The sequence below is a fragment of the Spermophilus citellus genome (assembly GCF_964194105.1).
Source record: "Spermophilus citellus genome assembly, chromosome: 10".
NCBI lineage: Eukaryota > Metazoa > Chordata > Mammalia > Rodentia > Sciuridae > Spermophilus > Spermophilus citellus.
Window position 1 is genome coordinate 59,041,109 of NC_138197.1, and position 144,179 is coordinate 59,185,287.

Here is a 144,179-nt window from a genome sequence, read left to right on the forward strand (position 1 = left end):
GAAAAAACCAACAATCTATATATCAAAATTAAATTATCTGAAAAATAAATCAAGGAAACAATCCCATTCACAATAGCTGCAAATTTTATATATATATATATAAATTTAACCAAAGAGGAGAAAGATCTCTATAATAAAAACTATGAAACATTGGTGAAAGAAATTGAAAATAATACATGCAAAAGTTAAAAGACATTCTGCATTCTTGGATTGGATGAGCCAATATTGTTAAAATGTACATATCACCCAAAGTGGTTTATAGATTCAATGATATCTATATCAATGACATTCTTTACAGACTAAAATCCTAAAAGTTTTGAGTAGCCACAAAAATTCCTGAATAGCCAAAGCAATATTAAACAAAATGAACAAATCAGAAGGCTATCTAGAATATATTAAAAAATTCAAAACAATTTATAAGAAAAAAAACAAATAATTCCATTTAAAATAATCAATGGATATTTTTTCAAAAGAAGACATCATACAAATTGCCAACAGATATGTGAAATTTTCAATGTCATTAGGGAAATACAATCAAAACCACAATAAGATAACACCTCACTCCGGGTAGAATTGCTAGATCAAAAAGACAGAAAAGAAAGGCCTGAGAGGATTAGAGAAAAGGGGACCTTTGAACTGTTTTGGAGAATGCCAATTAATACAGCTGTTATGGAACTAAGTCAAAAAATTAAAAATAGAACTTTCTTATGATCCCATCATCCTATTAATGGGTATATATTCAAGGGAAATGAAATCAGTATATTAAAGACACACCTTCATTCCCATGTTCACTGTAGCACTGTTTACAGTTGCCAACAAATGGAAACAACCTAAGCTTTCATCAGCTGATGAATGGATAAAGAAAACACCATTTATATACACAATAGAACATTATTCCACCATCAAAAGGATAAAATTGTGTAATTTGCAACAACATGGATAAAAGTGGAGAACATTACACTGAGTAAAAATAAATGAGGCACAGAAAACAAATATGGTGAAATTCACTTTTGTGGAATTGAAAAAAGTTGATTCTCCTCCATGAAGAGGTTGAGAATAGAAAAGTAATTACCTAAAATTGGGGAGAAGAGGACAAAGGGAGGGACAAGGGAGGAAAGGAAAGGTTAGTCAACAGGCACTAAATTACAGTTAGATAGGAGTAATAATTTCTGGTGTTTTTCTTTTCTTTTTTATCTTTATTTTATTTTTATGTGGTGCTGAGAATCGAACCCAGTGCCCCACACATGCTAGGCGAGCATGCTACCACTTGAGCCACATCCCCAGCCCCTTTCTGGTATTTTATTGTACAGAGAAATGACTACAGATAACAATACATGTTTTAAAAATATAGAAGAAAAAATTTTGAAGGTTTTTAACCACATCCAAGTGCAATGGTGCACACCTGTAGCCCCAGCTACTAGAGAGGCTGTGGCAGGAGGATCATTTGAGCACAGAGGTTCAACATCAGCCTGGGCAACACAGTGAGACCCATCTTTTTAAAAATAAATAAATAAGTAAATGTCAATTATTAAATTAATCATACTGCATAATGATTAATGTTTTCACCACCAAGAAATTATAAACATTTGAAGAAACTTGTGTCTACCCTCATTTGAACTTTCCATAATATATTCATATATCAAAACATCACATGGTACTATAAATACGTACAATTTTTAGGTGTCAATTAAAAAATTGCTCTAAAATGTCTATTTGGAAAAAAAATCTAACACATTTTAAATATTGGGATACTACATGGCTATATTGCCAAAAATTTGCCTCTTGCTCAATTCATTCACTGATTAAAGGAAAAATATTGGCATGGAATACTTAAAAATTATATTTAAACAAAATAGCATGGTTTGAAGTAATAAAATACAGTTAATGCAATCAGAGTGCATTAACAATTCTTTTCACATTTTCTCCAAAATAAAGACATTTTGAAGATGATACAGTAATAAAGTAGCATCTTAGCATAAAAAGTAATCTTCATTGAAAAACACTTGTATAATTCCTGTTAAGCACAAACACCCATAACATTCCAACAGGGTCATCAAATTCCTGCTGGAATTTCTACACTACATAAATGTGAGTTATAATTTTAGAAGTTTTAGGAAAATATTAGAAATAACCCTGAAGCAGTATTAATGTTATTAATTTTATAATATTATGTTAATTGGCCATGGTGATGCACACCTATAATCCAAGTGACTGGGGGAACTAAGGCAGGAGGATCATAAGTTCAAGGCCAGCAATGGCCACTTAGCAAAACCCTGTCTCAAAATAAAAAATAAAAAGGACTGGGGATATAGCTCAGTAGTAAAGTTCCCCTGGGTTCAATCTCTAGCACAAATAAATAAATACATAGCATACATATATAAATAAATAAAATATTGTTAGATTTTTATCTTTATTTTAATCATCATTTTTAATAAATAAAATTCATAGTCTAAATTTATTAGACATTCTTTACAAATGGCATAAATAATTAAATGCTACATAGGAAGCTCATTGAGATGCAAAATATTGGTTTCTTACAGGCCATAGACATAAGAACTCTTGGGCAGAGTTCACACCAGACTCACATTCCCATGAGTAAGATTGAGTGCTTATGAAATCAGGAATATTACTGCTCTATTACTATTATTTCATTAATCTATAGATTTGGCAAAAAAAATACAGACTGTACATCACTCCAAGTTTTATTTATGTCGCCTCATTGTTCAAAGTTACATATATTCTTTAGCAAGTTGATTTATTTCTTTAATTCTATTCAATCAGGAAAAACAAGACAATAATAAAGGAAAGCACCATTTATACAATTGATCAGAGTCATGAAGGAAAATGGAAGGCCTGAACAAAATGATTATTGAGAAGACTTTATTAAAATATTTATAAAGGTGTGATAAGATTTATAAGAACCCATTAAAGAATAGTGAAATATCCTGAGACAAGTAACATCAAAGGATTCATTACAACTGCTGATCTGAAAAGTCCAAAAGTATGGTTGGAGTGAATGCAGTGAACTGTAACTACAGGAGCTGGGCCTTCTAAAAAGGTTTCTCTGGTCTTTGGTAGAGGAATATAATCTTTGCCAACCCCAGTGCAAGTACTATTGTTTCTTTTCTGTCAAAACTAAAGCCATTAGTTCAACCTTAAGAACATATATTTCATTTTTTAAATGTCACTACAAACAATGTCACAATAACCTTACTGGATCTATGCTGGATCAAAATTGGCATTCTTTAACAAAAAGTGTTTAAAGAACAGCGATTAAATTGCTTCTTGCATTTTGAATTTAAGGTCACAATATACAGTGATTCAGATGGACCTCATTATTACTCAATGGATCTACCTTTATGACACTTCCTCCCAACTATATCATACATACTGACATTTGTATAAGAACAGAAAATTGATAAAATGCAAAAGTTGAACATGCAAGGAATAGAGTTTAAATTTGTAACTCTCATCTTAACCATAATATCCAAGAAATAACAACAATAATTTCAGAGTTAACCATTAAATAAATCCTAAGGATTTTTAAAATCCCTTTAACTTCATACCAAATGTTGTGAGGTACAGGCTTCTTTAACTGTATGCTTGTTATTACATAAATTAAACTGATTTTAGAGAAACAGAGAATATTCCTGAAATAGCATTCTACTTTGCTGCTGTGTTCATTCTGTTGTTCAAAATAAAAAAATAAATAAATAGATAATTTTAAAAAAAAGCAAAATCTCATTTTTAGAGGCCTTGAATTCAAACCTTGAACAGATTCTCTATTCCATTATGTTCTCTATCGCTCACTCTTAAGAAATATTTTATTTATTTTGACAGGCAACTCAAATTCCACAGATAGGTAGAGAGGTAGGATATTGACATGGGATAATTCGAGAAAAGATAAGCAATTCATCTTTCTCTAAAATACCTGCTTCTCCTGCAAACCATAGAGTGATAATTTCACCAATAATATTGCACTGTGTCCCTGGCTATATTAGAATCTAAATTTTTACAAAGTATTTTTTCTTGAGGTTCAGTGGCATGGAGAAGTGTCCTCCCGAAGTCCCATAGGCTAATGGCTTGATTAACAACCTGTGGTGCTAGTGGGAATTGGTGAAACCTTTAGGAAAGAGGTGTAGTAGAAGGAAGTTAGGCCATTGGGGGCATGACCTGGGGATATTAGGACCCTGACCCCTCTTTCTCTTTTCTTGCTTCCCAGCTGCCGTGAGTGGGGTTCTGCTCTGCCACCTGCTCCCAGCCACAGGCCCACAGCATTGGAGCTAACTGACAGTGGACCGAAACCTCCACACCTGTAAGTCAAAACAAACCTTTCTTCTTTTTAATTTGATTTATCTCTGGTACTTGTTACACCAATAGAAAGTTAGAACAAAAGAATAAGATTTAATTATTTTAATTCAGTGTTCTTACTTAACAGATAAGGAACTTAAATATCAGAAATACTCAATTATTTACCTACATTCACCCAGACACAAATAGCAATAGACACAGGATAAAGGCTAACTTATGATTTCCCACCTGTATACTTTTGCTTTGTTAGCTGTTTTTAGTTTGATAATTCAAAGGATTTCAATATAAGGTATCCCCAAAAGCTCATGTGAGAAACAATGTAAAAAAGTTTAGAGATGAATGATTGAGTTATGAGAGCCTCAACACAAGTAGCAAATTAATCCCCTGATAGGAATTAATTGGGTGGCTGGCAGGGGTAGCTGGAGGAGATGAGCTGTAGGAGGCATGTCTTTGGGGTATATATTTTGTGTGTCATGAGTGGAGTCTCTCTCTCTCTGCTTCCTAGTCTGATGTCTAAAGCTACTTTCCTCACCGCATCCTTCCACCATGATATGATGTTCTACCTCACCTAGAGCCCCAAGGAATGGGGCCGGCTATCTAAGGACTGAGACCTCTGAAAATATGAACCCTCAAATAAACTTTTTTTTTCCTTTATGTTGGTCTTGTCAGGTCTTTTGGTCACAGTAAAACAGTATTAAAAACATTCTTAGCTTAAGCTACTCATTTTAGCTTCTTCTTTCAGTTTATTGTCCACTTACCCAAAGCATATATCCAGACACAGCAGAATATATTAACAACTCACATGAACTTTATTTACTATGACTTCTAAGCAAAAACATCTATGGAAAATTGCATCATCCATAGAACATCATCCATATTTTTTCTGATCTATAAGCTAGAGGTAACCTGCATGCCTTTCAGGTTGGGATGGATCACTATTTATTACTTTAACAAAAGTCAATAATGAATTCCAAATAGCTTTTCAAAGGGAATAATATGTTAGTACTGGGATGTTTTTTGCAACTCCAAGATGTAAATCAAGGGATTTTTCAGGAGACAGACAATACACATGCAAAAAAAGAAGCATAATCCCAGAGGACACCCATGAAAAGTTTGGAAAAGAGTTTTATTGGGAATGCCCACATGAGAAATATGTTAGACTGGAAGCAAGAATCGCAAACAACCCTCCCATGTAGCTTCCCACTGGGCCTTCCAGTATATTTCCAAAAGTTCAAGTTAATTTCAGTCTTTGCTGTCAAAGCCTGCAGGCACTCAGATTTAAGTAGTCCTGCTTGCTGATTCCAATTCACCAGCCCTAAGAGGTAGAAATGGGGAGTGGAAATGACCTTCTGGAAAAGAGCAGCAGCTGGTGCCATCCCCTGCTCTCACTGTTCAAGCCTTTAGGGGAGGGATGCTTTGCTTGAACTCCAGTGCTTGCAGCAGCCTTCAAAGCCCCCTGTAAAAATAGCTCCATGTAGTAACTTAAGAGAGTTGTATAGGTGGGTTCCTTCCAAAAAGAGGACTTCAGGAGCCATTTCAGAAGGACAAATATCATTAAGTGCACTGACTGCATCCACTGCCCAGGAGTCTAATGTGTTGCCTTCCCAGGTGATCTGGATTTTTCTTTCCCTAAATTGTTCAAAATCTTCAAGCCCCATTTCAGTACTATAAATACACACACACACACACACACACACACACACACACACATGTAATATGTAATGTAACTATATATATATATATATATATATATATATATATATATATATATAATTTATATGTTATTAGACCTTTAGTTCAAAAAATTGGGGGTACAAAAGACAAAAGAAACATTTTACAGAAATTATTTCTTACAATTTAAAAGTATATATAAGTCTATATCCCCTTAGCACTCTTTCACCAAGCTGATGTAGGATTTACTAAGGAGGAAAAACAGACACATCACCATGTCCAGGGGAATGATCAGAGTGAAATTTTGAAGTTTACAAAGCTTTTTAAATTAATTTATACCATTTTCACCCCCTTTTGTTTTGATTATGACCCAGCAAAAAAAGCCTAGTGAGATCAGCCCTAGTATATGCCATTACTTTTCATAAATTATCCCTAATCTTTTGAGCAAACTTGTACTATTATACCAGCTTTATAAATGAAGAAAGTGAAGTTTCAAAGAGCAGGTGGTCCCAATATAAATCCCAGTTTTGTTATGATGAGACTTACTGTACACTACATTTCACTTTCCACAACAGTGGCAGTGGAAAAAACAAAACAAAACAAGAAACAGCAGCAGTTGTGAGGAGGTGGGAGCTGATAAGGAGGTGAAAGACACATTCTGAACTTTCCACCCCCATTTCAACTGAATCACCCCTACTTGGATGATAACTACCTAGATAGATATATAGATAGAAAAATAGACAATAGGATGATGGTGATGGTGATGATGATGATGATAGGATTTTGAAAAACATTGAGCAGCTTTTTGAACTATATAGGTACTAAGTAACTAGGTGATTAAAGATAACTACCTGATTACAAGAGAACTCCCTAGCTCCCTAGATTTATAATCCACTAAGTTACTCAATGTTTTATCTATTTAAAAAGAGTAAGACATTTCTCAAAAGGAGATATACAAACAGCCAGCCAACAAATATATGAAAAAATGCCCAATATCACTAATTTTCAGGGAAATGCAAATCAAAACTAGAGTGATATCATCTCACTCTAGTTAGAATGCCTACTAAAACAAAAACAATGCTGGCAAGAATGCAGGAAAAGGGAAACTAATGCACCATTGGTCAGAATGTGGATTAGTATGGGCATTATGAAAAGCAGTATAGAGGTTCTTTAAAAACCTAAAGCAGGGCTGGGGATGTGGCTCAAGCGGTAGCGTGCTCACCTGGCATGCATGCGGCCCGGGTTCGATCCTCAGCACCACATACAAAGAAAGATGTTGTGTCCGCCGAAAACTTAAAAAAAAATTAAATATTAAAAAAAAAACACCTAAAGCTCTTCTAGTACTGGGTATATATACAAAGGAAATGCAATCAGTATATGAAAGATATACCTGTAGACTTGTGCTTATGATAGCACTATTCAAAATAGACAAGACATGAAATCAGTCAAGGTGTCCATTGGCAGATAAACCAAAGAAAATGTGATATATATACACAGTTGAATATTATTGAATATCATGCAGCCATTAAAAAGTAATTCCTATCCTTTGCAGCAAAAATCAATAGAACTGGAGGATATTATGTTAACTGAAATAAGCCAGGCATAGAAAGATAAATGCTATCTATTCTCTCATAGGTAGAAGCTAAAATAAATCACTTAGAAAGCTGATCTCAATGTAGAAGACAATATAATAGTGATTACTATAGGCTAAAAAGTGGAGATGGGAAGGGGAATAGAAGGAGATTGGATAATGGGTACTAAAATATAGTGAAATAGGAGAAATAAGTTCTAGTGTTGTTCAGCACAGTACAGTGAGTGGCTAGTTTACAACAACATACTATATTTTTTATAAAGAACTAGAAGTTAGGTGTTCAAAGTTTCCCACCAAAAAGAAATGACAAATGTGTAAGGAGATGATAGAAATTCTAATGGTCCTGAATGGATCACTATACATTATATACACATTTCAAAATTTTCACACTGCATTCCATAAACTTGTATAGTCGTGTGTCAATTAAAATACATTTTAAAAAATAAAATGCATAAGCCTAGAACTTAACAACGTTAAACCAATGCTAGTAAGTGAAGCAGCAGCTTTAGGCCAGGCATGGCAGCACATGCTTGCAATCCCAGCTACATTGACAGCCAAGACAAAAAGGTCACAATTTCAAGGCCAGCCTCAACAACATAGTGAAATGCTGTCTCAAAACAAAATAAAAAGGGGTGAGGATGTAGCTTAGAGGCAGAGAGCTCCTGGTTTCAGTCCTCAGTGTGTGTCCCAGCTCAAAATGTAACAACTTCTAGCAGGCAGGTAAGCTTTAGAGCCCAGATCTCTCTAATTCTAGAGGCCGAGAGAGTCTTTAGGGTCTACTGTTGCCCGGAGAAGAGACCTGAGAAAGACTAATGAGGAAAGAAACTAAAATCTCTCAGAGGTGAGATTTATTTAAGTAATAGAGTTGAAGGGAGGCCCTACAACTTAAAAAGGCCCAAGGGACTTCTTTGGGGTTTCTATTTCTGTCTAAAAGATGCAATAACTGGAATTATTGATTGATCCAGGTGCTAAAATAACAACAACAAAAATGGACATAATATATGAAACAACTGCATCAAGGCACTGGATAGTAGCAATGAATGACAGTGACTCTTGAGAGATGGAAAGCAAATGAGATCAGCCTATGATTGCCCCAGTACACTACCATAAGAGCCTGGAATGACATAGGAGGGACACCCTTCAGATGTCACCAAAGTTGAGAATATAGGAAGAACAAAGAAGCTAAACTCAAAAACATATAATTTTTTGGTTCTAGAATCTAAGAGGGAAAAAAATGTTGAAACCACAAGGTTTTAAATTTCTTCTTGAAAAAGAACAAAGTTGGAGTACTAACACTACTTAACACTTGAATTTACAGTAATCAAGAAAGGGTGGCATAAAGATAGGTAAATACAATAATGGCACAGACTAATAATGGCACAGACTAGAGATTTCCAAACAACCCAACACACATAAATGACTTTCAACAAAGGTATACTAATTGAGGAAAGGATAGTCTTCTCAACAAATAATAATGAAGCAAAGAAATGTTCATAATTTAAAAATCAAACTTCATGTATTACATCTCATTAAAAACTTACTAAAAGTAAGTCATGCATCCAAGTATAAAAAATAAAATTGACAAACTTCTAAAATAAAACATGGAGAAACATTTACTCATTTGTGTTAGGCAATGGCTTCTTAAATATGACAGAGAAAGCACAACCAATAAATAACCTATTGATTCAATTTAATTGAAACTAAAATCTACTTTTCAAAAGACATCAGCATAGGAGAAAATGCTTAAAAAGAATATATCTGATAAAGAATTATATCCATAATATATAAAGAACTCTGACACTCATTTATCAGAAATCAATAAACCCATAAGAAATATGCAAAGATTTGCAAAGACATTTATCAAAGAGAATATATAAAAGATATATAAGCACATAAGAAGATACTCAGCATTGCTCATTAGGTAAATTCACAGTGGAACCACAATGATATACCAATTAATACTGTAAGAATGGCTAAAATTAAAAAGGCCATCCTAGCCAGGCACAGTGGCATACACCTATAATCTTAGTGACTCTGGAGGCAGGAGGATCACAAGTTCAAAGCCAGCCTCAGCAACAGCAAGACACTAAGCAACTCAGTGAGATCCTGTCTCTGAATAAAATACAAAACAGGGCTGGGGACATGGCTCAATGATTGAGTGCCCCTGTTTTCAATCCCTGGTACCAAAAAAAAAAAAAAAAAAAAAAAAAAGCTATCCAGACCTAGTAATTTTGAAAATGTGGAGGAACAAAAATTTCTTACACTGATGGTCATAATGTGAAATAAATTACTTTGGAAAACAATTGGCAGGTTCTTAAAATCTTAATTATACATTAACCATATGATCCAAATATTCTATTCCTAGATGTTTACCACTTCTTTCTCCACAATTAAAACATACCTACACAAAAATTTAAAACACAAATGTCCATGGTAGCTTTATTAAAATATCCATAAAACACAATTTTCATAAATAAGTCAATAAATAAACTGTGGTACATTGACAACAGACTACAACTCAGCAATTAAAAAGAAAGGAAGTATTGATACGTAACAAAATGGATCAATCCCCAAATAATAACACTGAGTGAAAGACACCATACAAAAATAGTACATATTGCATGGTCCATTTCTGTGAAATTCAAGGAAATGCAAAACAATCTATAGTGACACAGAGCAGAGTAATGGTTGCCTGGAGACATAAGGGAAGGGTGAGGAAGAAGAGAGAAAAGGGTTATAAAGGAGCATCAGGAAATATTTGAAGGTTGATGGATATGTTCATTATCTTGATTGTGGTGATAATTTCATGGGTCATATGACATATGTCACAATTTCTCAAATTATACAACTCATGTATGTATAGTTTGTTGCATGTAAATTATATCCTATGAAACTTTTGTAAAAAGAAAAAGAAAGAATAAGATCCTAGCAACAGACATGTCCTTGTGAAAAAGATTAAAATTGCAGTTTGATTTTGAAGTATAAAAAGGCTCAAGAGCTATTTTGTAATTTCTATTTCAATGTAGCTTCATTGATTTTTACATTTTTTTTATTTTAGAAAATGCCTTCATTAGAATTTTTTCTTTAAAATACTTTTTCAAAGTAGTGCTTCTTGCTTATATCTGGAAAGGCCAAGTTAAATTGAATAGAAACCAAAGTTTGCCATGTCTATTTTCAAATTCAAAATTGACCAAGTTATAATTAGTCCCAGTCTCTATTTCAGGGAAATCACTTCTACCACCTTCTGAAGCCTACTGAGATGCAAATTAACCCACTATTTCCAAGAGAGCTGATTACACTAGCTTGTCTACTTCAAATTTTAATTAACAATTTCTTGGGCTAACCCTTTCTAAACACTAGAATCTAAGAGGGAAAAAATGTAGAAACCACAAGATTTTAAATTTCTCATATCTTATTATCAGTTATGGAAAATGTCAGAGTATTTTGAGATCTTCTGGGAGGTATTAAATGGCTTATCAAAATATAACTTATCAAAATAAGTTATAAATTTGGAAGTAGAAAAATTCATGGATATAATACTGTTTAGAACCATAATATGCTGTTTCCACACTGATTTTGCGTTTTATGCCTTATTCGTCCAACTGTCCATTTGTACATAATCTTTTGCTGTGGTCACAATCTCAGTATAAGACAATATGCTGTCCACTTATCCTCCAAGATGTAGAGGGTCACATATTGCTGAGGAAGAAATTATGGCACAGATAGATCAGGTTATTAAAGAATACAGAAAATGAGGACTTTTATAATATTTGCAATAATGTAAATAAAATATAATGTTTAAGATACTACATAAAGCATTGATAAGCAAGATACAGTATAAGAATCTGCTCATCCATTGCTCAGGAAATTCATTCATTTTTAGCAGATTCCTTTGCATATATAAAAAGCAGATTGATAGAAAAATCAATGTTTATCATTCAGAATGTGTGTCAAATGATTTTTTTCCTCATATTTTTTCCAATGTTTTAAATCACTGTTTGTGTGTGTATGTATGCCTGGCTACTTAATACATGTGATGTGTCACCTGACATTCATACTTATCTCTCTCACTGTATCGAAAGATGTCTGTCTGCATACTCCTCAGGTTGCATTCACTATTTAGTTACATTTAACTCAGACAATTTGAAATGTAACACCTAAATCTGATGAAAACACATTCAGATAATTTTAGACATTTTTGTGTAAAACAAAGACACAAAAATTTATTTTATTAATTGTGTTAGGCTGAGAATGAAGTCTGAGGAGTATAAGAATAATGTACCAATTAGTCTCATGTATGACTCCCCATGCAGCACCATGATGGGTAGGCAAGAAGTATAAAGCACCATATAAATATGGCAGATATTCAGGAGGTACTGTGAGGCATGGTTGGGCATCCTTTATTTTACTTTATTTTATTTTATTTATTTATTTCTTTAGTATTGGGAATTGAACCAATAGACACTCTATCACTGAACTCTATTTCCAGTCCTATTCACTTTTTTTATTTTTGAGCAGGATTTTTGCTAAGTTTTGAAGCTGACCTTGAACTTGTGACCCTCTTGCCTTAGCAACACCACCCCCAACCCTAAGTTGCTGTGATTACAGGTTTGTGCCGTCATGCCTGGTATGGTTAGGTATCTTAAAAGGGATAACATTCTTGGGAGCCAGAGAGAGAGAGAAGAATCCCAAGCTGCCAACTAGTGACTTACTCCCTGGTTGAGCTTCCCTTATTCCTTTCTAATATGTGTGAAGAGATTTTATATCTATTTGTAATACTTTGTTAGGGTTGCCATAAGAAGGTACCACAAGACTGGGTGGCTTAAATGGAACCATATTTTGTAACCATTCTAGATCCTAGAGATCAAGGAGTTAGCTTGGTTGACTTCTCCAAACAGCCTCTTTCCTTGGCTTGTAGATGGTGATGGCCATCTTCTGTGAGTTTGCATAATCGTTTTTCTGTATGTATCTGTGTTTAGTTTCCTCTTATTATAAGGATATCAGTCATAGTGAATTAGGACTTAACTTACATAAACTTCATTGTACTTTACTGCCTAAAAGGTCCTGTCTTCAAATATACTCACATTCTGATGTAATTGGGGAGTTAGGACTTAACATATATATTTGGAGGAGCACTATTCAGCTCACTACCCAACTCAATGTGACACCCAATCCTATCTCCAAACACACACACACACACACACTCACACATGCACACACACACACACAGTCTTCTAATCAGTTAGGTTCCACTCCAATCATACTAACAGCATAAATAATACATAGTACATAGTAAGTACTATGTATTATTTACATGGTACATAGTACTTACTGACAAGTAATACATACATAGTAAGATTAAACAAATGAATTGCTTCATAATTTTGATGCACTGATGGATTTGATTTCTTCCACTTGTTCATATTTTTATTTATGTTTGTGAGCTCTCTTCTTGGACTGTGAACAATCAATCTCAAAGAATTTATCAATTTATAGAGAAAGCAAGAGAAAATATAGAATAATAATAATAATTCAAATCTCAGCCACACTGAGTATTTTCTCAAAACCATCTATAAAAAGTACAGGACAAGGCAAACTACTGACTTAACCTTCTTCTGAAACCTGACCCTGTTGGCAGTCAGAAAACAAATCTACCTAATCTATAATTTTTATTAATCTAAGAATCTCAGGGAATATCTCCAAATTCTCCCATTTTAACACACTTACATTCATTTTACCAGCAATTTTCCCAGCTCTTTTACCAAAATGTATCCCAAATAAATTCATTTTACTACTTTTTTTGTTAATCAATTTTATCTAAGCCACCATCCTTCATCACATGAAATACTCTAATCCTCCCTCCCCATCAAAGCTATTATTGACCCAGGAACTAAGGTAGTTCTGCTCAATGTTAATGAGTTACATCACTTCCAAATTTAAAGTTACCTGGTATCTTAGAATAACATCCAATCGCATTTAAAAAGAATAATCTAGCCTCTGCCAATCTCCTAGGATTTTCCTGTCCATTGTATGTTCCAAACTTACATACTGTTCTTTCTTTTATCTACTCTGCATAGGGTGCCTTAGGGCATCAGTTTCTAGTCAGAAAGAATGGGTATACTAGCTGTTCTCTCAAATTAGAAACATTTCTATCTAATCTTCATTTTTCAGAGTCTTCACATAATAAAAACCTTACCTTAAATGCTGCCTTCTCCAGGAGGCAGCATTTAAGGTAGCCTCACCATCTACAAACCAAGGAAAGAGGCTGTTGGAGAAGTCAAGTAGCCTCCAAATCACTCTATTATCTAATTACAATTCTCTGCACAGCACTTAGAACTTTTTGATATTTTTCTTACTTGTTTTATTTCTGTATAATTTGGACCCTGACTATTTTGATTGATGGTATAACCCCAGAAAAAAATAATAAATGCTATACAGTTGTACTCAGCATATACATATTTCATAAATGAGTGATCATTTATTGAATACATGATCTTTAGGGTGACTAACATGAGATTCTTGACCTTACAAGATGATCATCAAAAAATCAATAACTGTCTCTGTGGTTGAAATAAAGGTTCCCCAAATCACCTAAATGTTCCCCAAAGGAATGAAGAAGGCCAACTGTGCATATCTTTATTTTTTTCTTTTTCTCTTGAGTCTAAATTTTGCAATATATAAGAAGTTCGCGTTTGATATTTGACCCTCAGGAGCTGTTGATTTACTAACAGTCACTAACGATTTTGGCAGCAGAGACAAGAGCCCTAAAAACAGCAAAATCAGGAAATAATCCCCATCCCACTTTAATGTTCATGAGCTACTCATGGAAGTAACTATTAGTGGCAAACATATGAAGATAACTTTCTATTAAAAAAAAAAGAAGCAGCAGCATAAGTACAAACAATGGCAATTCCAAAATGGAATGAAAAAGGGTTAAGTATTCTGACTTCCTACAGCCGGTTCCCCTAGAAAATTTTTACTAAGGTAATATACTGATAAGCATGAGGTAACAAGAGGAAAAAAAAACTCAAAATTTTCCAATTACACTGAATTTTGCCTATAGAATTTTTCAACTTATAAGGAATCAACCATTTTTTTCCCCTAGGGATAAAATTTGGCAAACTTCAATAATCCAAGATAAAAAGAGTCACATACCTACTCCAGCAATCCCTAAGCTTGTTTCAGAGTAGGTAGACAATAAGGAGCTCATTGAAGACCAAGGAAGAATTAAACTTTGTTTGGGAAACAAAAACGAAGGTCATTTAAATTAGCAGGATATATCATTTGAAGAACAGCTGGTGGTTTTTAATTGGTACATCCTTTAGAAGTAAAATATTGAGTGTTCCTCAGTCTTATTGGTCCATTTCCAATGGATAAACTATCTCCTGGCACTAGTCAATTAGTTTGGCTTTTTTTTTTAATCAAAGGGCATTATGGTGTATTTTACTACTAACTGAGCCATCAATCTCAAGTAATAAAATCTTCTAAAATCTTTATTTTTAGGCCCAAATTATGATCTTGAAGATTTTATACTATAGGCCAGTTAGCCATTATTCATCTTTCTGCTGCTGTTTTTGGAAAATGAATCACCACCATCCACTCTAGGCTGTCTTATTCTACTCTTACTCACTTTCTATCTCTACTTTGCATGTGACTTCTTTCTTTTTTGAATTCTCCATTCTCCTTATCCATGGGTGCAAATCTTTTGCCAGAAAAGTTATGTACAAAGATACAACTGTTTTTTTTTTCCTTAAACGACTGCCTAAAGAAGCATGGATGTCATTGGTGAGAATGTTCCAATTTATAATTCCTTAGAGGTCCTTGTACTATGAAGCTTAAGATATATACAAGGAAAAATAATGTCCTTAATTGAAATTTATGAATGACATTGAGTTCTTTTGGTCAGTTATTGAGTTAGAGATTTGTTCCCTAATAAAACTCTTATGTTACAAATATAATTGGCTTTTAGTGAGTAATAGTGGGTATGCATAGTTACATGTTTAAGGAAAAAAGAGAGGCAGGTGGGCTTCTCACTACTAACAATGCCAGGTCCTGTACTCTAATGCAGGCACTCTATTTGACAGGAAAGACCTTATTTTCATAGTTTCTCATAGTTGGTGATATTTTTATAACAAAGATTTCTCCCTGGGGGCATCTTATCGAACATAAATAGCAATGACTCACAGGGGCTGGGGAAGAAAAACTGATGAATTTCCTGAATACCTCTGCCTATTGCTCACATAATTAACATTTCACTATACACATCACTTTATTTTCAGGTGACATTTTATTGAGCACTATTATACAACGATGAGTGGCCAAAGGAGGTGGCTCTTAGTCATGTTAAGAGTAGAAGAGGGGTGAGACACAAAAGCCTTAGAGTGATTCAGTTTGATTAGAAACCCAGCTCTGATATATGTTAACTACATTTCATTTAAAAAACTAAATAGTCTCTGAGTTTTAAAATATGGTAAGAGTGATTACTTTATTGGATTAAGAGGATTAAATTAAATAATTCATGAATGGCACTTTTCAGAATTTTATCATATCAATGTAATGTTTCTATCATTATCAAAAATATTGACTAATAATAGTTCACCAAGCTATTTCATGACATAAAATATGGAACTAAGAGGATTAAATGATTTTTACAGATGTCATGTAGTTAGTAACAACTCAGACTACAACCCACATTTCTAAATTCCAGAGCTGTACTCTTTCCATAGATCTGATTCCCTCTCTTGAGGTTTCTGACATTGTTCCAGGGAAGACAATTTAGCTTTAGAGTTAAAAATCACCAGTTAACTCACTGATCACCTCATATACTGGTAAATGGAGATAGTTCTGAAGAAGAAAGAATATATTTGTATATTGGAATAAGGAAACATGAAAAATATATTTTGAGGGCTAGAAGAACAGTTGATCCAAAAAATCAAGGTGCCTTCATAGAGTTCTGTTCCACTTGATTGTTTCTGTTTGCAAGGGAGGATCTGGAAATTGTAGTTGGTTGCTATTTGCAACTGCAAGGAGTGTGTTTGTACCAACTATAGACATAAAGGACTGAGAGCAAGAAGGAGACTTGGTAGGAATAAAGAGCCCCGCTGGCTTGCAATGTAGCAATAAGGTAATGTACATGTTGTGATAGTACAAGCGAAACTGACTTGTCTGCGAGGGTATTTCTGCAATATTGTTCAAGCAACCTTTAATAGATTGGATTGTGAGTTGTTATTATGGGGGATATTGTAAAAGAAAATACAAATAGTTGATAGACAGTGATTTTGTTCATTTTCCATTGTTTTCATTTATATCATGTCCTCCATTAAAAAAAAGGATATTTCTGAAGAAAATAAATAGTACCTGGATTGGTATAAAGATATAATACAAGTAAAGTAGGCAAGGAGGAAAAATAACCTTGGAAATGATACAGAAAAAAATAATACAATAAAAGTATATTCGGTTCCTGCTGTTTAACAGTAAAATGATTCACTTCAAAGAATATTCATCTGATGAAAAGTTTTACAGACTGAGTTCAAGAAGCTATTGTGCCCCACCATATCCATGGAATGTTTGCTATCACTACAGCTAATTAGTGTCTAGGATACCTGAAAGAGCTTACTAGTTCAGACTCCTTCTCCAGTGGAACTTGATTGGTTTGAGTCTTGAATGGTGATCAGAGTTATTCTTTTGCATTTTCTATTACCTGTTCCAAATCCTATACATAAGATTGGTAGATCTCAAAATCTAGCTCCTAGTTCAGGAGTTTTAGCATTACTAGGGAATTTTTTAAGCAATAAAAATTCTCAGGACCCAACTTAGAACTACTGAATCAGAAACGCTGAGTGTGGAGTCCTGGAATCTGCATTTTAAGAAGCCCTTCAGTTAATTCTAAAGGACACTGAAGTTGAAAGCTATTATATTTGGATTTGTAGTCATTTTAGAATGATAACTGAGAGCCAGGGAGGTTGCTGGAGATCACATAGTTGGTTAGTGACACAACTGAAATCCACAAAAGCCACTGACCATGATGATGTAAAAATGAAATGTTGTTCTCTAGTATGTGATGATTCTATCCAAATACTTTCTCCTTGAAGTAGATGTTCTTTGAGATGTAGGTTATACTGTTTGGGGCAGGAAATTCACTCAATGTTTTTCTGAAAGTACTCAAGCAGCAGATCAGAAATTATTTCTTGCCAGGGTATTTAACTCACCTTCATTAATAGTAAAGCCCAAAAATACAGGAAGAGAAAACAGGCTTTTATGGAGCACCTGTTATTTTACCTATGCTACATGCCATCTCCCACATATCTGTGTTTGGTCCTCATAACATCCTATGTTGACAAAGACCCTGGGACCTCAAAAATTGAAACCATTCTTCCAAAGACAAATACCTAAGAAATAATTGAGTTATTAAAATAAATAACTTCTAAAATAATTTCTTTTTTGTTTACTATATTTCTATTTATCTATCTATCTATCTATCTATTTCATACATGACAATAGTGGAATGCATTACATTCATAATTTCTAAAGACCAAGAGATAGCACTACGAACATTGTTCTTGGCAAACAGAAAAAGAGGTGGGAGTAATGAAATGATGCCTGAGTAGAAAAGCACTCCGATAACTTGGAGGAAAGACTTAAGATTTATTTGGTTCATCTCTTTATAGGTCATACCCACCAGGGGTTCCATCTTTATATTGCACCTTCGTCCAGATGTTCAATTGTCCTCCAGATTGTCCCATAAGATTGTATCCCAAGCATGCTGTACAAATACATAAGAGCTGAAATTATGTTTCTTCCAAACTTGTTCCTTCCTTCCTAGGCCTTATTTTAGTAAATGGCAACTTCCTTTTCAACAGTACTAGAACCCAGGAGTCACCTTGACTCTTCTTTTTCTCATACTACCACATTCACATCTGTCACTGACCTTTTCAACTCTACTCTCTGTTGCATCTCAAAACACATTTTACTATCCATCTTAGTATCTTCACCAGAATTCGGGAGTAATTAACCACTTTCACATTGAATTTTAGACTATTTTGCTAACTGATCCATTTTCTCTCACCTTCCTACAATCCTCCATGGGACATCAAAATATTTTTTAAGTCACATGATCCTCTGATCCCAGGGTCATCCCCACAAATTCCAAGCACCCTACACAGCTTATTCCCCCTTTTATGGTCCAGTTCCTCCTATTTTTTTCAGCCTTGATTCTCTGCTCTTCACCAATCTTATTGAGTTACGTGACAGTCATCAACACAACATGCTATTTCACACTTTTGTGCCTTGGCCACCCTGCCCGAAGGAGCTGCAGTTCATAGGTCCTAGGTAAATGGTCTGTTGCCCTCTGGGATAAATGGACACTAACCAAATACAGCATCAGGATCTCTTGAAGGATTCTTCGAGAAAACATTTAGTCTCCAGATTGTTACAAACTGTGATCATTACTCAGAACAGAGGCTGCCTGAGTGCTAGTTCCTGTCTTTTTTTTTTCTTTTTCCTTTATTCCTAACTAGAAAGGTATTTGCAGCTGTGTCCTCGGCCTTGGAACTAGTAATAGGTTTCTATAGCATCCAAGAACCTAAAAACCTTTCAGGGTAGAAAATAAGCACCTGACCTACTTTGAGTCAAGTACTCTTAATGCCTAAACTCTGAAGAAATACTTCACAAATTTTTATATGCATAGGATAAACCTTGTGTTGATCTGGAGTGAGGCTGAGATTCCACATTTCTCTCAAGCTTCTGACTGGTACAATTTGAGCAGCAAAGTTCTAGTCTCTTCTACTTGTACTGCAGATGGAGCAATGTGTTTGAAATTCCCATAATTATTGTCTCTTTGCAAATCCCCTGGGTAACATCTTGAGAGTCATAATAATTATCACTTTGTGAACATTTACTATGTACCCAGGTATGCTCTTTGCCTGTATTTCATAATTTCATATTTCATAATATTTTAAAAAATAACCATGTTGTCTTATTTCACAATATAAGATAGACTTTGACTAAGACATATATGAATCATTTTACTTTTCTGCTTCTATCTGCAGCATAATATCTATTTAGGATATTGTATTTATAAAACTAAACACAACTCTCCTTTATCTACTGAGGCTAAATCACAAGCATAAAATCTTGTTTTGCTTCAGAAATGCCTTTTATCTACTGACCAGAGTCTCAGCATCAGATGCTGCCACTTGCCTGACTTGCTGGTTCCTGCCTCTTACAGCAGATGGTTTGGCTATTTTTGCCCCAGGGCTAAGACACTCTGATCCCAAGGAAACACATTGTACTTGGATGGCATTTTATTTGAACTCAGACTGGCCTGAGGCTGAGTCCCCTCTTCATATGGCACACTGCACTCTTCATTTTTAGTGAAACAGATTAGCTGCGATGTTTGTGCCCCAGTATAACAAAGATCACTGTAGAGATGAGTGCATTCTAGTTCCTGCTGTTTGTTTGAAAAGCATATGCAGACATGCCCAATATCTTTCTTAAGAGTTTCCAGAATGTTTCCTGGAAAAATCAAAGACCACCCACAGTTACAGAGCCCTGGGGAAAAGCAATAAACTAACCTGTGTTCAGAGTGTCTTCTAGATTCATCTCCTGTCCCTTCGGCCATTCAACAGTAAGGTCTTAGGCTCTGTGAGAACTAAATCTCTGTCTGGATTTGGCATATCTGTCAGTCCTCATATCCTACCATACATGCTCAACCTTCTTATTATGTTCCAACAACAGGGAACCATCTGTTGTTCCCTGAGTGTTTCAGGTAATTTTGTATCTCTTCCCTTGGTATGTGACCAGTTCCCCTCTGTGTGGGCTGTCTTTATCCGTATTTTGTCCTGGGTAGCTTATTTCTTTTCATTTTTGTTATTTTTGTAGCTAATGTAGTACTCAAGAAATGCTTGTGAAATTCTAATTGAATTGAAGGAACTAGCAGAAACTTCAGTAGCATCTAGTTCACTGTTGACTGAGCATCTTTTTTTTTCTGTATTGTTTGTTTTTGAGATGCTGGAGATGGAGCTCAGGGTCTCATGCATGCTAGGCAGGTGCTCTACCACTGAACTGTACCTCAAATTCCAAGCACCTTTCAATAGCAAAAATCTCTAGGAGTTATTTAATTCAGCAGTCTAATTATACAAATATAAAAACCAAGGCATGGAAAGGTTTAGTGATTTGCTAAAACTCATAGTTGGCACAGTAAGGATTAGAATCCAATTCTAGTTCATCCTGATGTGCCACAAGTATTTTTTGAGCAAACAAACAACACAGGATTACTTGTGGATCTATCTTATGAAAGACCTATCTTATGAAGCACCTCACATTCTCAGGGATTTGTAGCTGTAATATTATCTTTCCTTAAGAAGTAATGAGCACAATTCTCTTGTGTTCAATATTTTCCCATGTAACAAGAAGGTCATAACATTGATTGTGGTTTTATCTTGAATAAATAGTGCCATAAAGATATATCCCACTGTATAGAATGCCCCCTCTTAAAGAGGCAAAATTTATAAATCCATGAATATATAAATTATGAACAATATTTCCCCCTTTCATTCAATGATGTGTGAATTTTCAGTTCTATTTATCACAGTATGGCAAGAACTTCCCCATACAGTAATCCCTGAATTGTGGGTATCTAGAGTAATGTCCCACTCATAGTTATTGACTGAGTGTTGGCAGAGCATGAAGACAAGGATGGTGTTATGGTGTTAAAGAGCCATCTAAAGCAAGGTTTTCCCTTTCCTGAAAAAGTCAGGCATACAGAAGAGAAGAAAAGCTGAGAGGAAAGAAGCTTGCTTATACCACCTTTAAGTAGAGGATGTATGGAACAATTAAAAGATACCACAGGTTGATAATGTAGGTAAATCAGGAAACTATTTCTTAGTTCTAGAATCTCCAGTCATGTGCATAAAATGGCTCCCTGGTTTTCAATTTCCCTCACATACAAAATAGAAAAATTGAAAATAATAACTCCAAAAGATAGGAGAGTATGTAAAGAGGCATTGCAATAAGTGCTGGGTACATACTATTTCATTTAACAGTCCAATCACCTCTGGTAGTTTATATTATTACCCCCTTTCACTCATGTATGCCAAAGATGTACTGGAGAGATAAGTCATATCTAGGTTGGTCTATGTGCCAAACTCACATTTTTAATCATTAAGCTTTATTACCTCCAAAAGGATATAATTAAATGGAACTTGGAAATCAGCCTGAATAAATATTGAGAGACATAACAAAGACACTCCTTAATATTCTTCTGGGGAGGTAATAACTTCTTCTACTCAGTACACTAGGTTTGTACAAATTATATCAGGTCAGGAGGATTGCAAGTTCAAAGGCAGCCTCAGCAACTTAGCAAGGCCCTAAATAACTTATCAAGACCCTGTCACAAAACAAAAAATAAAAAGGGCTGGGGATGTGGCTCAGGAGTTAAGAACTTCTGAATTCATTCCCTCTTAAAAACAAAAAGCAAGCAAGCAAGCAAACAACAACAACAACAACAACAAAAAACAACAACAAATTATATCATACAAGCATAGTGAGCAAAATACAGAAATAGGACAACCTACAGCTCCAGTCACCTGACTAACTCTGAGACAGAGGTGACTTTCAATCTCTAGCACCAGGGCTTGTACTGAACAAGTGCAGCCTTCAAATGTGCACTTTATATTCTGTACTTCCCAAGTGTATATCAGAAATCAAGACCATCCATATTGTTCTACTCCATTATAAAGATGGCAAGATAAGCCTGTGGGGTGTATCTGTGTGTGTGTGTGTGTGTGTGTGTGTGTGTGTGTGTGTGTGTGTGTCTATCAGATACTAATGGTAAATATTGAGACAGAAAGGGAATTAATATCGGTTGTGTCAAAGCTTTAGAAAAAAGAGAACAGCCTGAGATTATCTTGGGTTTTAAACATTTATACAAGAATCAGTTTCTTCCTTTTTCCTAGAAATCCTTGACCAAATTATAGATGTCACCCAATTATATGATAGGTGCAAAAAGAAGGGGGGGAAAGTCAAAACATAAATTGGGAGATGGATTCTTGGCTTTAATGTAATCATGGTTAAAAAATGTTTTTTCTCTAGATTCCATTTCCATTTTTAAAAAGGGGGGTTAGACTAGAATATTTCTAAAGCCCATTCCATTTGTACTAAAAGTAGGTACTACATTCCGGTGTTAAGCAAATGCATGGCTAAATCTATGAATGCTAAAGGTTGCTCAGGTACAGCTTTTATTGACTCATTTATTTAAAAAAAACTTATTGAGAGCTTCCTAAAAGCTTTCTTATATTATCTGTTTACATCAGAGAACAAAGCAACATATGCTTCACTTCATGTAACTGATTTTTATGTTTAAGTAATGCAAATAAATAAGAATCTATGTGTATTACTTATGGGAAACAAAATGAATCAAATATAAGGTATTTTTAAGGCCTTCTAAGGTATCTGGAACATTCTATTTCAGGAAACTGGTTTTAGGCATACTGTTTCTCAACTGATCAATGCCAAATTAAGAGAATCAAGCTGTAACGTGTACCTTCCTCGGGAACAAAAACTGGTTTTTAGTTTCCTTAGGTCAGTAGTGTTTGAACCAGGGTAAGCCATGGGGCCCACTATCTTGCTTGCAGTGACTTCCTTGTCTACTGGCTTTCGTTTGGTGTCAATTCCACCCAGCTCACCCCAGAACCTTTCTTTTATGCACTGTTAAAACTTTTTTTCTTTTTTTTTATTGGTTGTTCAAAACATTACAAAGCTCATGACATATCATCTTCCATACATTTGATTCAAGTGGGTTATGAACTCCCATTTTTTACCCCAAATACAAGTTGGTCAATTGTTTTCTTGAAAATTTAGCAGTTCTGCTTTAACATGGTCTTGTTAACGCCACTTTTGATTACCCAAGGAAATCATTCACCACAGTCACTAGCTATCACTTACAAAGGGTAACTCTTCACAGTAAAGCAAGAAAACACACTCTCTCCAGGGATCATAAAAGCAGCACTGGTGAAGGAAATGCCAAGAACTTGGTTGAGTCAGATTTATCACATTACTGTCTACGTAACTGCAGGCTTACTCATCTTTTAAGCTCCTCCAATTTTTCAACTATAAAATGGTAATCTATAAATGCTTTACCAGCCCTCACAAGTCTTATATAAAGACCAGAAACTCAAAATGTAGTTGTTAGTAAATATAAATGATGTTATTTCTCTGATTAGTATATTTGAAAATATATTCAGATAAATTGAAAATAATAAAATGTCGTGGCTTAGAAAGAAATTGAAACTTGGAAGCTGTGAGAAGGTAGCCAATCTTTTTCTCTCTTTTTCCAAAGAAACAACAAAACAACAGGAAATAGCACTATGATAAGGTGAGCAGGGTGATGACATCATTTGTAGAGCTAAGCTTATGAGGTAGAAAGAGGAAGCCGCCACACCTGTATCCAAGAAAATATGAACTAGCTATTCTGTTGTATAGAGTGCCATTTTTAAATACAGCAATCCACCCCTCCCTTGAGCTTCTTTCATTTTTCCACCCAAGCACTTCTCTTTTCAATATCCTAGGTTCTCCAGGTCTTTTCCCAGACATTCTTTGTGTTCATTTTATTGTTCATTTCTTTTTGTGTGTTTGTTTTCCTATAAAATTCTAAGTGGATATTAAGCCAGATTATGCATAAGATAAAATAAATACTTTAAAAGGTATATCCAATCTATAATTAATTAGCCAATAAACATCAGTGGAAACTTAAGAAGAGGGAGAGGAATGTATTTATTAGAAATTCTCTCTGAGATTGTCAGGGGCTGTTGAATTGAATGCCCCTTTATTGCAACTTAAATTGAAAGGAAGGGGTTTGAGGTAAAGTAGAATATCTCTCCCTATGCCTTTTCTAATGTCTTCTCCCTGGAAAGGAGCATGAAATTAGACCCTACACTACGTTCAGGGATGCTATCAAATATCAGCAGGATTATCTTCTATCTGGAAGCTATTTCTGTGACCTTGCCAGTCTCCAGCAGCCTCCTGCATTCCTTGGCTTGTGGCCCCTTTCTCAAATAACTCTGACCTTTGCTTCTGTCATCAGACTTCTTTCTCTTATTCTGAACCACCTCCGCTTTATTGTATACAGACCCGTGTGATGATGTTGGACCTACCAAATAATTCAGGTTAATGTTCTCATCCCAAGAGCCTTAACCTAATCACATCTGCTAATACCTTTTGCCATGCGTGGCAACAAATTTACAGATCCCAGAAATTCAGAGGTGGACACCCTTATTGGTCCTGTTATGCTCACTATGCCATTCTGGAGTGAAAAAAACCTGGATTATACCCCGAATCTACCTAATGTACTAACTGGAGGATATTAGACAAGTTGTCACAGCAAAAACCTACCTCCAAATCTATAAAATGGGGATCATAATTATATCTACCTTGTTGGATAGCTGTATAATCAAATAAGCAGCAAAGCTAGTTGGATAATACCTAATGTAAAGGTGGCATATTATTTGCTAAATTAATATTTCTCAAGTTTGAATAACCAATGATGCCTTTTGAGATAAACATAATGTCTCTTAAGCATTAATAAAATGTTTAAATTGTATTATTTAAAAAATAGGAACAATGTAAAACTGGTTAAATTCCCTTTGCTTGTAGCTCTTATACAAATATACAAAGCAAATTTACATAGCAAATTAATGGAAATAATCACTGCTTACAAACTGAATGCATAGTTGCTATTGTGCCAATGATGCTTCCCAGTTAGACCTTATTTACTGCAGTGTGTTATGCCCCAAATCTCCCTTTACCTTTTCAATATTCAAACTTCCAGGAAACCTTCAAAAGTGAGATGGAGAGCAATCATTTAGGTTTCACAGGTTGGAAGCCTTGTCATAAAAACAAAGTCAAACACAAATGCATGGCAGTATGCAACTCTGAGAATATACACCACAGTGCTTCCCAGTAGAGTAGCCACTAGTTACATAGGCATATTTAAGTTAAAATATCAACAGAAAATAAAATGAGAATTATATTAGTCCCATTTAAAAACTTAATATCCACATGTGGCTGTATCTACATTACTGGATGGTGTAAGATAGGACAATTTCATTATTGCGGAAAGTTCTATTGAAAGACATTGGTTTAGAATATACTTATATTTAGTTCATTATCATAGTTAAAACACAAAATTTTTTAAATGTTCTTAGATAATTTTGAATTCTTAGAAGACATCTGGGAATCCTCAGGATTTGAAGAACTGCTATCTAAGAAATATTATGGGATGGAGGTACGTGTCACTCAATGGTAGAGCACTTGCCTAGGATGCACTCAATCCTGTGCATCCCATATCCAGTGATGAAAGAGAGGAGAGAAATAAAGAAAGGAGTTATGTCTATGTTTGAATTGCGTTTTTCCTGGTGTTTAGTGCTGAATAAATACTTGTTGAAAAACCGAACTGTCAATTTAAAAAGAACACTGAACACTGTGTGTGTGTGTGTGTGTGTGTGTGTGTGTGTGTGTGTGTTTTAAAACTAAAAAGTTCTGTGATGGAATAAACATGTTAGGAATAAGAAATAAAACATATAATATAAAATTACTAAACGTAAATTAATGTATTTAAAACAAATCCTTTTCAAATAGCCTGTTACTCCTGCACTGTGCTTGTAACAAATAATGGTAAACTTGAAATGAATGTTCTGCCCTCTTGACTAACTGAGTTAACCTCTCTAATCTCTGCTCTTCTAACTTGTGACCTTATGCATCATAATATTGCTAATAGAGACAACAAAAGAAATTTGGAAACAAATCAAATTTTAATTATTGGTATGCTATGAATAGTGACTAGCAATTATTAGGTTAAGATATTTTATTATTCTTACTGAACAGACACTGTCACAACAACAAATATTTTGGAATGTAGGTGCAAACACCTGCTTATTACTGAGACTAATGTCTTTACATATTTACTAAATTCACTATCCAGAATAAATTTATTTCTACAAGGCTATATACAAATCAAAATTTTAAATATCAAATCCCTCTTTAATTAAAGTAGGGCATTTACTATGTACAGGCAACTTAATTCTTTTTGTTGTGATACTTGTTTTTACACAGTGAACTCATTATGCAATTTGAAAAATTATCTTTTGATTGTTTATATTTAAACTTATGGTTAAAAATTGTGTATTCCTATATTGATAATAGTCTAAACATTTCACCTTTATCTTATCATATAAGCTTCACATGTTGGCATTTTTAAATCTTTCTTTAATAGATGAAACTCTGAGAGATTATTTATGTCCATGCTGGAGAAATGAAATAAGCTTATCGATGATGAAATAGATGCATGTATCCTACTTTATGGAAAATAAGGGTTTTCATTAGTTGTCTGTTTGATTTACAGAAGTTACAGCTTTTATTGGAAGTCCAATAAATGTGCCTGGTGAAATACAATGCAATACTTATATTACTCTCGAGAATACCCTAATATAATATATTTGTACTTCTCTGAATCAGAAGGGAACAGTCGAAAACTGTATGCTATCAAAATGCAAATGTAACATCATTTTGCCAGGAACCTACTCTCTCCAGCAGGAAATATAGACCACAATAATTTAATTCATGCTAGAAAACGATGCTTTCCATTAGCACAGATTTACTTTCAAAAACAGAGTAAAGTGTTGATTTAGAAGTAACCTTGGTCCTCACCTATTGAAATATCCAGTTTTCCTTATTTGGAGTGCAAGTATTTCTAAACGTTAGATAAGAAATAGCTCTGTGTCACCTAACCACATCAGTCTGGCCAGCCCACTCTTTCAAGTACCTTGAAAGAGTTGTGAAGGGAGCATGACTATAGCCAATAAAACAGGGAATATATAAATATTTTCGAGAACCATGACTCATAAAGAGCTGGCATGCATTTCACTTATCTTGGAGGCTGGAGTAATACTAATGTCCTTGAGCAGTGATCTCTTTAAACAGATGACTGACAGCTTTGGGGATTTAAACAGCCTATGACTTCACAAAGTCTATTTCTCTTCTTTAGCATCTTCTTCTGAAGAAAAAATTTAAATGAACTTCTTTGAACCCTTCATAATTTCATACCTGCTTACTTTTTCATGTTCTGACTCTCTTAATAAAGTACTCACCCCTCTCTTACTCATTCCCCTTTTTTTATATCAAACTAACTTATATTATTCTTTTTCTTTTAAAAGCCTGACCATCTCTGTGAAGCTTTGTTGAACATGGAAAATAAATAAAACTGGTTTACTAGTTTTTTCTTCAGGTACATCAGTTTTCTCAAAGATTTGTAAGACAAATTTTTTTACCAAGTACTGGGGATTGAACCCAGGGGTGCCTCTACCACTGAGCTACACCTCCAACACTTTTAAAAAATATTTTATTTTAAAACAGGGTCTTACTAAGTTGCTTAGGACCTAGACTGCTACTGCTGCCTTGAACTTGTGATCCTCCTGCCTCAGCTGGCATCTCTGGGGTTATAGGTATGTGCCACTGTGCCTGGCTAAGAAAATGGTTTTATTGTCTATAGTTACTATATCCATCATCTATTCTAGTAAATAATTACATACTAGGGATTCTCAAATATTTACCAGAAGCTTCTCATTTTTAATGAATGCCAGAAATTGACTTTCTGTAGCATTAATGTAAACGGTTAAAGTCTGCACTGTTTTATTTGCATAAGTCATTGATTTAGTAAGCCAATATTGTGATGGTTTAGACTTTTCCGTTTGAGCAGGGTAGTCAATAAGAGAAAAATATTTTTAGGAATAACTTAAATACAGTTATAAGGTCTTTTAATGGTTACAGTTATTAGTCTAGTTAGTCTTAAAACAAATATAAAATTCAGGAAATTTTTCTAAGACACAAATAAAATAAGTCAAAATTATTTTTAAATTATTTCAAAATTATCTCCTGCATGCAAATGCTTCATTCATATATGCATGGTGCTCCAAGTTGCTAAAATAGAAAACAGCTATTTGAACTATGTCATTAATACTCCCACTTGCACAAACTCGAATTCTGATTTATTCCTACACATTAATAATATTGAGATATTCTAAATCAAAGATTTAATTATACATTCCAAACAAGGCAATAAATTCATGAGCATACTTAAAATTGTCATAAATAAAGCTAAAATTTATTCTTCAAAATGAATACACCAAGTAAATTGTGTTGCTGTGATTGTGGTTTAATAACATGGAGTCTTTTAATCACTCATTTGCTAATCAAAGAAATGAAGTTTTTGATGGGGTATCCCTCAGTTATACTCTATTTCCTTATTTTAATAATATGGAATTTTTAATGAAATATTATTTAAAGTGATATTAATATCAACAGAGATTTATCAATTATTTTCTGGCAGCATGTCAAACAGAAATTTCATTACTCAACTTCAACAAACTGTTTTCTAGACTAAATTAGTTAAAGATTCTTGAACAAAAGGCATTGTACCAAGTTTAACTAATGGCTTAAAGATATTCCCAGTTTCACAGTACTGAATCTATTCCCATTGCTTTAAATAGTCCCTAATGAGTCTTTTCTCCTTTCTGAAGTGCTATCAAATACCATGACACCTCTCAGTTATCTTTTATTTATTCATTTATACATTTATACATTCATTCCATAATTGTGGAGAGCTACCATTTGCTTGATGATATGTTAGGAATAGAACATGTTATCTGTTCTTAAGTGTTTATATGATGCTTCAGTCTGTTTCTGTTGTTATAACAAAATACCTGAGACTGGTACATTATAAAGGTGAGAGATTTATTCAACTCACAATTCCACGGGTCCAAGAGCATGGCATCGTCATGTGCTCAGTTTCTGATAAGAGTTTTGTGATGATATAATTCATGACTTCTAAAGTGGGAAGAGGAAGTAGGCATATGTGGAAGAACATGCATGTGCAAGAGAAAATAGGAGGTGTCAGGTTTGATTTATGAGAATTCATTCTTACAGTGACCAATCCAGTCCCATAAGAGCAAGGAATTACTCCCTCAGGAAAAGCATTAATCCCTCTTAAAGAGCCCAGTACCTGTTAATAGTTGGATTGGGAACCAAGCCCCAACATGAATTTTGGTGGGAACAAGCAATATTCAAACCATAGAACATGATAAATAAATGGGTCATATTAGGTGTCCTTACAGAGTAACAACTTCAGGTAAGGTTGGCTTTATATGTGAATTCCCATCCCAGAACCCAGGTTAACAATATAGACTCAAGAACTGACATTCTCATAGCAGAGAAAAAAAAGAACCTGAACTAATTGTGCAGCTTTTTAACATTCCTGATGTGACACACAGATGATTCTCAGTGTTGACAGTAGTAAGGTTCTCTTAAAAATAGAATATAATGCATTAAAGACATTATGAACAATTCAAATGGAAAACTAACATCTTCCCATAAAAATTGTCACATTCCCAGAGTTTATTGCCTAAGCCAATGGCATTGAATGTAAGTTCATTAAAAAACATTACCCTAAGTATATGTATGAAGACACAAATGGTGTTAAAATACTTGGTGTACAACAAATGACTTGAAACATTGTGCTCTATATGTGTAATATGGAATGAATAACATTTTACCATCATGTATATAACAAAGTAGAATAAATAATTTAATAAAGAAAAAAAAACTTTGAGAAGGAAGGAAAAAACAAGAAAGCAGTTGATTCAAATGCATTTGAAATAATAACCACTTTAAGGAAAATGTAATATTTTAAATATAGCCATTCAATTTTATATGAGACTAAGAAGTAAGAGGACTTCGAATATGTAAGTTGAATAAAATATTTTAATCAACCATTTGGAACATTAAGTTTCTTAATTTAATTCATCAATTTGAATTTAGCTACTGAGTACATGGAGAAATTCTGTTTGCGAGACTTTTACTCCTGTCCATAAAGGATCATGCATATAATTGTACACATTGAAAATGAAAAAAAAAAATTATTTGCATCAATTTACCTCAAAAAGTATTTTAAAAAGAACCCTTACCTACACAGACATTTTAAGTTATGATAATTAGTATAAGTTTTATGAGATAGTTTTTTGATTGCTAGTATTACTGCTGTCTAAATTGAGTAGATAGGAGTGAAGTAACAGAACCCATGGCATTAAAGGTCCAAAAGGATTGACTCAGTTTCTCTCTACTTCCAAATCAAAATACTGCCTCAAGTCTTGACTGCCAAGTTTGCTGATATACTGTAAGAAAATACTGTAAGAAAATCATTATGGCTACTTAGGAATAAGACCTGCATGGTTCTTGGCCATCTGTCAGAGGCAGAGAGAAGGAATTCCACCCTACAAACAGATTTTTTACTGTTTCTGCCTCAGCAGAGCTAATAGTGTCCATTATTTAAGAAATTTAATCAGGATTTGCTTTCACCGCAAAGAGCCATGTGATAATGAGTTTACAGAGGTGGGAAGATAGAATGCTCACCAGCCTCTCCCTGCCAATGCAGAGTATCCATATTCATGAGGAACATAAAAAATGTTGGCACTCACCAAAAAGCTGTTTTAGTTTAGGCTAGTTTGATAAATAAGCTTTTGGACACTCACAGAGCACTGAATTTTCAAATACTTTAAAAGGGCAAAGTTTAGGCATAGAGTTTGTTGACAGTTACATTAAATGATGTTGATCAGATGAAACACTGTGCTTACATTACCAGGTTAAAAATGTACTGTAGCATCTTCTGGACATAGGACAAAGTTGATTTTTAAAAATTGTATTGAGTTAAAATTTTATTTATCACAAGGTTATTATGTGTTTCTCAGGCTATGTACGGTAAATAATAAATGTTTTAATTCCAAATTATCACAGTAAAATGCATTATTAGAAATCAAACAAGAAACAGACATGTAAAATAAAAATTCATCTTTTTTAGTACCATATTCCACATAAATAAAATTGTTCTGTTATTCTACTATAAAAATGTTAAAAGCTTATTTTTAATTTTAGTACTATCTGGTCATAAATGAATAATACAGTATTCTGGACAGGTACCAGTTCACAAAACACAATTTGATTAAATACTTGTATTTTTCCAAAAATAAGTTCAATAGGCTTGTCATATTTCTTTTTTTTTTTTTTTTTTTTTTTTTTTTTTTTTTTATTGGTTGTTCAAAACATTACACAGCTCTTGACATAGCATATTTCTTACATAAGCTTTGAGTGAGTTATGAACTCCCATATTTACCCCCAACGCAGATTTCAAAATCATATCATTTAAATATCCCCATTTTTACAAAATGCCATATTAGTAACTGTTGTATTCTGCTACCTTTCCTGTCCTATACTATCCCCCCTCCCCTCCCCTCCCCTCCCATCCTCTCTATCTACCCCATCCACTGTAGTTTATTTCTCTCCTTATTAATTTTCCCATTCCCCTCACAGCCTCTTATATGTATTTTTGTATAACAATGCGGCTCTCCCTCCATTTCCATGTAATTCCCATTTTCTTTCCCTTTCCCTCCCCCTTCATGTCTCTGTTTATTGCTAGTCTTTTCTTCCTGCTCTTCCTCCCTTCTCTAATCTTAATTGCTCTCATTATATCAAGGAAGTCATTTTGTATTTGTTTTTTAAGGATTGGCTAGCTTCACTAAGCATAATCTGCTCTAGTGCCATCCATTTCCCTGAAAATTCTATGATTTTGTCATTTTTTATTGCTGCATAGTACTCCATTGTGTATAGATGCCACATTTTTTTAATCCATTCATCTATTGAAGGGCATCTGGGTTGGTTCCACAGTCTAGCTATTGTGAATTGTGCTGCTATGAACATCGATGTGGCAGTGTCCCTGTAGCATGCTCTTTTAAGGTCTTCAGGGAATAGTCCGAGAAGGGCAATAGCAGGGTCAAATGGTGGTTCCATTCCCAGCTTTCCCAGGAATCTCCATACTGCTTTCCAAAGTGGCCTAACCAATTTGCAGTTCCACCAGCAATGTACAAGAGTACCCTTTTCCCCACATCCTCTCCAGCATTTGTTGTTGTTTGACTTCATAATGGCTGCCAATCTTGCTGGAGTGAGATGGTATCTTAGTGTGGTTTTGATTTGCATTTCTCTGACTGCTAGAGATGGTGAGCATTTTTTCATGTACTTGTTGATTGATTGTATGTCCTCCTCTGAGAAGTGTCTGTTTAGGTCCTTGGCCCATTTGTTGATTGGGTGATTTGTTATCTTGCTGTCTAATTTTTTGAGTTCTTTATATACTCTGGATATTAGGGCTCTATCTGAAGTGTGAGGAGTAAAAATTTGTTCCCAGGATGTAGGCTCCCTATTTACCTCTCTTATTGTTTCTCTTGCTGAGAAAAAACTTTTTAGTTTCAGTAAGTCCCAATTGTTGATTCTTGTTATTAACTCTTGTGCTATGGGTGTCCTATTAAGGAATTTGGGGCCTGACCCTACAATATGTAGATCGGAGCCAACTTTTTCTTCTATCAGACGCAGAGTCTCTGTTTTGATATCAAGGTCTTTGATCCATTTTGAGTTAATTTTTGTACATGGTGAGAGGAGAGGGTTTAGTTTCATTTTGTTGCATATGGATTTCCAGTTTTCCCAACACCATTTGTTGAAGATGCTATCCTTCCTCCATTGCTTGCTTTTAGCCCCTTTATCAAATATTAGGTAGTTGTAACTTTGTGGGTTAGTCTCTGTGTCCTCTATTCTGTACCATTGGTCCACCCGCCGGTTTTGGTACCAGTACCATGCTGTTTTTGTTACTATTGCTCTGTAATATAATTTGAAGTCTGGTATTGCAATACCGCCTGATTCACTCTTCCTGCTTAGTATTGCTTTTGCTATTCTGGGTCTTTTATTTTTCCATATGAATTTCATGATTGCTTTATCTATTTCTACAAGAAGTGCCATTGGGATTTTGATTGGCATTGCATTAAACCTATAGAGAACTTTTGGTAATATTGCCATTTTGATGATGTTAGTTCTGCCTATCCATGAACAGGGTATATTTTTCCATCTTCTAAGATCCTCTTCTATTTCTTTCTTTAGGGTTCTGTAGTTTTCATTGTATAGGTCTTTCACCTCTCTTGTTAGGTTGATTCCCAAGTATTTTATTGTTTTTGAGGATATTGTGAATGGGGTGTTTTTCCTCATTTCCGTTTCAGAAGTTTTGTCGCTGATATACAGAAATGCCTTTGATTTATGTGTGTTGATTTTATATCCTGCCACTTTGCTGAATTCATTTATTAGTTCTAGTAGTTTTTTTGTAGACCCTTTTGGGTCTTCTAGGTATAGAATCATGTCATCTGCAAATAGTGATAATTTAAGTTCTTCTTTTCCAATTTTTATGCCTTTAATTTCTTTCGTCTGTCTAATTGCTCTGGCCAGTGTTTCTAGAACTATGTTGAACAGAAGTGGTGAGAGCGGGCATCCTTGTCTTGTTCCAGATTTTAGAGGGAATGCCTTCAATTTTTCTCCATTCAGAATGATGCTAGCCTGAGGCTTAGCATAAATAGCTTTTACAATGTTGAGGTAAGTTCCCGTTATCCCTATTTTTTCTAATGTTTTGAACATAAAGGGATGCTGTACTTTGTCAAATGCCTTTTCTGCATCTATTGAGATGATCATATGGTTCTTATCTTTAAGTCTATTTATATGGTGGATAACATTTATTGATTTCCGTATATTGAACCATCCTTGCATCCCAGGGATGAATCCTACTTGATCATGGTGCACTATTTTTTTAATGTGTCTTTGTATCCGATTTGCCATTATTTTATTGAGGATTTTTGCATCTAGGTTCATCAGAGATATTGGTCTGTAGTTTTCTTTCTTTGAGGTGTCTTTGTCTGGTTTCGGAATCAGGGTGATGTTTGCCTCATAGAATGAGTTTGGAAGAGCTCCCTCTTTTTCTATTTCCTGGAATAACTTGAAAAGTATTGGTATTAATTCTTCTTTAAAGGTTTTGTAAAACTCCGCTGTATACCCATCCGGTCCTGGGCTTTTCTTGGTTGGTAGTCTTTTGATGGCTTCTTCAATTTCATCCATTGATATTGGTCTGTTCAAATTGTGTGTATCTTCCTGACTCAGTTTGGGCAAATCATATGTCTTAAGAAATTTATCGATGTCCTCACTATCCTCAATTTTATAGGAATATAGGTTTTCAAAATAATTTCTAATTATCTTCTGTATTTCTGTAGCATCTGTTGTGATATTGCCTTTTTCATCCCGTATGTTAGTGATTTGAGTTCTCTCTCTTCTTCTCTTCGTTAGCATGGCTAAGGGTCTGTCAATCTTATTTATTTTTTCGAAGAACCAACTTTTAGTTTTGTTAATTTTTTCAATAGTTTCTTTTGTTTCAATTTCATTGATTTCTGCTCTGATTTTAATTATTTCTTGCCTTTTGCTGCATTTGTTGTTGTTTTGTTCTTCCTTTTCTAGGGCTTTGAGATGAAGTGTGAGTTCATTTATTTGTTGGTTTTTTTTTTTTTTCTGAGGAATGACCTCCAGGAGATGAATTTCCCTCTTAAAACTGCTTTCATTGTGTCCCATAGATTTCGATAAGTTGTATCTGTGTTTTCATTTATCTCTAGGAATTTCTTGATTTCCTCCTTTATGTCTTCTGTAACCCATTGATCATTAAGTAACATATTGTTCATTTTCCATGTGATATAGGATTTTCCCTTCCTTCTTTTATCATTAATTACCAGTTTCATTCCACTATGGTCAGATAAAGTGCATGGTATTATCTCCACACCTTTATATTTACTAAGGGTTGCCCTATGGCATAATATATGGTCTATTTTTGAGAAGGATCCATGTGCTGCTGAGAAAAACGTATATACACTAGAAGATGGTTGATATATTCTATATATGTCAGTTAAGTCTAGGTTATTAATTGTGATATTGAGTTCTATAGTTTCTTTATTCAACTTTTGTTTGGAGGATCTGTCCAATGGTGAGAGAGGTGTGTTGAAGTCACCCATAATTATTGTGTTGTGGTCTATTTGATTCTTGAACTTGAGGAGAATTTGTTTTATGAACGTCGCAGCACCATTATTTGGTGCATAAATATTGATAATTGTTATATCTTGTTGGTGAATGGTTCCTTTTAACAGTATATAATGTCCTTCCTTATCCCTTTGGATTGATTTAGTCTTGAAGTCGATTTTATTCGATATGAGGATGGCCACGCCTGCTTGCTTGCGAGGACTGTGTGCATGATATATTTTTTCCCAACCTTTCACCTTCAGCCTGTGTACGTCTTTTCCAGTCAGATGTGTCTCCTGGAGGCAGCATATTGTTGGATTTGTTTTTTTAATCCATGTTACCAGCCTATGTCGCTTTATTGGAGAGTTTAAACCATTAACATTTAGAGTTACTATTGATGTATATTTTGTACTTCCAGCCATGTTTGATTGTTTATCTCTTTTTTTTTTTTTTTTTTTTTTTTATAGTTTAGTTTGTTTCTCCATGGTTAGCTTTCCCCCCACCATCTGTCCTTATTGAGGTACTTCCCATTGTTGGCTTTGGTTATTGTTATTCACTTCTTCCTCGTGTAGTGTTTTGTTCAAGATGCTTTGCAATGCTGGTTTTCTGGCTACAAATTCTTTTAGCTTTTGTTTATCATGAAAGATTTTTATTTCGTTGTCGTACCTGAAGCTTAATTTTGCTGGATACAGAATTCTTGGTTGGCATCCATTGTCTTTCAGTGTTTGAAATATGTTGTTCCAGGATCTTCTCGCTTTCAGCGTCTGTGATGAAAAATCCGTTGTTAATCTTATTTGTTTACCCCTGAATGTAATCTGTCTCTTTTCTCTTGCAGCTTTTAATATTTTCTCTTTGTTCTGTATATTTGATATCTTCATAACAATGTGTCTTGGCGTTGGTCTACTGTGATTTTGTGTGCTCGGTGTCCTGTATGCATCTTCAATTTGTATATCTGTTTCCTTTTTTATTTCTGGAAAGTTTTCTGTAATTATTTCTTTTAGCAGGTTACTCATTCCCTTGGTTTGACTCTCTATCCCTTCCTCTATCCCAATCACTCTTAAATTTGGTTTTTTTATGTTGTCCCATACCTCTTGGATGTTTCTCTCGTGGTTTTTAACCGTCCTATCAATGTTGGCTAGACTCTTTTCAAGATGATATATTTTGTCTTCATTATCTGAAGTTCTGGCTTCTACTTGCTCCATTCTATTAGTGATACTCTCATTTGAGTTTTTAATTTGGTTTATAGTTTCCTTCACTTCTAAGATTATCGTTTGATTCTTTTTTATAATCTCTATCTCCTGATACAGATGCTTAACTTCTTCTTTTATCTGTTTATGTAATACATTCTCAATGTGTTCTTTCGCTGCTTGAATTTGCTGTCTCATATCCTCTTTAAGGTTCCATTCCATCTGTCTAAGGTGTTCCTTGAGCTCTTTGTATGACCATTTTTCTGATGACTCTAGGTCCTCCTGAATATTTAGGCTATCCTGCATTGTTTGTACTCCTTTTCTTCCTTGCCTTTTGAAGCTGCTCATATTGCTTCTTGTTCTGTTTGACTGTTGAGCTAGTGTTTACTCCTATAAATTTATTTGATGCTTGGGATGAAAGGTATTAGAAGGGAAGAGAGGAGGTCACTAAAGAGAATGAGAGTAAGCAGGTAGAATTCAAGGAAGGGGGAATAAGAAAATTGAAAAGAAATGTAAAGACAGAGGAAAAGAAGGAAAGAGAGAAAAGGATAGAGAATTGAAGAGAATTTAAGGACAAATAATAGTAATAGAAATGAGAGATGAAGTTTAAAAATGGAATAAAATAAGATAAGATAAAATGGATTAAAAATATCATTTAAAAAAGACAGTAACAATAAAAAAAATAATACTAATAATAAAAAAATTAATAAAAAAAATAAAAAAAATAAAAAAAAAATAAAATAAGATAAAATAAAATTAAATTAAAAAAAATTAACAAGAAAAAAAAAAAAAAAAAAAAAAAAAAAGAAGAAAAAAAAAAAAATTTATAAATGCAGCCCTAGAGTGCGATTAACTGTTCTTCCAGTAGATGGCGCTGTGGCCACCGGGCCAAGATCCTCCTCTCAGTGGTCGGGATTCAATCTCTGTGCAGCAGATCTTCCACCCGGACTGGGCGGGTCTCCACTCCTGCTGTTCGCCCTGTGGGCGGGGCCTGTTGCCTAGCCCGGCGGGGGTCGTTTGTGGCTCTGGGCTGGCAGTTTGGATGTGGTCGTCTGGAGCCCTGTACCGCCAGAGGGGGTTCAGAGATCTGGGCCTGCTGGAGCCGGATAGGCAGTGCCCTCTCCCCCACTCACTGCAGCATGTGGGCAGCGGCCGCCTGTCTGCGGCTGGTGTCAATTTACAGAGCTGGACGGGCTCGGGCTCAGGCAGGCAGCGCCCGTCCCCACTGTCGCTGCAACGTGTGGGCAGTGGGCGTTTGGCGGCAGCTGACGACCACTCACAGAGCCCTATGGGCGGGGGCCCAGGCAGGCAGTGCCCGCTCTTAAACTGGCTGCAACGTGTGAGCAGCTGTTGGCGGAGGTTCACAGAGCCGCCAGCGCGGGTCCAGTCAGGCCGCGCCCGCTCCCACAATCACTGCAACGTATGGGCAGCGGCAGGGGCCGGTTCACCGAGCCGCCGGCGTGTGTCCGGGCGGGTAGCGCTCGCTCCCAAGGTCGCTGCAACCAGCGGCTGGGGCCGGTTCAACGAGCCGCAGCGTGGGACCAGGCAGGTAGCGCCAGCCCCCTAGGTCGCTGCAACCAGCAGCCGTGCCGTTTCCCAGAGCCACCGGCTTGGTTCCAGGCAGGGAGCTCCCGCTCCCAAGGTCGCTGCAACCAGCGGCCAAGGCCAGTTCACCGAGCCACCGGGATGCGTCCAGGCAGGTAGCGCCCGCCCCCAAGGTCGCTGCAGCCAGCGGCTGGGGCCGGTTCCCAGAACCGCCGGCGTGGGACTAGGCAGACAGCGCCCGCTTCTCTGTTTACCGCAATGTGTGGACTGCCGCCATTTGGCGGCAGCCGGCGGGACTGTGTCCCAGCTCTGCGTTGCCGAGGTTCAGGCGTCTGGGACACGCTGCCACCTCCAATTAAACTTACTAGTTCCAGGCAGGTCTCCTTTCAGCTGAATTTTGCTAGAGGTTTCTCAGTAGGACGCCTGTGGGTGTATTCTTTCTGATCCTGTTACAGCAGAGGTACTGACAGTGCTGTTTCCTCGCTGGCCGCCATGTTGTCTCTCGGCTTGTCATATTTCTAATTAAACAGCACAGTCCTTACCAATTTTTCATTCCATTTTCTCAAATTTAACCACCTTCAATTCGTAAGCATTTTCTTCTGACATTTACCTCTTCAAATTGAAATAACATGCCTACATTGCTATTTCTTGATTTCTTTTAATGTTAATTTCAAATGACTTCATACCTTGGGGTATGAGTTCTCAGGGCAGTTACATGCCCCACTCATGCAGATACCATATTCTTCCCATAGCCTCCCAGGGAAGGTCTATCAGAATTTTAAACACTTATATTAATCATTTAAATGTAAGATTTTGACTGATATACTGAACTAAGGATAGAGAAATGATAAATAACTGGTGGCAGAAATAAAAATGGAAATTTAACACTTTATATGGTAACAATTCAATTATTTTCCCAAATAGTTCTGTATATTCAATACAAGACTAATTTAGAAACTGGCATTTTGATGAGAACTAATAAAATAAAAATGAACATACAATAGAATAAGATACTTTAAAGAAGAACATAATGAAAATATATGTTCTAGGCATTTTAAGATTTATTTTTAACATAGTAAAAAAGTGCACTGTAGCAATGACATACAAATACAACAATGGAATATAACAGAGGGGATACAAACAGACCTACACAAATATTGACCTCTGCTTTCTTGTTTTGAAATAAGTGATACCGTGGAGCAATTGCAATAAAATTATCTTTAATAAATGTTGCTAAAACAATTATAATTCTTATGAAAAAGTTTTTTAACTAGGTCTATAACTTATGTAATACAATAGACTCCTTTGCAGGTGAATTTAAAATCTAAAAAGGAAAGACAAGCATAGCAAATCTATATAATACTATAGAAAAGTGAAAGTGGGGGGAGTGCTGAGGAATGATATTGGCCAAATCATGTTGTTATAGTGTGTGCATGTATGCATATGTAACAACAAATCTCACCATTATGTACAACTATACTGCACCAATTTTAAAAATGCGGAAAAAAATAAAAACATTTTACTGATCTTAGAGTACATGGAAATTTCACCAGTGGAACTTACCACAAAGGAAAGGACTGATAAATCTGAATACATAAATTTTAGTGCTTTTCATAATTATTTTTAAAAAGCTATAGTGAAAAAAAAGCATCTTTAAAATATCCAATCAACAAAAAGATGATGCCAGAAATATAATTAGAACTTTATCAGTCAACAAATAGACCCTAACTTGATTTAAAAATTGGGCAAATGACCTGAGTAAAGGTATCCTAAAAGAAAATATGTATTCAAATGACCACTAACCAATCAAGCATCTTGATTTTCCTCAGCCATCAGTGAACTGTGTATCAAAATTACAATGAGCTGCCATTACATGTGCATCAGATTGGTAAAATAAATAATGATGCCTAGTGTTTACAAGGATAAATAGATATGCAAAAGAAAAACTTTCATAATTACTTGACAAAGTGTAAATTTAGGCAACCACTTTGGAAAACCTGGCATCAGTATTTGCAACAGAATACGCACAGATTTATGAGACAGCCATTATGCTCCTGGATATTTACTCCACAGAGTCTATACTTGGGTTATAGAATCAAAACACACACACACACACACACACACACACACACACACACACACACACAGGAAGGTGCATGTTCAGCCTCAAATTCTTCAAACATTTGCTTCTACTTTGTGTTACGTATTGGGCCATCAATGCCAAAGATTTTTCTCTCAGTGAAAGAGATTTTTCCCACTCTATCCTCAACTGTCAGCAGTCTTTCCAGGTCTGTGCCTCACAGGGGACTCTCCCACACTTTTCCCTTTAGTAACGGTGGATTGCTTGTCACTCAGCGGTGGATTGCTGGGCTCATGATGAAAGATGGGAGGGGTGGATTTAGTGCTGCCGGTCCACTTCCAGTGGTCAGCAGGCCCTGTGGGCCATAGGCAGTAGGTTTTCATGCTGTTCAAGTTTCTCCTGCCTTCCAGCTGTGGCAGCTCAAGAGCCAGCAGTATCCCCCACCTGCCCCCTAGTAACCAGAACTTTGTTTTGGATTAGTGTAGGATCCTGGGCCTAAAGGTCTTTCTGTCACTTCCTCAAGGACACAAGGTTTATATTTCTCTTCCCCCCTCAGGATCTTTGCCTGAATCTGGGGTGGAACATCTTCCCACCCTCCACACTAAGGCTTTCGCTTCCTGTGATTGAAGAGCCCCAGGGAAATATGCAATGTGTTTGGCTTGTTCCCTAGCACCAATGGATCACCGCCTGCACACTTGAATCTCTGTCAGACTCTCCAGTGTCACATCTGCTCCCAGTATTTCTTCCATGAGGATGTGACTGTTGTAATATCTTCAGCACACACACACACACAAAAATAATAGTAATGAATTTTTGGTATCAATAATAATGAACTTTAAAAATCAATAACAGCATCTTGAGAGGCAGTCTTATTAGATATTTGAGAGGTGATCAATAAACATGGTTAAAACAAAACTGGAATTAGTACAGGAAACATAATAAATTGGTACCAATTCTGCTGAAGTTGTCAGTACCCTCTAGTGGAAATACACTCTAATAGCATAGACTTTCTTCAAATATTTTTCATAGATGTATTATCATTCATTGAAACTTGGCAGGTACAAAAACTAACATTTTAGATAGTAATAAACAGTGTAGTATCTCATTGCATTATGTTAAATAAATGTAAGATCTTTAATATAATTTGTTCTCTCACTTGGAAAAGCAATCCAAAATAAAATGAGAGCAGAAGGGAAAGCTGTCAGAAAGAACTGGAACAACAGATCAGATAATCCCCCTACCATGTCTCAGCTTTGCCTTGTGGAAATGAAATCTACATGCGGGTTGCTCAATTTAAATCTTATTAGTGAAAAGTCAGATGATCTCTGTTCTCACTAAATTTATTTACTTTTATTTGTTTTAATTAGTTACACATGACAGTACAGTGATCTTGACATATCACACATTTGAATCAGATGAGATATAATTTCTCATTTTTCTGAGTGTACAGGTTGCAGAATCACATTCTGCTGTCCTTCCTTCCCCCCTTCCCCTCCCTTCCCCTCCCATCACAAGTATTGATTTTCAGTAATAACAATTGTATCATAGATTTCAATATAACTCTGAAATTTTAAAATTAGTAAAATAATATTACTATGTCTATTAAAATCTGAAATTATTTATAAATTAAATCAGTGTCTTCCCTTCTCACTTTTTACTTTAGTTGATTTAATGGTACTGCAATTTCATCATTACAATAGCTCAATTCATTCAATAACTCATTTAAGATATTCTTAAATTTTACATAGTTTAAGGGCAAATGATGGCACGAAGATTATCCCTGGGATGCTTTTCTCATAAGTGGCAGAATTGCTGTGAGACTCCTGTGGTTCAGCTACTTGTCTTTATAAAAAGGTCAGTTACTCTTTATATAGAGATTTTTTTTGAAAGAAAAAATAGATCTGTCTGAATATATATGGTAGAAAAATATTAAACAGTACTTAAATTCCTCCTCTGTACCTGCTAAGGATAAAATGGTCTATTTGTGGTTTGGCAATGCAGTTTGTGTTTCTTAGTAAAGGCTGGAGAGGAAGAACTGGAGAAGCCAAATTCCTCCACATGAGGAAAAAAAAGGATGAAAAAGTACTCAGAAAGGATACTAAAGAGGGGGACAAATCAGCACAGGTTTTCAGAAAAGTAAGGACAATTTGAAGGTCTGTGCAAACTTTAGCATGCATCAGGTTCATCTGGAAATCTAAGAGAATCATAACTGATGTTTAAATGAATGCTACAACACAGATTCTGTGGCTCTAACTCCAGAGTTTCTGTATCATTAGTTCTAAGGCACTGGCTTAATAATTTACAATTCTAACAGGTACCCAGATAATGCTAATTCTGCTGATGCAGGGACCACACTATAAGAGTCACTGTTAGAAAGGGTTTTTACAAAGTTTTGCTTTGGGTTATGTGGTATAACTTTCTAAGTGACTAACCATCACTGTTTCTCTGAGACTAAAGGATTTCCATGAGCTGAGACTGTCAGGGCTAAAACTGGAGTGTCTAGAACACCAGGAAGATTTGCCCCTTAAATCATATCTTTTTGTGTGTGCATGTGGTGCTGGGGATTGAACCAGGGCTTTGTGCATGTGAGGCAAGCACTCTACCAATTGAGCTATATCCTCAGCCCATTAAATCATATCTTAAAGATATTTTCAGTAAAGTACTTGCTAAACCATTACTCTTGTTCAAATATTTTTGAACAAAAATTTCGTGTTACTTCCATTTTAATTAATTTAAAATTTTATGGTTTTCCCCCCACTGGTATGTATGTTATGATGTTAAGATTGAATGCAAGTCTAGGGCTGGGGATGTGGCTCAAGCGGTAGCGCGCTCGCCTGGCATGCGTGCGGCCCGGGTTCGATCCTCAGCACCACATACCAACAAAGATGTTGTGTCCACCGAGGACTAAAATAAATAAATAAATTCTAAAAAAAAAAAAGATTGAATGCAAGTCTAGAATTGCATTTTGAAGGTTATTTTTTAGGATTTTGAACCAGGAGACAGCAGTACCCTGCTGTATCTAGAACTAATTGTCACATAGAATTGAGTAAACCATCACTGTGACTATGAAGTGGCCAACATTTTGATTCCATAGCAAGAGGAAAAAGGTTTAATTGGAGGCAGGATGTTACTTGGATTAGCACTTTATTGTTTACAGCAGCACAATTCACAATAGCTAAACTGTGGAGCCAACCTAGATGCCCTTCAATGGATGAATGAATTAAAAAAATGTGGCATATATACACAATGGAATTTTACTCAGCAATAAAAGAGAATAAAATCATGGTATTTGCAGGTAGATAGATGGTGTTGGAGAAGATAATGCTAAGTGAAGTTAGCCAATCCCCAAAAAATCAAATGCTGAATGTTTCCTGTGATATAAGGAGACTGATTCATTGTGGGGTAGGGAGGGGGAGCATGGGAGAAATAGATGAACCCTAGATAGTACAGAGGGGTGGGAGGGAAAAGAAGGAGGCAGGGGTTAGCAAGGAATGTGATGGACATTATTTTCCAAAGTACATATATGAAGACATGAATTGGTGTCAACATACTTTATATACAATTGTAATGCATTCCGCTGTCATTTATTTTTTAAAAAATCAATAAAAGAAAGGGCTAGGGATGTGGCTCAGAGGTTAAGTGCCCTGGGTTCAATCCCCTTTACAAAGAAAGAAAAAAGTCCCCAGAAATAGCTATATTAGTGGGAGACCTTGATTTGGGGGAAGCTTGGAAAGCATTTAAAGCTTATCAAATATGCAGTAATTCCAAAGTGTAAAAGTGATAACAGACTATAGAGTTATTCTTGGTGTGATGTTTTAAATTCTACCCCATGCTGACATTAGTTTTCTACATAATTTCAAATTTTTATCTTTAGTTGCTTCTGTAAGATTAAGTTAAATAGATTTTAAATACAGATCTTTAGCAATTCAAACATATCATATTTCCTTGAAACTTCCCAATTAACTTAAAGGGGCATGTAGGGTTTGTAAACAAGTTAGATGTTCAACATAAGTTCTGGTAGTCATTATTATGAAGATAAATATATAACATAAGTGTCTAGTCTTATTCTACCCCCTCAAAAAATGTCAACTACTTCTAGAGAGGGTTAGTAAGCTGCAGATCATGTACTATTAAGATTGAGCAGTTTACTGAGTCAGTGGCCAATTGCTTGTAGATAATAGCTTCTCGAAGTCTTAAGATAATCTGGAGATGATCTCAAATAGATAAGTACAGTATGGATTCAATAATAAAATGAGAGATAACGGGGAAAACAGCTAAGCATCATCTCAAATTAGGATGAGGTGAAGAAATCTACCTAACATGATTTTATTCCAATGAAGTCTCTCTCAAATTAAAGGAAGTTTCTCAAATGAAACTCATGGGCTTCCTCTTATTATTGAGAAATAGTAGAGAATGCAGAGGGAGCCCATGAGTTTCATTTGAGAAACTTCCTTTAATTTGAGAGAGACTCAGAGAAAGAACTGAATTGAGAACCCTGAGGTTTACAATCCTAACGAATCATGACTATTTTCTGCTGTATTTCTGCCAAAGGCAGCTTGACTGAGGTTAATGAAAAGATCATTTTGTTTTTCTGCAAAACATAGCCAACAATGCTCGTGGCAAACTTGCAGAACATAATTTATCTTTAGTGTTCTTTATAACTTCTCTTTCTCCTGCCCTCAATACCCAACCCCAGACTACAGGAATTGTGTAGTCTACATAACATACAAAAGTGTGTAACTTTATGTAACTAATATGTGAATAAAATTTTGAGGCTAGAAAATCAGTGGTGCATAGTACCACCTGTTAAATGCTCATGATTATGATTTAGTAGGAAAATCTAATACATAACAACCAAATTTACATGCACAGACAATCCTTCCTTATCTAAAACATCCCAAATTCTAAAATAATTAATTACTGCCAACTTTCACAGCATACTGAGATCCGGCCATCAGAATTCAGCCTTAATATAAATTTAAGTAAATCCTCGGAAAGTCTACCATTTGAAAGTGTTCTCTTTTAACCTAAAATATCCTCTAACTGGTGAATTTATTGGCAGTCAGGGATTTCATGTCCTACCAGTTATAAAATATCAGTCTTTGAAACCACAATAAACACTCCCCTTCCGGTCTCAAAAGTTGATGCAAGAGAAATGTCTTAGAATTGAAGGGTTTAGTAATAATGATCCCTGAAAAGAGAGAACAGAAATAACTGGAAAAGGAAATGCAAAATTTTAAGTTTGGAAATTGGAAACGTGGGGAAATGATGCCACCTTCTGGTGAGAAATGGGAACCACCACCACCACCAACAAACCCCAGCAGGTTAAGGATCTGATTTCTTTTCAAACCATCAAACAGCGCAACTCCATTGCAGCGGATCTTTAGAACCGCCCTCCCCGGAGGCTCTCACCACTCCTGGCGCCTCAGGCAGTATGATTGACAGGGCAACAGTCAGGTCCGTTACATAAATTCGTCACTCCGGAAACAGTGACCGGATCCTTCCGGCCCGCGCTCTCCCAGCATCCTTTGCCTTCCGGCTGTGCTCAGTCCTGTCCGGCCAGTCCCGCCTTGCGCGCCCGTTTCGAGCCGGAGTTTCAAGCTCGGCTTTCCAGGCTCTGAGTGGGTCCTCGGGCAGTGGCAATGGGGGCAGGAATGGCGCAGCTAGAGGGTTACTATTTCTCAGCTGCCTTGAGCTGTACCTTTTTAGTGTCATGCCTACTCTTCTCTGCCTTCAGCCGGGCGCTGCGAGAGCCCTACATGGACGAGATCTTCCACTTGCCGCAGGCGCAGCGCTACTGTGAGGGCCATTTCTCCCTCTCGCAGGTGGGGTCCGCAACCTGTCTCTACCCTAGGACAGGCCAGGGAGGGCCCGGCGTTCCCATCGCTGACTTCTCCTTCCCATCCTTTATCCTTGGCTCTCTCCCTTGCACCTTCTCAGCCTCCAAACGTAAAAGGAGCTGGGTAATCTTTTGTTCCTGTGTCAGAGCTTCGTAATGTTTGTTAAAATGAAAGAATAAAAAGCTTATCTGTCTCTCAAGAAGGAATGGTTTGGGAGAGTAACTAATGGGGAGCCGAGCTAGTGCTTCTCCTCTTAGCAACTGACTATCCCAGTTTGTCTTCCCCAGTTCCAAGATTACAGAGGCGTTGGGGTGTGCCTTGAACCTGTCAGAAAACTTCACGTTAGCGTCAGTGAAAACACCTCACTCAGTATTTCGGAGGAAGGATGGGGGATCTTCAGCCACAAAAATAAAGTGATAGTTTACATTAATTTTCTTTCTGGGCATTTTAGAAACCTTTTGTTAGCTGGATAAACTGCACCCAGTCAGGTTATATCATTTTAAAATATATGTTTGACTACACAAATGTATAAATATAAATACCAAAGCATATTCCTCCTCTTCTGGTGACACATAATGCGTTCTGGTTAAAGTATCTTGGGAAAAAAAATCTGATTTTCAATCTTGATGCTGTTATTAACCTTAGAAAATTTTCTGGATTTCAGGCTACTCATCTGCAAAATGACATCAATAATAGTATCTAATATAGGGTATGCAACAAGATTAAATAGGATTTAGCACAGTTTTGGGAACTGATACATGTTAGCTATCATAGAGCCTGTGGACCAATCTCTCTAAACCCTTCTTTCTCTCTAAACCCATCAGAGTTTGAACTAAATTTTACAAGCTGTGAAATAAGAGCCTTTGCAATTTAGGCACCAAAATACAGGTGTTCTAGAGAGCAGTTTTTGGAAATTAGAAACAAATTTTAATTTATTACAAACAGGTACAGAGGCAAAAAAAAATTGTTTTCTCAAAGTAGACATCTAATCTACTAAGATTTTTTTAACCATGTCAAAATAACTTCTCAAATGTCATGATCATTAAAACTGGATCTTAACATATGTGTGCTGTCCTTTCAGTATTAGTTCTTGATTTTGCTTCATTGTTGGCTTTTCATTTTTAAGTGGGATCCTATGATTACTACATTACCTGGCTTATACCTGGTATCTGTTGGAGTGGTCAAACCTGCCAGTTGGATTTTTGGATGGTCTGAACATATTGTCTGCTCCATTGGAATGCTCAGATTTGTTAATCTTCTCTTCAGTGTTGGCAACTTCTATTTACTATATTTGCTTTTCCGAAAGCTACAACCCAGAAACAAGGTATGTTTTAACATAATTTATTACAAGTTTCTGTGCAGTCAGGTTCACATGAAATTTGGAGAAATATGTTCTTAACACTGGAATTTATGTATGTTTGTGACAGTTAATGGAAATCTTGCACCCCCATTTTAGAAAATATTTAAGTAAGGCAGTCTTTCCTTGCAGAATTTATATCTTCTATAGGGAAAATAGACTTTGCTTTAGGAGTTATGAGGCAATTTAAGACTGCAAGTCCTGGAAGTTGGTTTCTTGGGTTTGAATTCTATCCCTACTACTACTACTTGCATTACTTTGGTAAGATTACCTTTCATGACTCTGTGCCTTCAACTGTTAAATAAGTACTAATAAATCTACCTCATAGAAGTGTTATGAAGAGTAGAGGATTAATAAATAGGTGGTTCTTCGGCTAGTGCCTGATATAAAGATTCAGTAATTGAAAGAGATAATTTCAGTAGTATCAGTTATGAGAGGGAGGTAGGCATGAGAATGAGGACACAGAGAAGGAGCCGAGGAACACTTATTACGGCCTTACTGGGAGGACTGTGTGGCCTTGGATATGGCTGCACAGAGAAGGTAGCACCAGAGCTAAACCACGATGAACAGATACTGCTGAAGAGGGGAATAATTCTGGCAGACATAGCATAAGTAAAGGCATAAAGGCATTGAACAATGAAATGCAGAGAATTGCTGTTTGAAACTATAGAATTATCAACCATAAGGATATAAAGCTGGAGATGCAGGTAGGACTGAAGTCAAGAAAGTCCTTATATGCCATGGAGAGGATTTTGAACTTTATATAGGAGGTGATGAAGAGACCTTAATTTTATTTATTTATCTATTTTTCAAATGCTTTTATTAGTGCATTATAGTTATGAATAATGGTTGGGTTCATTTTGACATAGTCAAAATATGCATGGAATTTAATTTGCTCCATTTTAATCCCTACTGCCTCCTCTTTCCCATCCTTCCCCTGCTCCTTTTCCTATACTCTACTGGTCTTCCTTCTGTTTATTAATTTTTTTTCTTAATGGTGCTTTATAGATAAACATAAAGTTGGAATTCACTATAGTATATTTATATGTGTACATAGTATAATGTTGTCAGATGCATTTCTCATTTCCTCCTCTTTCCCATCCCTCATCCTCCTCTTCTACCTCATTCTACTCCACTTATCTCCCTCTAACCTCCCTTTTCCATTAGTTTGTTCTAGTTTCTGCACATGAGAAGAAACATTTGATCCTTGATTTTCTGAATCTGGCTTATTTCACTTAACATGATATTCTCCAGTTCCATCCATTTACTTGCAGATACCACAATTTCATTCTTTATGGCTGAATAAAACTCCTCTGTGTATATGTACCACATGTTTTTTTTTTTAATTCATCAACACCTGGGTTTGTTCCATAACTTGGTTGTTGTGAATTGCCCTGCTATAAACAATGATGTGCCTGTATCACTATAGTATGCTGATTTTAGTACTTTTGTATAAATGCTGAGTGGTGGATTAGCTGGGTCTTATGGTGGTTCTATTCCTATTCTTGTGAGGAATGAGAGACCTTAAATTTAATCAAAGGTTAAATTTAAATTTAAATTAATTTAAATTTAAATTTAATCATGGTCTGATTTGGTGAGTTAGATTAAGTGAAGGATACAATTTAAGGAGATAAAAATACTTAAATTTTGAAGTCATATCAGAAGGGCCCAAAGAAGATGTTTAATTTTAGACTAGGCCTACTATTTTCACAAAAATCCTTCATGAAAAAGTAAGATCATTGGTCAAATAATATAGATGCTATATGCCCTTTTACATTTGTCTCATGTAAGGTTTTAAAAGGCTGTCCTTCAAGGGAATTGGTGATGATGGCAAGTTGAATGCTTATGGAAGGTACTAAGAATTAAGCTCAGGGGGGTTGGAGCTACCTGCATGGTGTCCTCTTCATCTCTATGCTCCACAGAGTTTAGTTTGGTGTCTTGTGCCAAAAACTCCTCAACTATTTGTTGAATCATTCAAGTCATTCAAATCATTTTAAGCCATAGGAGCTTTGGCACATAACATGTTTTAGTGGCTTCCAAGCTAATAATTATAACTAAAAAGTACCAGGTATTCTTATAAACTTATTTAGTAACTTTGCAAAGCCCAAAATTAGATTAATATTAACTCCTAAATAAAATTGAAGTGGGGCTTTGTTATTGTTGTTTTTTTTAATAAATATCTTTGTTAATTCAGAAATAGCATAATTGCTTTGTTGTGAAAATAATTTTTCATGTTTTTTCCCCCAAAGGCTGCCTCAAGTATCCAGAGAATCTTATCAACGTTAACACTAGCAGTGTTTCCAATACTGTATTTTTTTAACTTCCTTTATTATACAGAAGCAGGATCCATGTTTTTTACTCTTTTTGCCTATTTGATGTGTCTTTATGGAAATCATAAAACTTCCGCCTTGCTTGGGTTTTGTGGCTTCATGTTTCGTCAAACAAATATCATCTGGGCTGTCTTCTGCGCAGGACATGTCATTGCACAGAAATTAACTGAAGCCTGGAAAACTGAGCTACAAAAGAAGAAGGAAGAGCGGCTTCCCCCTATCAAAGGACCATTTTCAGAATTCAGGAAAATTCTTCAGTTTCTTTTGGTGTATTCCATGTCCTTTAAGAACTTGAGTATGCTTTTCCTTCTAACTTGGCCCTATATCCTTCTGGGGTTTGCATTTTGTGCTTTTGTGGTAGTTAATGGTGGAATTGTTATTGGTGATCGGAGTAGTCATGAACCCTGTTTTCATTTTCCTCAACTGTTCTATTTTTTCTCTTTCACCCTCTTTTTTTCTTTTCCTCATCTACTATCTCCTACTAAAATTAAGGCTTTTCTTTACTTAGTTTGGAAACGTAGAATTCAGTTTTGTTTGATTACCTTAGCCTCCATATTTTTAGTTTGGAAATTCACTTATGTTCATAAATACTTGCTAGCAGACAATAGACATTATACTTTCTATGTGTGGAAAAGAGTTTTTCAAAGATATGAAATTATGAAATATTTGTTAGTTCCAGTCTATGTATTTGCTGGTTGGAGTATAGCTGACTCATTGAAATCAAAATCAGTTTTCTGGAATTTAATGTTTTTCATATGCTTGTTCACTTCTACAGTTCCTCAAAAACTGCTAGAATTTCGTTACTTTATTTTACCGTATGTTATTTATAGGCTTAACATACCTCTACCACCCACATCCAGACTTGTTTGTGAACTGGGTTGCTATGTAATTGTTAATTTCCTAACTTTTTATATTTTTCTGAGTAAGACTTTTCAGTGGCCAAATAGTCAGGACATTCAAAGGTTTATGTGGTAAAATCAGAGATATTTTGACCTTTAAAAGTAGATGTAATATTTAGACTGTCTCCACAAAGAATAATTGATAGGTGGGAATTATAGAATTTGTTTTAGGCATAATGGTAATCCTCAGATCACATCAGTTTTTTTTTATTACATACTTTAATTGTATGCAACAAATACAAGGAAGTTAAGTATAAACAACTGAAAAGTTTAAGACCTGCTTCAGAAGCCAATAACAGAAAGATAAAATTGTTTACAATTATCTCTTTGATACTGCCAGCACTCAAAAGCTTGGAAACTTTTTGTACATACAAGCTTAAGAAAACTGGGTATGCTTCACAGCAGTGGAACTAATTTATAATTCTTTTCAGAAATTATTTGAAAAATATTTACAAATGATCAGTCAATATTCCTGATTAGAAAGTTGTTTACTATTTCAGTAATTATAATTTTAATCATAAATTAAAATAGATTTATGGATAGTAATTTAAAAGAGAAGGTCATTGTAATCTAGGAATCAGTGTATTATTTTTTTATTTAAAATCTAGAAATGATGAAGCTTTTTCACTAATTCCTAATATGAAATGTATAAAGGCCAAAGATAAATTGAGTTGATTATAATACCTTTTAAAGAGACTTTTTTTTCTGAAATACATTGTTGTATTAGTTTCCTAGGACTGCTGTAACAAATGACCACAAATTTAGTGGTTTACTTTTTTTTTTCCACATTTAGAAAGACCTGTATCTGAAATCAAAATGTCAGGAGACGCTGAGGAAATATCCATTCCATGCCTCTCTCCTGACAAGAAGATAATATCTCACAAGATTTTTAGGAGATAATATATGTGCTCAGATCTTATAAATAAAATTTTTCCTGAGAGGTTAAAAAAAAAAAGTGACTTCCGAGGTCATATAAATGTAAATCAAATTGGTATTTGATTCCCTTATCTCCCCTCCCCCCCCAAAAAAAAATAGAAAGTTATGAAATCATTTGATGCAACTATTTTGTAAATTAGGGAACACCTGCTGGGTAATATTTTGTGTGTGTGTGTTAATGTTTGCATTCTCTATTTACTATTTTTCATTCATTCCTTGGGTTGTCATTTTACTACAGGTAAGTATTTGGGCATGTTAATTTTGACATGGAAAGCTAAAACTGTGTATAGAAGTCATCTCTCAACCTAATTTTACATTTCTAAATTTTTTTAAAAAATAGCCGTAAATGTGGACAAATTACTTTCTCCTCAGTGTTGAATAAAGCTTTTTCCTGTTTAAAATAATTGGAATATTTAGAAAACATCTCAACTTGCAAATATGAAAATGAGTGCAGGTAAAAATAACAACAAAAGTCTTGAGGAAAAAATACAGAGCATTCTTTTATTGTACCTCTATACAGTACTTGGAAAGTAGAATGACTCAATTATAACAGTGATTGTATGAAAATATATTTTACCCAGATTTTTTTTTGGTATGCTGAATATTGAGTTTAGGGATGATAGGCAAGCAGTATACCACTGAGCTATGTCTCCAGCCCTTTTAATTTTAAGAGTCCTGCTAATTTTGCACAGGCTAGCCTTGAACTTGTAGTCCTCCTCTCTCAGCCTTTCAAGTAACTGGGATTACAGGTGTATGCACCACACCCAGCCAGAATATTTTCAGTCAGATAAGAAAGCATAATCAAAGAAATTATGCTTTCATGAATTTATTATAATAGAGAACGAAATCCAGGAAACCAAACTTGGGGAAAAAAAGAGTGTAATTTAGGAAATACAGCTTTGTTGTCTGATAATGCAAGGCTTGTGTTTAGGAACATTTCTGAGAGGAAAAACTTTCCACTCAGATCTGGTCTGGAGACCATTTCACCCCATTTAATTGAAGAAGACTGTTTGGAGAGATCACCATTCCAATTAATTTTTAAGTGTTGAGTCACTTCTGTGTTAAATTTGGAGAAATTATACATTAAGAAGGAAACACGTTAATCTTCCTCGTTTTGTATAACATAAAATACAGTACTTGGTATTTTAGAAAAGAATACTGTGAATTAAAAGGAGCTGCTTATTTTTTTCTAATTATTTTAAAACAGGATGTCTATCAGTATTTTTTAGTTAAAGACAAATGTTTTGATTTAAATTTTCTTGGACCCTTAGAAGATGGTTATTTACTGTTGAATTTTCCACAGAGTGAAATAGATTAAATAAATATGTGAAAGATACACAAGCTCAATTTAACAGATCATTTTTCCTTTAGTTGTTCAATACTACACCAAACTCATCCCTGTGAAATCTTTCCACTTGAAAAGATTGAGAAGTCCAGTCATTCCTAAAACGATCCTTGCTTTTACAAACATTATGTTTGTGTTTTGAACTTTTTAAAGGATTATCAAATATTACTTTTGTAATGGATTTAAAAAATTAGAATTTTTTTGAATTTCGTAATTAAAAAGTGATTATGAAAAAAACATACTTCCTTACTAGATAACCTTACAATCATTCTTACTAGTCTGTGAGTAGGATTATTTTAAAGAGTATCATGAAAAGTTCTAGTCCATAGTTTTCAACTTCAGAATAATTTTGATCAAGTTCTACCTTATGTGAAATTCTAGTATGGAATATTATCTTTAGATAGTATTAGTTAGGTTTCTGTGTACCGTGTGTTTACTTAAACATTTAACATAGGAGTTTGGGGAATTAGTATTTGCTTATGACTCTATAATCAATAAGGCAAGATGTTTGGTCCTCATTTCAAATGAGGATAATTGTCCTAACTAAGTTGTGTCTGGTATGGGCCTAATTTCAAAAAGGATTTATCCCCTACCATTCATAAAAATCATAAACATGTCATATGATAAATATTAGCTAGTGTACACTGAACATTTTAGTATAGAATGAAGCAAATAACACAGAAAATCTATAATGTATAATCACAATTAATTTGAGGAAATAAATTGCATTTCATGACAAGAGCATTCCAGACCCATTATCTGCCTAATTTTTTGATCTAGTGCTAAGTTTTGTTTGCTGTGTTGTTTAGTGCTTAAACATGTATCTACTTGTAAATATGTTATATGTTGTCTTTATATCAGGATATAATATCAAGGTTATTGCTGTTTAAAACACAAGCAGTTCAATCATTAAACTATTATAATTTTGGTGGTTTATAAGACTTTAAAGGGAAAAGAAATTTCAACCAGTTACAAATATTTTACGTTTTTCAGGTTCTACTTTACTATTCTAGGAATAACTTATCTTTCATTTAGAGTGCTTTATATATTTAAATGTTGAGGACACATTTCCAATATAGTAAAACAAGTTGAAAAATTACAATAAAGTGAATAGATTGTGAATAAATTTTTCAACACATTTATAAATTCAACACAAAATTCTTTTAAGATTTGATTATTATTTCTAGGGTAAGAAATTTTGTCACAGTGAAGTAATCCAATAATGTCTTCATATTATGCTTTTTAAAAGATGAGCTTTTGATGAATTTAATAATTTCATTCAGAGTTTCATTTCATTCATAGCACAGTTCATCACCAGCAAGCCAAAAGAAATGTCTTTCTCCAACAAGAACAATATTAAAAACATTATACTGTTTCTGCATACTGGAGTGTGATCAGTTCATTGAGCAATGTATGTGTGCATATGGCACATAAAAGATGAGGAAAAAGGGAAAGAAATTGCCATCTATTGAGTACTTGTAATATTTCAGGTGTCATATTGGCTGATTTACCAATATTGTCCCATTTGATCCTACTCATATGTCTATGCAGTAGATACTGAATTTTGCTGGATTGTTGAAGAAGCTAAAGGTCAAGTATATCTGATGACTTGCCACAAGACCACTCTGTCTCTAAATGAACATAGATTGATCTGATTCACAAACTGAGTTTTTGACTGCTATTTTGTGAATGTTTTTCATTAAGTAGGCTGAGTGCTTGCCTTGCATGTGTATGTCGCTGTGTTTGATTCTCAGCACCACACATAAACAAATGAATAAAATAAAAGTCCATCAACAACCAAATATATACATATATAAAAGAGAAGTAGGATATGGAGAGTGGAGATAGTCTTTACTGTGCACAAGCCAGGCCATTCATGGCACATTATTTTTTTGTGTTGGATTGTAATCATTCTTAAAAATGTTAGAAACTGTTTAAAGAAGTATGAATAAATGAGGAGGATTAATAGTTTTGTTGTAAGATAAATGAAAGAATGGGATGATTAACTTGGAATAACAGATTCTGTAACTTAAGCTCTTACAATATTTGAAGAATAATTATTTGAGTGAATTGAAATTATTCTGTTATGTAAAGTGTAAATGTAGGGCCAACAGTTACATTTCAGTTAATGAAAAACAAATTTTCTAATTGCTTAGTCTCTGCAAGGGACTGGACCCCCCCCCCCAAAAAAAAAATGTTTCCCATTGACTGGTGGTAAAATTTCTATTTATCAGATTTAGGAAAATCAGATAGCATGTAGGTAGAGTAAAATATATATTTAAAGATGTCTTACAACCTTGTACTTTTAAATTCATAAGTCTATTTCAGCTAATATTTTTGCATTAATTGGTAAGTCATAGTCAGATATTTCTGGTGATTTGCATGCTGTCTTTGGTATTTTAAATTTCTGAACAAAACTACTTTTAACTGTTAACCCTGTTTTAGAAACAAATTTTAGATGCCCAATCTTCTAAAAGATATTATAGTTAGAATATTTCGGTGAGCTTGTAGTATTTATTTTACATATGTTTTAATTCCTCTTGTATCAATGGAAATAGTGTATTTCTACTTAAAAAGGTTTATCCCCCTAGTGAAAAATAGGGCAAGTGCTATGTATAATAAAAATGTTGAGTTCAGTGTTCACTAGGTGGTGATATTGTGCTGTATATTCAAGTGTTCTTGTAATTAAACTTTTGTTATTCTGAATTAAGCTTTTTATAGTTTTGTATTGTTTTGAACCACAAAGATACATATTATCCATGCCTATTTATTATACTGTTATTGAAAGTGTTTCCTGAATTGTATGAAGCCAAGGTAAATGTAAAAAAAAAATAAATAAAAATGTTGCACTTTTTGATTTTTTACTCATATATTAGATTCTTTTACATAATCTGACTTTCCATATGACATTGTTTACTTCATAAAGCATTTTCATCTAAGGACCTTTCCCCATAAACAAGTGGTGATACGGCAAATTTGAAAACTGATATAATATTGTATTGGCCATTGTTTTTAGTGCTTTAAAACTGATTTTATCTCATTTAATATTCATAATAATCCTGTGGGATAGAATGGTTGTAAATACATGAGGAAACAGCATAGAAAGGTTGTTTGCCCAACAGTATAGAATAATTGACTAAGCCAGGATTCATGACTAGACAGCGTGACCAGAATCAATGTTAATAACTACTCAATTTGGGAGAGAAGGGCACAAAGGCATTTACCTTCAAATTGTGGCATCTTTCAAGTTTTCATGGAGAACCTACTTTTCTATACCAGAAAATGAGGCTAACACTAATTTGGAGGTTTTCCAGAGGCTGACAGTCTTCCATCTATCATGGTATCTTCCGTTTTTGTTTTTGTCATAATGCCTCAAATTGGTATGAGTGTATACATATGAATTTAAGGGCAAAAAGGAAAAAAAATCAGGGCTGAAGTATTCAGTCATGAATTTACATTGAAATAAAACCTTTCTTACAAATCAAGGAGGAGCACAGTTATTTAACAATTAGTATTTAGTTTCTCAGAAAACTCTTAATTTGGAAGCAAGTTCTTGGTTAAACATGACAAGCTTTGGGTTTTTAAAAATTCTTTCTGGAAGAACTTCATCTTTTAGCTTAAACAATATGTGAATATCTGTTCTTGGGGCTGGGGATGTGGCTCAAGCAGTAGTGCGCTCGCCTGGCATGCATGCGGCCCGGGTTCGATCCTCAGCACCACATACAAACAAAGATGTTGTGTCTGCCGAAAACTAAAAAAATAAATAAATTAAAAAATTCTCTCTCTCTCTCTCTTAAAAAAATATCTGTTCTAGATACATTTTTAGATGTTTTACCTTTTGTTAGTACTATATTCTAAAATTGAGATGTGTATTTGACATAAAATTATATTGTGAGTTCATGTCATTTAAAACTGCTTTTGAGTAAACCTATTTATAAGAATAAAAGATGTTTTTCTTTTCAAAAATTTTGTTCAAATATTTTGTTTCTAAATAAATTTGTGTTTTATAATATACTATGTCTACTTAATTCTCTTAAACTGAGGGTTAGCACCTTTCTCCTTCATTCAGTACTCCCAGTACTCACTCATTTTTCCCTCTTTACCACTTACCCAATCCTAATCTTTATTCTTCATGAAATAATACAATTGCATATGTTTAAATATCTGTAATTGGTGTCAATCACTAACCTGGGTATCTGTATAATTTTCCTTCTAATTTCATCATAATAGAGACCAGTTAAATTATTAGCTGGTCACCTTGTATTTGTAGAGGCTGGGGTTTCTTTTGTTAGTCTAGGTCTGTAAACAGTGTTTATCAGCACCTTTAACTTGATAGGACTCAAATCTCAAACCTGGGCCCTTGTGAAGAGACGAATGAGAGATCTCCATTCTTTGTTTTCTCTTACTTCCCATTAGGCATGGAGTTTCCCTTCCTCATATGCATCTTATAGAGATCAACTGAGCACTTATACTGGACCCAGATTTGGAGTATCCTCCTTGTGACTTCTCTTTTTTAGGATTTTCCCTCTATTTACAGCCGCTCTGGCAGTTCTAAAGTCCATCCTCTGCAAGTCAGTCATTACAACTTTCTGACTGGTGGATACCCTCAGGAAAAGCAATGTACACATGATTTTGATTGCTGTTCAGTAATTTCAAGTATTTTTTTCCTCTAAATCATTTAAACTATGGCAGTTAGTGTGATATGATACAAGTTCCTCTGCCATTATCTGTCTAGGAACCTTGTCTTGATTACAGTTGATATAGATTGTATAATCTGTCTGTATTAATAAGGAAGTTGAGGTTGTTGCTTTTATTTTGAGGGATTAAGAATTCCTGAAAAATGGTTTAAGTGGAAACAGTTTTGGAATACAGATTTCTAATATAACTCATTGTAATATACTGCATCATTAACGTATCTGTTACTGAATCCAGTGACCACTTGAAATTCCCTTGTGGAAAAAAAAATGATGTGAAGCAATACAAAAGTGATATTTTCTGTAAAGTGGAACTCACCTTCTAATTGGGAATTAATAGAAAATATAATATTGATTATCACTATGGAGGAATATGAAAGTGAAGGTATTGACATGGAACTGGAAATCACAGCTGAAGGGACAAGGGAACATTTAATGGAAAAATGGTTTTTGAGCTAATACTTATGGAGATTTGTGGAGACATTGTGGAAAGCATTTCAGGTTTATTAAAGGGAAGTGAACAGAGATTGTACAGTACTACCACCACACACAGGAGAAGTAGTGGCTAACAGTTGCCAACACTTGCAGCATGCTTGCTATGTGTCAGTCACTAGTCTTAGAATCTGTGTTCAACATGGATTAAGTAATCCCAATAAGGATTCCATGAGGTAAATACTACCATGATCCTCATTTTATTGATATGGAAATTAAGACAAAGATAACTGAAATAATTTGCAAACTCAGGAAATGTGGCTTTAGAACCTGCCTTTTTTTCAGGGAACAAGACAGTTCCAGTAAACTTGCATAATCTAATAATGTCCTACCGTTAAAAAGAACATAGGTTATTTTTAAGTAGAAACTAAGATCAATGTTCTATTGCATGTGGTGGGGAACAAGAAGAGAGCACAGAGTATGATAAGGGGGGTGAGAAGAAAAATGGCTATTATTTGAGAGAGGATAGTCAGCCTGAATGGACTGATTGTGACTCCTCACCCTCCATCTGCTCTTAAATCCCACAATAGGTGGCACAGGAACCCAAGGAAAGGGCAGTCTTAATTAGGACTGTGTAGGGGCTCTGAAAGGTTTTGAGGAGATGACTTGAAATTTTAACTCTAAGTGATACCTCTGTAACTACTGGGTCTTGTGTTTGAATATGTTTCAAGGTTCCCAAAGTATGGGCAGGCCCTGGGCTAGGTGAGCCATGGCAGAAGATCTAATTAATTTTAAAATTAGCCCTCCATTTAGAATTCTAAGTCTTGGTCTTAAGATTTTGTCCTTTGTAATGAATGGAAAAGTAACCCATTAAATCTAATCAATTATAAATATTTGAATAGCATATGAGAATATCTCTGTGTACACACCTAAATACAAGTGTTTCTGGTGAAGATGGACAGGAGAATTTTAGAAGTATTGCTAGGAAAAGAAGTAAGTAGGAATACTGAAGACAGAGGAAGGACCAATTGAAGGGTAGTCAACTTTTTTCATATATTCATATATTTTATATATCTATTTCATATATTGATGACATATATTGATGAAGGAATCACTGTCCCCCATTATAATAGCATCTTGTTCAGGAGGCATATTGGAATGAAATGCACACAGAATACTGATGTGGAAAAACGAAAGAATATAATAGGACCCGATCTCTGCTTGAACTGCTTGTATGATAAAAATTTAGATTGATGTTAATTTCCAGTGGTAATAACTGCAGTAGACAACTGCTAATTTGGTTTCCAAAATGCATTATCCTGAATTTTACTCAAGGTGGCAGTCATGGACATTTTTTCTAGTTGTTAATCTGACAGAACTTTACCATTCTATTTACCCTAAAATGTCACTGATATTAATGATTTTTTTATTGTTATTTGAAAGGCATTTTTGAACATGTTTATCCTTCAGCAAATATATTTGATTATCTTTGTCATTGTGTACTTTGAAAACATGATTATTGGAAGCTTGAATCATCAGATAATCATAGCTTCATTTCATTCCCTATAATTAAGAATATCTAGAAAACTTTATAGTTTCTATTTTCTTTTCCAATTAGGATATCAGTAAAACTGGAATTTACACATACCTTTAATTCACATGGAATTTGTCATGTATATTTAATGGCAGAATGGTTATAAAAAGCTTCTATTGATGGGAAATACTTGTTTTCCTCTGTGTGGCTATTAGAAAAGCAGGAACTGTTACTCACTCTCTGAGAGTTGTGTTATAGAGCAAGTTACCTGATAAGGAAAGAAAGCAAGTAATTGTGTTTGTAATGGTATATGAATAACATACATTTTAAAAAATAGCCAAGGATTTTAGATGCAATAAATGCAATTTGAGAGTCTCCACCAGGCTCCAAATGGTTTTGAGTTACACATTAAGTAACTTGCCATTGAGCTTTGGAGATATTTGACTTCTGTATATCTAGAATGCTGATAGAAAAATGTGTCTTTTCTATATTATAATGTTTGTGTTATAATAGATCTTTCCTTGTGCTAGTTTTCCCTTTGACTTTTAATATGAAAATTCTGTGGACTATTGATCATCTAATGAGATTTTCTTACTCTCAAAAAATAAATAATTCAGTGTTTAAAATCACAAATTAGAATTTATAATCTATGATTCTCTATACTGTACTCTTATTAAATAAATTCTCAGTTAAATGTTCATCATTACAATGAAAGAGATTAGCATAACTTTTTCTTAATTTAGTTTTTCACTATCAGCAACATTTTCTTATCAAATTGAAATAACAGTTTGGGGAAGAAAGCTCGCTCATTATGAGGAATAATTGGCAAGTATCTAAAAACAAAATTTTGATCAAATTTGATCTTCATATATCTTAAGGTTTTGGTAGTTTGGGTTTACTATTTGATAAAAGTAATCTAAACACAGTCGAAATTAAAATGTTTTAGCTAATGACCCTATTTTGTATTTACTAAAATAACTTCTCTCTAATAAACAAGAAAGAGATTAAATTAAGTGAAAATAAGCCAATCTCCTACTTTATGCTAAATTCTAAAAGATTGTGTTTATCTAAAGTAGTAAGCACACGTGAGCTGTAATCTGAAGACCTAGGTTCAAATCCTGGATCTGCCATTAATTTGCTGTTTCAATATAGGAAAGTGAAACTGTCAAGATCAAATAAGCAAATACATGTGATAATTATTTAATAGCTCTAATTACACAAAATGTAAGGGTTATATATAATTTATTAGGTGTGTCTTGGGCTCTGCACCAAATAGTTTTATTAACTTGTATCATAACATGATAAAAATAATATTAGTTAATCTAATAATTGGCAACTACAGGACTGTTATAAATTTGTTTATATTATTAAAAATGTAAATTCCTTTTTTAACCTGAAAAACATGGGTTTTTGTAACTTTTTAAAATATTCTTACTCATTATTATAGTTTGTTTTAGTCAGTTTTTTCACCACTGTGACTAAAATACCTGACCAGAACAATTGTGGAAGAAAAAAAAGTTTATTTGAGGGCTCACAGTTTCAGAGGTCTGAATCCATAGACAGCAGACTCTTCCTCAGAGCTTAGGTAATTCAGAACATAATGGTGGAAGAGTGTGGCAGAGGAAAGCGGCACACATGATGATCAGGAAGCCAAGAGAGAGATTTCAATTGGCAGATACAAAATATATACCCCAAAGTGACACCCTCAATACCCCACCTCCTCCAGCCACACCTCATCTGCCTTCAGTTACCACTCAATTAATCCCACCAGGGATTAATTCACTGATTGGGGCAAGGTCTCATAACTCAATCATTTCTTTTCTGAACCTTTATGCATTGTTTCACACATGAGCTTTTGGGGGACACCTCACATCCACACCATAACACAGTGAAAAAGTTCATTGTGACGTCCAAAAAGTGTAGTTTCAATTTGACATTGTGAAAAATATTGTACATTATTTAGAATTACATTAATTGGACATTTTAATTATGTAGAAAATAAATAATGGTGATCACTTTGAGTAGACACAAAAACATGAATAAAGATAATCCATTGGCTTCCCATCACTATAATGCCAGAGATAATCATATTATAATGAGAAGAGGTCTATTTTGGCTCATAGTTCTGTAGATTTCAATCTAGGATTGCTTAGCTTTATCACTTTGGACCTGTAGCAAGAGCATGTAGAGAAACAAAATCACTCATCTCATGACTAGGAAACAAACAGGAGAGAGGAAGAGACTGGAGTCCCACAATCCTCATCAATTACATGCCTTCAATAACTTAAAGATCTCCACCAGCAACCCTTCTTGAAGGTTCTAACACCCACCTCCCACTAATGCCATGATGGGGACCAAGACTTTAATAGAAGAACCTTTAGGGGACTATCATCTGTGCTATAGATAGATCTTGAAATTGTCTTCCCATCTATGTGGTCTTCCACTATGGGCTCCAGTGTTTATAGAACTAGAATGTATAGCCTCATGGAGAGTTTAGATTTGAGATAAAGTTCTAGTTAAAGATACCCACATTCTTTGGTTTTCTATCTCCTTCCCCATGTCTAAACACATAGGGACTCTAATTGGATATCTATGCTTTCACTCACAACACACAGTAGGCCTTCACTCTAAGCCATATTCATTCAATATAATCTGTAAACATTTTCTTTGACTAAGATGCCCATTGCTGTCCAATTAGTTATGGCCAAACAGTAGATTAGGTTATATTAACAATACAAGTCACATGTTGATCCAACTTTATTCAGAAGCAATCTTCTTATAGCTTCTTTCATTTGGAGGTATGAACAGAAACAACATTCATGGATATATCCAACATAGAAATACATCATATTTTGTAACAACCAGAAGTACTTTTAATATAATAAATGCAGGTATGTGTGTATAGTTTGACTTTTCCAATTTTTTTCTTATGGTCCCCACAAAAAATATAATAACTGAATCAATCTTTATTTGCTAAGAACCCGGGTTTCTTCATTTTCTACAAAAGTATGTATACTTTAATATGTAATAAGATGAAATATAACAAGAACAATTTAGGAAGCCTTTCATGACAGTGTTTGTCAGTTTTTCATTGCTATAATCAAAATACTGACCCAAACAACTTGGAGGAGGAAAGTTTTATTTTGTCTCATGGTTCCTGAGGTTTCAGTATATGTCACATTGGCTCCATTGCTCTGGGCCTGATTTGAGGTGGCACATCATGGTTGAAGGGCATGGCAGAAGAAAACTGCTCAGCACATAAAAGCTGGGAAGGAGAGAGAGAGAGAGAGAGAGAGAGAGAGAGAGAGAGAGAGAGAGAGAGAGAGAGAGAGAGAGAAAGGTCAGGGACATGATATAGTCCTCCAGGGCACTCCCCACCCCACCTGCCAAGTGACCTACTTCCTCCAACTTTTGCCCACCTACCTACAATTTCTACCACCTCACAGCAGTCCATTCAGGTTGCAGTGGGTTCATCCACCAATGAGGCCAGAGCCTTTCTGATCCAACCACTTTCCAAAAGCCCCATCTCTGAATATGGCTGCATTGGGGTCAAGTTTTCAACACATGAGCTTTAGAGGACATTCCAGATCCAAACTATAAGGATGACATTGTGCTTCTCACAACTGATTTTTTTGTATTCATAACCATCATCACATCATGCAAATTACAAGTTTACTTGTTTCTATTCTTCACTAGACTACAAGATTCATGAAGTCCATGATTGTGCTGTTATGTCCACAACATCAGGCATATAAACCTAGCAAATGTGCAAGGAGTACATTTTACAGACTGGAGAGTTACTATGAATAACTAAATTCCCAAGGAGGCTGATCTAGAACAATTTTACATTATTTAAATATAGAACTGTAATTAAAGTTAGCAACATTCTATGGAATTTTTATTTTCTGTTTTTTTAAATCTGAGATTCAACTACTTCAATGCACAAATACATTTTTATAGTATAATGCCTTCCTAGAAGTAAAAAAGAAAGAAGGAAGGGAGGAAAGAAGGAAGAGAAAGAAAAAAGGAGGGAAGGAAGGGAGGAAGGAAAGAAGGAGAAAGAGAGTGAGTTGGAGAAGCTATGGTTTAAGAGATTCAATATTTAGATCAGCAATTGTGTAGATCTTATTTGGATACCAATATGAGCAAATCTACTTAAAAAAATGTAAATCATAGTAAGAAACTTAAACACTGATTGATGATATTAAAAGATTATTGTTATTTTTAGGCATGATAGGAATATTTTGGTTGGTTTTAAAATACAATTCTTTCAGAAATATATAATGAAATGCTTACCTGAATAAAAATGTCTTTGTATGTCAAAATGAAAACATAAAATATCCTCCAATGGAAATTTAATTTATAACATTTGAATTATTAATGCTTTGAATATTTTTATATAAATGCATTGAAATATTACTTAGAAATCTGTTATCTATGCATTATGTAACAACATTTAGAATTTAGAAATATGACCTAAATAAACATTAATTTAGAAATTAATATTTGTGTGTACATGTATGTATGCACATGTACACGTGTGTGTGCACATGTACACTTACATATGTGCCAGACTGTTCAGTAGCTATAAGAGAAAATCCTTCACTTTGTATTTTTAACAATTAAAATTAGTTATAGTAGCAATTTGATGATTTATGGAGATTTAAAACATCTGAAAAATGAATATCTGTCTGATAATACTTAAAAGTAGAATATTCTAACATACAAATGCATACAGAAAAAAAATCAAAATACTGGTGTATAGATAGGAAACTGAGGCTAAAGATAAAAAGGCATTGCTCTTTATAACATCAGCAATTGTAGTTGCAGCTCTCTTTTCCTGTGTACCCCTGTTCAAAATAATATTTTTTTGTCTTGCAATTATATTGATAAATTCTCCAGGCTGACAATACACAGCTGCTTTCAAAAGATGTGTTGGAGCTCTGAGCACTGAAGTTTAGCTTAAATTTACGTAGTTCCCATTACATTAGGCTGATATTTTAAACAATTGATCATCATACCTAAATTTTTCTCTTTCTAAATTTAGGCACATTAAATAAAGTAAAATATGGCATTCATTTGTTTTCATAAGGATCTTACTCTGCTTAAATGTGGTTGCCATTTGTTGCTGTTAGTTTAACTGGTAGTGAGGGAGCCATGATTTTTTTATCCACATAAATAAGCAGAGCTATTATTGAATACCATATTCCCATAATGATGTTAGGATTTTTTTTTTTTAAATCACAACCAACTATCGTCTGTGGATGTTCAGTTTTTCATTTATGTTACCCACCTTGCCCATTAAAATAGAGAAATCTTATTAAGAAAGTTTTCTAAAGTTTTCTGAAAGAGGTTATTTAAGTTCTGATGATGGATATAATCAAGTTGTTCTTACTACATCCTTCATAAGTAGCACTATAAAATTTTGCGTTCATTATCAATACTGTGTTTTCACCTTTAAAGATCACAATGTAGAGTGAATATCAATAAATTTATAATTTCAAAATGAATATGAAAAATTACTCTAATTAAAGCAAACAAATACTTATTTAGCTCATGATTCCGTGGGCTAGCCATTTGAATTGGGCTTAACTGGGTGGTATTCTCCTGGTCACAGCTAGTCTCACCAAGTTCAGCTAAGTCATTTTGTAAGCTGAAGCCAAAGGAAATGGTGTTGACTAGGGTTGTAAGAATACTTGATCTGTATGTCTCCACCAGGCTAGCCTGGCTTCCTTTCCTCGGTGGCATTACCAGAGGTCCCAAGAGTAGCAAAAGAGGGCAAACCACAATGTACAAATGGTGTTTAAATTTCTGCTCATTTTATATTTGCTACTTTGTCTTTGAACAAAGCAAATCACACAGCCAAGCCCAGAGCACTGTGGAGGGGCTTGGATGAAAAAAGAATTTGTCCTATCTTTTACAGTCACACACAGATGGGTTTTGGAGAAATTGATTCATGGATTCCTACCTTGCTGTCTTATTAAGAGTATTAATTAATTTGTAATTAAATTGATAGTAAATATCATTAAATGGGTTAAACAGCAAATCTGCCTGCTCCCTGTGCTGCCACATCATTAATATGGGCAATTTAGCTCACATTCTCAGTATTACATATTTTTATAATATATGAAGTGATTCTCCACTCTCCTTATCAGTTCAAGTACAATCTTTTGGCTTATTGACTGAGAATTTAGAAGTTTTTAGATGTTTATTTCAGATGATGCTATGAAACATCGAACCATGTGATTCTAAATCCCACAAGTATAAAAGAACAATAATTTCCATCATAAATCTTGAACTATGCTTTAAAAGAGTTGATTTCAACAGACCCAGAACCTCAGAGTTTCCTCTTAGAGATTTTTAAATGAATCATTACATCGACCTTCTTAGTAAACTGTTGGTGTTAGGAACTTAGATACACATACACATATATGTATCTAAGTAAGTATGCTACATGGTACCCTAATAAGTCTACTTTTACTGGAATGATTAATCTGTCTTCTAAATATTTTGGAGTCTTCTTGGAATTATTTTCAGAATTCTGAAGTCACACATTGGGGTAAGGGAAGAAAAAGGCATTTCTTTATCCTAGAGCCATAGGCTACCTATTCTTTTTTTTTTTCTTTTCCTGTGGCTCTTCCGTTCCTTCCCCACTTTCTGGAGCTCACCCAAAGCTGTCTTTCTGTCCCTGCCAATGTCAGAAGATCCTCAGCAAAAGGCAAGATAAAAATGGACTCTCTAGTCAGAAGTCTGAGCCTGAAACACTAAGTGAAAGTGTGATCTTCTGCCTGCTTCATACAGGTGTGAGTAACCTAATTTATCTCCTGTTACAGTGAGGACCTGTTAGTTTTGCAGTAACAGAAAAACAACCACAACTGAAGCACAAATAAAATGAAACAAGGAATTTATCAGAAGAGCAAAGAAACAGCTGTAAGAACCTTCGATCTTCCTGGAATCTTGGGTCTAGAACAGGCCCTTAGTTTTTCTCTTTCTCTCGTCTCTGTTTCTCTTTGCCTGTTGACTTTTCTCTCCTACTGTAGCCAGATGTCCTCATTCGGTCATGAAGTATGGCTAGTAGGAGCCCTGTGCTCAGATTCTAACAACTTAGCAATTATTGAGGGAAGATAGGACTTAGTTTCTCCCATCCATTACCTTTAATTAGTCTGGTTCGGAAGCTGACGAAGATTATTATCATCATTAAATACAAATCATGGAAGTTTACTGCATGTCAGAGACTGTATTATGAGTTTTCATGAGTGATTCTCATGTGAACTGTTGGAGACAATCATATAGAGTAGAAAGAAGCCCATGTTATGCACATTTTACTGATGAAGAGATTGAACAAAAAGATTAAGTAATTGTACCAAAGTCACACAGCTAGTAAGTGGCAGAGCCAGGACATTTGCCCCAGAGGTAATAGTCAAGTGAACCTGACATCCTTTGGAGTTTAGAAGCAAACAGTTGTCAACTGCTTTCCAAATTTTTACATAGCCCCCTTCTAAGAAACTTACCTTCTGTGCAAATTCCATGAATTTGGAATGCATTTATGGTTTTTTTTTTTTTCAAATGTGCAGTATTGTTTTTTGCAATGTGCATTTTGGACTTTTAAGAGTTGGAAAACAATTAACCTCAGTTTTATCTGGATAGTTGAAGAATGAAAGGCCTAAATATAATTTTGGCTGGTGAGCAAATGATTATGTACAGCAAAGACCTGTAAAAAAAATCTTATATTGGATCTATCCATCTTTATTATATTTAGCCCTGCTTGAGCTTTGCATTATTTCTTGTTTTTCATGTTCATTTGTTATGAATTTTATAAAGAATATTTATTTTACTATAATATTTTCAAGAAATATAACAATAACCTTGTAATATTGGATACAAATAAAATATATAAATGAAATGAAATGAATGGTGATTTATAAATTAAAGTTTCATATTACAGGACAAATTCTTCAAATTATGTAGCAAAAAGATTCTGTATCTTCTCCAGTGCGGTGTTGTGGAGAAAGCTAAATAAAATGGAGGGTTTTTTTTTGTCAACTCCTTTGTTTGATTCTGTTTCTTTATTTTATTTGAGCTTCACAGAACAACCATGCTTCTTATTCTGAAAACTCCTATTATCAGTGAAGAGACTGAAAATAAGCAGGTTAATGACCCTGCCTCCTTTCCTCTTGGCCTGTTTCATCAAGTCAAGGAGCAGTACTTTTTTCCTGATCACAATCCTTCACAAAAGCTAAAAGAAGGGCCTTCTTAAAACTTGACAGTGCTCTTAAGATACCCCAAACAAAGACAAAGAAGCAAACACTGACATTCTCAAGGGAATGTTTGGCCAATGGCATTGCTTATCTGTAACCTTCAGGTTATAGATCCAATAGTATATAGAGATGGTGATTAGAAAGGCCAGAGAGATTTTCATTCGAAGAGTTTTCTTTGTAAACTAAAATAGCCACATATATGGTTTTGTGCATGTCAACCTTAGTACAAGACACTGAAGAACGTGTTTTAAGAAATAAATCTAGAGATTCTTACAATACAGAAAATTTTTCTTTTGTTTTCCCATATTATTTACTTTTTCACTTGCTACATGATGAGAATCATGTTAAATGTTGGTCTCTTCCTCAGAAAGAGAAAGGAAAGATTTACTGAATAACATGGTTGGGTTGGAGTCTGTCATCCATTCATCAGCAAGTTTACTTTCCAGGGTCAGAGATAGAGCAGTGAGATAGGTAGACAAAGTTCCTGGCTTCAGAGAGGTTGCATTCATGTAAAAAGAGGCAGATCATAAAAGGAAACAAGATGATTTCAGAGAAATAAGTGTGGTGAAGAACATTTAGAAAAGATGACGTGAAAGAGCTGGGTCAGAAATGTTTGTGTTGAATTACTAAATAATAAGAAGGAAATAGCTAAGGTAAGTGTGTGGAGAAAAGTATCCCAATAGGAGAAAACAGTAAATGCAAAGACCTGAGATCTGTGCACATTGTAGCTCCTTTAGTCTTTACTAAGTTTTTGTAAAGCAGGTAGGATTAACTTAATTTCATCAGTGACAAAATTGGGAGCCACAGAAGTGACTTAATAAGGTTAGTTACCCAGTTGTCAAAAAGGACTGCCGTGGTATGAACTCAGGATTACCTGACCAGAAAACCCATTCTCTTTCTGCTGCTCATGCTATTTCATGAGATATATGCTCAAATCAAACACATACATCAGTGAAGAGTTTCAAATAAAGTGAATCTTTATCAAATGTTGGTAAATTGCTAAGGGGGTCCTTCATTTTCTTTCTACTAAAAAATATACAACAAAGACTCTATATATACTTTGATTATCTTCAGTATAACTATACTGTTTGTATTAAAGAACTAGAATACAGTCAGGGTGAAGAGTATTGGACTATTTTCCTTCAGGAAACTGAGAGTGGTTTTTTTGTGTGTGTGTATCATTTGGGAATTCTAGCAATATAATCTGTTCTGCCAAAAAGTTATATTGGAAGGACATAAAAATATTAAAATCTCAAAGTGAGCTGAAAATTATCTCTAGCATTTATCCTCAGAACAGAATAGTATTTCTTTTTTTTTATTGTTGGTCGTTCAAAACATTACATAGTTCTTAATATATCATATTTCACAGTTTGATTCAAGTGGGTTATGAACTCCCATTTTTACCCCATATACAGATTGCTGTATCACATCAGTTACACTTCCATTGATTTACATATTGCCATTCTAGTGTCTGATGTATTCTGCTGCCTTTCCTATTCTCTACTATCCCCCCTCCCCTCCCCTCCCCTCCCCTCCCCTCCCCTTTTCTCTCTCTACCCCCTCTACTGTAAATCATTTCTTCCACTTGTATTATTCTTCTCTTACCCCTCCTTTCCTCTTATATGTAATTTTGTATAACCCTGAGGATCACCTTCCATTTCCATGCGATTTCCCTTCTCACTCCCTTTCCCTCCCACCTCTCATCCCTGTTTAATATTAATCTTCTTCTCAAGCTCTTCGTCCCTACCCTGTCCTTGGTTACCCCCCATATATCAAAGAAGTCATTTGGCATTTGTTTTTTAAGGATTGGCTAGCTTCACTTAGCATAATCTGCTCTAATGCCATCCATTTCCCTCCAAATTCTATGATTTTGTCATTTTTTAATGCAGAGTAATACTCCATTGTGTATAAATGCCACATTTTTTATCCATTCATCTATTGAAGGGCATCTAGGTTGGTTCCACAATCTTGCTATCGTGAATTGTGTTGCTATGAACATCGATGTAGCAGTGTCCCCGTAGCATGCTCTTATTAGGTCTTTAGGGAATAGACCGAGAAGGGGAATAGCTGGGTCAAATGGTGGTTCCATTCCCAGCTTTCCAAGAAATCTCCATACTGCTTTCCAAATTGGCTGCACCATTTTGCAGTCCCACCAACAATGAACAAGTGTACCCATTTCCCCGCATCCTCGCCAGCACTTGTTGTTGTTGGACTTCTTAATGGCTGCCAATCTTACTGGAGTGAGATGGTATCTTAGGGTGGTTTTGATTTGCATTTCTCTGACTGCTAGCGATGTTGAGCATTTTTTCATGTACTTGTTGATTGATTGTATGTCCTCCTCTGAGAAGTGTCTGTTCAGGTCCTTGGCCCATTTGTTGATTGGGTTATTTGTTATCTTATTGTCTAATTTTTTGAGTTCTTTGTATACTCTGGATATTAGGGCTCTATCTGAAGTGTGTGGAGTAAAGATTTGTTCCCAGGATGTAGGCTCCCTGTTTATCTCTCTTATTGTTTCTTTTGCTGAGAAAAAAATTTTTAGTTTGAGTAAGTCCCATTTGTTGATTCTAGTTGTTAACTCTTGTGCTATGGGTGTCCTATTGAGGAATTTGGAGCCCGACCCCACAGTATGTAGATCATAGCCAACTTTTTCTTCTATCAGACGCCATGTCTCTGATTTAATATCAAGCTCCTTGATCCATTTTGAGTTAACTTTTGTGCATGGAAAGAGAAAGGGATTCAGTTTCATTTTGATGCAAATGGATTTCCAGTTTTCCCAGCACCATTTGTTGAAGATGCTATCCTTCCTCCATTGCATGCTTTTAGTCCCTTTATCAAATATAAGATAGTTGTACTTTTGTGGATTGGTTACTGTGTCCTCTATTCTGTACCATTGGTCCACCCGCCTGTTTTGGTACCAGTACCATGCTGTTTTTGTTACTATTGCTCTGTAGTATAGTTTGAAGTCTGGTATCGCTATACCACCTGATTCACACTTCCTGCTTAGCATTGTTTTCGCTATTCTGGGTCTTTTATTATTCCATATGAATTTCATGATTGTTTTATCTATTTCTACAAGAAATGCTGTTGGGATTTTGATTGGCATTGCATTGAACTTATAGAGAACTTTTGGTAATATCGCCATTTTGATGATGTTAGTTCTGTCTATCCATGAACAGGGTATATTTTTCCATCTTCTGAGGTCTTCTTCTATATCTCTCTTTAGGGTTCTGTAGTTTTCATTGTATAAGTCTTTCGCCTCTTTTGTTAGGTTGATTCCCAAGTATTTTATTTTTTGGGGGGATATTGTGAATGGAGTAATTGTCCTCATTTCCGTTTCAGAGGATTTGTCGCTGATATACAGGAATGCATTTAATTTATGCGTGTTAATTTTATATCCTGCCACTTTGCTGAATTCATTTATTAGCTCTAATAGTTTCTTTGTAGACCCTTTTGGGTCTGCTAGGTATAGAATCATGTCATCTGCAAATAGTGATAATTTAAGTTCTTCTTTTCCTATTTTTATGCCTTTAATTTCTTTCATCTGTCTAATTGCTCTGGCCAGTGTTTCGAGGACTATGTTGAACAGAAGTGGTGAGAGAGGGCATCCCTGTCTTGTACCAGATCTTAGAGGGAATGCCTTCAATTTTTCTCCATTCAGAATGATGCTGGCCTGTAGCTTATCATAGATTGCTTTTACAATGTTGAGATATGATCCTGTTATCCCTCATTTTTCTAGAGTTTTGAACATAAAGGGATGCTGTACTTTGTCAAATGCTTTTTCTGCATCTATCAAGATGATCACATGGTTCTTATTTTTAAGTATATTGATGTGGTGAATAACATTTATTGATTTCTGTATATTGAACCAGCCTTGCATCCCAGGGATGAACCTACTTGATCATGGTGTATAATTTTTTTGATATGTTTTTGAATCCGATTCGCCAGAATTTTATTGAGGATTTTTGCATCTAGGTTCATTAGAGATATTGGTCTGTAGTTTTCTTTCTTTGAAGTGTCTCTGTCTGGTTTAGGTATCAGGGTGATGTTGGCCTCGTAGAATGTATTTGGAAGTTCTCCCTCTTTTTCTATTTCCTGAAATAGCTTGAAAAGTATTGGTGTTAGTTCCTCTTTAAAGGTTTTGTAAAACTCTGCTGTATACCCATCCGGTCCTGTGCTTTTCTTAGTTGGTAGTCTTTTGATGGTTTCTTCTATTTCCTCTATTGTTATTGGTCTGTTTATGTTGTCTATATCCTCCTGACTCAATCTGGGCAGATCATATGACTTAAGAAATTTATCTATGCCTTTACTATCTTCTATTTTATTGGAGTATAAGGATTCAAAATAATTTCTGATTATCTTCTGTATTTCTGAAGTGTCTGTTGTGATATTGCCTTTTTCATCCCGTAGGCTAGTAATTTGTTTTCTCTCTTCTTCTCTTCGTTAGCATGGCTAAGGGTCTGTCGATTTTATTTATTTTTTCAAAGAACCAACTTTTAGTTTCGTCAATTTTTTCAATTGTTTCTTTTGTTTCGATTTCATTAATTTCAGCTCTGATTTTAATTATTTCTTGCCTTCTACTTCTTTTGCTGTTGTTTTGCTCTTCTTTTTCTAGGATTTTGAGATGAAAAATGAGATCATTTATTTGTTGGTTTTTTTCTTTTTTTAAGGAATGAACTCCAAGCAATGAATTTTCCTCTTAGAACTGCTTTCAATGTGTCCCATAGATTCCGATATGTTGTGTCTGTGTTTTCATTTAACTCTAAGAAGTTTTTAATTTCCTCCTTGATGTCTTCTAAAACCCATTGATCATTCAGTAACCTATTGTTCATTCTCCAAGTGATGCATGATTTTTCCTTCCTTCTTTTATCGTTGATTTTCAGTTTCATTCCATTATGATCAGATAAGATGCATGGTATTATCTCTACTCCTTTATATTGTCTAAGAGTTGCCCTGTGACATAATATATGATCTATTTTTGAGAAGGATCCATGTGCTGCTGAGAAAAAAGTGTAACTACTTGATGTTGGGTGGTATATTCTACATATGTCAATTAAGTCTAGGTTGTTAATTGTGTTATTGAGTTCTATAGTTTCCTTATTCAACTTTTGTTTGGAAGATCTGTCCAGTGGTGAGAGAGGTGTGTTGAAGTCTCCCATGATTATTGTATGGTGGTCTATTAGACTCTTGAACTTGAGAAGAGTTTGCTTGATGAACATAGCTGCACCATTGTTTGGGGCATATATATTTATGATTGTTATGTCTTGTTGGTGTATGGTTCCCTTGAGCAGTATGTAGTGTCCCTCTTTATCCCTTTTGATTAACTTTGGCTTGAAATCTATTTTATTAGATATGAGTATGGACACTCCTGCTTGTTTCCGCAGTCCATATGAGTGATATGATTTTTCCCAACCTTTCACCTTCAGTCTTTGTATATCTTTTCCTATCAAATGTGTCTCCTGTAGGCAGCATATTGTTGGGTCTTGTTTTGTGATCCATTCAACTAGCCTGTGTCTCTTAATTGGTGAATTTAAGCCATTAACATTTAGGGTTATTATTGAGATTTGGTTTGTTCTTCCAGCCATATTTGTTTATTAATGTTACTAAACCTGATTTGTTTTCCTCTTTGATTACTTTACCCCCTTTACTGTCCTACCTCCCACTGTTGGTTTTCAATGTTATTTTCCATTTCCTCTTCCTGTAATGTTTTGCCAAGGATTTTTTGAAGAGATGGTTTTCTAGCTGCGAATTCTTTTAACTTTTGTTTATCGTGGAAGGTTTTAATTTCATCTTCCATCCTGAAGCTTAATTTCACCGGATACACGATTCTTGGTAGGAACCCATTTTCTTTCAGTGTTTGAAATATGTTATTCCAGGATCTTCTAGCTTTCAGAGTCTGTGTTGAGAGATCAGCTGTTATCCTGATTGGTTTACCCCTAAATGTAATCTGCTTCCTTTCTCTTGTAGCTTTTAAAATTCTCTCCTTATTCTGTATATTGGACATCTTCATTATAATGTGTCTAGGTGTGGATCTCTTATGATTTTGCACATTCGGCGTCCTGTAGGCTTCTAGGATTTGGGATTCTGTTTCATTCTTCAAGTCTGGGAAGTTTTCTCGTATTATTTCATTGACTCTTCATTGACTATTGTTTATTCCTTTGGTTTGGAGCTCTGTGCCTTCCTGTATTCCAATGACTCTTAAGTTTGGTCTTTTAATGTTATCCCATATTTCTTGGATGTTCTGCTCATGGTTTCTTAGCAGACTTGCTATGTTTTTTTCAAGTTGAAATACTTTGTCTTCATTGTCTGATGTTCTATCTTCTAAGTGATCTACTCTGCTGGTAGTATTCTCAATTGAGTTTTTAAGTTGGTTTATTGCTTCCTGCATTTCTAGGATTTCTATTTGTTTGTTTTTTATTACCTCTATCTCCCTGTGAAATTGATTTTTTGCTTCCTGGATTTGTTTATGTAGTTCCTTGTCAAAGTGATCTTTCATTGTCTGATTTTGCTGTCTCATGTCTTCCTTGAGACTCCAGATCATCTGAAGCATGTATATCCTGAACTCTTTATCTGACATTCCATCTGTTGCAGCTCTTACCTCTTCTAAAGTTGAGTTGACCTGCATTGCTTGTGGTCCTTTCTTTCCTTGTCTTTTCATACTGCTTGTGTTTCTTTCTCCTTGGTGAAACTGTTGTGTTTTTGAAATTTTCCCCCTATTTATTTATATTGCTCTTGTATAGTTGGGAAATTTCCCTTGCAGGGCGGGTAGTGGCTGTGCTCCTCCTCTAATTAGGGTGATCTGTCTACCACGCTGGTTGGTCGCAGGTCTGCCCACCCTGCGGGTGCGGGTGGCGGCTCTGCTCTTCCCCCACTCCAATTGTGGTGACATAACTACTACGCCCTCGGGTCATTGGTCCTGATCCGGATGTGGGCGGTGGCTCTGCTCGGCCCCTACTCCAATTGGTGTGACGTGTCTACCACGCTGGCAGGCCTCTAAGCCTGTTCCGCCGGTGGGTCGCAGGTCTGCCTACCTTGCGGCCTCGGGCGGCAATTCTGCTCAGCCCCCACTCCCAGTGAGGGTACCTGACTGCCTCTCCAAGGGTCGCTGGGCCTTTTCCAGACACGGGCGGCGGCTCTGCTCCACCCCCACTCCAACCAGTGTGACATGACTGCCTCGGTGCTACTTGTCCACCATGCTGGCAGGCTACCGGGCCTGTCCTGCCAGTGGGTCGCAGGTCTGCCTACCTTGCAGGCTCAGATGGCGGCTCTGCACAGCCCCTACTCCAAATGGGGTGACTTGGCTACCGCGCCGTCAGGTCGATGGTCCTGTTCTAGGCGTGGGCGGCTACTCTCTTCCGCCCCAGCTGCAGTTGGGGTGTCGTGATACCACGCCGGCAGGTCACTTGGCCTGCTCTGGGCACAGGCGGCAGCTCCACTCTGCCCCCCTGGCCCCCACAGCACCCAGCAGGACCCGGACCGAGAAGCAGTCACCACAGGTTCCCCAGCCCTGGGCCAAAGCAGCTTCGGGAGCCAGAAGCCGGCCTCTCTGATCCCGGCCACGCTCCGCTAGGAGCAGGCTCCAAGGAGCGACCCCCGCGGGTTCCCCAGCCCCCGGCCAAAGCAGCCCCGGGGGCCAGAGCCCGGCTGCTCCAAGCTCTCCAAGCTCGGTACACGCTCCGCTGGGAGAAGGCTCAAAGACGCAGTCCCCGCAGGCTCCCCAGCCCCGGGCCAAAACTGTTCTGGGAGTCAGAGCCCAGCCGCCCCAAGCCCCAAGGAGTATTCTCCACAGGTTCTCCAGCCCTGAGCCTGAGCGATCTGTCTGTGAGACGCAGGCAAATACCAGCCTGAAATCACCTGTTCTGTAGCTGAATGAGCTGAGATCAGTAGAAAACAGGGATGGTTACATCAGCTCTCCAAGATGGCGGCTGCTGTCCTCCTCCGTGGTCCGACCGGTGTTGAGAATCGAACTGGACCGCTTCTCTCCTCTGTCTCAAAGCCGGAACTCAGCACTAAGCACGGCCATTGCACCACTGGCAGGAGCCCCCAGAATCCGCATCACTGCACTCCCACTCTGGCACCTCGCACCGCAGACTCCAGCTGCGTGGCGGTCCGCAGATCAGGCAATGCGACCCTCCATGCGGAGAAATCGCCCGAGACCGAGCCCCCGCAGCCGAACCTCGCGCGATGGAAATCTGTCCACTAGATTCTGGAGCACCTCAATTTCACTGGAAATTCCCAACAAGATAGCCTTCAGCTGTTTCACCTCGTCTTTCTCCCACACAGTGACGCGGCACACTGGGGTGATGCACTCCTTTCGCTGCCATCTTCCCCTCCCCAGAATAGTATTTCATAAGGAATTTATTTATATAAGATTTATAAGGCATTGAGTTATTTTATTACTGGGACTCTATAAATTCTAGTAATTATAAATGAAAAAAAATCAAAGCTCTTAAGTTCATCATTGTTTAGTTTTATTTTCAATTATTTTTTTTCTGCTATGCTTTCTGGCTCATTTTCTTATTGGCTAATGTAGACAAGACAACACTGCTGCAAAAATAATGGAAGTATATATAATCCATTTCCATTACATATGTGAATGGACTTGTGAAAGGGAACTTGTGGTTATTTAAGCCAATGAATGTTCTCAGTGTTCAGTCATAACAGTTCTCATACCTGAAGTCTGTAGTAGCAACAGTAATCTGCACATAATAAGTACTTAAAGTTGCAGAATGGTTAGACACACAGTCACATAATTATACTATTTGATTTTTCATAACCTTTACAACATTATATTTTAATTTATTATTGTGTAGTTTCACTGAGGAGTAAGGGAGCTAGATCATGTAGGCCTTATGAAATTCTAAAGACTCTGGCTTATCCTCAAATGGGATGATAAACTATTGGGGGATCTTGACCAAGGGTATCATTTTCTTAAGAGAACAATTCTGGCTGCACTTTTGAGCACTGACTAAAGAATGGGGCATTGAAGTAAGGAGTTGAGGTAGGGGGCAGAGCAATGATTTTGCTGAAAGGTAATGGTTCTTTTGTTTGAAGTGACTAGAGACTATAATATAGGCATCAAGCTGGCATGAGAGGGGCCTTTCAGATTGCTATATCCCCAGGGCACAGAATTATGTCTGGAGTATAGCAGGAGCTCAGTAATGTTTGTGAATGAATGGATGGATGGATACATGAACATTAGCTTTTCATAGCTTCTGTCTTCTCCCCATCTGTTCATTACTTAAGTTAAAAAATCTAAACTACTTTCCTTATCCTCTCATTTTAAAAATTAAAGTAAAAGAGAAACAAAACAAAGAAGCCAAGTTTCTTCTGAAATTTAATTGAATTCAAAGTTTCTTTTAAAGCGCTTTTATGTAATGACTTCTTTGGGATATTGAGGACATCAGATGCCAACAGAAAGCTAGCTCCAGGACAGTGAGATGAGATTATTGCTTAGGGTCAGGAATAAGCCACAGCACCACAATTTACTTTAAAATTAAAATTGCTACATAGGATTTAATTTCCTCCTCAGAAGGGCAATAACCTTTTCAATGAATCAGACTTGGCTTTTTATACTTACTATAAATGGTATCATGTGACCGTAACATTACAAAGTACCTAAATGGCAAACTGTATTAGGAAAACTTGGGGACAAAAGGCACAAGCGTATCTTTGGTATGTAAATTTTTATGTGAGAAAGCAGAGAAGTAAGACACATACACAATTGCTTTGATATACATTAGAGAAACACAGAACAGATAAAGAAGCAAGTAGAAAAATAAGTTTTTCTGTAAGAATCAGGAAAAAACTTGGTAAACAGGAGAAAGCTTTTTAATACATATTTTGATGAGTTATGTTAGTGTTATCTATTTAATGAGTGAATGAATGAATAAACATATCTTTTAAAAAGCTGAGAGAGGGGATGCCAGGGAAGAAGAACATTGGGAAAATTAAAGTATAAACTGCATTTTGAGCTGATAATTCTCTGATGAAATATAGGTATGTAAATATGATTTAAAAACCCTAATCTTGTCATCTTTTTTTCTTAACAAATAGTGAGAGTCCATGAGACTGCCGATTTTTTTTTCTTTGTTTAAGATGGTCCTGTTGCCCAGGTTGGCCTCAAACTCCCAGACTTAAGTAATGTGCCCATCTCAGCCTCCATGTTGTAGGATGCCTCTCTATCCAATGAAGCTAATTTTTCTTTTTTGAGAGTGGGGGCAGGCAGTGTCTCAATAAATTGCCCAGGGTAGGCTCACACTTAAAATCATCCTGCCTCAAGCCTCCTGAGAAGCTGGGGTTACAAGTGAGCACTTATCACTTGGGGCCAAGACTACAGATTCTCAAAAGGCTAGAAAGGACAGTTGAAGAAAGCCAATCTGTGAGAATGACTGGCAGTTCTCTGATCTTTTCAAAAGCTAAAAGAAGTAAAATTCTGCTATGGAAATTGTCCTAGTATCTTTCTGCTTCCAAGAAGGGGATACATGATTCTGAAAAATTTCAAGCATTTCTGTCCTCACCCTGTCCTTCATCTTTTGCTGAAAAGACTCTAGGTGTCCAGGCCATCTAAGGCATCAACCCTCTTAGAAGTAGTTTGAGTGGAGTCCCTCAGTCCTGCAAGGCTCAGCCCAAAGAAGCAGGTCAGCCTACAAGCAACACCTGAACACAGAATCACCCCACTTGTCAGCCGCAGCTGTGAAATCTGCCCCTGTTCTCCTCTGCAGGTAAGAGATTTCACCAATCAAAATAACACCTTCACCCTTTTTATATTTTTTCAAAATGTTTTCACCTGTATTATTCCATCTTATAGGTAGAAGCTAAAGATTTGAAGAAACTTCAGATGCTGTGACCCCCAATGTGGCAGATGGACAAATCAAGAAACAAAGTGATCACTTAGCCTAAAAAGTTATTTAGCAGAACAGAAACTAATATTCAATTCCTATGACTCTTAGCCCAGGAATTTTCTATTACTATCAAATAGCAATCTCAATTGTTTTCCTGGGTCTCCGTTGTTTTGAGTGTTCATTTTTATTTTTATTTCGTTTCATTTTGCTTTGGTTTGGGTACCAGAGATTAAACCCAATAGTGCTTAACCCCTGAGCCATATCTCCAGCCCTTCATATTTACTTTTTAAATTTTGAGACAGGGTCTTGGGAAGTTGCTTAGGGCCTTGCCAAATTGCTGAGGCTGTCCTTGAATTTGTGATCTTCCTGCTTTAGCCTCCAGAGTTACTGGAATTGCAAGTATGCTACTATCCTCAATGAGTCTTCTTATTGTGTTCTTCTTAACACATACATATTAGTTTTTTTTTCATCATGCACTAAAGATGACTTTAATGAAAATTTAATAATAATAGCATTTAAGCATAATAGAAGTTATATAAAACTTGAGAGTTTCATATTTTGGTTGATGCTTTCAAAAAATCACCAGAAAACTATTTTTTGTTATTATTGTTTGCCACCAAGTATAGTTTCATCTTCAGTCCATGTCTCACACACTGAAAAATTAAGCATAAATAGAAGTGCTAATTAGAGTTGTTTTCTTCACCAATGCTATGATTTATACTTGAATTGTTTCTTATCAGGTTTGTCACAATCTGGAATCTTCTAAGTACGCCTGTATGTACATTCTCTACCACTGGGCACACACTAATGAAGGCCCTGTCAAAAGTTTGACAAGAAAAATGTTTCTTAAAGTCATAGCTGATACCAGACACTATGTCAAATTTTCTATTCCATGGTAGAAAAAAAAAAGCCTTTATGTCTAAATTCAATTTCAGTAAAAGGCAAGGAATTATATCCAGGTCAAGTTCCAATCCAGTGAGGTTTGAATCAATTGAAATATTATATCTCAGAATTCAGTGTGTGGCATGTTTAACATTCAGAGACATGCTGGAAGTTAAATCAGCATTGCACAGAGTTGGAATGATATCACTTTGCAAAGGCAAGCATCCTCAAAGGACTCAGATTCTATTCTGTGTGATTTCCTCGCTCAATATTCATAGGCTCTGTGGTCACCAAAGGGGTACCTTGGTACCATAGCACCAAAAGGCACATCCTCTGGCTATTAAAAGAATGCTGAAAAGTTTTACTTGGTAACATTCAATAACTTCCTCTTGGTTGATAAAAGACAAAGTATTTTCCTCCTTTGCTAACTCCCTCCCTGTTGCCAATACAATAGCAAATTTCTGCATGATTTTCTACTTGTGTCAATGCTATGAAAAGATCTAGAATTATATATTTTTTTCTGGCTCATTCTTAAATCTATCCCTAATACCCCTGTGATCTTTTTCTAAAATGGGAGAAAATTTTAGCTTAAACTTCCAACTACCTTGTGTGTATTCATCGAAGCCTTTTCCCCCTAAATAAAAATTCATGCACATTAACTAGTAGGGGATTTTTTTCAATTGAAAATGAAATCTTAGGTAAATCTAAAAAATATCTTATTCTGTTAATTATTGTAGCATAATTGTGATCAATAAACATTTTAATAAACTTTAAATAACTTTAAATATTGGTTTATATGTTACTTGCTTCAGGGAGATAGCTTTCAAAATAAGATAGAGGATATTTCAAAAATTTTCCTCAGTTTTTGCAACACAGCTGTTGTTGGTGACAGAAGCCACAAGTTTCCTATGAAGTTAAAAGTGCAAAACAGGTTTTGATGATCAAATGCCTCTACATAGATTTGCATTGAAAAGATTGTCAGTTGCATCCAAGAAAATGTTTTGTTTTGCTAAAGTTTAAATCACAGAGAGAAGAGCTCCACATCTAAATTTTTTCACTGCTTTAAGAGATTGAAAAGAACTTACTGCTACAGTGTGAGTCAGCTACACAAGTGAATTCTCTTACAACTGTTATGTGCAGACCTTATACCATTCACACATGAAAAATTAATGCAAAATGGAATAGAGACTGCTATCATTTGAATGTTTTTATCCCCTTAAAAATTCATACTGAAATTGAATTCCCAATCCAATAGTATTAAGAGGTATGATCTTTAGGAAGTAATCACAGTCATGAAGTTGGAATTAGGTGCTTTTATGAAGGGGCTTGGTGTGGAAGTTTGCCCTTCTATTTTCCTCCCATCCTTCCTGCTGTATGAAGTCATGGCATTTCTCCTCTCTGAAGGATGCAACAACAAAGCACCTTCATGGAAGTAGAGACTGGGACCTTGCCAGACACAATACCTGCTGGCACCATGATCTTGGACTTATACGTCTCCAGAACCAATGTCTGAACTTTATAAATTACTCAGGATCAGGTATTTTGTTATAGCAGCATAAATAGACTAATATGGCACTTTGGCTTTCATCTTTAATGTCTTCCAAAGACCTGTATGTTAAAGGCTTGGTCACCAGCCTGCGGCACTATTGGGAACCTTTAGTAGCTAGAAGCATAATATAAAGAAATTAAGTCATTGGGAACAAGGCCTTGAATGGCATACGAAGACTCCAGTCTCTTCTTGTTTCTTTTTTTCTGTTTCTCATGAGGTAGACAGGTTTCCTCTGCCATGCATTTCCACCTTGATATATTGCCTTGCTAGAGGCTCTAAAAGCAATAGGCCCAAGTGACTATGAACTAAAGCCAAGAGTCAAAGTAAGCCTTTTATCCTTTGAAGTTGCTTACCTCAGGTATTTTGTCATAGCAGCAGAAGCTGACCAACACAGAGACCTATATTTAAAATGAAAATTCTAAATTTTCTACAGGAAAAAAAGATAAGAAAAAAATCTTCTTACTTTGGATTTGTTGGTGAGATTTTTAGATACAACATAAATGCACGAACATAAATGCATAAATCCATGAAGGAAAATTAATATATTGAAATTAAAAATTTCTGCTCTGCAAAAAAACACTTAAAAGAATAGACAAATCATAGACTGGGAGGAAATATTCCCAGTATATATATTCCATAAAAGATTTATAGCCCAAATACACAAAATATCTCAAACTCAACAAGGAAACAAAACAACCCAATTTAAAAATGGGCAAAAGACATCAAAGATGATAAACATGACAAATAAGCATACAAATAGGTTCTCAAAATCATGTATTAGTAGGTAAATACAAATTAAAACAAAATACCATTATACACTTATAGAATGTCTAGAATACATAAATATTGACAATACCAATTGATGGCAAGGGTACAAAGTAGCACAGACTCTCACTTATTACTGATGGGAATACAGAATATAGAGCTGCTTTGGAAGACTGGTAGTTTATTATAAAGCTAAACATTGTCTTGTTGTATCATCTAACAATTGTATACTAGGTATTTACCCAACTGGTTTAAAAACTTATATCTATAAAAAATTGCATACAAACATCTATAACAGCTTTATTTATAATTGTGACCAAATAGAAAAAAAAAAAACAAGAACTTCTTCCAGAGTTGAATGGACAAATTGAAATAGATTGATATGTTATACTATTCAGAATAAAACAAGAATAAACTAGCAAATGAACAGATATGCATGCATCTTGAATGCATACTTCCAAGTGAAAAAAGGCATTGTGAAAAAGCTTGATGCTATATTATTCCAATTATATGACATAGAGAAAAGGCAAAATTATAGACATTAAAAAAAGATTAGGGTGGGGGCTCGGGTTGTGGCTCAGTTGTGGAGTGCTTGCCCCACATGCATGGGATACTAGGTTCAATCCTTAGCACCACATAAATAAATTAAATAATTAAAATAAAGGCATTTAAAAGAAAAAGATCAAAGACTGGGGATATAGCTTAGTAGTAGAGCTCTTGTCTAGCATGCACAATGCCCTGAGTTCAGTTCCCAGCACTACAAAAACAAAACAAAACAACAACAACAATAAAAATATCAGATCAGTGTTTGACAGGTGTTAGAAGGAAGAAAATTGAATAGTGAAATGCAGGGGATTGTTTTTAGGGTGACGAAAACTATTATGTAAGATATTTTAATGGTGAATATAATGCACATGTCAAAACCATAGAATTTCATAGTCAAAGAGTGAACTTTGTTGTTTGCAATTTTTAAAAAGTCGTTTAGGTGATCAGGGCATCTTAAAATAGAATGCAGAATGTGACCAACAAGTACCTCACTAAAGGGTATGGGAGCAAAATGGTTCTGAATTTAGAAATGAATCTGATCTGTAAGACAAAAGGCAAAACACAAGCACTGTACTGTACTTGAAAAGTAATTTCCCACTGAGCTATGGATGAGCAACTCTAAAACCACCAAACGTGTGTTGGAATTGAGAAATTAACTAAATATATGGGGTTGGTAGGAGCAAAGTCTAATATGTTCTCCAATAAAGGAACCAAGACTTCTTAGAGAAATGGCTGATTTTAAGAATGGGACAGGAAGTATACAAGATGTCCTTGGAGAATTTACACTACCAAAAAGAAAGAAATGGTCAACATTGAGGACAAAAGACAAAATCTCAGGACAGTGGGCATTGTGTCTCTGTGTCAAGAGTCACAGGAACCAACAGATAGATTTCCCAGTGACCCAAACTGGAACAACCTGGCAACAAAATGTTAAAGCATAAACCAAAGCACAAAGTAAATTCCCATGAGTCCATACTGAGAGAGAGAAACCTCCTGGGCAAGTAAAAGAATTTCAAACAATTTATATAGATGCCCTCAAAGAAGAAAACTGCCCCTTAAGTATGGGAGGACAATACTGGCTCCCTTGTGAAGAATACAGCACAGAATGTGGTGGGGGTTGGGGGGTGAACTTACAGTGGAAAAACCTGACAGACATTAGCCCAGCCAAGTGACCCAGGTGAGCACAAGTTATCCATCATGTTGACACGATGCACCCTCGATATGCTGTGATGAGGACAGCTCTTTGTTCTATAATCATGCTCCTGAAATTTCACAACTTCAATCTAGTCACGAGAGAAAAAAATTGAACAAATCCCAACTAAGGACTCTCATAGTCCATTTGAGTTGCTATAACAAAACACATTAGGTGACTTCTAAGCAATAAAAATGTATTTGTCACAGTTCTCAGGGCTAGAATGCTGAATTTAAAACTATTCTTTAAAAGTTTATCTTAAAATTATCTACATATAAAATCTCACATGGGACAATGAGAATGCAGCTTGTATGTGTGACTATCAAACATAAATGAGGAAGATATTGAAGACATGTACTAAACTAAGCAAATTCAAAGGATATTATTATAAGTCCCAGCTTTAAAAAAATACTCATTTTATATAGATAGGAAATATTGACATTAAAAAAACTTTGACATAAAACTTTGGAAGAATAGGGGATTTGAGAAATGTATATAGAGAGGAGAAAAATAAAAAGCTAAATTGAGAACCAAGAAAAATCAGTATCTTCATTTGAAGCTAGAGATATAGATAGCAAAGGACAGATCTCAAGTAATTAGAGCAGTTTCTTCTGAGGAACTAAAGTCAGTATTAAGGTAGTCGTCAACTATAAAAGCAGGAAGACTTTCAGAAACTGCTGAAAAATAATTTTTAATGTAAAATGTAAAATGTATACGTAAAGGAATATACACACATGTATATGTTTTAAATATATTAAATAAAAATACCAAAATGACAGAGTAATGTGTTTAATGGAAAAAAAACATTACATCCAAATTTAGGAACTGCAAGTTCTGGCACTAACAAGATGTGTATGTTTAAGTACAGCATCACTTTGGTCACACCTTCATTTTCTCCTTATTGAACTGAAAGATTGGACTAGACAATTCCGAAAAGAGCTTCCTCTCTAAGATTTTATGACAGTAGAAAAATAGATAACAATTTATAACAGTAGAAAAATAGATAACATTTAAATAAATAATACCAGAAATTAAAGATTTTGAAAAATCTTAGGAGGTTCTAGGAAATTTAATGATTAAATGAAAAGGAAAAATAAGGAGTAACTTTCAAATACTTGATGTCAAACTTTGCAATAAATAAAGGTGGTTATAATAACAAACAAACAGTGAGGATTTACCAAGAAAAAGTACAGCTGCACATATTTTGACAAATTTATTCACTGAATTTTAGAAAGTAAGAGGTTAAAGAGAGACATGAGGTATCAGTCTCTTGTTATGTATTGGATTTTAAATGTTCCTGAGGCCCATGTGGAATAGGCATGGGCCCCAGCCTGTGGTGCCTGCCACAGGAGGTGATGGAACCTTTAGGAAGTGGGCTGAAGGGGATACTGGGATTCAAGTCCCTTCTCCTCTTTGGTATCTCAGCCACCATAAAGTGAGCGTCTTTGTTCTGTCATCTGCTCCTCACCATGCTGGTCTTTGCCACCACAGGCCCCAAAAGCAATGGAACCAGCTGACCATGGTCAGAAACTTCTGGAACTTTGAGTCAAAATAACACTTTCCTTCTTTTTAGTTTATTATTTCAGGCATTTTTCCCCATAAATAGAAAGCTGACGAGTATAGAATAGAACACTTAAAAATCTACTTGAGGTAAAACAGATGTGGTGATTTTGTGGGGAAAAAAAAACATAGAGTTAACAAATAACTTTAGACTCCCGTGTATCTAGGTTGAAACTGTGTCTCTGTGACAGCTAGTAATTAAACTCTGTAGGCCTAAGTTTCCTTATAGGATTTTATGACAATTAAAGGACATATTTTTTATAGCATTCTTGGCATAGGTCCTGGCTTAACAAACAAAATTTTTAAAAAATTGCATTATTTTTCAAGTGGTTAAGAGGGCAGAGTTTGAAACACCTTTGAGAGATCATTAAAATAGTTTCAAGGAATATCAATAAGAATAAAATTAAGAAACAAATGAAAGAAGTAATAGACTTAATGAGTAACCAAAGGGATAAAAAAGAAAAAAGGGTCACAATTGGCTCAGAAGTTTGGTGCCTAAGTGACTTGAAGAATTGGGACTGAGGAGGTAGGGGGGATACAGAATGATGAATTCTCCTTTAAACGCACCAAGTGTGAGGTGATGAGGAGACATCTAGGTAAGCATTTCCCTCAGTCTGTTTGGGATGTAGATTTGTATTATCCTCCTGTAACCACCAACTGGAGGGCTCTATCAGGGTTCTGTTCTCAGTCACTCTCCTGTATCTACAGTCTGCCTCTCGGTACTTTCAACCAATTCCACACTTTGAGTTCTCACCATCCTATGAAACTCCAAAACCCATGAAGATTTCCACTTAGATGTCTCATAAACACTGTACCTCAAATTTGATGTGTCCAAAATCAAAGCCATATTTGTTCCTACATAGACACCTTATTGACTCATCTGATTTTGCTAATAGTACCTCCAGTTCACCCAGAGCAGGTAAACTGGAGTAAATATCTATATTTTTTTCCTTACTTGTGAAATCTGACTGGTGGGTTTGTTGTTTGTTTTGTTTGAAAGTTAACATTCTCCTTAAATAGAATGAAAAATTCTCACCTATACAAAATATTCATGGCTAAGGTACTGGAGTTTACTTTATGTCATGTGTTTTCACCATTAATTAGAAAAGATAAAATTGATACATTAAACTACATTAACAACTTTTACTCATCAAAAAAAATCAAGAGAGTAGCATGATAATCTGGATAGAAGTGATTAACCACACAAAGGAGATATATTCAGTATATTTTAAAAATTCACCACAGAAAATATCCAAATGGTAAAAAATAGAAATTTTGAAATTTAAAAGAAATGCAAATTAAAATCACCAAGATAACTATTACACACTCACCAGAATGAATGAAATGTTAAAAAAAAAACCCAAAAACTAAATATTGATAAGAATATGGAGCAACTGATACTATCATGTACTGGTGATAAAATTGATTGGTACAACTACACTGCAAAGCTGCTGGCCATTATATGCTAGAGCTGCAGATGCATACAACCAAGTAATTCCATCCCTAGATAAAGATTTTACTTGTGTTCACTAAAAGACATTAAAGAAAATTTCATAGCAGCATTATATGTTGGAAACTACCCAAATGCCCACACCTAGTTGAGTCAGTAAATAAATAATCATTAATCTATACAGTATAATAATGTATAGCAATGAGAATGAGCCAGCATGCAAAAAATGTGGATACAACTCACATGTATAATGTTAAGGAAAATCAAATACAAAGGAGTAGCCTGAGTAGTTCTAATCATCTGAAGTATTAAAGCAATTGAAAATAACCTATACTAGCAAAGGTCAGCATAATGGGTAGAGCATGGAGAGAAACAGAAATCTTCAGGGGTTCCTGGTAATGTTCTTTCCTTGATTGGGGTGCTGATTTTGAATATTAAATGAATTCAAATATACTTTAGGGTAAATTTAAGGTACAGGTTCTTTCTGGCTAATTATGATATTTCAAAATTATTAAAATATCAGTAAATCTTGCCTCCATAATAGTTCTCATTTTTGCCACACCCTTAACATTTCATTATTCACTTTTTTTTCTTTTTAATCTCAGACCCTTATTATCTTCACAAAAACCACTGTTGCTGTTCCATGCCTCTCTACATTTTAATTTCTTTTAATTACAGTTGGTGGACTCATTTTAAAAAACAGAGCTTCAGACATTGCAGCTCTTTATTGGCTATGAAATTAAGTTTGAATCCTTAGCACAGCTTTCAAGATTTCCATACTCTACTTGCAAAAAATTTCTCATCCAATCTTCCCTTAAACTGGAAAAAAGAAAATTTACTATAATTCTAAACATGACTTTGTCCCTTCTAGTCTTAGACTATCCTTTTTGAAATTTGTTTTACCACTTTCTGTTGAAACTCTACCTTTGTCCAGTTCCAATTCAAATGCCCCAGACTCCATCAAACCATTCTTGGTCAATGCCTTTCTATCTTATTTCAGAATGTGGTCTCTTCCTTGATAGTTAGAGAATCCCCTGACCCCAATTAGGATTGCCTGTCTTCTGCCATGTATTATTTCTTTTATCCCCTTTTAGCTTCTAACCTTCAGTAGTAAGATAGAAGTTACCTTACTTCCTTTCTATAATCTGCTTTACTTTATCAATTTTGCACAAAATACATGATCAGTAAATATTTTAAAAATTTATGTAATCAAAATAATCTAAAAACTGCTTGCTGTTTGAACCTTCAACTCCCCTCACTAAAAAACAAAACATATACTATTTTATGTTTAACAATAATGAGATTTATCTTTTATTTGGCAGGGGGTTGTCAGGGATTGAACACAGGGGCTCTTGATCACTAAGCCATATCCCAGCCCAATTTGGTATTTTATTTAGAGACAAAGAATCACTGAGTTGCTTAGTGCCTCACTTTTGCTGAGGCTGAGTTTGAACTCGAGATCTTCCTGTAATCCCAAATCTGCTAGGATTATAGGCATGTGCTAGGGTTATAGGCATGTGCCACCGTGCCTGGTGAGATTTATCTTTGATCCAGTGACTGAATCCAAATGAACAATTTGCTGTATAGAGAAAATATATATATATAAAATTTTTATTTTTTAACCCAAATCATATAAAAATGCTTGAGGTAAATATGAGTCTAATTGCTAATACTAAGCTGCCTCTTTACCTTCCAAGTTACTCTGTATTTAAGGGTAGTAGCAGGTGATTATACTGCTGTTGTTTTGAACCATAGTATTGAGTTGGTATCTTTGGTAATATTGAATTGATATTTTCAGCAAATCATTAGCACTTACAAAATCTGGACTATTAAATAAAATGATTTTATTTATATATTAAATTAAATGATTAATTTATATATTAAGTTAAATTTTTAACTAATTTAACAAGAAGAGGGGAAAGAGAAAAGAAAAGTTAATGTGATTTTCTCTTTGGAGGTTGAAATGGGAGAGCAGGTTAGGGTGAGGGTGACTTGAGAATATATTTTTGTGAGGAACTATTTAGGTGTTCTTGTCATTATTAATGACTAATTATTAATGTCATTATGAATCACCTGTTCATATATTTTGTCTATTTAATCAAAGTGTCCATCTCTTTTGCTTTAATTGTTAAATTTTAAATACTAATATTAAATATTATATATATTTATTCTTTCATTTAAAAAGTTTATTTTTAATTTTTTTACCAGGGATTAAACCAAGGGGCACTTAAGCACTGAGCCACATCCCCAACCGTTTTATATATTTTATTAGAGACAGGGTCTTGCTGAGTTGCTTGGGGCCTCACTAAATTGCTGAGGCTGGGTTTGAACTCGAAATCCCCCTGCCTCAGCCTCCCAAGTTGCTGGAATTACAGGCATACGCAACCACGCCTGGCCATAAATTTTATTTTAATATTGATAATAAGTGTATGCATATATCAACTTTATTTTTTTTTGAAATAGAGATGTGACTCTAAAAACATAAAAGAAAGAGAAGAAAATATTGATAGTTGACATTCTTTGATATCACATTATACCCTCAAATACCTGGCAAGGTAGCCCTATCACCTACCCACACATGAAATTGCCCAAGGACCACATAATTTACAGGTCACAAAACTGTGATCCAATTAAGAAGATTTTAAGGAAGAAGCAGCTTCCTATCACACCAATAGTGGGCACCAAAAGATTGCCAGTAGGAATTATCTTTCATGTCTTGTATTTTGTTAATACATACAGCCTACTGAATCCTCTATCAATCAAATTAGAAAACTTTAAAAAGAAAAAGAGGAAAGACAAAGTAAAAGCACAAACTAAACATAAAACCAAAAACACTTCAAACACTGCATTTGTCTATGTTTATACGATAATTATAGAATTCACTATCCATTTAGGGATTTTGGAAGTGGGATCTGAAGCATAATTTTAGTTGTCACTCTGCCAACTTCTGTCTCCATATTTTCATGAACTTGAGCAAGGCATTTTGTATTTATGCATTTAAACTTTTTATCACTTGTACAATGGAGATAAAATCTAACCTATGGTTTACCTAATTATTTTAAAGATCAATGATCCTATGAATTGCTATCATTTTCATAGCCTACAAAAAGCAATTCATGTATTATAATGCTTGAGAATACCTAAGGTATGTTTTTTGGTCTTGAAATCTGAAGATGGAATGCATTTAATTTCCATAAAAGTAGTAAAAAGACTCTGAATCATGCTTCTGAATACTGACACTTGCTACAGCAGTGTAATGTCCGAAACTGTTTTGGACATTATCATCACTTTGAGACCTAAATGAAGCCAGAACTGTTCAATGCTCAGCTTGTCGTGACATTCAAAGAATGAATCCAGCATCAAAACATTTGAAGGTGATTTTGTATACAAACTACAGCATGGTCTCTTAAAAGACCATGGTGGTTCCACTCATAGCCTATGACTGAAATTGAATATCTCATCCTCATCTTACTTCACCAAGTCTCCCCAATATCTCATAGGCATTTCACCAGAAGATGAAGATTCCTTCTAAGCTTTAAGTTTTTTTTTTTTAGAGATTTATTAGTAGCATATACTACCTGAGTTTATCCCAACAAACTGCTTGAAGTTTTTGAGGACTGCCTCAATCTTAGCCCATATCATGGATATCACAATATTCTTTCCCTTTCTCAACTCATCCTGTGTTTCTCATGCTAAGTCTTTTCTCTCCCTTTGGCAAGTAATCATGGGACTCTTCCCAGGTTAATGCCATAGTCTCCAAAGGATGTTCACTTCTCTCTAATTTAAAACTTTAGTTAAAACTTACTAGCCAACACCAGATCCTTCTTAGTTTATAGCAGCAAAAGGCTACAGGTGCTTTCAGATTAGAATCTTTCTCCTCTTGTAACTGCTATGTGGAAGGTTGAAAAATTTAAAGAAAACTAAAGAGAGCAATAAATTGTAGGTTTGGCCCCATTCCTTGCGAGTATTTTCTAAGTAAACTCTAAAACCACTCAGAAGTTATTGTTCATTAGAGCAGTCAAGAAAGCGCAATCCTGGCCTATGCTTTTTCATTATTTATACTTTCTACTACAGTTTCATTTGACTAAATGATTTAAACATGTTATATATGATTGATGCACTATTAAAATGGAAAATAAGGATAAGGAGAGAATAAATGAGAATCGCCTTCATCGTGAAGAAAGTTAAAGACATGAGTAGGATGACTGAGAAGTTTATGAGTAAATATAAAGGTGCAACAATATTTGGTAATTAGATGCCATGAAATAGGATTAATGAGTAAAAAATTGATTCCAAATAGCAACACTGAGAAAATGACAAAGTTATAGAAGGAATCAAGATTACAGGCAAAGATAGTGATGGGTTGGTGGTTAGGCATGGATTTGTTTTGGACCATGTGCATCAGTACAGCAGCCAATGGGAGCTCTGGAAGGACAGGAAGATGGCAAGGGAGATTTGGAAGCCACTCACTTATCAACTACAGCAGAAGGAGAATAGGTAAGAATAGAAAAAGAAGGTGAATATAATTATATTCTAATTTCAAAATTATATATATGTATATTTATAAATATATAAGTAAAATTATAAATCTATAATTTCCTATAGATTTTTTTGGAATGAGATTATGAACTGATTTCCCAGTGAAGTGGGTTTTTTTTTTAATATCTCACCTAGTTAAACATATAATTCTTCATAAAAATAGTTTTTGCATCTTCAATTATTTCAGAGTAAATACTGAGACATTTTAATAACATTTAAGGTATTATGAAATTAAAAACTGTAATTTATGTAGATCTCGAAGTAGTTTCATAGCTCAGAAGTTACTGAATTTTAAAGTTTCTAATGCCTTGGAGGATTTAGAAACAAGGAAAAAATGGAAACCAATTTTATCTATGAGATTTACTTGCTTGTTTGCTTGCTTTTTTACCTTTTAGAAAAAAATTAAAAAGTGAAAAACTGGCCAGTCAGTTTTACCAAGGCTATGTCATTAAAGTAGCATGCTCATGCTCATTTTGGAGTCATACTCAGACTGGAGATGTCAGATGGTCTAAGCTGGGAGTTGGGATGGGGTGGGAGGTATGGGGTACAGGAAACTAAGAAGGAGAGAACTTGCAGGACAGAAAAAGCAAGCAGTGGACCTAAGGGGGAGGGAAATCTCCTGACCCAGGTAAACAACTAGAATCAGATCCTGGTGTATGAGTCTGATAATGCGATGCTGGTCAGTATTAAATTTTAGAAAAATTTAAACTGAGATCTGAAGAAAGGAGTTAGTCAATTATAAAGTAAGGCAAAAAAAAAAAAAAAAAAAGTCCGGATGAAAATTTCGACATAGAAAACAGGAGAGTTTCATAGCTGTAATAGCCTAATATATGAACCACCTTGGGCATCACCTTAGGCATTTTGATTTTAAGTGTAATGAGAAAACATGGGAGGGTTTTAATACAGAAATTATAATCTTATTTGGATTTTTAAAATTATCCCTCTGGCTTCTATAAGGAGAATAAACTGGAGGGACTCTAAGATTAGGCACTAGAAATGTGTGGTACAGATGATGCCAGGGTAGTCTGAAAGGCCCTCTGTGCAGATGGGAGACATGGTTATTTAATGGGCTGAATTGTCCCCATCCCACCCCCCACCACCACACATAATTCATACTTCAAATACTAACTCCCATTTCCTGAAAATGTGGCCACATTTGTGACAAGGTCCTTAGAGGAGTTATTAAGGTAAAAAGTCAGGTGATTAAGGATATATGGGTAAGCCCTAATCCAATATGACTCTTGTCCTCATAAGAAAAAAATAGAGCAAAAGCACAAAGGAAGAGCATACCAAGACCCAGGGAAGAGGACTCTGTCTGCAATCCTAGGAGAGGAACCTCAAAATGAAACGAGCCCCACCAACACCTTGATGTCACACTCATCCTCCAGAGTGGTGAGGATAAATTTCTGTTGCTTAAACTATCTAGCCCATGGTACTTGGTTATGACAGCCATAGACTGTCATAGGGTGGGCTGAACATGTACTTGATATATAGAATTGCTAAGATTGGGGATTGGAAGGGGCATTGAAAAAGGATAGGTCTAAGGGAGGTACGTTAAGAGCAATTCCTTAATGATAGTGAAGTTATTTTACCCCTAAATGAAGTCTTTCATAGGGTATATAATTTGTCAAGTTCCCTCACCTAGAAAGAAGGGAAGGTTGGATTTTAATTTAGGTTTGCGGGACCCCCAAAATACAATTTAACCTCTATTAGACTATACTCTCACATTTTAAAATACTATAATTACATAATTTTAAAGCAAAAATCAACCTTAAAATAATTTATTTCACCCCTCCATGTAACAGTTAGAAAGGTGAAGCTCAGGAGAAGACATGGCAGACAGACCTTTCCCTTTTCAAAGAATAAGTTCAGTTTATCTTTGTATGATAAAAGGAACTAAAGTATGCATTTTACCTACTATCTGCAGGAAAAGGACTAATTTTCTTTGCTGATTAAGAGTACCCTTTTGAATAGTGAAAATCAAATTCATTAGCATTTCAAATAATAGATTTAGTTAAACTTTTCTCCATCTGGTGATTTTTGTTTAATGAAACACTACTAAGCATGAAACTACATGATTGGAGTTAGCTGAATTTAACTTTAAACCTTTATTTACTGGAAAGAAGTTCATGGTAGAACAATGGGATTTAGAATAAATGTGGTTTTCTTGCTTTTGTTTGTTTGTTTGTTTGTTTCCTTGTGTAATCTCAATTGCTTGTCCCTAAAACCTCTTTGTTATTTTCAGGATGTACCTTATCTTATAATTACCTACAGAGGACACATGTATCCACAGGTAAGCATCTTAAGCAGTGTATCTTGAAAATGACCCTAGTATCAAAGTTCTGTTTGGAACTCCACCGACTAAGGTGAGGATTCAGGCAAATGTTAATTCCTAGGGGAAATGTGCTACATTTAGGGGAACCAGGAAGAACGACCACCTCCTAGGACCTAAGCATCACAATCATCATCACTGCCTCCTCTCTCACAAAAAGTACAAGGATAAAAGATACCACTCTGAAAATTCTAGTCTTTGGGCCCAATTATAAGGCATCGTGACAGGATGTGAGACAGAGCTCATAGAGAGAGTGGGAAGCATTATTCTTATGTTATTTCTGGTAGAAATCCGTTGGATTGTGTTAGCTTTTTGTCGCATTGACAAACTATCTGAGGTAATCAACTTAAAAGAAGGAAAGACTTATTTTGACTCATGATTTCAGGAGTTCCAACCTTAGGTTGCTTGGCCATCTTGCTTTCGGCCCAGGATGAGGCAGGACATCCTGATAGGGAGCAAGTGGTAGAATGAAGCTGTCACCTCACGGTGGCCGGGAAGCAAAAAAAAGGGGAAGGCTGAGGTCCCATTATTCTCTTCAACCTCAGACCCCATCCCCCCACCGCCTCCACCCCCCACCATAACCTGAACTCTTTCTACTAGGCTCCATCTCCCTAAGATGACACTGTCTCCCAACAGTGCTACAGGCTGGTGACCAAGCCTTTAGCCAATGGGCCTTGGGTGGACACTTAAGATCCAAACCCTAACAGATGGTTAGTTTTAAAAACTAGAAACTTAGAAATGAAGAATATTAATCAGTTTTATGGCTTTAGACAGCTCAAAAGTGTGTATAATCTTCAATCCTCTTATCTATAAAATGGGAACGATTACTTCTAAAGGATACAGCACGATGTAGTCGGACAATGAAGCCTATGGAATAGACTTGGTTCAAATACCAACTAGGTTAGGGTTAACTTCTCAAACTTCTCTTGAATGTGTTTTGTTGTCTATGAAATGATACTTTTATTGTTTAAATAATCCTTCACAAAGGATTTAAGTGGGACAACACACATAAAGCACTGGCAACTTGGTAGAGTCTTGATAAATGTTATTTGATAAAATTCCTGCCCAAGCTCCAGGACCTCAAATCAGAATTGAATGAACAATTAGGATAGGTTTTGGAAGGTCAAAGAAAAGAGAAAAGTTGTGCCATCCCTTTTGCTTTAGGAGACTGATGATGGTGGTAGTGGTAGAGTTCCACAGTAAATTAAACAAAGCATTCATTGAGTGCTGAATGTTTTATTTGGCATCAGGATGCACAGATGGTGACTATATAAATGACACTGTTGAAGAATTCAGTCTCCTCCAGAGATGAACACATAAATATTACAAAGCAGTGTGCTTAGACAGTGATAAAGCTCTATATAGAATGTAGAGTATTACAGGCACATTGGGGAAGCATGTAGCCTCCCTCTACCACTACCCCAGGTGGATCCCAGGCATATAAATCCCTGGTCTCTTCTCAGCATTATCTGATAAAGTGACTTCCTCTTGTGGAAGCCAGTAAGTGTTTAGTGCATCATTGAGTCTCAATAGCATCACCTGACAAAACAAGGAACCCAGCCAGTATCCCAATTTTCAGAGATGTTCTTTGGATGTTTCGGTGTTTTGCTCTGTTCTGGAAATGCTAATTTAGAAGTTTTTCATTATTTGTAATTGTCAAAGATGTCGTTTTTATCTCTTACAAAGTCTTTTTAAATATAATGTTGTAACACCACCTTACAAATCCCCTTAATAGATATATGCTTCCATTAGACTTGGTGAAAAAATCCTTCAATTATTATTATTCTGAAATGTAAAGGATCTTGTGCTTACTGGAGGAAAGGGAGAAAGTGTTGAAAGACTGACTTCTGCAGGATACTCAAGGAAGTTACTGTTAAGTGTAGCTGTAGCACGCACAGTCATTTGAACAGTAGAGGAACCATGATTCCATATCTAGAAGTCCCGTCTATTTTGAAGCAATATATCTCTTAGATGTTATCTTTTCTCTTTCTTTTAAATCTTTCCCATTCTGGAAAAGGAGGGACTGATAAGGAAAAAAAATATATCTTTTTTTTTCCTGAAATGCATTGCAAGATGTAGGGGTTACACTGCATTTTTATAAAACAAAAGTATTTGGGTTTGGCTAATTAGGTAAATCAATACCATGAGATACTAGAAATTGTTAAACTGGAAACCTGAAAGTTATACCATGTATCTTGATAAACCAACTAATGAAATATTTGGATGCAATCATATAGAAAAATTCTGTCTCAAAATATTCTGCAGATATTTCTATTTAAAGTGGCACAATCTTCTTAAGGAGATGAATCTCTTGTAATAGAAAAATCTGTGAATATGTATAACGGGAATATATTGAAATTTTTATCGTAGTACATTTAAAATACAATTTTTAAAAAACTGTGTGTGCGCGTGCTCATGTACAGGAAGGAAGAGAAAGAGAGACGGGGAGGGAGTGGAGGGAGAGGGAGAGGGAAGAAGCAGGTCTGAAAAAAGCAGAAATCCATTAACTCTTGGTTATTGAGTGCCAACCACAGGGGCTCCACAGGAGAGAAAAGTCAATTGGAGATGTCCACCACTAGAGGGCTTTAATTCCTGGTGAATTGATTTTTGTTGTGAAGTGAAGTAATAAGAGACACAACCTTGGGCTTTCAGCATCTACAATCTGTAGCTCTTCCAGAGTCTCCATAGAGTGTCCATATTAGCCCAGATCAATCCAGACCCATGGGACTGTGGGCCAAGTGCAGCCTAGAGTATGGAGTAGGCACTCATTTTTCTTATAAGATCTTACAGCATATATTAGCAATAGATACAATTATTTATCTATAAAAACTACTACTCTGTACTTCCTGTACCTTGATGTCAATAATGTTCACTGTGGTCAAGGATTTTCACAGGTCTTACAAAAAATGTCAACATGATAAGAGTTCAGGACACTCTATATTAATTACAGGCAAACAATTTTTTTTAACTCAGGAACTTACCAATCAATGAACAAGTGTCACCAGACTATGTGACAGCAAGGAATAGAATACAGTTCTTTCATTTTAGTTGACAACACAATTAGTACCAAATTTGGGGGGTGGGGGTTGATTAGTTCTATAGAGTTCAGCAGCTCGCCCTTCATTTCCCTTAAAATAAAAGCATCTTCTTCCTTCTGACAAGGAATTTTGGTTGATTTGGCTAAAGGATAATTAGATTGCTGGGTGTGAAGATGTTTTAACGCTCTTAGGCACTGTTTCTTTTGAAATCTCCATTCTAAATCTTATCAAAACCTCAAAATGTAATCAAATGTCCTATTAATAAAATGTTTTTGCTATAAAGTCTTTTAAAATGATTTCAAAGGTAACTTTTCTGACAGGAACAAGAGAGCATTTTAAAACTAAGTGCAATGCAAAACTTGAAAAGGAAAGGGCTAATTATGCAGAGAAGTGGCTATCATTGGAAGAAAAAAACCCACAAAAATGTCAAGGACATACACATTGACAGTGTGCATTAAAATACTATTTAGAAAAAGGGCTTTCACCATGACCACTTTTGCCTAACTCCAGGAGACATGAGTTACATAGATGGTCATGTGAATGATATCCACTAAAACCATGCTACATGGCAGCCCTGTTTCGGAGGCAGGTGCATCTGTGAAAGTGCAGCACTTCCACCTGTCAAAACGGAAGCCATTTAGCCTGTAATCAAAGCACCAGCAGCCTCTGTTCTGAATCCAGGATCACAAAGCAATATTCTGATTATAATTTGACTTCCTGTGTAGCTTCCCACAGAGAAAGAATATGATGGCCAGAGCAATGAATATCTATTCCACTTGACAATTATTTTTCTCATTGTAAATGAAATCAACACTCTGGTATCATCCATTAGCCCATTATAAGCTTTGTTATAGTGAGTAAACATCGCACAATTTGATCTAGTCTAAGAGAAAGACAAAGTCAAAGTTTGAGTTTGGAAATCTAAAAATCAGACTCTGGCCTTATATGATTTTGAAAATACAGTACAATTTTATGACCTCGCCGGCATTGAAGTATCTCAAACACTTTACATTTTCACTTAAGATGAGATCAGAGTAATAAATAACTGACTAATTTCAAGTAGAATCTGAGAAATGGCATGTTTTAGTTAACATTTTGTTGCCATGACCAAAAGATCTGACAAGAATGATTAGTGGAGGAAGTTTGTCTGGCTCATATTTTTGTAGGTCTCAGTCCATAGAGAGTCCACTCATTGCTCTGGGCCCTGGGGTGAAGCAGAACATCCTAGCTGAAAGGTGTAATGGATAAAAGCAGCTCAGGACATAGCAACAGAAAGTAGAGCGAGCTCTACTGCTTAGAGACAAAATATAAATACAGGCACACCCACATTGACCCACCTCCTCCAGTCACACCTTACCTGCCTACAGTTACCACCCAGTTAATCCCTATCAGTAGATGAATCCACCAATTAAATCACAATTTTTCATCATCTAGTCATTTCACCTCTGAACATTCTTGCATTGTCTCACAATGAGCTTGCGGGAGGGCACCTCATATCTAAACCATAATAACATAAAGGCAGTTGATGAAGAAAATCAATGTCAATTATGTATATACAATGCTTCTGATAGCATTATTTCATTTCACTCTAAAAACTTTGTGAAGCAAATTTATATTGTCAATTTAATGAAGAAAACAGATGCATTGTGAGATTTACAATCTTTCTAAGATTTCCAATCATATAACTGAGAATTAGAGCTGGATCACAGGATTGCTGGCTCTCACATTGCACACTCTAAGGAAATTGACGGGATGAAACAGTTTAATCTATCTAAGTGGAGAATGTAGTAATAATCTGAAAAGAGAGAGAACTGCTGAATACTCAAAACTGGTGCTGGTTAGAAAGAATATTGAAAAAATTAGTGACTTTATATTAGCCTAATGAATGTCAATAAATACTGAACACTGAAATAAAAACAATGTGTATCCCAATCAAGAAGGCAGGAAGCGTGCAGTGACTAACTTAATATACATTGGTTGCAATCTGAGTTTATTTACTTGTATATTTAACTACAACCATGGGCATATACATCTGATATAAATAAAATTTTACTTGCAAATAACTGGGGACATATCCATATTAAAAATAGACTGTGATCTGTTGGTAAATGGATTTGAAGAGTGTGCAATTACACACATCAAAAAAAGTTGTCGGACTAAGAAATAACCATTTAATTTTTAGTATGTGCTTCAGAATACACAAGTGAAAAAATAAGAAATGGCATTCATTGCCACAGTGTTAGTCAGGCATGTATCAATTTTAAATGAAATGTGGGGCATTTTTAGTGTCAGAAAATCATCTATAAAGGATGCTATGTATGCCAGCTGGGTCTGTACTGCCATGCAATAATCAGAAACTTGGCACGAATGTGTTCACACCAATCACAGTGTGGTTGCTTTTGACTAGAAATGCCACTGTGGTAGCTTTAATTAGAGATGTGTCAAGTAATTCAGTGTTAACCGTGGTATGGTTGAACCAGCACTGGTTACAGTTTGAAAAACTCTCTGGACCTTTACTCATGTATGAGAGTCTCTTGGCAACATTTTTGTGAGCTGAAAATAATTCATATTATGTCTGCTAGTCATTAAGTCATGTCCCATTGTGTTCATGCCATGACTAACTGGAAAAGCAGATGTGGCAATTAAAAACTAAAAGTGATACCCATTTATTTTTGGCCAGAGAATTACTACACATAGCAGCACTTTCTTCTTCCTTAGCCAAAAGGATGGTTTGTACAAAGTAACTATTATCTTCCTGCTGTTTATGAATAGTTCATGAATCATGACCAACACCCAACCACCTGCATTTTTCTATTTTTAAACCATTTAAAATATGCTTATATTCGTTTATTGAAATGTCTCTTTATTCCTAGTAAAATCTAAAGCATATGTTGTCTTCCTTCCTTCCTTCCTTCCTTCCTTCCTTCCTTCCTTCCTTCCTTCTTTCCTTCCTTCCTTCCTTCCTTCCTTCCTTCCTTCTATTTTTAAAATCCAATTTGGTTACAAAGAAAAAGAAGTTAAATAATCAAAATAAAACAGCAGTTTTGAAAAAAATGTGTGCACAATGTAAAAGTCACAAGCTTAGGGAAAGAGAGTAAAGAAGTGTTTCCAGTGTCCATCTCATACTATTGCAAAACCAGCCAGGCCATGCACTTATTTTAGTGATTGATTAAATTAACAATTGATTTACACAAATACATTTTTAAAGAAGACCAAAAATATTGTATTAACTAGACTTCAATGTGTTCTAATTTTAAAGATTTCTACAAGTTAAATACTTCTAAGTATTCACTTTTTGCAAAGATTTTTTGTGAATTTGCAAGAATTGAAAGCTTTTTACAGAATAAGAAACAGCTTCTATTGTCATAGACCTTACAATCTAGTAAGGGAAAAAACTCTGTACTTCAAAACAATACTTCAAAACATACTTCAAAACAAAGTGTATTAAGAATTATATAAGAACTATATTAAATTGCTGTGTGAGAAAATGAAACTAAAACTATGAGTAAACATAATCTCTATAAAAAATCCCAGCAGTATTCTTTCTACAAATTGGTTAGCTGATGCTTAAATTCATATTAAAATTCAAGGGACTTGGAAATATAAGGATCTTGTTCAAAACAATCTTTAAAAAGAAGAACAAATTAGAAGAATTAACACTGCTTTAATTTCAAAACTTACCATAAAACTGCAGAAATTAAGACACTGTGATCTTTAGAATTAAAGACCATAAATATACCATCACGTTTATGTTTGAATGATTTGACAGAGGTGCCAACACAGTTCAACAAGGAAAGAAGTTGATTCAAAAAGTTGTGCTGGATATCAAGCTCCTTGATCCATTTTGAGTTAACTTTTGTGCATGGCGAGAGGAAGGGATTCAGTTTCACTTTGTTGCATATGGATTTCCAGTTTTCCCAACACCATTTGTTGAAGATGCTATCCTTCCTCCACTGCATGTTTTTAGCCCCTTTATCAAATATAAGATAGTTATAACTTTGTGGATTAGTCTTTGTGTCCTCTATTCTGTACCATTGCTTGATATCAAAATCAGAGACTCTGCATCTGATAGAATAAAAAGTTGGCTCCGATCTACATATTGTGGGGCCGGGCTCCAAATTCCTTAATAGGACACCCATAGCACAAGAGTTAATAACAAGAATCAACAAATGGGACTTACTTAAACTAAAAAGTTTTTTCTCAGCAAGAGAAACAATAAGAGAGGTAAATAGAGAGCCTACATCATGGGAACAAATTTTTACTCCTCACACTTCAGATAGAGCCCTAATATCCAGAGTATACAAAGAACTCAAAAAATTAGACAATAAGATAACAAATAACCCAATCAACAAATGGGCCAAGGACATGAACAGACACTTCTCAGAGGAGGACATACAATCAATCAACAAGTACATGAAAAAATGCTCACCATCTCTAGCAGTCAGAGAAATGCAAATCAAAACCATCCTAAGATACCATCTCACTCCAGTAAGATTGGCAGCCATTCTGAAGTCAAACAACAACAAGTGCTGGCGAGGATGTGGAGAAAAGGGTACTCTTGTACATTGCTGGTGGGACTGCAAATTGGTGTGGCCAATTTGGAAAGCAGTATGGAGATTCCTGGGAAAGCTGGGAATGGAACCACCATTTGACCCAGCTATTGCCCTTCTCGGACTATTCCCTGAAGACCTTAAAAGAGCATATTACAGGGATACTGCCACATCAATGTTCATAGCAGCACAATTCACAATAGCTAGAGTGTGGAACCAACCTAGATGCCCTTCAATAGATGAATGGATTAAAAAATGTGGCATTTATACACCATGGAGTATTACGCAGCACTAAAAAATGACAAAATCATGGAATTTGCAGGAAATGGATGGCACTAGAGCAGATTATGCTTAGTGAAGCTAGCCAATCTTTAAAAAAACAAATACCAAATGTCTTCTTTGATATAATGAGAGCAACTAAGAACAGAGCAGGGAAGAAGAGCAGGAAGAAAAGATTAACATTAAACAGAGACATGAGGTGGGAGGGAAAGAGAGAGAAAAGGGAAATTGCATGGAAATGGAGAGAGACCCTCATTGTTATACAAAATTACATATAAGAGGTTGTGAGGGGAATGGGAAAATAAACAAGGAGAGAAATGAATTACAGTAGATGGGGTAGAGAGAGAAGATGGGAGGGGAGGGGAAGGAGGATAGTAGAGGATAGGAAAGGTAGCAGAATACAACAGTTACTAATAGGGCATTATGTAAAAATGTGGATGTGTAACCGATGTGATTCTGCAATCTGTATTTGGGGTAAAAATGGGAGTTCATAACCCACTTGAATCTAACGTATGAAATATGATATGTCAAGAGCTTTGTAATGTTTTGAACAACCAATAAAAAAAATAAAAAATAAAGTAATAAAAAAAATTTAAAAAGGATGTTCCAGGTAGGGAGGCAGCCAGAGGAATGGAATGAACTTGCATTCAGGGGCCAGGAACATAGGGTGGGGAGGAGGTTGGATTGCAGAAGTTTCTGAATACCTTTGGAATGTTCTGGATAATACGAAGTGACGGGCCCAGGGGTGCTACCTCTTCCCTCAAGAAGCCTTGCAGCACTAACTCCTCTGATTCCTCAGCCCTGGCTGGCCCTCCTTCCCTAGCACAGCCTGTACTTCAGAAGGAAAGCCCCAGACTTCCTGGATAATGCCCTGTCTTCCCGGGGAGTGGGTATTGGGTTGCTCACAAGATATCCAGAGTACTGCTAGAGGCATTGGGATGTCAGGAAGCCCAGAGAGGTGCCCAAGGAGAATCGCACCTCAGAAGGACAGACAACATCATAGGACAGGAGGGCCACCTGTCCCTAAAGGTGAAGGTAGACAGGTAGACATCTGATCTCCGTGGGGCCATGGGGTCTGAAATTGTAACAGAGATTATTCACCCTCTTGGACTTGGGCACATCCCTTATTCAAGGCAAATTAAAAAAAAAAAAAAAGTTGTGCCGGGACACCTGAAAGGCACAGGTGGAAGAAGTAAGTTGTGGTTATATTTTTCATTATACAAAATTAAAATTAATTCAAAATGGAACAAAGACTTAAAAGTAGTAGCTAAAATTATTAAGCTCTTTGAAACAATAGGCATAAATATCCATGAACTTGGATTAGGACTAGGCAATGGTTTCTTATGTATGACAGCAAGAATAAAAGGGAGGAAAAAAGACAAAGCAGACATCATCAAAATTAAAGTTTTCATGTTACAAAGAACATCATCAAAAAAGTAAAAAGACAATCTACAGAATGGAAAACAAATGTTTGAAATTCATATCCCTAACTAGGAACTTGTATCTAGAATATATAAAGAATTTTTATGACTCAATAATAAAAGACAAGTATTCAAAATTTTAAAAAGAGCAAAGGATCGAAATAGAAATTGCTTTTAAGAATGTGCCAATGTCCAATAAATGCATGAAAAGACACTCTACAGTTCTGGGATATGAATCAGTGGTAGAGGGTTCGTCTACTATGCACAAGGTCCTTGGTTCAATGCTCCTCCCCACCCCCCAAAAATAAGATGTATAACATTATTCATCACCAGAGAAATTCAAATCAAAAACACAATGAGATATCACTTCAGACCTGCTGTGATGACTTCAATCATAAAGACAGACAATAAGAGTTAAGGAAGAAACAGTAGTATAGAAACCGTACATACTACTAGTGGGACTCTAAATAGCACAGCCATTTTGAAAAACATTTAGGCAGTTCCTCTTAAGGTTAAACAGATACCACAGAAATCAGAAATTCTACTTCTAGGTCTACTCAAGAGAAATTAAAACATATGTTCACACAAAAAATTATATGTATGAATATTTATATCTGCGTTATTTATAACAGCCAAAAGGTGAAAACAACCCAATGTACCTCAGCTGTTGAAAGGAATAAATGAATAAATGTAGTATTTCAATCCTCAGTGGCCCCTGACTAAAGAAAAGATACAAGCAGCCCATGATCTGGTCAAACAACAATTAGTGGAAGGACATATACAACCTTCTGTATCTCCCCACAATACTCCCATTTTTGTCATCAAAAAGAAATCTGGTAAATGGAGATTATTGCAACATTTAAGAGCCATTAATAATGAGATGGTTATTATGGGACCTGCTCAATTGGGGATTCCTTAATTGTCTGCTTTGCCGAAAACTTGGTATGTTTTAGTTATAGATATTAAAGATTGTTTTTTTTCAATTCCAATTCATCCTGAGGATAGTCCACGTTTTGCATTTACTATTCCTGCACTGAATCATGAAGGTCCTGATCAGAGATATGAATGGAAAGTACTCCCTCAAGGGATGGCTAACAGCCCAACTATGTGTCAAATTTATGTTAACAAAGTAATCCAGCCACTTAGAAATCAAAATCCTGAACTACAAATATTTCACTATATGGATGATGTATTATTAGCACACAAAACTAAAAACACATTGCTAGAATGTTATGCCACACTTACAAACTTATTAAAAAATTATAATCTAGAGATAGCAATAGATAAAGTACAATTAAATTTTCCAATTAATTATTTAGGAGTTCTATTATCCTCAACCATGGTCCGTCCACCAAAAATTCAAATACGAGTAGATCAACTCAAATCACTTAATGACTTTCAAAAGTTATTAGGAGACATAAATTGGATAAGGCCTTATCTAGGTATACCAACAGGAGAGTTGGGACCTTTATTTGATATCCTAAAAGTTCCATCAGTTCCAAATTCACCCCGCATGTTAATGCCTGAAGCAAGAAAGGCATTAAAAATCATTGAAACATATATGGAAAATATGCATTTGGATATAATTGATATAAGTTTGCCTTTATTATTTATTGTACTACCAACAAAAAATATTCCTACAGGAGTATTTTGGCAAGAAGGTCCATTATTATGGATACATTTATCTTATTCTCCTAACACTATTCTTACTAGGTATCCTGAGGCTGTAGGACAATTAATACTCAAAGGAATAAAAGCAACAAAGGGAGTGTTTGAAATTTCTCCCAATAAAATTATTACTCCATATACTATGAATCAAATTGATGAATTAGCTAATGAGTTAAATACTTGGGCAATAATCATGTGCAAATCTAATGTTTCATTTGATAACCACTTACCATCTAATCCTTTATTGTCTTTTTGGTCATCGCATCCTGTAATTTTTCCAAAAATGACAAGAAAAACACCTATCATGAATGCTCCAAATATATTCACTGATGGGTCATAATGGTACAGCAGCAATAGTTACACCTGATCAAACTTTTACATTTTTAGTACCCAAACAATCAGCTCAAAAGGTAGAGCTTAATGCAGTATTACAAGCTTTTGTGATGTTTAAAAATTCTGTATTTAATTTATTTTCTGATAGTCAGTATATGGTTAATGCTATAGTATCCCTTGAAGATGCTGGTAGGATTTCCCCTTCCTCTACTTTTTCTCTTTGCTTTCCACTATACAAAGTCTAATCTGGGACAGAAAAGATCCGTTCTTTATAGGACATATCAGGGCACATACAGGATTGCCTGGAGCCCTTAGTTTGGGCAATGATTTAGCAGATAAAACTACACATGACATACATATTTTCTGTACACTAGAAGAAGCTATAAATTTTCATAAAAAGTTCCATGTCAATGCTAATACTTTACAAAAGCATTTTAAAATAACTAAGGAACAAGCTAGACAAATAATAAAACAATGTCAAAATTGTGTGACCTTTTTACCACAAGTTAATCTTGGAGTCAATCCTAGAGGATTGATACCTAACCATATTTGGCAGATGAACGTCACACACTTGCCAGAATTTGGAAAATTAAAATATTTGCATGTTACAGTTGATACTTCTTCTGGTTTTTGATGGGCTCCCTTCATGCCGGAGAAAAAACTAAAGATATTTTAGCTCATTGCTTATAAAATTTTGCCACTGTGGGTGTTCCAAAACAGTTAAAAACAGATAATGCCCCTGGTTATACTTCTACCTCTTTGAAACAATTTTGCTCATCATTTGGCATTACTCATATAACAGGAATCCCATAAAATCCACAGGGACAAGGCATAGTTGAAAGAGCTCATCAAACTATTAAAATGTACTTATTAAAGCAAAAAGACAGAATTGGGAAGGGGTATATATTCCCCAAAGATAAGCTTAAAATAACGCTTTTTACTCTAAACTTTTTAAATTTGGATTCATCAGGACTTAGTGCTGCGGAAAGGCATATGTATCAAAAAAATGTACATAAGCCCAAGGTACTTTGGAAAGATATTCTAACAGGACAATGGAAAGGTCCTGACCAAGTAATTGTCTGGAGTCGGGGGTCTGTTTGTGTGTTTCCACAGGAAGAACAGCAGCCGATTTGGATTCCAGAGAGATTAACTAAAGTCCTGACCCAGTGATTGTCTGGAGTTGGGGCTCTGTTTGTGTGTCTCCATAGGGAGAACAGCAGCCGATTTGGATTCCAGAAAGATTAACTAAAGTGATTTCTATAGACCAAAAAGAAGATGATTTGGCTCAAATCCATAACAGCTGATATACAGAACTCCAGTTTGGCTATCCTTACATCTGTAACAGAACCAGGATGCTTTTTTCAATATCTATTTTATTATTGCCCTTTCCCACATCATGAAGTTCTATTTTGTTTTTTGAGCTCATACAGACCTAGGTTAATGTTTTGCTGATCAGTTCTATTTTTGACTATAGAGTTTTTAAACATTGCAATGGAGATTTCACCTGTAAAAAGTTATAAGGCCTTTACTATTATGTTATGTGTTGTATGTATTATATTATGTGTGCACACTTGTGTTTTGTGTTATATGTTTGAATGTACATATGTCCATATATCATATATGATGAGCGCTCATGAAAAAATGGATCCAAATTTTTTTTCACGTGATTTAAATGGTTTAATTTAAATTGGGTAAACAGCTGTTGAGGATTGTTTTAATATGTGAACAAAAAGGGAGGTTAACAGATCTGTTTGTTTACTTTCACCTTTCCTTTTCATTATATTTAATAATTCTCTTCAAGATAATGTAAATTGTTAAGAAAATTGTTTTCTTTTAGTGCCTTCTGGAATGTTACATAATTTTTTCTTTAGCCATTATTGCCAGAATTCCTATCTTCATCCCAGTGCCAGTGAAGACAAAGATAAAACCAATCTACAGCTTCTGCAATAGCCATCACTGAACTGCTTGCAGAACTTGCCTGGACTATGTATCACTTATATGCATTGTGAACTATCTGTTGGTGCAGTGACTTGTGGTAGTGTTGGGGTATTTTTGCTGATGATGTCATCGGTGGTACAATTTTTCCAAAAGGAGCCGTCAATTGGCTTGGTGTATCTTCCTCCCTTCTGCTTGTCATGATCGTTCAGCTAAAATTTGGGGGCCAACAGAGGTGAGGCAAAGAACCTCACCCCCCCCCCCGCTGGTACAAAGACCTATCCACAGGTGTTGCTGTATACTGGACCAGTAGTCAGTGACGGGTAAGATCCAATTGCAATGGTACCAACCTAAGACAGGAGGCTGACGCCTTGAGGTCAGCTCATCCGATAATGGGTAAGGACCATATGTACTATTGGACAACCTAAGGCAGGCATGGTCCCTAAGCCACATGCATGTTGTTTAAACAGAGAGGGGGAGATATTGAGAGCCACAGCCGAAGGGGCCCCAGCAAACTTTCAGAATGCCAGCTGATGATTGGCTCACAGCGGCCCCAGCAACTTCTAGCTGATTGGCTCCTCTGCGGTGATGCTCACTGGGCTGTTTCCCTGCCCTTTCAGACTGCCAGCTGATGATTGGCTAACAGCGGCCCCAGCAACTTCTAGCTGATTGGCTCCTCTGCGGTGATGCTCATTGGGCTGTTTCCCTGCCCTTTCAGACTACGGAGCTGCTCATTGGGGGACTTTTTTGGCTCTGCCCACACGACCCAGCCAATTGGCCTCAAGAACAGGAGGAGAGGTGGGAGGTGGAAAGGCTTGTGGTTGGGAGAGAGGCTTGTGGGAAGCCGGTGGTGGCAGTTGGGCTCTGAGAGTTTTTCTTGAGGAGCTGTTTTGTTTGGTGTGTGTGGTTCTAAAAATAAAGTTCATTTCTTTTGACAAGTGGCTCCTGAGTTGTGCCCAGCCAGACTCCAGCAGTCAATACTATGGGGTATCACTGGGCAATACAAAGAATAATAACGGGACTTCTAGTTTCCAGTTCTACACATAAAGAACTTGGAACTGAAACCATTTTGTCTAAAAAACAAAAAAGTAAAAAGCTGAAATATCAACAACTTCTTAGGTCCATTAGACATGTGAGGTGACAGGGAAAACCACTGTCCCCAAACCAGAGAGACAGACAAGAATATTCAGAAAAATCACAACTTAACAGGAGCAGAGACTCATCAACAAGGTACTCCAAGGGGCAGGGGAAAACAAAACTCTGCATTTTATTTGATGAATTACTGGTGGCTCAGTGTAGAAAATCGGAGAGTTATAAATGACAGGAGGCCCCACACTTTTGTCAGTTTTATCTGTTGGAGCATGAACAGGTTCTCAGAGCAAATACTGGAGAAAAATCTTTTCATGCTCTCAGGAGAAAGAAAGGAACTAGTTTGAAATATGCCAGAGTATTGTTAAGTAAAAACTTAAACTCCAGCTCCATTCACTCTAAATTGATTTAAAAATTACTAACTTTGGAGGTCACAAATTAGACAATACATTATTAGTCTTTCACTAGTATTGCTGTAGATAACATTTCTGGCACATGGTTTATTTTTTTATTTATTTATTTTTTTTTATTGGTTGTTCACAACATTACAAAGCTCTTGACATAACCCACTTCATACATTGGACTGAAGTGGGTTATGAACCCCCAATTTTACCCCAAATGCAGCTTGCAGAGTCACATCGGTTACACCTCCACATTTTTACATAATGTCCTATTGGTAATTGTTGTATTCTGCTACCTTTCCTATCCCCTACTATCCCCCCTCCCCTCCCCTCCCAGCTTCTTTCTCTACCCCATCTACTGTAATTCATTTCTCTCCTTGTTTATTTTCCCATTCCCTCACAACCTCTTGTATGTAATTTTGTATAGCAATGAGGGTCTCCCTTCATTTCCATGCAATTTCCCTTTTCTCACCCTTTCCCTCCCATCTCATGTCTCTGTTTAATGTTAATCTTTTCTTCCTACTCTTCCTCCCTGCTCTGTTCATAGTTGCTCTCATTATATCAAAGACGACATTTGGTATTTGTTTTTTAGGGATTGGCTAGCTTCACTAAGCATAATCTGCTCTAGTGCCATCCATTTCCCTGAAAATTCTATGATTTTGTCATTTTTTATTGCTGCATAGTACTCCATTGTGTATAGATGCCACATTTTTTTTATCCATTCATCTACTGAGGGGCATCTGGGTTGGTTCCACAGTCTAGCAATTGTGAATTGTGCTGCTATGAACATCGATGTGGCAGTATCCCTGTAGCAGAAAGCAGTTTGGAGATTCCTGGGAAAGATGGGATTGGCACATGGTTTATGATGATAACGGTTGCCTTGGTTACTCTTTCTTGACCTGAAGACTGCTTTAAACACTGATTCTTCACTTGGGTCTAATAGACGTCTGACTAGAATGGGATGAAAACAATTGACATCTCCATCTTCATATTGTATCCGTCTCTTTTGTTGACTCAACCTTTGGGTCAGATTCTACTCAGTATTGCATGTAGATAGGCTAATCACTGAGAAATGTTTTATCTGAAACTGTAATATGGGGTTAACTTGACCAAGACTTGCTTAATGTCTCTTACTACCTTCAAGACTTACCATCTACCAGCCACCATGACCAGAAATACCAAACTATGGAACGAATGAAAATAAGTGGCACTCAAATTACTGGAATATCTCTGCTTATTTCCAGAAGAGACATAAATATTTGTTCCCTTTATTAGCCCATCCTTCTCCCTCATTATTCCTATTCTATACCTATAATCCTTTAGCCCCTTTGGTGTTGAGAAATCAGTCTGTGAGCAAACTCCCTCTTCTCCATTCTTTGGCCACTGAATAAACCTTTCTTACTCTCCAACACTTGTCCCTCAAATACTGGTTTCTCAATGGATGAGTTTCTGAACCTGAGTTTGATAATAAAAGAATTCAGCTCTTTTATATTTATTAGTTCATTTTAGTTATATATAACATTAGGGTTCATTTTGACATAATTATATGTGCTTGGAATATAATTGGTTTAACTCAGTCTCTAGTACTTTATCTTTCTCTCCCCTCTTCCTTCCCTTTCCTCTACTCTACTGATCATTCATATATATATTATATATATAAATAATATATATATATATTATATTTATAATTTTATATATGTTATTTTAATATATATATATTTTAATTTGTATCTTGCAGCTATACATAAAGATGAGAGTCATTGGGGTACATTCCTATATGTACATAGGTAAATTTGGCCAGATTCATTTCACTGTTTGTCCCTTTTCCTCTCCCTCCTCCCTTCTCCCTCAATCCTCTTCCTCTAATCCACTGATTACCTTTCTATTTTCATGGAATTCCTCCCCTTATTCACTGCCTGATTTTACTTTTTTCTCTCCTATTTTGGTCTAACTCCCCCATATTAGAGAAAACATATGAACTTTGACTTCCTGGGTTTGACTTATTTCACTTAGCATGATGTTCTCTAGTTCTACCCCTTTTACCAGCAAATGCCATAATTTCGTTCTTCTTTATGGCTGAAGACCTTCAGGAGAAACTGTTAAACAGGAGCCTAAGCTGCTGGAGATTTATCAGAGTTTAGCTTACCTGGAGGAAGAAAAATACCACACTCTAGCAAGTGCTAGTCTTCCTCATGGGAGAAGAGAAACACCCAACTTCAATCCAGTGTAGCTAACCTAGCCCACTGAGAAGGAAGTTTATAGTCCAGTAGTATAGGCTCACTACAAGACTTAGACCTAATCACGAGACTATAGAATGCATCCCATCCCCTTGTACCTTACTATAGCATCGTTACAACCCTGTTTACAGTTTTTTTATCCAGTAGATCAAGTTCATCTATAAATAAAAAAATAATAACACACTAAAAGGCAAAAACACAGTGTGTAGAGATAGATATACACAAGAACCAGATATGGAGGAAATGTTGAAGTTTTCAGATCAGTAGTTTTAAGCAGCAGTGATTAATATACTAAGGATACTAATGTAATAACAGATCAAGTAATGCATGCAGAGAGATGGAAATCCTAGGCTTTGGTGGTGGGGAGGGAAAAATTAAAGGGTGAGATAAAAAATGCTATAGCAAAAATGAAGATTGCTTTTAATGTGCTTACAGTAGGCTGGGAATGGTAGAGGAAAGAATCTCTGAGTTTGAGAACATACCAAAACTGAACAGCAATAAAAGCAAAGATGAAAAAATAAAAAAAAAACACAAAGTAGCTATAAAAGGTGCAATACATATGTAATGAGGGAATGTCAGAGGGGAAGAAAGAGAACGAAATAGAAGAAATACTTGTAATACCAATAATTTCTAAAATTAATGTAAGACAACAAAACACATGTCCAAGACACTCAGTGAGCACCAAGGGTTAGGGTGGGGGGAAAGAGAGAGAGAGAGAGAGGAAGAGAGAGGGAGGGGGAGGGAAACACTTAATACAGGCACAACATATGCACAATGCAGAAAAAAACAATATAAATAAAAAATTTAAAAGCTGGAAGAAAAACACATTAATAAAGAGACAAATATTTTTTTTTCTGACTTCTCAGAAACTATTCCTGCAAAAAGAGTGGAGTGAAATTTTTATAAAATGTTGATAGAAAAGCATACCACTCTAGAATTTCATCCCATGTGAAATTATCTGTTTTAATCGGCTTTTTCACTGCTGTGACTAAAGACCTGACAAGAACAATTTTAAAGAAGGAAAAATTTATTTGGGGGCTCACGGGTTCAGAGGTCTCAGCCCATAGACAGCTGGCTTGACTCCTTGGCACTTGAGGTGAGGCAGAATGTCATGGTGGAAGAGTGTGGCAGAGGGAAGTAACTCACATGATAGTCAGGAAGCAGAGAGAGAGACTCCACTTACCAGACACAAAATATATACCCCAAAGGCATGCTCCTAATGACCTCTCCAGCCGCACCCTCCCAACCTTCAGTTACCACTTAGTTAATCTTGTCAGGGAATTAACTCCCTGATTGGGTTAAGGTTCTTATAACCCAATCATTTCTCCTCTCCACCTTTTTTGCATTTTCTCACACATAAGCTTTTAGGAGACACCTAATATCTAAACTATAACATTAGCCTTCAAAATGGAAGTATTTTCTGAGGCCAGTAAAAATGAGGGAATTTGTTACCATGCCTTGCCTTTCTTTTTTTTTCCATATTTTTATTGGCGCATTATAGCTGTGTATAATGGTGGGATTCATTGTTACATATTCATATATGCACACAACATAATGATATAATTAGGCCAATATCATTCCCTAGTTTTCCCTTATTCCTACCCTTCTTCTTTCCCCTGGTATATCTTGCCTTCAGAAAAATAATAGGTCAAAAATGCAGATCTACATAAAGAAAGGCAAAGCATTCTAGATGATAAGTAAAAAAAAAAAAAAAACAAAAAAAACAAAACCGTCTTTTATTTTTATTCTTAAGTGACCAAACAACAGTTTGTTCAAAATATTAATAGCAACAATATATTTAACTATGCATGTTTATTATGTTTCTATGTAAATTAAATGCATGACAGTAATGATATAAGGGATAGGAAGAAAAAGTAGGATTAATTTACCATTATAAGATACAATACCAGTGAAGCAAGATAGTATTATTTGAAAGTGGACCTTAATTGTAAATGTATATTACAAATTCTAGGGCAAACACTAAAAGCCATATAACAATGGAGAGCAAACAGAATCATATAAAGTGTCAAATAAAACCACAAAAAGCAGAAAAAGGGCAGAAGATAAAAACAATAAAAAACAAAGGCAAGAAGGAGAAACCAGTAAGAAATATGGTTGACACTGCTGAGCAGGGAGTTGTTGGTGGAGGCCTGGGAAAAACCCTTGGGTGCTCCCAGCAGCTTTCCAAAGTGGGTCTTGGTGACCTGGAGTGCTGGTTTCATAATGTAAACTCCATGAGGGCTGAGAATAGTCTTCACCAAGCACCTGGAAGAATACCTGGCCCATTTTATGAAGGTCTTCCATGCTCAGTGAATGGATAAATACAAGAGTAATGGGGGGAGATGTTGAGAGCCACAGCCAAAGGGGCCCCAGCAAACTTCCAGCTGCCAGCAAACTTCCAGCTGCCGGCTGATGATTGGCTCACAGCAGCCCCAGCAACATCTAGCTGATTGGCTCCTCTGTGGTGATGTTCATTGGGCTGTTTCCCTGCCCTTCAGACTGCCAGCTGATGATTGGCTCACAGCGGCCCCAGCAACATCTAGCTGATTGGCTCCTCTGCGGTGATGTTCATTGGGCTGTTTCCCTGCCCTTCAGACTGCCAGCTGATGATTGGCTCACAGCGGCCCCAGCAACATCTAGCTGATTGGCTCCTCCACGGAGCTGCTCATTGGGGGACTTCTTTGGCTCCGCCCACGCGACCCAGCCAATCGGCCTCAAGAACAGGAGGATTGTGGGAGGTGGTGAGGGTTGTGTGGGGGTGAGAGGCTTGGGGGAAGCCGGTGGTGGCAGTTGGGCTCTGAGGGGTTTTCCCTGAGGAGCTGTTTTGTTTGGCGTTTGTAGTTCTAAAAATAAAGTTAGTTTCTTTTAGTGTAGAGAAAATATGTATGTCATGTGTAGTTTTATCTGCTAAATCATTGCCCAAACTAAGGGCTCCAGGCAATCCTGTATGTGCCCTGATATGTCCTATAAAGAATGGATCTTTTCTGTCCCAGATTAAACTTTGTATAGTGGAAAACAAAGAGAAAACAGTAGAAGAAGGGGAAATCCTACCAGCATCTTCAAGGGATACTATAGCATTAACTATATACTGACTATCAGAAAATAAATTAAATACAGAATCTTTAAACATCACAAAAGCTTGTAATACTGCATTAAGCTCTACCTTTTGAGCTGATTGTTTGGGTACTAAAAATGTAAAAGTTTGATCAGGTGTAACTATTGCTGCTGTACCATTATTTGACCCATCAGTGAATATATTTGGAGCATTCATGATAGGTGTTTTTCTTGTCATTTTTGGAAAAATTACAGGATGCGATGACCAAAAAGACAATAAAGGATTAGATGGTAAATGGTTATCAAATGAAACATTAGATTTGCACATGATTATTGCCCAAGTATTTAACTCATTAGCTAATTCATCAATTTGATTCATAGTATATGGAGTAATAATTTTATTGGGAGAAATTCCAAATACTCCCTTTGCTGTTTTTATTCCTTTGAGTATTAATTGTCCTACAGCCTCAGGATACCTAGTAAGAATAGTGTTAGGAGAATAAGATAAATGTATCCATAATAATGGACCTTCTTGCCAAAATACTCCTGTAGGAATATTTTTTGTTGGTAGTACAATAAATAATAAAGGCAAACTTATATCAATTCTATCCAAATGCATATTTTCCATATATGTTTCAATGATTTTTAATGCTTTTCTTGCTTCAGGCGTTAACATTCGGGGTGAATTTGGATCTGATGGACCTTTTAAGATATCAAATAAAGGCCCCAATTCTCCTGTTGGAATACCTAGATAAGGCCTTATTCAATTTATGTCTCCTAATAACTTTTGAAAGTCATTAAGTGATTTGAGTTGATCTACTCGTATTTGAATTTTTGGTGGACGGACCATGGTTGAGGATAATAGAACTCCTAAATAATTAATTGGAAAATTTAATTGTACTTTATCTATTGCTATCTCTAGATTATAATTTTTCAATAAATTTATAAGTGTGGCATAACATTCTAGCAATGTGTTTTTAGCTTTGTGTGCTAATAATACATCATCCATATAGTGAAATATTTGTAGTTCAGGATTTTGATTTCTAAGTGGCTGGATTACTTTGTTAACATAAATTTGACACATAGTTGGGCTGTTAGCCATCCCTTGAGGGAGTACTTTCCATTCATATCTCTGATCAGGACCTTCATGATTTAGTGCAGGAATAGTAAATGCAAAACGTGGACTATCCTCAGGATGAATTGGAATTGAAAAAAAAACAATCTTTAATATCTATAACTAAAACATACCAAGTTTTTGGCAAAGCAGACAATTGAGGAATCCCCGATTGAGCAGGTCCCATAATGACCATTTCATTATTAATGGCTCTTAAGTCTTGCAATAATCTCCATTTACCAGATTTCTTTTTGATGACAAAAATGGGAGTATTATGGGGAGATACAGAAGGTTGTATATGTCCTTCTGCTAATTGTTGTTTGACCAGATCCTGGGCTACTTGTATCTTTTCTTTAGTCAAGGGCCACTGAGGAACCCATACTGGTCTTTCTGATTTCCATGTGATTTTTATTGTCTCAGTGGCCCTTTGTGAAAATCCAACCCATGTCTCTCTGTTCCTTGATCTATTTGTATTGGTGCTGCTATACCTTGTTCTTGTTTTTCTAATCTTTTTCCTTTCCTAAAACCTTGTCTAGCCATAATAGTGGGTGCATTTTGATTGATGTTATTTGTTAATGTCAAACCTAATTGATCTAAGACATCTCGTCCCCATAAATTTACGGGAAGATGATCCAATACATATGGCTGTATAGTTCCTTCACATCCTTCAGGATCCTTCCAATCTAATACCATTGCGCTTCTATCAGGATTAGTCGCCACTCCTAGGCCTCGAAGCGTTTGAGTGGCTTGTTGTAATGGCCAATGTTTTGGCCATTCTTGACGAGAGATGATGCTAAGGTCTGCACCTGTATCCAGTAGCCCATTAAATTCATGTCCTTGAATATTTAGTTTTAGCATGGGGCGAGAATCTAAATTTAAAAAAAGCATAGCCCAATCTACACCTGTGGAGCCTAATCCCTTGGAACCTCTTTCTACAGCATGACTGGAAAATTTATCATGTAGGCTTGGTATTATTAGTAACTGTGCTATTCTATCTCCTGGTGAAATTACTGATATACCCTTTGGAGAACTGGCTATAATTTTTATTTCACCTTCATAATCGGGATCAATTACCCCAGGACTTATCAAAAGTCCTTTTAGAGTAGAAGAGCTGCGTCCCAATAATAAGCCTACAGTTCCTTTGGGAAGAGGTCCTTTTACCCCTGTGGGAATGATTTGAACTCCCATCTCTGGAGTTAGTACTGATCTGGCGGAGGCGCAGATGTCCAACCCTGCGCTCCCTCTGGTTTGTCTGATGAGGGATCTGATGGACAATGTGTCCTGGGCACTACCCTGATGGGGTTGCTGGGTTCCTCCAGTGCTCCGTATATTTGTGGTTTGGGGCCCCGGAGTATTTGGGCCCCCTGTCCATTTTTTGGCAACGGAGCCCGATGCCTTTGTCCACGATATTGTGGATAAACACCTTGTCCTTGTTCGTTTTTTAATGGAGTACCCTCTATGGTGGCTTGAGAACGGTATTCATTAGCCCAATGTCTCCCTCTACGGCATCGTGGGCAAATACCCGGTATTCTACTCCTTTGATACCTAGTTTTGTTAAACCCTCCTCCTATGGGGCAATTCCTTTTAAAATGTCCTGTTTGTTGACAATTGTAACATGTTCTTGGCCTGGTATATAAAGCCTGTTTTACTGCAGCTGCCACAATTTGCCCTAGTTCATTAATGTCTCTGGCATCTAAAGCCTGTTTTACTGCAGCTGCCATGACTTGCTCTTGTTCATTAATGTCTCTACATAATTTAATATATGTGTTTAAATCTTCCTGTTTCCATGGTCTAATGATATCTCTGCACCAACGATTCGCTTGGTCATAAGCCAGTTGTTTTATTAATGGCATTGCTTGTTCTGTATTCCCAAAAATTCTGGTAGCTGTTTGAATAAGCCTATCTACAAATTCAGCGTAAGGTTCATTAGCTCCTTGTATTATCTTAGATAATTGACCTTGTAAACCTCCATGTCCTTGTAAAGTCTTCCATGCCTTAACTGCATCTACAGCAATTTGTGAGTATATGCCAGGATCATATGCAATTTGTTGCTGCGGATCCTCATAAGGTCCCTTTCCTAACAACATATCTAGATTTCTCTGAGAATAACCAGCTGCTGCATTTCGCCTAGCCGTCTCCTTGCAAAATTCCTCATTGGCAACCTTCCATAACAGGTATTGTCCTCCATTTAGCACAGCTTTACACATATTAGCCCAATCTGCTGGCGTCATGTTCAAGTTGTTAATGGATTCGACCAAGCTTACAGTGAAGGGTGCTTGAGGACCATACGTTGTTACAGCCTCTTTTAGCTCCTTCACTGTTTTGAAATTTAAACCCTGGTAAATTCGCTGCCCTCCTACCTCAAATACAGGGCATACTTGAGATCCTGTCTCAGGATCCCAACTATCAACTGCGGGGGTTGGGAGTCTCCTAGCATGTGGAGGTGGTGCTGTTGATTGGACACTTATGTCCTCTGGTGATAGAATGCTGTTAGTAGCAGTCTCCTGTAGAGGTGGTGCTGATGGTTGGACACTTACACTCTCTGATAGAAAGGTGTTATTAGCAGTCTCCTGTTGTAACTTTTCCCCTGATGGTTTTTTCTGCTCTAAACTTCCTTCCTCTGTCTCACTAGCTCGAAAGACCTTCTCTTTTACTTGAATCTTTTCCTCTTTCTGACTAACTTGAGAGACCTTCTCTTTTACTTGAATCAATATGTCTTCTCCTTCCTCTACCTTTGTCTGAATTGAAGGCTTTGGACTAAGCAAACCAGATACCAACGCCCACAATGTCAATGTGCCAACTGGCAGAGTCCCTGGGTTGTTCTTTTCTATTCTTTTTAAATCTTCACCATGATGATTCCATTGTGATATATCTAACAACTCCTCCTTAAAAAGCCATGGGCTACATTGTTGTATTGTATCAACGTATGCCCTGACTGTTCTTGATTTTACTGCGATGCCTCCTTCCTCTAACAATTTACTTAACAGTCTTTTGGTTTGTTTTTTCCTAATTGCTGATCCCGTATTTCTACTATAATACAACCCAACAAGATAACACCAAACAAAACTGAGACAGAATGAAATAAAAATGGAACCACACAAAATCATTGTGACAGCCTTTCTATCCTCCTGACATGTGCATCCGTCCTTTCTCCCTATCTGTTCCTCAGACGCAAATAGTTTTTCCTCAGACGCAAATAGTTTTTCCTCAGATGTGAGCGGTTTCTCCAGGGACAGGCAAGTTAAAACAAAAATGAAGCAAAACAAAAGAGGAATCTTAGAATGGCTACCCATCCTCTCGCCCTGCCCTCAGGGGCGAGCAGTACTTTGGAAAGATATTCTAACAGGACAATGGAAAGGTCCTGACCCAGTAATTGTCTGGAGTCAGGGGCCTATTTGTGTATTTCCACAGGGAAAACAGCAGCCGATTTGGATTCCAGAGAGATTAACTAAAGCGATTTCTACAGACCAAAAAGAAGATGATTTGGCTCAAATCCATAACAGCTGATATCCAAAACTCCAATTTAGCTATCCTTACATCTGCGACAGAACCAGGATGCTTTTTTCAATATCTATTTTATTATTGCCCTTTCCCATATCATGAAGTTCTATTTTGTTTTTTGAGCTCATACAGACCTAGGTTAATGTTTTGCTGATCAGTTCTATTTTTTTTTTCAAAAGAAACTAACTTTATTTTTAGAACTACAAACGCCAAACAAAACAGCTCCTCAGGGAAAACCCCTCAGAGCCCAACTGCCACCACCGGCTTCTCCCAAGCCTCTCACCCCCACACAACCCTCACCACCTTCCACAATCCTCCTGTTCTTGAGGCCGATTGGCTGGGTCGCGTGGGCGGAGCCAAAGAAGTCCCCCAATGAGCAGCTCCGTGGAGGAGCCAATCAGCTAGATGTTGCTGGGGCCGCTGTGAGCCAATCATCAGCTGGCAGTCTGAAGGGCAGGGAAACAGCCCAATGAACATCACCGCAGAGGAGCCAATCAGCTAGATGTTGCTGGGGCCGCTGTGAGCCAATCATCAGCTGGCAGTCTGAAGGGCAGGGAAACAGCCCAATGAACATCACCGCAGAGGAGCCAATCAGCTAGATGTTGCTGGGGCCGCTGTGAGCCAATCATCAGCTGGCAGTCTGAAGGGCAGGGAAACAGCCCAATGAACATCACCACAGAGGAGCCAATCAGCTAGATGTTGCTGGGGCTGCTGTGAGCCAATCATCAGCCGGCAGCTGGAAGTTTGCTGGCAGCTGGAAGTTTGCTGGGGCCCCTTTGGCTGTGGCTCTCAACAGTAATGAACAGGAAACTCTCCTACACTCAAAGAATTCAGTGTCTAGTGGAAGAAAAGGAAATGTGAGGATTGATTCTTTTTTAAAATATTTTGTTTCAGTTGTAGTTGGACACAATACCTTTATTTTATTTTTATGTGGTGCTAAGGATCGAACCCAGCACCCTGCACATGATAGGCAAGGGCTCTACCACTGAGCCACAACCCCAGCCCCTTGATTCTTATTTATTGCCCATTAGCACGTTAATCATCTCTTCTGATCTGATGGTCATTTGGTAGAGAGTACCAGGCAGTGCATCACACGTGACTGTCTCTTCAGTAGAAGATTATCCAAATTATATTATTATAAATCTAGACAAGCTCGATTACTGTGCAGACTTTTTGAATCTTGAAACTATTCCTAAAAAATACAACTACAAATTTAAACAGGGTGACATTTGTGATTCTCACTTTGTGAAACTGCTTTTTGAAACTGAGAAAATAGATATGGTGTTACATTTTGCTGCACAAACACACCATGTAGATCTGTCATTTGTCCGGGCCTTTGAGTTTACACATGTTAATGTTTATGGCACCCAGTTTTAAGTGCTGCTCATGAAGCCAGAGTGGAGAAGTTTATTTATGTTAGCACAGAGGAAGTATGTGGAGGCAGTCTTGATAAAGAATTTAATGAATTATTACCCAAACAACCTATGAATCCTTAGGCATCACTGAAACCAACTGCTGAGTGTTTCATACAGTCTCACTGGGAAGAAATTTCCAGTTGTCATCACAAGAAGCAGTAATGTTTATGCACCACATCAACATCCAAAAAAGTTTAATCTAAAATTTATATCTTCACTGCAACCCAACAGGAAATGCTGCAATCATGGATTAGGGCTTCAAACAAGAAATTTCCTTTATGTTACTAATGTAGCATAAAGCATTTCTTACTGTCCTCAAAAAGGGAAAACCAGGTGAAATTTACAACACTGAAACCAATTTTGAAATGTCAGTTATCCAGCTTGCCAAGGAACCGATACAACTTATCAAAGAGACCAATTCAGAGTCTAAAATGGAAAGTTGGGTTGATTATTTTAACAATAGACCTACCAATGATATGAGATATCCAATGAAATCAGAAAAAAATCATGAATTAGAGTGAAAACCTAAAGTGCCTTGGAGTGAAAGAATAAAGAAAACAATTGAGTGGTACAGAAACAATTTTTCACAACTGGAAGAATGCAGAAAAGGCACTAGAAGTCTTTTCTATATAGCCACCATTTATATAATCAGCAGAGTTTCAGAGCATGTGTGAGGCACTGGGTTTGATTCTCAGCACCACATATAAATAAATAAAGCCTATTGACACCTAAAAATATATTTTTAAAAAAGTAAATGTAGGGGCTGGGGCTGTGGCTCAGCTGGGCACTTAGGCGGGGTTGAGCGTCTGCCTGGCACACATGAGGAACTGGGTTCAATCCTCAGAACCACATAAAAATAAAATAAAGGAATTGAGTCCACCTACAACTAAAAATATATATTTTTAAAAAGTAAACAGAAAAAGTTATACAATGCTTACAGTAATTTTAATAAAGCAGTAGTGCTCTATTAATTTCTGGCAGAGTAGACTATAACAAACATTATAAGGGATAAAGAATACTACCTAATGATAAAGGAGTCAATTCTCCAAAAGTAATAACAATCTTTAATATGTATGTGATTAACAACAAGGTGTCAGAACACCTGAGGCAAAAAATGATTGAACTTCAAGAAGAAATAGATGAATTCACTATTATAGTTGGAGATAGAGATGGACAGATCCAGCAGACAGAAAATCACTAAGGACACAGTTGAACTACACAGCACCATGAATCACCTGGATATAATTGACATCTATAGACTACTTCATACAACAACAGCACATGGTACATTATTCTTAAGCTCCTGTGGAACATTCTCCAGGATGGAGAATATTCTAGTTAACAAAACACACTTTAACAAATGAAAAAGAATAGAAATCATACATAGTCTGCTCTCAGACAACAATGGACTTAAAAGTAATACTCAATTGACACAAATGTAACTAGAACATGCCCAAATATGGGGAGATTAAATTATATACTTTGACTTAACATATGGGCCAAGGAAGAAGTCTCAAGAGAAATTTTAAAATATTTTGAACTAAATTAAAATGAAAACACAGTTTAATCAAAATTTGTGTAATGCAGCAAAAGCAGTTTTAAGGAGGAAATGTCTAGGTTTGAATGCATATATTAAAATGAGAAAATATCTAAAACAAATAATCTAAGCTTTTCTCTTATGAAATTGGGAAAAGAATAGTGAATTAAAGTAAATAGAAGAAAACAAATAATAAAAGTTAGAACAGAGATCAATGAAATTAAAATTAGGGAATCAATAGCAAAAAATCAATAAAACCCCAAGCTGGTTCTTTTAATAGATTAATAAAATTAACAAGACTTTATGCTAACAAAGAAAAAATAAAAGGGACAGAAGGGACATTAGTTGCTAAAATCAAAAATAGAAGAATAGAAATCATTACAGATGCCACACACTTTAAAAGAACCATCAAGGAACACTATGAACAACTATTTGCCTACAAATTTTATAAGCAAGATAAAATGGACCTATTCTTTAAAATACTGAAACTCACACAACAATAAATAACAATTGGAATATGACTAAATCTATTAAAAAATGAATCAATAATTAATAACTTTTTAAAGCAGAAAATATAAGACCTAGATGGGTTCACTGGTGAATTCTACCAAACCTTTAAGGAATAAATGATCCTGGTTCTCTATATTCTCTTTCATGAGATAGAAACAGTGGGACCTCATCTTAACTCATCCTATAAGGCTAGGATTACCCTACTACCAAACCCAGATACAAACCTTACAAGAAAAGAAAATTAAAGACCAATATCTATTAAGAATTGTCTCTTATCTACTTCAACAAAGTACTGAAAGTTCTAGCTAATGAAAGAATACAAGAAAAGAAATAAATGGTATACTGATTGAGAAGGAAGAAATAAAACTATCTTTATTTTTAAGTGGCATACTTGTGCATGTAGAAATTCTGAAATAAATGTAAAAAAAATCTCAAACAGAAAAAAAATCTCTTGGAACTAATAAGCAATTGCAACAAGGTCACAAGTACAAGGTTAATGTACAAAAGTCAATCACTTTCTTACATACCATCAATGAGCAAATAGAACTTGACATTAAAAACACAACACAATTTACACTAACACGTTCAAAAATAAAAATATTTAGGTATAAATGTAACATAACATGTATGAGATCTATAAGAGGAAAATGACAAAACCTATGAAAGAAATCAAAGAAGAACTTAAGTAAAAGAAGAGTTGTTTAAGGCTCATGGATAACATATTAGGATTCTTTGAAAAAAATAAAATCAATAGGATATAGATGATATATATATATATATAGATAGATAGATAGATAGATAGATAGATAGATAGATAGATGAGAGGGAATTTATTATCAGAATTAACTCACATGATTATGGAGGATGAGAAATCCCACAATATGCAGTCTTCATGCTGGAGAACCAGGGAAGCTAGTGTCATAGCTCAATCCAGTTCTAATCAGCAGAGAACCAGGGCAGTCAGTGATATAATTTTTAGTTTGAACCTTAAAGCCTGAGAACTTAAAGGGGGCACTGATACAAATGCCAGAATCAAAATGCCTGTGAATCTGGAGTTCTAATGCCCAAGGGTGACAGAAGATAGATATCCCTGTCCACAAGAGAGCAAATTTACTTTTCCCGGTTCATCTCTCTGAATCCTCAGTATCTGACTTTCCAGATGTCAGATCTTCCCAACTTTATCTATGAGTCAATGAAATTCCTATAAAAATTCTAGCAAGTTATTTTGTGCACATAAGAAAATTTATGTTAAAGTTTATATAATGAGGCAAAATACTTAATAAATTGGTAAAAGAAGCCAATCTTAAAAGGTTATATACTGTGTAAGTTTCAATGATGTGACATTCTAGAAAATGCAAAACTTTGGGGATAATAGAAATTCAATGGTTGTCAGGGGTTGGAGAGATGAAGGGATGAATAAGTGGAACCCAATTATTTAGGGCAGTAAAATATTCTGTATAATATAAATCTAGATATGCATGATTAAACATTTGTCCAGTCCCACAGAATGCACAATACTTAAAATGAACTCTATTGTAAGAACCTTGGGTAATAATGATAATGTCAATCGAGGTTGATAAGTTGTAACACTTTTATCACTCTGGTGGGGGATACTGATTATGGGGAAGGCTGCCCACCATGAACTACATATTGTATGACCCAGCAAACCATAAAGTCCAAAGTGAGACTCCATCAACAAATAGAAATGCTATATATACACTATCAGGCACAAGTAAGACTGAATGTTCAAGTTATATGAGGAAATATTTGAATACTAATGATTCACTCTTTCTACATTACTTTTTCTCTCTCAGTCTGAATTTATGGCTTCTTTGGGATGTCATTATGACCTACTGACTGAGGTTAACAAAAAAAAAACTTGAATTGGGTGTGTAAATGGTTGATCTAATTGCAGGGACCATATGAATTTGGAAAACTAAGACCTTACAGCCCTCCCCTGGGACATTCAGGAAAGACATTGGTGAAGGAAAATCCTCCAGTGAACAGATTTTCAAGTATTTCTCATTTCCTTAGATAGAGAAATAGCCCAAAGTAAGACTATGTATAGATTAAGGGTCTAGGGCTAGTGATTTGGCTGGATAGTTGGGGCATTGAGAGAGCATAATTAGAAAATTGATGACATGGATATCTGAGAAAGACATATGCTATGTGACATACGTGATCAAAGAACTAAATATTGCTGATATACAGGAATGCCTTTGATTTATGTGTGTTGATTTTATATCCTGCCACTTTGCTGAATTCATTTATTACCTCTAGCAGTTTCTTTGTAGACCCTTTTGGGTCTGTTAGATATATTATCATATCATCCACAAATAGTGATAATTTAAGTTCTTCTTTTCCTATTTTTATGCCTTTAATTTATTTTGTCTAATTGCTCTGGCTAGTATTTCAAGAACTAAATTGAATAGAAGTGGTGATAGAGGGCATCCCTGTCTTGTTCCAGATTTTAGAGGAAATGCCTTCAGTTTTTCTCCATTTAGAATGATGCTAGCCTGAGGCTTAGCATATATAGCTTTTACAATGCTGAGGTAAGTTCCTGTTATCCCTAGTTTTTCTAGAGTTTTGAACATAAAGGGATGCTGTACTTTGTCGAATGCTTTTTCTGCATCTATCGAGATGATCATATGGTTCTTATCTTTAAGTCTATTGATGTGGTGAATAACATTTATTGATTTCCGTATATTGTGGGGTTGGGCTCCAAATTCCTTAATAGGACGCCCATAGCCCAAGAGTTAACAACAAGAATAAACAAATGGGACTTACTTAAACTAAAAAGTATTTTTTCTCAGCAAGAGAAAAAAAATAAGAGAAGTAAATAGGGAGCCAACATCCTGGGAACAAATCTTTACTCCTCACACCTCAGATAGAGCTCTAATATCCTGAATATACAAAGAACTCAAAAAATTAAACAATAAGATAACAAATAACCCAATCAACAAATGGGCCAAGGACCTGAACAGACACTTCTCAGAGGAGGACATACAATCAATCAATAAGTACATGAAAAAATGCTCACCATCTCTAGCAGTCAGAGAAATGCAAATCAAAACCACCCTAAGATACCATCTCACTCCAGTAAGATTGGCAGCCATTCTGAAGTCAAACAACAACAAGTGCTGGTGAGGATGTGGGGAAAAGGGTACACTTGTACATTGCTGGTGGGACTGCAAATTGGTGCAGCCAATATGGAAAGCAGTATGGAGATTTCTGGGAAAGCTGGGAATGGAACCACCATTTGACCTAACTATCACCCTTCTCAGACTATTCCCTGAGGACCTTAAAGGAGCGTACTATAGGGATACTGCCACATCAATGATCATAGCAGCACAATTCACAATAGCTAGAGTGTGGAACTAACCTAGATGCCCTTCAATAGATGAATGGATTAAAAAATGTGGCATTTATACACCATGGAGTATTATGCAGCACTAAAAAATGACAAAATCATGGAATTTTCAGGGAAATGGATGGCATTAGAGCAGATTATGCTAAGTGAAGCTAGCCAATCCTTAAAAAACAAATGCCAAATGTCTTCTTTAATTTAAGGAGAACAACTAAAAACTGAGCAGGGAGGAAGAGCATGAGGAAAAGATTAACATAAAACAGAGGCGAGTGGTGGGAGGGAAAGGGAGAGAGAAGGGAAATTGCATGGAAACAGAAGGAAACCCTCAACGTTATATGAAATCACATTTAAGAGGTTGTGAGGGGAAAGTGGGGGGAAACAAGGGAGAGAACTGAACAACAACAGATTTAGGTAGAGAGGGAAGATGGGAGGGGAGGGGAGGGGAGGGGGGATAGTAGGGGATAGGAAAGGCAGCAGAATACAACAGTCACTAATATGGCATTATGTAAAAATGTGAATGTGTAACTGATGTGATTCTACAATTTGTATTTGGGGTAAAAATGGGAGTTCATAACTCACTTGAATCAAATGTGTGAAAGATGATATGTCATGAGCTTTGTAATGTTTTGAACAACCAATAAAAAAAAGAAAAAAAAGAACTACATATATTTGTATTACTTGTCAATGTTCATCAAGGGTGATCTCAATATTGGGGGGTTTTCATAAGTGAGATAGGATGACCTCTTCTATGGATAATAGCCTCTTTCCCAGCTATTTCTGTGACTTCCCGATGGGCTCATAAACAAAGTAACCATGGTGGCAAGAATGAAAGTTATGTCTAGGCTCAGAAACATGCACTTTCATTCACCTAAATTAGCTCTCTATAGCCAGTGCTGAATATTCAGTTTGTGAGCAGCAAAGATCAGCACTGAGTTCCTGATATGGTACCATTCCTGGGTTTATCAGCAAGCTACCTGATGATGTGTAGTTTGCATTGGAGTGCTTCCATTATGGAGGAGGAGTGTTTGTCCCTACGATAATAAAGATTGAGTAAGTATGGATCACTTATTCTGCATTCAGGTTTGCCTTCCTTGCATTCATTGTTTGCATCAAAATTGCCATCAATTGAGTTACAGTGCCTTGCACACCATCATGCTATTCCACAGAGCCTTGCTTCTGACCAAGAAACTCATCTCCCAGCAAATGAAATGTGTTAATGAGCATGCATGTTCATGGAATTCACTGGGTTTATGGTCCATCAGCCTGAAGCATCTGACTCTAAAATATATTGGGATGTCCATTTGAAGATCCAGTTACATTGTTAGACAAGGGGCAGTACCTTTCAGGGAAAAGAAGTAAGTTGGAGTCGTAGGTTAGAGGCAGAAGCAGGATGTTTACATTCAACTCTAAATCTGTATTTTTAATGCTTTAGAATGATTATATACAATAAAGTTAAAAATTCTATATTATAATACAGATTATTTCTTCATGTCTTATAGTGTTCTGATAGTGGTTAAGTTAACCAATTCATCCTCTTGCCAGGACAGAATCATAGTCAGTGAGTTATTTTCTACTGTTTGCTTCAATCTATTTTAAAATGTCACCACTTGTGTCACTTGTCGCATTGCCCAAGCAGTAAAAATGACCTTTCTGTGACTGATTAGCTCAGTTAGCTTGTGTCCAATGCTAAAAACATTGGATATATTTGAATATGCAGTTTCATTTTTGTTATGTTCCCAGAAAATACTCTGAGCTGATTAATATAGTATCAACCCAGGTAATATTACTATTATGTGGCATGGTATCAAAAATGACTTTAAAAACGATGGATGATGGATAGAACCAGTCATTTGATAAATTTAATGATATTAGAGAGCAGGTGCTAGATTCTGGGTATACAAAAGGGATATTCTTGCCATCATGGATGGTAGGTTAGAGTTCAAGAGACTTTTATATGAAGAAGTATAGTAAAGTAGTATGCACACTGACTTGAAAAACACAGCATAGTCTGGGAGTACAGACAGTCTAGGAGGGCAGAGAAGACTTGATAGGGAAAGTCACATTTAAGCTGAGACATGATAAATGAATGAAAATGAGGTGGAAGTTTGGGAAACACTATGTATCTCAGAAAACAACCATTTCTTACCAACAGACATAAACTTATATCTTCCCATTATTGCCACAGATATCCAACCAAGCATATTACTGGCAGAATTACTATAGTATAGTTAATTTAGTGATAATTTGTGTTGTAAATTTTTTAAATCTTCACAGGGAAATAGATAATTTTGAAATCTATGGAGCTATCAAGAATTGTATTAATGTAATTTGAGAAAAGCTTCCTGACAAAAGGAGATGACCTTCATTACTACTTTCTGAGTACCTGTGTTTTCTGTGGAATTTGTGGACAGTGGGTGATTGCTGTTGGAAAAGGTAGAATATCAGGTGTTCCTTTGTTCTTTTCATATCCACTTTATTTTCAGAATACTAAAATGTCTGCATGTTACAAAATATTTCATAGCGTGGTCTTGCCAATATACTCTTGTACACATCATTCTTATTCTCAGAAACTTCATTACTCTTTTTTATAATTAGAATGTCCCACTGATTTTTTCAAGGTTGAGCTCTTGAGTGAAGCTTTCAGTGAAAGCAATACTGTTCCTCTATAGAGTTATGTGTTATATGCACACTTTTCTGATATTCATAAGCTCACATCTGCTGAGAGCATGAATTTCTGTGACATCAGAATCCATGTGTTATTAACATTTCAATATTCATGACCAATATGTTGCCTGGAAAGTAGACAATCTATACAGAAGAAAGTTAATAATACTCAAGAGCATAACCTAAAAAATTGGCTTAATTACTCCAGTGTAGAAGGTATTAAACCTTGATTGGTACATTGCACTGCCATTGGGGTTTTGCAATCGCCCGAGGCATTCTAACTAAGGCATCTGCCTTGTATGAAATGAGTCACAATAGCTTTCTAATTTTAAAAAACATCAGTGACTGCTTTATGAAATACTGAAAGAATCTGCCACTGAAACTCAGAATTCCAATTTACAAAGCTGTGAATTCTTCTATGTACATGATTCAGTAGTTCATCCCTGAAGACACAAAAATATTCTTATAAGGAGTCTGCCCAAGTCTCTGAACGGTTATTAGAAGATTAATATTTTGTGGCCTAGTCCTTCTTTTCTAGTCATTTTGATCCCCCAAACAAACAAGAAAGATTCATTTTTATGGCTCATTTTATCCTGAATTGTTTTTTTTAAGGAGGGGGATGATTGATATGAATGGTTCAAAGATAGAAGGCTAAAAGCACTTCCAAGCACAGCTTCACTAGTAGTACTGTCTTCCCAACCAATCCCGTTAATCTGCACAAGTGTGTTACCTCTGTGGCAGCCTTCTTGATCTTTGAGTTCTAAGCTAAACTGCATGCTTAAACTGTGAGCAAAGAGTAGCTCTCCAGTCTACCAACTTTGGAATCATTGATCCCCAATACTTTTCAATTAATATTTTATTATTAAAGTATATTAGAAATAATAACTATAGAAGATTAAAGTACTGTATTTGATATAAAGAACACTGTTCACCTGTTCAAAAATGAACTCATGGCTTTCTGATTTTCAACCCATAATGTTTATCATGTGGTTGACATAAAAATTAAATGCCAGGATAGAACACTCTTACATGGCACTTTATAATTTAAATGTTTTCTAATATATACTATATCTATGTACTATAAAGTAGAATGATCTCAACTTGCCCGATACTGCTGGAAGGTCAAGAAAGGGGTAAAATTCCCATTAATTATTTATTTATTGGTAGAGATTTTTCTTTGTTTTTTGATGGCAGGGTAAGGAAAAAAGTCAAGTAACTATAGTTTGGGCAAGGGAAATGGACAATAGAAAGTGGGAAAAGTAAGTCTAAATTAATCTTTTGCTAAAGTAAAATTAAATAATAATTACATAACAAACAGTAACAGCAAGTAAAATATCTATAAGGAACATGCTCAGGGTCAATTTTCCTTCCTTACTTTTTTTTTTTTAAATCCCCCTCAATGTAGCTGATGAAATGGAAGGACATAAAAGAAATAAGAAAATAATTTAAATTAGTCCTTTACCAACATAATGTATTAGAACTATATTCTTCAAATGAAAAATTAAATGACAAGAAAAAAGAAGGCAAAACTATTGTGTTAGTCAGCACTTTCTTGCTGTGACCAAAATACCTGACAAGAACAACTTAGAGGAGGAAAAGCTTATTTTGGTCTCAAGGTTTGAAAGATTCAGTCTCCAATGCTCTGGACCCAAGGTATGGCAGAGAAAGGGTGTTCAATCATGACAACCAGGAAGTAGAGAGGAGAAGGGACCACGTAGATAAGTAATCCAAGTCCATGCCCCACGTGCCTACAGTTATCACCCAGGGTTCCATTGAAACTATACATACATCAAATGGATTAATCCACTTTTGAGGTTACAGCCCCCACTATCCAATCATTGCCTGAAAGTTCCACCTCTGAACGTTGCTGTTGTGGAAATCAGGCTTTCAAAACATGAACTTCTTAGGTGACATTAGAGATCCAAACCATAGCAACCACAAACACAAATTAAAGAAGTACATTAAAAAATAAGAAAAGGCCCAGGAATGGTAATGGAATGTAAACTAAATATAGTAAAAAAAAAATGTATAAAATGTATTGCCATTGTAAAAAATCTGATAGCTTAGGTATGTTAAAATGTTTATGAGCATGCAAAGTCAGAAAGTGATAATTGCATAATTTTCATCATTAACCAGCTTCTTGAAGGACACAGGAAAAAATATAGATTGCAACAGAGAGGACAAAAAATCAGGATTAATGGAGAAAGGTTAATAGTAAAATTGAAAACTAGAGAAAAAGAAGAGAGGGTTTTCTCTTACTAAATTGTATGACTTAGTGGGAAGTATTAATATGCCATGAAAGTGAAATGAAGTGTAAAAAGAGATTCTGTTTACAGTAATGTATTAGATGTCACTGAATTGTTTCCCAAGCTCATGCTTACATTCTGTTTGGAGGCATTCCTTTGATTCTCCTTGTAGACATTCCTGAGAATTCTGTTTTTCAACTTGAAACTTCCCTCCTGAAAACTGTGATATGGCCAATGGTGGGCACTGACTGTAGTTGGGATTAGCAGAGTATAGGATAACTCAACTCTCCCAGAGAGATAAACTCAGAAGCTATCAAAGGCCTATGTCTTTTAAATCGCATGGTTCTTTCACAAGACAAAGGGAAGAAGCTATTCCACAGAGAGAATTAAATAGGGAGCAAAGTCAACTTATGGAAATGCGAAGCTTAAGAAACTTGGGAGGTGGGACATCATCATGTTCTAGATTTAGGGTTCAACCCATTTTTGTGTCACTGTGTTTTGGCCATATGAGACACCTTAGTGTCTTAGATAAGAAACTTTTTTTTAGTTTATGTTACTTAGGAAAGTGTTACTCCTTATAATATCAGAGTTATTAATCATCCAGCAAAGAATAATCTTTATTATCAGAGAGAGAAAAGTTCTGTGGTAAACTGTTAATGTGAGGTCAGGGTCATGTTTGTGCGTTCTTTCTCCCATCCTTCCTCTTTCTCCACTTAAGCTTTGTTCAGAGTACTGCAGCAACTTCAAAATAATCACAATACTGCTAATCAACCTCCATCCAATATATGTGTCAGGCAATGGCCAGTTTAGTTCTCTTTAGTGGCAGTTCACATAATGCCATTTCTCTGTCCCTAACTAAATTCTGAACAATAGTATTCCTGGCCACCTTTCCTTTGCACCAGCAAAACCAAAATACTTGATGTTTCCAGAAGATGCTTATGCTTTATTTCTGATTTCATATTTTTGTGTGCAACCATTGTCTACATTAAAATGCCTCTTCCTCTGCAGCCAATATGGAAAGCAGTATAGAGAATCCTTGGAAAACTGAGAATGGAACCCACCATTTGACCCAGTTATCCCACTCCTCAGTCTAGACCCAAAGGACTTAAAAACAGCATACTATAGGAACAAAGCCACATCAATGTTTATAGAAACTTAATTCATAATAGCTAAACTGTGGAACCAACCTAGATGCCCTTCAGTAGTTGAATGGATAAAGAAAATGTGGTACATATACACAATGGAATATTACTCAGCAATAAAACAGAATAAAATCATGGCATTTACAGGTAAATGGATGGAGTTGGAGAAGATAATACTAAGTGAAGTTAGCTAATCCCAAAATACCAAATGCCGAAAGTTTACTCTGATATAAGGAGGCTGATTCATAGTGGGGTTGGAGGGGAGCATGAGAGGATTAGACAAACTCTAGATACAGCAAAGGGGTAAGAGGGGAAGGAAGGAGACGTAGGGGTAGAAAAGATGGTGGAATGAGGTGGACATCATTATCCTAAGTACATGTATGAAGACATGAATGGTGTGAATATACTTTGTATACAACCAGAGATATGAAAAATTGTGCTGTATATGTGTAATATGAATTGTAATGCATTCTGTCATATATAACAAATTAGAATAATATATATATATATATATATATATATATATATATATATATATATATATATTTTTTTTTTAAAGAAGGCCTCCTCCTCAATTCTCCTTGCAAACTGCAGCAAATTATTTCCATCCCATTTTAAGTTTGCTTAACTCCTCCATGGCTTTTTACTTGATCATTCCATAGGAAATTAATTAAAGAATTAATTAATTCTTTTTGTTTGTTTGCTTACATAAATAATGCATGTTACTATAGAAAATTTGGAATTTACATTTAAGGGTCTTTAACCTAACCAAAGAAGATTTGCTAGCCTTGCAAAGATAATGCCCTCTGTAGATCATCTGGACACAGACAAGCCTCCTAACTGCCCTAGAAAGTCCAGGAACCAACTTAAGTGCTAAAGAGAATTTAGAGACACTGCATGATAAAAAAACAATTTGTTTTGCATAGGCCCCAGACACCCAGTAGAATTTTACTCTTTGGAGCCTAAGCTACCTAGGAGTGGGACATGGCTCCTTTATTCTATCACTAGTGCCTAGAATAGTTCCTGGCATATACAAAACCTCTAAGAAATACACACACACATACACACACATAAATGAGGAGAGAAAGAGAAGAAAGAGACAAAGACAGATGAAGAAAAGGAGGGAGAAAGGAGACAAGAGGGAGATGTTATATATACATGTCATATACGAACATGCATGAAACGCACATGTATATATGATTAGTACATATTACTACATACATAATATTATTATTTGTGTTAATTTTTCTCCAAAACTTTCTTGTTTATGTGTTCATTTTGTCCTAGGTGTGGTATTTATTCTTTCACTTCTATGATCTCTTTATATATGAAGGATTTTTTTCTATGTATCACATATATTTTAGATATGTTCCCAAATTTATAATTTGTCTTTTAATCTTTTCTAGGGTTATTTTATCTGCTATTTATATTTAAAATTAATTAATACATAATGCCAGGGTATATTCTTACAGAAACTCCTACATGAGGACTGAAATTCTCTTGATGTCATAACATGAAACTTTCCCCTACTTAAGGGAATAGAGGCTATTATATTGTAATCATTATTTCTAGGTAAGCTTTGCCAAAGAGCACTGATCTCTATGTTAACTTAGTTACATGTTTGCAGGGAAGGAGCATGAGTAAAATATGCTAATTCCATTCCCTTGTTTAGATCTATTTAGACAGAGGATGTGTGTAAGAGAGAGATTTGTTTACCTTCTAATAGGATTGCTGAGATAGAAACTTTGCATAATAATGGGCTTAATCCCTGTGAAAGCTGCCAGTGGATTTTATTACCAGTCATAACCTCTGCCCTCCCACACTGTGAAGTACTAAGAAAGGGATTAAGACAACCTCCCTTAAGAGAGCTGCAGAAGAAGCAGCTTAGTTTAGGCTGCTGTCTGCACCCTAATGTGCACACACATGCTCATAGACCTACATGGCATTCATATCTCCCTGGAACTGCCAGTCATTCCCAATATGAGTGAGAAATTAAAGGTACCTAGAAATTCATATTTTTAAGCATCCAAGCAAATAGCAAAGGCGATGTAGGAATATCTAAAAATTTGGGACATAAAATGAAAAGGAATCATAAGGCATGTTTAAAAGCTGACAAGCTGATGGCTCTTATAGTTATGAAATGTCTAATTTATTGTATTTAAAATTAGATTGAATTGAAGAGCAAATACATCTTTATTTAGGGTACACTCAAATTCACATACTTATGCAGAAAATTTTTTACACACTGCAGAGATGTATATGATAAATTTTTATAAATATGAGTCTTCTATTTTACTTGCAAGTAACAAAAAGAGAGCTCAAATTTATATAGCTGCTTACTATATACCAAGCATTAGTCTAAGTTCTCTATACAGGAATTCCTTTAAGCCCTAAAACAACCCTGTGAAGAAGGTAATGCTTTTCTCATCTTGAAGATGTGGAAAGTGAAGCATTTAGAAAAGTTCCTGTTCCAAATCACAATACAAATAAGCCTATCAATGTTTTCCATTATGGTTTCCTCTTTTGCTATTGTTTTTAGAAAAAGCTTTTTTCACCATATATTCACTCTGTTTCCTGAGTCTTTTATGTCTTCATTATTATAATTAATAATTCTTTTTCAATCAGGACTTTATTCTCAGATGGTGTAAGAAAAGTATCAACCATATTTCATTAATTTTAAGACCCGTTTTCACATTTTAGTATCTCTGAAGACAGAATCCCTCATAGAGATGAAGAAGTGCTACTCTCACTGTCAGTCAGGCACAGTCTTTAGCCGATTCTGCTTGTTAAGATCAAGATAGTGCCAACAGCAACTAGAGACGTAGGTGCCAAGGCTTGGAATAAAACACAAGAAACAATAGATAGAACATGGCTTTACCTAAGTTCTAAATGGAACAAAGGACACCCCTGTATGAAAAAAAAAAAAATATGGACAACCCTGAGTGAAAAAGTGAATCTGAAGCATGTATGTTAAGTGGAACAAAGTTTTGTTTATGTCATCATTTATTAATTTTATATTTTATTTCTGTATTTGTGGACAAATGTAGTACATTATTATAAGTCTATCTAAGTAAGTCTAAAATAGCTCTTCCAAAAAAGTTCAGAGAAGCAATTGACAAACTCTTCTGGAAAGGGACATGTAGTAAATATTTCAAGCTTTGTGAACCTGACAGGTTTTCTCACAACCATTCAACACTGCTGTCATAGCACAATACCATCTATGGACAATATGAATATGTAGGGACATGGTTATGTACAATCAAACTTATTTACAAAAACAGACCATGGACCCAATTTGCTCTGGTATAGAGGGGTAAGTATATGTAATAAGAACACATTTTGTTTTAGTTTATCTGCTATTTTTTTCTCAAATCAATATGTAAAATAAAGCATCCTATGATGTTAATTTGTTGTTTTAATTTTAAAAAGAAATGCATAAGAAATTATGTATTTGGAATGTCATCAGTGTCAGAATGTACAGCCTCTTACCCTCTAGGATTTGAGGGCTTTACAATTTGACCATCGATGATTCTCTATTCTCATCACAGAAATACACTACTGAAAATATTGTAATGCTACAATATGCTTTATTATGTTTTAGTGTTCCTTAATATCACTTCATAATAGAAATTGTTTTTAGTATGATCACTGTTTGTCAGATTAACTATAAAACTACAAAGATTGCAAAATCAAGATATTGAGGTCAAGGTTGCAATAAAACCAATAAAATTAATTTGAGAAAAATTAAAATTTTTTACAAAAGCCAGTTTTTGTTTTCAGAAATTTAAGTCTTTTTATGATTTCAATAAAAGATTATACCATATTTCATTGCAAAATCATTGCCACTGCATTAACGTATATATTCATGAGTATTTTGTCCATCCTAATCATGCACCAAAGATAGTTTAGAAATACATAATTTTTAGGTAATATTGGAACATTTTTTTTTCTTTAAAAGTGTTTACATAAGGATCGCACCCCAATTTTTGCAAAAAAAAATTTGGCATAATATCTGCAATGATTATGTAGTGATTTATTCAAATAGGCCCCACATATTTCTTGTGAGTCACCTCCTAGATATTTAATATTCTTATAATTATGAAGAATTGATTTTTTTTGTTTTCCTATATTTTCTAGTTTGTATCAGTTGGTATATAATATAGCTGATGATATTTGTAAAGTATATAATCAGTATCTGCATATTAACATGGTAATTTCAGAAATGTTATTATAATATTGGTTATTCTTAGTTTTCTAGGAAGACTACCATATTGAATACCAGGTAATAGTTTTCTATTTTCTTTTTCAAATTTTTAGTTTTGTAACTCACTTATTTTTTTATGTTAATTAGGATTCTAGACATCAATAGGAACACCAAAAGTATCTATTAGGTATGAAGTTGGCTGTTGAATTATTAAATAACTATTTGTTCCTAGAAAAATATTTTAAGTATATATTTTTCCAAGGTTTCTTTATAAAGTTGACCATATTTTTCTTCTTTTATCTATTTATGGAAAATATAACAGTTCCATTTCCTAAGTGAAACATTATTGCATTATTGAAATTATTCCTGGTTATGTTTATGAATGATGAGTAATGTGTTATTAATTTACTTGAATTGTTTCAGATATATATTAATTAGTAAGTTTTGTTTATATTATCTTTTACAGTCTAATCTTTATAAGTTTTGTTATTGGGGATGCTAGGGCTTCAAAATTAATTGGAATCATTTCATCTTTTGCTATGCATGTTGATAGCACTGGAATTATACATTTTTAAAAGGTAGAATTATTTTAACATTAGTTTTTTTTTATAAAAATAACATCTTTGTTGATATATATTTTCCATACCATAGTATTTATTTTTATTGATTATTTTTAGTAATACCACCACCACCCTACCCCTGCGCCTTCTAAAATTTCTTCATGTGTTCTGTGGTTTTTTCGCCATTTTCTCTTTCTTAGTGTTTATTCCACAGCCAGCCTGCTGCACACAGAGGAAACCCAAATTCCTCCTCCTGCTGGGACATGGAGGAGATCCCAGTACTTACCCTTTGCCTCCGTTCCTCCCATTTCCTGTTCTGTCCTCTTTACTTTACTGATATTTCTATTATTTACTTATAGGTTTTTTTTTTTTTAATTAGTGCTTGTGGATTTACATGATGGTGAGATTCGCTGAGGCATATTCATATATGTATAGGAAAGTTAGGTCAGATTCAACATACTAAGTGAAATGAGCCAGACCCAGAAAATCAAAGGTCAAATGCTTTCTCTGATATGCAGAAGCTAGTAAAATAAGGGGGACAGAAAGGATGGGGTGGGGGGATTCCATCGGAAAAGAAAGATCAGTCAGTAGAGAAGAGGGGAGAGAGGAGGGACTGGATAAGGGAAGAATCTTGGAATGAATCTGACCTAACTTTCTGTACCATGGTATTTACTAAAGTATAAAACTCAAGATTTCCATGCATAAGTTAGGGATTTCTAGTATTTTCACAAAGTTGTGCAATCATGATAACACTCAATTTTAGAACACTTTTGTTCCCCAAACAAGAAACCTCATATTCATTGTCAATGATTTACCCTCAACATTTGCTCATTGTTAGCAGTAGATGACAACTAAACTACTTTCTGTCTCTATGGATTTGGCTGCTATGAACATTTTCCATAAATGGAAACATGAAATATATATTATTTTTTACTTTGCATATTTTTGAGATTCATATAGTATCAGTAGTAGGTATCAGTAATATTTATAATTATATAAATATATAATATATAACAGTATTTTTTTTTTAAAAATCAAAGACTTTAGTTTTAAAAGCAATTAATTTTCATAGCAAAATAGACAGGAAAGCTCAGAGATTGCCCATAATATTTTACACCCACAGGCAAAGCCTCTCCCATTACCAATAACCCTGCCAGAGTGATACAAGTGTTACAAATGGTAAATCTATACTGACATAGCTTTATCAGTCAAAGTCCATAGTTTACATTAGGGTTCACTCTTGGGGTTTTGCATTATTGGGTTTGGACAATTGTAAAATGATATGTACCTATCATTACAGTATAATACTGAGTATTTTCACTGTCCTATGAATCCTCTATGCTCTGCCAATCCATCCCCGCCTCCCTCAAGCTCAGAACAATCACATTATAAGTTTTTGACAGTACAAGACCCTTCCTCAAGGATACCTGGTGTCTCCTTTCTTCAAGGGGTTTTGGATCAATAGACAAATTTATGTCTGGGAATTGATGCAAGGGCTACTAATCTCTATTTTGGTGATTCAAGTTACAATTAATGTTTACTGGTCATATAGATCATGTGACAATTTATAATTTCCCCCATTTATTTCTGTTTGAGGGATATTATGAGCAATTAACCCCATGCCTTAGATCTCTGTAAGTTGGACTATTCAGATCACTGTTTTTTCTATTCCCTCAATTATGGTACCCACATCAACATTGTGTTTGGTGATTGTTTCTACTTGGCCTCTGCCACTACAGGATTCCTTACCTCTCTTGCATTTAGAGTTGAACTGACAGTTGACGCTTCCACTGTGATCTCTGACCTAAAGAGAAGCATGACAATGGAGTTCCTCAGGGATGCTGTAACTCCTATTCAGACATATAGGAGTAGTGGTGAAAGATGTATCTTCTGGACCTGCCCAGGATGAGTGAGCAGATCTTACATGATAAATCTATTCTAGAATTGCAATCTTATTAAACCTTTGTGCATTTTCCAAGGCAATTCTAGAATTTCAAATGCATTTTGGTTCCATGTTTCAGCCAATAAGTAAAATAAATTGTTAAAGACTTTTTTTAACCAATTGAGCTAAAATGTTAAATCCAGAATCTTCACTTGGTGCCCCATGCCAATAAACTCAGCCTAATCCAATTTTATATTCTTTCTACCATGATTCTAACCCCATAAGATTTATTCTTATACACTTTCCCAGCTTTCAGAATAAATTGGAAAGTTATCCATAGTCCTTTTATGTGTAACATAGCTCACATGTTACATCTCATACTTTGTACAGTCTACTGATACTTGAATTGTGTTACAGTCGAGAAGCAAAGAAAGACAGGAGGGCTAAGTCCTGAGAAGAGTCAGTAATGTCTTGAAAGACAACTGCTTTTCTGGAAGCCACTATACACTGTTTACACAAAGTAGGAGTAACCTCCGCAGGCAGGAGTGGAAAGGCTACTCCTATTGGCAAAGACTCAGAATTGCAGTTTCAAGTCTCCATCTTCACTGGAATCTGCCCAAAGTGCTCATTCCAATTTTCAGTATCCTGTTCCTTCTCCTTCAATACCCTATCTTTAAAGAAGATACTAGTCATGGTTGGAATTTCATCATAATTCTGGCATACAGGACTACACTTTAGGTTTGTTTTTCAGAAATCTTGGCCCTTTCACTGAGGAGTTAGTTTTTTAAGGCTGGTTGTAGAAGCTTTCAGATCATCAATGCAAAGATTGACCTGAGAAATTTAAGCCCAGGTCCACCAGAGGAATAGAATCAGTAAGAGATTTATATTAAGAGATTATTTTGTGCTGGGAATGTATTTCAGTGGTAGAGTTGAGTGGTAAAGAGAGAGAGTTAATGCATGATGAAGACTAACCAGGCAAGTGCCACGTTTACAGGACAGGCTGCATGCAGGAAGTACAGGCTGGCACTCTCAGTTGCAGGCAGAAACTGCTGTCCACAGCTGAATTTCTTCTTCAAGAAAGTTTCCACTCTTAATATGTTATAATAAATGAATGAATTATTCGCAACTGTAGTATTTAGCATAATCTCAGTTAAAGTTAACTGATGATGAACTTGAATCACATCTACAAAATAGCTTCATAGAAACACTGGGATTGGTGTTTAATTGAATGGAGACTGTAGCTAACACAGAAAACAATCATCACAGTTTTTCATGAAATGAAAAGAAATCAGTGTTGTATGTTATGAAATTTTGTGATAAAAGTTAGACTATTAAGAATACACTCTAATAAGAATATTCTTTTTTATTGTGTATATCAGGACTGACATACCCAGACATTGAAACCATAACATAGATGAATCATTCTTCTAATGGAACTACCTTTACAATGCATCCAATTAGCTTATATTATGTTGTGTTTGCTATAATCTGAATGTGTGTGTCTTCTCCAAATATATACATTGAAATCTAAATTTTTCAACATTAAGTTTTAGGAGGCAGGGCCTTTATGGGTGATTAAGTCATGAGAGCAGAACTAACCATGTGAAAGATTAGTGCTCTTATGCAAGAAGCTCAGGGAGGCATTTGTCCTTTTTCCACATGAGGCCAGAGTGAAAGACACCTGTTCACAAACCTGAATGCAGACACCAAATGTGGGGGCACCTTGTTCTTAGGCTTTCCAGTCTCAACAGCCATGGAGAATAAATTTCTGATATTTATAACTCACCTTAATTTATGCTGTTTTGTTATAACAGCCCAAATAGAATGACATACTTTTGGTATTGCTTTTGCTATTACAAAGAATCTTTGTAAAAACCTCATAGTCACATGTGTCTTGTGGCTACTCTAATGGGTGGCATATTCTACAGGGAATAAGTATATGATAAGCAATTTAACAACTAAATGTAAACTATATTAGTTTGTAACAAAAGAAAGACAGTCTTGTGAACAGAAAAAGACAGACAGATAAGAGGTCAAGAGACATGAGTGAGGGAGTATGCTACCTTTAGTTGAGGTTGACAGGGTACAGCTCCCTGATAACACGGCATTTAAGCAGAAACCTGAAATAAGGAAAATAATGTGCCTAACATGGTACACAGCATGTAGGAAGTACCAATTAAATATTAGTGCTTATTATTAGCTAAGAAGGATCTTGTTATTCAGTGAAAACTTGAACTATATCATAATAGACTTATTTTAGAGAAAATTTTTCTGCATTTTAAACAAACAAAACATACTGTTACTCTAAAATATTAAATTCTAGTCATGATTTCATAAAAAGGAGTAGTCTCCTTGAAGTATCAACAGAGAGAAAATAACTAGCTTCATACTATAATAATAAATCAATAGAGAACAGAGAACAATTTACTGGTCTCCAAATTTCTTTTTAAATGAGAAACAGTGACGTTCAATCTTAAACAAAGTTTTCCTGCCAAGTTGTCAGATGTACAACAGGGGAAGTCGTTGCTGAGCAACACAATAAGACTGAGCTCCCAGGATAAGTTCTTACATAATCTCAAAACGCTACACTGGATAACAACCTGTTCTGGGATGTAGAGAACCTGGTTTAATGAAGTTGGTATTTTTTAAATCATTCTCAGTTTAAATTGAATGAATGCTAATTTTCTTACAGTAAGACTATTGTGATGACTCTGGGTCCAACTTACCTCATGCTAGGAAAATGCATGTGACATTTCTGTTGGAGTTTAGAACTCTGTTCAAAAAAAAAAAAAGCCTTTTTTTTCTATAGTTCTGTCAGGCCCTAGAATAAGATGATATCAATTAATCATTTTAGTTTGGGTGACCAGCAAACTTTTTCTCACCTTTAAGTCTTTGGCTATCTACAGGTAGATCAGGTTCAGGTCTCACCCAGTGGTCAATTTTTGTCACTGTTTCAACTTTCCAGAATGTTGTAAATATAGAGTTCTTAATTAATCTTGAAAATGAATTTTTAAAAAAATGCAAGCAAGCCCCTTCCCCAAAGGCATTTAGGGCATATCTGCAAGGTCACCATAGTTTACAATGAATCCACTAAACTAAATTCTATTCAGACTTTAATTCCTCTTTCAAGTGTTGACTTCTCCATGTGTCCTTCTCTCCAGACCACAAAGCTTTAAGCATTTATGCACTGCTTTTATGCCTAGATCTTCCTCTTAATCAGGTATTGATTTACACTTCTACTCAATTATTTCCTGCACAATTGCTTTGTGCCTTGGAGGCAGCACTATTTACCTTTCCTGGACCTTCCTTTCAGCATTTACTGCCATACTGTGCTCAGAGCATGAGATGAAATGATAAGAGGAACACTAAGATGATGTGGAGCCTTATGCTTTGCACAGTATTTTCTCATGTTATCTATGTGGAAACTGGGATTTACAGATGTTGAATGATAGCATTTCAATTGTATATGCAGAGGATTTGATGATTGCAAAATCTAAATTGATCCCCAGGGATGGAAAAATTCTACTTTAAACACATTTGATACAAAAAATCTGAGCTTCCAACTGAGCTATTTTAATGAGACTTTAGGTAGTGAGGGGTGAGTACTTTTTCGTCTTACTATAAATCTTTTGCTTTTGTAACGACACAAAATTTCTTATAATTGAATTAGGTTCTCTAATTTTATCATCATTTTTCATTCATCGTTCATTCCTATCCTACAAATATTGGATAGAGCATACTCCATCCTTTTTCTACTATTTTCCAAGTCAGTCCTGATAGATACCTTACAATTGCGTCAGCCATGAAATCCACCAGATAGTATTTTACTTTCCTAATGTCTAATTTATCCTCCTTTCAATCTATATTGTTCTTAAAGTCAGAATAATTTCCCTCAAATATTATATTGATCCTTCATATCAAAATACTAGAAAATAACAGATTTCCACTGCTCAATGAATCTGATAGATACCGGAGTCTTTTAACCACCCTTCTTTATTTTCTTGAGCCATCACATCACCTACTGTAACATCCAGTAAAGCAAATCTATTCTGCCTCTTCCTCATTGTTCTTTTTCTTGTTTTGTAAGTCATTCTCCATCAATTCTAGTCTTCTCTTTCTTTGGTTGCTTCCTTATTCAAACTTCAGCTTCTTAGGAAATAATACTAACTACTCTTTTGGAGGCCCCTAAGAACCTGTTAACATAGTCCTAAAATGTCTTTTATATATACCCTTGTATTACTAACCTAGTTCTTACAGTAAACTTGTAGTCTTTCTTCTATAGATTGATACATGAGGGCAAGGGTTGTAATTTTAATTCCTTCATATCTTGTTTAGGTTTTTCTATAAATTTACCATCAAAAGATGTTGTTAAAAAGTATTTTCTTACCTGAATGCATAACACCTCACAGGGCTGTTTTAGCCTTCAAATGAATGCCTAGGGTTTCTTTCAAGGCATATCAGGAGACAAAAATTAATCTTCTCTATTCCCACAATTTTACCAAGTTAGCAATAGATAGAGCAACTCAGTAAGATATAACCAGAGAAATACAATTATTTATGAATGTTGTTATTATGTCTTACAAATTGAGAACCTCTTTTGTACTCTCTCAAGTTTTTTTATTTCCCCCTTTCTACAGGTAGAAAGAATAAATTCTTGTATTTGTCCTGAAAGCAAAGTTTATATGGGGCCAGTAATCTTCAATCATAGTAAAAAAAAAAGTCCCCCAATGAGACTTGAGAGAGTACAAAAGAGTTTCTCAATTTGTATTTACTGGTTAGCTGAAGGAGAAAATCTATACACAAACTAAATGGGGAAACAAAGGTATTTCAGAGTCCAAAATATAGTAGGAAAACAAAAAAACAGATATAAAGGTCTTTGCTGGAAGACGTAATCAACGGCAAAAAAGAATGAAAAATTAGATGACTTTAGGAGAGAGGATTCTAAAAATGATTAAGTATAATTTAGAGAATTTAGGCAAAGTTGCTAAATGAAAGCAAAGAAACATTTAGCAAGAGAATTGCATCAATTAGAGTAGCATTCAAAAAAGGTCTTGTATGTTCATGGGTCACTATGTTTGATATGTGGAGTCTCCTTGATGATTAGACAAACAAGTTCTCTCTTTTCCTTTCAACCTCTCTCAGAGAGGACAAAAATACTGAGATGCTTAGCTAAGCCATACTTTCTATCTGTCCACTTTAACCTTTCTGTTTTTTTTCCGTGAGCTCCATAACACTATAGAAAACTACTTTGATCATTTTTGGTCTCCAACATCTGCAGGTAAAATTAACACTCATGACTACTGTTGGTCTTCTATTCTGGTTTTATCCATTACACTATATAAACAATAGGGGCTATTGTTATGTAAGAGGAAGTTTATTATACTATGTATCCACATTCAAACCATTCAAACATATTTCCTTTTATCTTCACTAAACTCTCTCTCCTCCCTTTATTAATGGGAAGAGAGTCTATTTTGAAAAGATAATAATTTTAACATAGCGATGGATCCCATCCCCTTCCACTGAGTTGAGTTTTCTCATTAATCATCAGTCTCTTTTCTTTTCTCCAAACTTTCTCTACACTTAAAATTTTCACATAAAGTTCCATCCAATTTAAACAGGAACAATGTCAAAAATAACAACAACAAAAATACTTTAAAAATATGCTCTTCTACTTTATTCCATCCATCACCCTAAAATCTTTTATACATTTCAGTTGAGTTATTTAATAATATCTCCAATACTCACTGGCAGTACTTGCTATGTATGTGCCAAGCACTATTCTAAATATTTTATATGTACCATTCCATTTAATTCTCATAATGAAGTACTTTTAGTATTACTTTTTAAAGATGAAGAAACTGAGACATGGTACAGTCATTAGTTGCTCCAAGTCACAGAGTCAATTAAAGACAGAGCCAAGTCTAAATCTAGTCAATCAGCTCCTGATGCCTGTTCTTTAAACTTCTTACACTCTACTTCATGTAGTGAAGAAGCTTACATCCAATGCCTCAGTTTCCTCATGCAATGCTTCATCCTTCTGCATTCTCTGGTGAAATTGCTCTTACCAACTTCTATTTCTTGAAAACTTATCAACCTTAACTTATTAGAACCTATGGGTAGCATTTGACTTACTACCTTCTCCCAGGTTTTCTTCATTGCCACCTCTTCCTCTATGCAACTCCATTTTACTTTGTATACTCTCTCGAGATAATTTCATTCATTCCCATCACTTTTATAGCTGTGATAATGACCGTCAACTCTAAATCTTCACCACAGAATTTCCCCCTTAGTTCATATTTCAGACTCTACGCTAGATTTCTCTACCTTGTTCTCCAGAGACACTATGAATTTTATGTTTCAGAAAGAAACTCAACATCTTTCCTAGTGTGACTGTCTTCCC

At 35.6% G+C, this 144,179-nt stretch overlaps 1 protein-coding gene and 1 pseudogene across 2 annotated transcripts; both read left to right on the forward strand.

Annotated features, from left to right (window-relative positions):
- The first annotated feature begins 45,890 nt into the window (after positions 1-45,890).
- Positions 45,891-51,792, forward strand: ALG10 (ALG10 alpha-1,2-glucosyltransferase). Its single transcript, XM_081309431.1, has 3 exons — positions 45,891-46,173; positions 47,315-47,512; positions 49,795-51,792. Exons 1-3 carry the CDS (start codon positions 45,991-45,993, stop codon positions 50,848-50,850), a joined length of 1,437 nt encoding a protein of 478 aa, XP_081165557.1. The 5' UTR covers positions 45,891-45,990; the 3' UTR covers positions 50,851-51,792.
- A 6,320-nt stretch (positions 51,793-58,112) lies between these two features.
- Positions 58,113-120,297, forward strand: LOC308658212 (dTDP-D-glucose 4,6-dehydratase-like; annotated as a pseudogene). Its single transcript has 3 exons — positions 58,113-58,195; positions 112,713-112,805; positions 119,335-120,297. The product of its transcript is annotated as a dTDP-D-glucose 4,6-dehydratase-like (transcript).
- The last annotated feature ends 23,882 nt before the right edge of the window (positions 120,298-144,179 follow it).

What these genes read in the sequence shown, in the direction of transcription:
- ALG10 (XM_081309431.1), top strand. Translation starts at nt 45,991, where the DNA reads ATGGGGGCAGGAATGGCGCAGCTAGAGGGTTACTATTTCTCAGCTGCC. An exon ending in GCCATTTCTCCCTCTCGCAG is followed by an intron (nt 46,174 to 47,314) that starts GTGGGGTCCGCA and finishes TTCATTTTTAAG; the next exon opens with TGGGATCCTATGATTACTAC. An exon ending in AGCTACAACCCAGAAACAAG is followed by an intron (nt 47,513 to 49,794) that starts GTATGTTTTAAC and finishes TTTCCCCCAAAG; the next exon opens with GCTGCCTCAAGTATCCAGAG.